General features: G+C 26.1%; 4 protein-coding genes across 8 annotated transcripts in view; 2 read left to right on the top strand and 2 right to left on the bottom strand.

Annotated features, from left to right (window-relative positions):
* LOC145849724 (uncharacterized) overlaps window positions 1-7,303 on the top strand; it is a 7,948-nt gene extending 645 nt beyond the window's left edge. Inside the window, exons 2-8 of one of the 3 annotated variants that reach the window (XM_082954760.1) lie at window positions 381-546; window positions 817-1,025; window positions 1,866-2,241; window positions 2,475-2,666; window positions 3,883-3,981; window positions 4,053-4,220; window positions 4,774-7,303. In XM_082954760.1, coding sequence (XP_082810886.1) covers window positions 381-546; window positions 817-1,025; window positions 1,866-2,241; window positions 2,475-2,666; window positions 3,883-3,981; window positions 4,053-4,220; window positions 4,774-5,853 — 2,290 coding nt within the window. In that variant the 3' untranslated portion in view covers window positions 5,854-7,303. Of the gene's footprint in view, window positions 1-380; window positions 547-816; window positions 1,026-1,865; window positions 2,242-2,456; window positions 2,667-3,882; window positions 3,982-4,052; window positions 4,221-4,773 lie in introns of all 3 variants that reach the window. The other 2 variants (XM_082954759.1, XM_082954758.1) reach the window with 2 other exon arrangements.
* Window positions 7,304-28,506: 21,203 nt separating this feature from the next.
* LOC145830123 (plasmanylethanolamine desaturase 1-like) lies at window positions 28,507-40,869 on the bottom strand. Its single transcript, XM_082938008.1, has 5 exons — window positions 40,724-40,869; window positions 39,328-39,447; window positions 38,718-38,954; window positions 31,806-31,998; window positions 28,507-29,782 (listed from the first exon to the last, which is right to left on the bottom strand). Exons 1-5 carry the CDS (start codon window positions 40,848-40,850, stop codon window positions 29,635-29,637), a joined length of 825 nt encoding a protein of 274 aa, XP_082794134.1. The 5' UTR covers window positions 40,851-40,869; the 3' UTR covers window positions 28,507-29,634.
* Window positions 40,870-55,927: 15,058 nt separating this feature from the next.
* Window positions 55,928-71,422, top strand: LOC145829607 (ATP-dependent translocase ABCB1-like). 3 transcript variants are annotated; one of them, XM_082937450.1, is made up of 25 exons: window positions 55,928-56,032; window positions 57,718-57,802; window positions 58,160-58,356; window positions 58,678-58,783; window positions 58,843-58,976; window positions 59,131-59,302; window positions 60,181-60,305; window positions 60,664-60,877; window positions 61,159-61,341; window positions 61,792-61,908; window positions 62,291-62,503; window positions 62,857-63,037; window positions 63,320-63,502; window positions 63,567-63,602; window positions 63,820-63,951; window positions 64,176-64,357; window positions 64,428-64,638; window positions 64,904-65,019; window positions 65,315-65,454; window positions 65,600-65,740; window positions 67,238-67,394; window positions 67,593-67,790; window positions 68,299-68,505; window positions 68,745-68,891; window positions 70,927-71,422. In XM_082937450.1, exons 1-25 carry the CDS (start codon window positions 55,965-55,967, stop codon window positions 71,122-71,124), a joined length of 3,843 nt encoding a protein of 1,280 aa, XP_082793576.1. In that variant the 5' UTR covers window positions 55,928-55,964; the 3' UTR covers window positions 71,125-71,422. The 3 variants fall into 3 exon arrangements, 2 of the variants coding, with proteins under 2 accessions (XP_082793576.1, XP_082793577.1); XR_014369563.1 differs by lacking the exons at window positions 68,299-68,505; window positions 68,745-68,891; window positions 70,927-71,422 and adding an exon at window positions 67,455-67,522 and having other exon boundaries at window positions 67,593-67,653; XM_082937451.1 differs by lacking the exons at window positions 65,315-65,454; window positions 67,238-67,394.
* A 20,616-nt stretch (window positions 71,423-92,038) lies between these two features.
* Window positions 92,039-109,210, bottom strand: LOC145849641 (ribosome production factor 1-like). The gene is made up of 6 exons (XM_082954642.1): window positions 109,067-109,210; window positions 98,908-99,151; window positions 98,039-98,290; window positions 95,649-95,856; window positions 93,888-94,075; window positions 92,039-92,568 (listed from the first exon to the last, which is right to left on the bottom strand). Exons 1-6 carry the CDS (start codon window positions 109,191-109,193, stop codon window positions 92,388-92,390), a joined length of 1,200 nt encoding a protein of 399 aa, XP_082810768.1. The 5' UTR covers window positions 109,194-109,210; the 3' UTR covers window positions 92,039-92,387.
* Between the last annotated feature and the right edge of the window lie 479 nt (window positions 109,211-109,689).

The following is a 109,689-nucleotide window of genomic DNA, read 5'->3' as shown; positions in this document are numbered from 1 at the left end:
AAGACGCTGTTTTTTAAATTGTATAATGCCTTTAAGTGGATCGAGTATTTTTTTTATTAATATCAGCTTTACTTCTATTAACATATAATTGTGTTTGTAAAAACAAAAATTTCAATGTTTAAGAGTATAATTAATATGGCTAGAAATTCCAATCTTTTGATCCAAGCAGTTTTCAAAATTTAGAAATGTAATAAAAAGTCTGAAAAAAATTACGATTATTATATTTAAACAAGTTAATATATTTAAAACTTTTAAATTAAGTACAATTAGTTTAAATTTATCTTGATATAAATTGCCTACTGATATAAACTTAAACTTAAAAGTATGTAATTCAAAGTAAAGAAAAATAATCGTTTTATTTTAAGATATTAAAACTCTAGGTACAACGTGACACGACATGAAAAAATTTGTAAGCAAAATCCTAACCCACCTCCAGGAAATAAAAATGAAGAAGATCAAGTTCATAAATGCACACAAGACATAAACGCTAAACTCTTTCCATCTCATGTTGCTAAATCACCTAAAAAAACGCAGCAACAACCAAGGGTAATTACAAATCTAAATAAATTTTCATGATTCCAAATGTCTTGGTGTTGTAGTATGCATTTTAAGATAAGAATAAACTGTCTTAAATTATAACTAGAATATTTTTTTTATGCATTTTTAAAGTTTTCAAGTATAAAAGAGTTCTTTAAAAAGTTTGAATAAAGTATAAACATTCAAAATTTCTAAAATTTTTAGATGTTTTGTATTAAACAGATTCTTTAAATCTATCAAAACAAAAGGTTTTAAAGATTAAAAACAAACATTTTTTAGAACAATGGTCATGGAGAATATCAAATGATCCATTACTCAGGTAAAAAGCAGCACATATGTAAGTACTGTGCTAAAACTTTTTCAACCAAATGGAATGTTTACCGTCATATCAAGCTCTATCATCAAGAAGGCGATCCAATAGTCGTACCTGATCATACTGAAGGTATCATGCTCCAAAAACTTGTTACTCAACAAGGTAAAGCCGATAGGTAAGTAATTAATTATAAACAGTATAACAAAAAGTTTAAAATATTTATTGTTTGTGTTAACTATTACTCGTAAATACTAAATAACTCTCACTTACATCAGTCTTTTTATAGTAAACTGTTATGTTAATTTTATTATTACCATAAAACTTTAAACTATTTACTAATTTTATTGATTATCCAATTTATTCAATGCATATGATATAACACCGTTATATAGTGTTATATTCTTACAACTATAGTTAGTAAAACTTTTGTATTGTTCTTTTTTGTAGTAACTAGTTTTATTTAAATATTTGTATAGAAAGAAAGTTACGAAATAAGTTTTTATAAAATTTAGACACATGTGCTCAACATTAACATTATATTATTCTTACTTTGCCGATAAAATTTACTAAATAATTCAGATATTTTCTAAATGTTTGAATTATTTATACTAACTACTTAGCATTTTTTTACATATGTAAAACTTCAGTATATAACTAATACTGATATAGACCATTTAGTAAAAAATCTATTAAGGCTTCTTAAATGTCTCTTCTAATGTATATTAGTTTTTCTTTAATGAACAACTGTGCATGAACTTAAAGAATTTAAAGTCGTATAAAATAGTTTCAATGATACTTTTGCAATCTTTTAGAATTTAAGATATTTTTATAGAGTCTTTATTTTATTCTTAGTTTAAAAATATTGATGTTCATAAAGAACTTCTTTAAAAGTTTCAAAAATTGTAACTAAACTTTAAAAATTTTCAATAAAAATATTAAAACATTGTATTATTATAAAGTAAAAAAAACTTTTATCAAAGATTAATAAAAATCTTATTAACTTTTTTATCTTAAGATTTTGTCGGTTTTGCAACAATTACTTTTCTTCAAAATACAATGCAACAAGACACGAAAAAATCTGTCAAAAAGGAAAAGAAATTCAAGCTGCTGCTGCAGCAGCTTCGGCAGTAGAAATTCCAGCAGTCATAACTAATTCTGGTTCAGTTCAGAACATCCAACAGAACCAAAGTTTGCATCAACAAAGTCAAGCGATTCAACAAAACCAAGTTCAGCTGCAACAAGTTCAAGAAGTTCAACAGACTAACGCAAATAGAAATAGTGAGCCTCGCGACAATATTCAACAGGGGAACGAGTTGTCGTCTAACCACAACCAAACTCAACAGCAGCTTGTACCAGCCTTAGTATCAACAGAGTCCAACCAAGGAGTCACTGTTGGTTGAGTTAAACTGTTTTAATTATAAAGTATTTATGGAATAAATTGTACAAACCAAACAAGGTCTTAAACAATCTTAAAATACTTAATAAAAACGAGGCTTTAAAAAACTCGAAACAAATAAAAATTACATAAAATTTGATATTTTGAACTATTGCAAATACTAATTGTATTTATTTTCAGAAACAACAAGTTTTTTATTTTCGTTTTCAGCAAACACTCATTATGCAGCACACGACATCTAATACTGGCCAGAACAATCAGATTGTTCTACAGGCTTCAACTGGACAACCGATACTACAATTAACATCTGATCAAATACAATCACTTTCACAACAACAGCAAATAAATGAACATATTAACATTCAGCATCAACAACAACAGCAAAATCAAAAGGATCACCAACAACAGCACATTATACAAGTTCGTTTTTCAGAACTTGTTATTACAAAACAAATTTTTTTTATGTAAATTTTTCGTTGCGGTAAAGTTTGTATAAGATTAATTTTTTTCGTAAACTAATTGTTTACTCTGTTTAAAAGCTACTTATTATTTTAGATGATGTTAGTCTTAAAAAAATTAAACATTTAAAGGTGTATATTTAAGTTGTGATAATGTAAAGTTAGAAATTTTTGTATACCATAGTTTAAATTAATACTTATTTTAATCTATTGTAGTATTGTTGATTATAACTTCCTTTAATAATACTTTAAGAACTAAAAGTAACTTCTTACTTAGATAAATATTTTTTTATAAGAAAGTTATAGTCTGATAAAGAAGAACTAACAGTAATTTTTTAATCCCTTTTTAAAAAATCTAAATTCATAAACTATTGAAAATTTAAGTTTTATGTTGTTTGAAACGCGGATTAAAACATCACTAAAAGTTAACTGTTTTAATGGTTTTAATTAATGATTAAAATAATTTTTAATAGTTTTTGTAGAAGTTTAGGTATTAATGAAACTTTAAATGTGTATCATTTGAATGTTTTTCTGTTTTAAAGTTATGACCTAAGAAGAATTATAATTGTTTCACTATAAAGACTATTCTTTTTTAGCCTTTAACTTTATATTTTCTTCTCATAACTTTGGTGGAAAAAAAGTTTAAATTTTTTTAGTTGGAGTACTTGTTTGAATTTGTTTAACTACTATTACTCATATTTTTCTAATTAGAAGGAATTAAAAGTTTAAACTTTATAATAAGTTTTTTAAATGTTAATTAAAATGAACTAAAAACGATTTCTATCTTTCATATTTTTTTTTACTTTTTTTTACATAAATACTTAAGAAAGATTGGGATCTGAGTAACAATTTATAAACTTTGTAAGAAACTATATTACTTTTCTACTGTTAGTATTAAGATAACTAGTTTTTTTATTAGATAAATAAAAAATAAATGTTTACATAAAACATTACTTTGTCCTCTTTTTGTATGTATTTTTAAATAACAAAAAACTGTGATTTGAGATATATAAATACAAGTTTAAAATACTCTAGCATAGATTTATTTCAAAATTTTTACAAAAATTGCTTTAAGTTATCAAAAAACGGTATCTTGAGTTAACTTTAAAAGTTTAACAGTTAACTAGGTTTTTTGAAATTTGTTATGGCTATTATTTCTAAAATTTTTAAACTTACAGGTAACACCTCAAAATAGAAACGATGCTGAAGATTTGCATGCTCTTCAAGTTCAAGGACTTCAACTGCAAACTGCACGACCTCAACAACAACTTCAACAGGTTATAAAGTTTTCATAAAATATACCACGTGAAAATAAAAAACTATCATATAATCGTTTAAATAAAAACAGGTAATAATGGTAGATCCCAACCAATCGCAACCACATAGGTGTCAATGCAAATTTTGTAACAAAGTTTTTGATACACGGTGCGATGGCTTATCTCAAGCTAACGCGATGATAGCCGCTGGTGCAATTCCTATAACAAGCTCTCCAATAGTCGCCTCACTACCACAAGTAGTTCGTAATTTATATATATATATATATTTATTTGATTATATAAAAACTATAATTTAAACAGCTGTTTCACACATTGAAATGTAAAATTTCATGTGATCGTCAGTAAGTTACAGTTTATTATAATAGTGAACAGAAATTTCGATTTTAGAATTTTTTATAATAATTATGACGTAGTAATGGTACAGTTTATTGTACGATTAGTTGAATTTGAAATACTTTTAAATTGTACGATTAGTTGTATTTCAAATTCAACTAATCGTACAATAAACTGTACCATTACTACGTCATAATTATTATAAAAATTCTAAAATCGAAATTTCTGTTCACTATTATAATAAACTGTAACTTACTGACGATCACATGAAATTTTACATTTCAATGTGTGAAACAGCTGTTTAAATTATAGTTTTTATATAATCAAATAAATATTAAGCTCCAATTTGATTTGTCGAGCACTATCGATCAGAACTTTGTATAAAACCTTTAATATATATATATATATATAATGTAATTTAATTTAGTATAATTAGATAAGTTATTTAATTTTAAACAGATACTTCCACAGCAGTTAAACAATTTACAGCCTTCGAACAACCAAATGGCTATTCAACACCAAATTCAACACCAGAGTCAACCTCAGACGCACAACTTAGTTCACCAGCAGCTTCAACAACATCAGCAGCAGGTAGAAAACAAATCTAACGAGCAGCAGCTGTTGCAGCAACACCAGATAACTTTTTTGACTAATAACCAGTTACAAGTTCATCAGCATCAACAGACGCAACAGTCTCCACAACAAGTACTTAAGAAAAGCGGCCAGCCCCAACAAAACTCTGAGATTATCCGTCAGCTTAATCTTAATTCTCACCAACTTACTACTCTTGATCCCCCAAGAATAGAGCTTGGTCAGCAAAGGATACAAACACAACCGCAGCAACAACAGCGTCAGACACACAGTGGACAACAACAACAACGTAACAAGCGAAATGGCGATGGAAACGACCAAAAACACAAGTGTAAATACTGTGATAAATCATTTGCAACTAAGTGGTACTTAGATCAGCATGAAAAAATCCACACTGGAGAAGCAGAAACATGTGACATTTGCAACAAAACGTTTGTAACTAGATGGCACCTTGGTAAACACAAGCGAGTTCATGAAAATGAAAACGCTAAGAAGAAAAACAAAAGACTAATTCTAGAACAAGAACAAAGGGAGCGGCTAGCTTCAAAAAACCTTCAGAAAACTTCTGTTGACAGTTTACATACGTCTGAAATAACTTCATACCCATCCGACATAACCATTCAACAGCATCATCAAGTAGGAGGTATTCAGCAGCAGCAACAAATAAAATCTGTTTTAGTAAACAACATTGATGAAGTTCAACACCACATACAAGTACATGGAGATCAGCCAGCCGGAGAAAACACCTCGAATCAAGTAAACAACAATCAAGCTTCTAGTAACTATTCTCATTCCCAATACTTTGTTACTCCGAAATCTCAAGAACAGAGTATAGATGGAACAGAAACAAGTTGTCATGGTAGAAATCGAAAATCATCTCAGGAACAACATTCCACAATTGACAAATCGCAGCTTTCAAATCCAATTACCCCATATAATATGTCGTAATTGTTATCCGGTTTTGATGAGTTTAAAATAGCTATTAGTAGTTTGCATAATCACATTGGAGTTCATTTAAGAAAGAAAATAGATTCTAATTTAAGCTTTTGCTAAGTGCCTTACTATAAAGTCTATTAAAAATAATGAACAATTGATTTTTTTGAAATTGCTAGCAGTCATGCAAACTAGACTTTTATTAAAAAGTACATAATTTAACATACTAATCTGAGAATATGTCAGAATTATTTCAGTACTTAGATAATATAAGAACGGTTCCAACATGGTAGCTATTTTTTAATTTTTTTTTTAAACCTTTACTTTGATTTAGACTAATGTTTTGAAGTATTTTAAACAGATTAAACAATTGTAAGCAAATACAACGAAGAACCTTTCTTCCGAACTATACAACTATTTGTTTTAATTTTCATAAATTTATTTACATATTAAACTGGATGAAAAAAAATATTAAATTAATTTTAAGCTACTCGTGTAAGTTATATTCTAGTGCATGAAGTTAGATTTTTAATTTTTTAATTCTAAAAACAACATACTTTTTAATTCAAATGTCAAAACAAGAGTATTTTTGATAAATTTAAATACAAAAATTGTTTTAAATATTGTTTTATTAGTGACCAATGACATGCACACTTAGGAAGTACAGTAGTTATTTAAATTTTTATAACAAAATTAAAAGCTTTTAAGATCGATTAGACTGAAATGCAATAAATAAGAAAAACTTTTTATAGCCTTGATAGTTTAAAATAAATTTAGAGATTTTTACTTTTATTAATTGCTTTTTTTGGAGGTATAAAAGTATGCAGATTTTTCGCTAAACAACTTTTAAAACATCATTTTTACCAATGTTGTTTAACTTAGATACAGACTAGTTAAAAGTTTTATAAGAAGCTTTTAAACTTAGTATAATGTAACTGAACTATCAAAATCATAGCAACTTTGTTATTTTTTAAAATTAGTAAAACTCTCTAATAACATTTATACTTTATAAACTTTAAAGTCATTGTTTTATTATTTATCAGTTATTTATCTTGCATAAGTTTTTTTGCTTAACTATGTAACTTTTATGCTGCTTTAAACATTTATTTTGTTTTTTAGAGTGTAAAATTTATTTATTATTTTTGGAAACTTTGGTTTTTTAAAGACAAACCTAAATAAAGGTACTATCAACAAGACAACTTTTGGAAATTATGACATTTAAAAGAACTATCTTTACAATTTATAAAATGTTTTTGGTGCATTTTCAATGTTAGATTTACGAACTATAATTATATACGTATGCACATTATATTGTTCTATTTATTATATTACTTGATAGCTCCGAGACAGATATAGGAAATTATGTGCTTTTTTTTTGTATATTTATTTTGTTTTAACACCTTCCTTTTTTTTTTGAAAAAAACTTGAGTACGCTATATTAAAGAAATAAAATTTAACTAGTGTTTAAAAAGTTCCAAGTATTTTTACTTAATTTTTTTTAAACACTTCGTAGTCTGCTTTGATTAAGCAATACACTAGTTGATTGTTGGTTTAAATTAGATTAAAAAGTATATATTTTATAAAAGTTTTAAAGCTATATTCTAGCTATTAATTTTAAAACTAATTTGTTTAAGAAGAAATAACTTTGACTGAAAAATAACATTGTACATATATTGTTCAAAAAACGTTACTTATTATAGTTGAAAGGTTATATTTTTTTAATGTTTTTAACTATTTTCGCTTCTTAGTTTTTCAATTTAAGCAAACTGTACAAAAAAACAATATTCTTGATCTTATTTGTTTTTTAAATTGTAATAGAAATTTTGATAATTTTTTAGTTTTACTTTTGCAATCAACAGCTTTTACACACTTATTTTTAACAAAAGAGGCCAGCAATGTAAGTTTTTAATTTAAGAAATATTTAAGCTATGTAATATACTAGTTTGTGAAAAGCGCTAAATAATAGTACAATATCCAAAATTATCATGAGTAAGTAACCAGAATTACACTATGAAAAAAAGATTTTAAAATTCAATTATAGAACAAGTTGAGTAAATTGTTTAATAGTTTGTAAATATAACTAACAAATTAATAAAAAAAAAGTTTTAAGGTATAATTAGGTATTGTAACTTTAAAAAGTTTATACCTTAAAACTATAACAATCAATAAGCATTTATAAATGAAAATTTTAATTGTAAACGTTACAATTTAAGAAAAAAATAAGAAAACATGCATATTTAGTATAACCTGAAATCGGCTTATAAACTTAATTGTAATTCTAATATTAAAAAAAAATATTTTTAATTATGCATCAAATGAATGATGAAATAGATGATAAATATTCGAAATTATAAATTTTAGCATTTTTTAACAAAGATCCGAGCGAAACAAGTTCACTAGAATATATAATAATAATAAAATAAAAAGTATTCTTTCTTTATTACACTAACACATGTTTCTGTGTGTTAACATTTTACAGACATCAACGGAGCTCTGTAAAAAAAATACTGTAAGGAAAGACTAAAAGCTGAAGTAGGTATAAGCTAGTGTATATAATATATATACCTACTTTAGCTTTGATTCTTTCCTTACAGTATTTTTTTTACAGAGCTACGTTGAAGTGTGTTAACCCGTTAACACACAAAAACATGTGTTAGTGTAATAAAGAAAGAATACTATTTATTTTGTTATTATTAAATATTCTAGTAAACTTGTTTCGCTCGGATCTTTGTTAAAAAACGTAAAAATTTTTGAATCTGTATGATTTTAAGTCCTCTGAAAAAACATTAAGTCTAAAAAAAAACATTATCGATTGTACTTCTTTATCACTATGTTGTTTTTTGATTACAAGACCTTTATCTTTTAAGTATAACCAGTTTTATTTACCAAAAGCTGCACAATGCTCTGCACATTTTTGGACTTTAACGAAAATATATGTATTCAATATATGTGATACTGTTTAATAATTGTAATGACTGTATTTTTTTCTTCTAATACAATTATTGAGTAAACTTAACAAAAGAATAAGTAGTTTTTTGTGTAACTAATGTACATTTAATACTCCAACGTAAAGCATGAAAGATCATTGGTAAACTGTTTTATAGCTATCTTAAGCTTGAGATTCACTGGTGGAGTGTAAGAAGAATAGTGTATCTATAGAAAAATTGAAATAGATATCATGAGCCCTAAGCATACATTTTTTAATGTACCATTTTTGAACAGTTTTAGAAGATGAACTTCCTTGAATTTCAGTATATATTTATATCGTAAAACTTTTTTTGAAAAATCTTAATATGTAAGTTAATTTTTTTCTGTGATATTTTTTCTAATAGGAGTATACTAAAATAAGCTTAAATAATTATTTACATTTTAAACATTACTTTTGATACTTATAACTACTGAACAAAATAAGGTTATGTGGTCATAAAAAAAACAAGTGATTTGTTTTGCTATTACTTTAAACCTTTTCTGCGGCTTTTGTACTTATTGATTTATTTTATTCGTTTTTTTAATTGCTGTTTTTATACTTTAAGCTAGGGGTGGGCAACGTTTTTCAATCAAAGGGCCGGATCTGGAAAAAATTAGTCGTTTGCGGGCCGGAGCACTTCGATTTAGTGATTTACCGGATCCAGCCGAATAATGACTTTTTAGATGCGAATCTGACCGGATATTAATTTTAAAACAAGATTCGGATCCGACCGTAATCTAGTTTTACTAATACAGTTGATCACTTTTTTGATTCCTTTAAATTAAAGAAAACTTTTTCAAGTGCGACAACTTAAGATTTAAATTGAGACATATCAAATTTTTAAATGATGTCTATAAATAGAATTGACATCGTAGTTCACAAATGTACGTGTGTAAGTACGTATGTAAAATATCCTATTAAAATAACACTTTGCCTGGGGTAATTTAACAAAAAAAAAAATCCAACTAAGTTAGAACAGCACAAAATATTAGGTCAAGATGGTGTATTTATTAATATTCACTAATTTATAAAACCTTTTGTCAGCATGTTTTTAAACTCAAATTTTTACACTTTTTTTTGGAAAAATATGATACATAGTTCTATAAATTTTGTAATATTGACCCTTTGCATGCCTTTCACTTTGCTCGCGGGCCAATCATAATCATTTGCAGGCAAGATCCCATTAAAGTTTAAAAAACGATCGGGGGCCGGTCATTTTTACTCTGCGGGTCGGATCCGGCCCGCAGGCCGTACGTTGCTATTCTAAGCTCTATTCTAAGCTAAATATATGTCTGTGGAAATAATCGTTTTATATTTTTTTATTAAACTATAAAAATAGTTTAAATTGTAGATACAATTAAGTTTCTGCTTATTTTTAATACATTTTCTTTTAAAGTTTTGAAACTACTAGTGAAGAATAGCTTTTTTATTTTAATTATTGTGATTAACTACTTAGTCTTATTTTTAAACCTGTGATTTAAAAATTTTAAAAGCTGTTTAAAGTAAATCACTAAAAATATATTTTTGTGCACACTAAGTAGTTATGTTAAAATTAGTGATGTACCGGACTCACTATCCGGGTCCGGGTCCGGCTGGATATTGCCATTTTTGTCTGATATCCGGATCCGGCCGGATTCTAAATTAAAAAAAAAGTCCGGGTCCGGCCGTATTCTAAATTAAAAAAAAAGTCCGGGTCCGGCCGGATCCTAACAGAGATCTGGCCGGACCCGGATCTAGTTAGTAAAAAAGAGCATACTGAAAAGTATTTTTCAAAAACAAACCCTGTGTAGATTAATAAGAGTCATTTTCGTCAGTTAAAATTAAACACCTACCGTGATTGGCTCATTTTGTACACGTGACTAATTTAAATTTGTTTACATTTAAACTATGAAATAAACATTTCATGAAATGCAACTCTTTACATATGTTGTAAAATTGAAAACTTTGGAATGAATACTTGCATTATTTTTTGTTTAAAGTTGAGCTCAGGAAATATTTAGAGTTAATACGGTTGAATGTACGAGCCAATGAGAATCATATTACGAAATGTTTCAAACTAAATACTGATGCAACAAAGCATCAGAACATGACAGGCAGTTTATATGTAAGCAGTTAGTTAGTTTGGTGTGTAGCTTGAAGCAACAAAATATCTTGAACGTTTTTGTGTATGCTTATTGTAAAAGTGTTTTGTTTTAAAAGTGAATATTTCAACAGGTGTTTAATTGTTAAAATATTTAAGCCAGGTTTATAGTTTAATAGTTTATTAAAAATTTTACAGTTTCTTGTTTACTAAAAGTTTTATTTAGTTTTTAGTTTTTTGTTTTAAGTCTTTTGATATAGATTTAAATAACTTCCAGTTTTTAAAGTGTTACCAAAGTAATTAATAATTTTGTATATGCTAGTATTTCTTGTTGTGTTTTATATAAAAGATTCATCACTCAAAACTATCGTGTCTGATTATAGAAAGTAGTCTCAGTTAGAATTTAGTATCTATTAGATATTAATTAAATAAGGTAGGATTTAATCATGATGGGTAGTACTAATAAGTTAAGTGTACCACAATCAGTCCACAACTTTACTACCAAATTGTCAACCTTTGCTAGCTGTTCTACTGATTATTAGATTAAAGTAATTTTTTCAGTTTTTAAAAACCTCATTCTGACTCAGGCTTGTTTATACTCACTCTAGCTAGTTTTATTGACTTAAACAGTGGCAACCCTGCTAGTTTGAAAATTTTTGGGAGTTTTAGAAAATCTTGGACTGCCTCAGGCTAGTTTAGTTTTTTATAAAAACTCAGGCTAGTTTTCTTTTAGATTTTGAATGAGTTTGAGCTGATCCAGTTTTCAATATTTTGTTATTTTCTAGTGTATTTTGTTCAAGAACTTGATTTCAGATTTTTAATTGTAAATAACACCTAAATTTGTAAACCTTGTGGCTAGCTGTTCTACTTATTAAAAGATTAAAGTTCTTTTTTTTTCAATTTTAAAAAACCTCATTCTGACTCAGGCTAGTTTATTCTAGTGATGTACCGGACTCACTATCCAGGTCCGGGTCCGGCCGAATATTGCCATTTTTGTCTGATATCCGGATCCGGCCGGATTCTAATTTGAAAAAAAAGTCCGGATCCGGGTCCGGCCGGACCCGAAATTGTCCGGTACATCACTAGTTAAAATTAAGATTTAAATTGTCATTTTAAATAGTTTTTTGGTGTTTCATATTAAAAGAATATTAGAATTTAGGAGAGCTATTAAATTCAGATTTTGAAATTTAAATAAGATAAAATATTAACCTATTTACAAAATGCTTTCACTCCGCACTAAATTTTTTAAGTTATTCAGTTATAGCTTTTTACCTGAGATCTAGCAATTTTTTAAATGTTAAAAGCACTAGTTTTTTTTTAATTTAAGAATTACGTACGTAATCAATAAATGAGTATGGTGTGTTTCCTGAGTCGCTTAAATATTCTGAGGTAATACCAACATATAAATTTGGCAAAAAAATGACATTAATATCCCAATAGTATTTTTTGAGTTTTTAGTGTGTGGGTATTGGAAAAATTTTCATTGTCTAATGAGGTACTATATGAGAAACAATATGGGCTTAGGAAAATAGTACTACTGAACTAGCTGTTAATGATGAGTTAATTAAAACTGGTGAAAAAAAATTGATAAACTTTTCTGTTTTTTTTTAGACTTGACTAAAGCATTTAATACGGTCAATCATAAAATTATAATATCAAAAATTAAAAGTTATAATATAAAAGTTTCAACATTAAATTTAATAAATATATATTTGAAAGATAGAAGCCAATAAACTGTTGTAAATAATATTATGTCTGAGCGTAGAATTGTGAATGTTAGAATACTGCATGGTTTTTGTTCAGGTTCTTTGTTGTTTCTTGTATTTAAATGAAATTTTTTCTTTTACTAAAATTAAAATGAGATTGTTTCTTGATGATGCCTGCTTAAGCTACCAAAATAGTGATCCTGAATCAGGATTCCTGATTATTTGAATAAAGTTGCTAATAAAGAATTGATTAAAGCTTATAAATGGTTGCGTGCTAATAAACATTTTATTAGCTATTCAAAATCAAAATTTTTACTTTTCAACAAAACTTCAAAAATCTGTGAGTTTAGTGTGAAGATTAACGGTTTTCTTTTGAACAGAGAGGACCATTTTTCTTTTAATAATTTACCTTTTTATTTTTTGTTTTATTTTTATATACATTTTTCTATTTATCTAATTTTTTTTTACTCTCGCGCAAAAGTGAATATCCATGCAAAAGCGTCTTCGTGCAAAAGTGACCCTTCGTGTAAAATTGTCTTTGTGTAAAAATGTTCCTCCGGTCAAAAAAGTCTCTTTGTGCATATTTAACCTGTTCCCGGTAGAATTACAGGTGATGACAACTTGCTTGCTTTAAACGTAAAACCCTGTGCTCAAATTTCTTTATTTTTATATTAAGTTAAAAAACAATAAAAGTACTACAACAAAAGAGTAATACTTTAAAAAAATACTGTTTTAAAATAATAATGATAATATATTAAATTCTCAAATCGTCCTTAGGTATGTCAATTATTTTTTGTGACTTATTTGTCTTTATCTTAATACTGTATAGAAAAACTGTTATACTTCAAAAAATCGACAAAGTTTTTATTTTATAATCATTATATTTTTTGAACTACTTTCAAAATCTTCTTCAGTAAACAAGTTAAATATTCAACCTTATTAGACGTGCTCAACTAATTTGCTGAAGAAGAATTTGAAAGTACTCTAAAAGTCTCAATTATATGAGTATAAAATAAAAACTTGGTCGATTTTTCTGAACTATAACAGTTTTTAGAGCCGATCATTTCTAACCCGCTATTATTTCTAACCCGATCATTTCTAACCTGATCATTTCTAACCCAATCTCATCTAACCCGATTATTTTTAACCCAATCATTTCTAACCAGGGGCGTCGCGTTGGGTGGAACGCTGAAGCTGTAGCTCTACCTAAAAAAAATAAAAATTTTGCTGTGAAAAAGATGTTTCTCCCACCCAAGAAAAAAGTAGCATCATCTATAAATTTAGTTGTCACTGTGGTAGTGAATACGTGGGAAAAAATCTCAAAGGTTTCATGTAAGAATCGATCAGCATGTTCCGAAAGTCTTGAAAAGCTGTTTTGATGGCCGTTCGGAGAAACCAACAAAAAAATACTTCTCGGCGATTTGGCAACATTTGTCAGACAATTCTGAGTGGGCTAAAAATTATAAAAAGGATATTTTTTCAGTTTTAGTGAGAGCGGAGAACTCTTTTCAGCTGCATATTCTGGAAACCTTATGTATTCAATCTTCAAGGCCCAGTTTATGTAAGCAGAAAAAGTTCGTATACCAAACTAGACTTTTTAAATCCTAATATTAAGTAGTTTTAAAGTAATTAGTTTCTTGTTGTATTTTATTTTAAAGTGTAGTTTTAATTTTAATATATGTCGCTGGTTTATTTTAGATTGTTAATCTAACGAGTTTTATTAATATACCAAATGTATACAGCATAAGCATTTAGTTAATTTTTAACATTCGATTATTGCGTCATTCTATATTTAAAAACAATTTCAATTCATTCTAACTTAGTAAGACACAATTTCTGATGAGTCTTACTACGAAAGTACTAAAATAAATTAATAAAATTGAAATGTATTTCGTTATACTTTTAAAAAATGCTATGCACCGGAAAAAAGCTGTTCAAAAATTAAAATAGATTAAAACTAATGAAGCCAGAATAAATTACAAACTTACAAATTGTATATCAAAACCAATATACAGACATTACAGTTTATTTGCCTAACTAAAATAAAAAACGGCGAAATTTTAACTTGCTTACCCCATAAATAAAACATAGCAGTTTATGAACATAAAAGTGGCAATTTTGTTGCTCCCAAGTCCATGTAGAAAAACCTCTAATTGTGGAAAGAAAATAGTTTGAAGAGAAACAAAGTTTTTATGATAAATCTTTTAGTTACGGTGTCTAGTCAGTATTATTGTTAGTCTTGCTAATTTTTCTTCATATAACTTAGTTTCGATGTGTTTTTATGTTTTTATATTAGTTAATTAAAAAAAAAAAAAGGTTTTTTTGAAGTTATTTTCCTTATTTTTGTATAAAAAATATATTTATATCTACGTGTTTTTATTGGTGATAAGTTGAATGACATTGAAATATCTTGTACTATTAGCTTGCTATATTATTAGTAAAAGATTATTACTGTCCTGGACAAGACTTTAAAAGGAATCTGTGGTGTACAACTCGATAACCGTTTTATTTATCGTTCAATAAACAATAACACTAGCATGAAATTTACCTGAACGCTGCTTCAATAACTTCAAAACCAAAAATAAAAATCCTATTGTTCAACAAGCATTTTTTTTTACAAGCAGTAGCTTAGTGTTTCTGTAATATCTTATTAGGAAAAAGCTTCATGTTTTGAAAAATTGTGGCTGTAAAGTAAATGAAACTATTTAATGTGAAAAGTATTAAGTTCTTTAAACGACTAAGCGTAAAACTTAAAATAAAATAAAACTTGACCATGTAGCTAAGTTAATAACTGGTTACTTAATTTAACAACGTTTTTATGTATAAAACAAAATTTGACCGTATAGATAAGTTAGTAACTAGTTACTTAATTTAACAAAGTTTTTGTTGTAGTAATTTCAAACATTACTAGATTCATTAATATAATTGCAATGCCGTCTTGACTTGTATGTAAAACTACTAATAGATACTTTTAAATATAATCAGCAAACTTAATAGTATTGTTTATTGAATGAAAAAAAAAAAACACTTAAGATAGTTTGGTTCTAGATCTAGGACCTGGTGTAAGAAAATAACTTTCGGTTATCTTGTCTTTTCAATTTTGTCAATTTCATTTACAGATTTTTAAAAGAATCAACTTTTAATAAAAATAGAAAAACAGTCTTATAACTTACTATTTTAAAAACAAAAGTGTTTATTACTGCAATTTTGAGACTTAGTTTACAAAAAATTAAAATTTAAGTTTTGAACTAAGAAATTATTTCTTTGATTAAAGTATTTAGTACATATAAAAGTTATACGTTTCGTTTTTTTTAATTTTCTAATGTTTTTATATATTTAATTAAATAAATTAGAAACATATTTTAATTAATAATAATATTTTGAAGCTTATATTAAACTCAAATTCACTTAACTTAAAATTAAAAGAATTACACACTAAGCAAAATTTTTAAATTAAAAATCCAAACTTAAACAGCAGTGCGAACTCAATATTTGCAAATTTAACCGACTGTGCGAACTCAAAAAACGCGAACCTAAATGGTAGACTTCTGCATTTGAAAATAATAAGTACAAACAAAAAACTACAAGCAACTTTTAAATCAGCTAAAGAATTGTACCGGAATTTGGACTTTTAGTTTGCAAGATTTATTCTTTTAGTATAAAGAAGTTAATTTCCATGAACTGAAAGTTAGTAACAATAGAACTATAGTATAGTGTTTTATTTGTAGACTAAATCATTCACTGAAGTTTAAAAAAATTCAAACTTAGCTCTTGGGCGATACTTAACGTATAAAAATTTATATATGTCAATTTTCCTATAAAAGTTGAATGAGGGCAAAAATAGCCGAATAATTCTGGCAACTATGCGTGTCGTACACTGCATGAAAACCTTTTAACGTCTTGTCCAGGACTTATATGCATTTTTAAACAATTTTTGAAATTTAAATTTGTTAGAAGCTTATGAGTAAATGCTTTTTAATTTTTAATTAAAATATTAAATCGCTGATTAAAAAAAATATTTATACCTTTTTAAAAGCGTTTGTTTATATTTCATTATAAACTTCTGACTTTTTACATTTTAATAAATATTTTTAGTTTAAGTACCAAGCATATCGTTTTAAATTTTCTTATTTTTATTTTTAGATTTAGATTTTTAGCCGCTGCCTTGGCACATCTCTAAAAAACGTTATGATAAATTTTAAAATTCTTCAAATTCTTAAAAAAAACTATCTGTAATGTACAATTGCTTATAATAGAGAAAAATAAAGATTTAATACAGCTTTGCAAAAAAAAAAAGAATACTTTAAAGAAAAAATGAATGAGTAAAGGTGGAATAAAATTAGTTAAAGTTTTAGTTCTGATGTAAAGTTAACAAATGGAATAGTTTTAATAGGATACCATGTTATTGTTTTATTGTATTAACTAAAACAACATATACACTTTACTAAAAGAAGGTTTTAAAAATATTCAAAACTTAGATAATTAAAAAACATTAATGTTTTCGTTTTTAGATTTATTATTAATTTTAACATTATATATATATATATATATATCTTTAGTTAATATGATATGTTAGTTAGTTTATATATATTATTTAGTTAGTTAATTGATCAAAAGTTAATTTTTATATACTATTTAGTTAAAAGTTAATATACACCTTTTTTTTTAAATATTTTAGGAAATTAAGACCTTGTTTAAAAAAAACGAACTGTTATAAAAGTATATTCGCAAGGCACAATTTTGAAAGCAAACTGAAACTTAAACTAACTTGAATAAAAAGTATGTTATTTTAATTTTATTTAAAATGTGAAAAAACTACCAGCATAACACTTAAAACAAAGTAGACAAAACATTTTGTACTGGTCTAGAGTTATAATAGTGATTACAATTATAACAGCAAAAGAAAAACTTGAAGTACTGTATGATACAGAGGTCGATTTTTTTTTAACATTTAAATATTATTTTGATTAAAAACAATTATTCTTAAGTCATTACTGTCTTTTAAACTAATCTAAATTATTATTTCTTAAATCAGTTTAAACTATGATATTTAGAGCATATTACAATTGTTTCTTTTTAGATCTGTCAACCTTTGGTTTTAGGTAATAAACTTAACCTTTGTTCTTGATTTTTTGAACAAAGAATTTAATACAGAACTCTAGATTTGTTACTTTAATTAGCTGTTTTTTATTTATTTGTAATATTTTAAACTTTTTTCAAATTTAATTTTAGTTTTCTTATTATATTCTATAAAAACTCAAATTAGTCTAAAATACTTTTTATACTGTAATGTTAAACTATTGATTAAATATTTAGTAAACAATTCTGATATTGTAAATATAATTAAGTTTAGTTCAAAATTTAGAACTACTATGAAAGACATATAAATCACAAGTAATTTTATTTAAATGATATAGATTTTTGGTTTTTAAACCAAATTATTTAGAAAAACTTAAGTATTTAAATTGTAATTGCTACAAACATTGAATATCTAATCCTTTTTAAATTTATAGAAGCACTGTTTTAATTTGATATTAAATGTTGATGAAGTTACATCAATATAGTAAAAATTGAATACACGATGAAGATTTAAAAAGGGGATACATCATTATATAATTAAGTAAGCTATAAAATATTAACCAATTTAAATAATCATTATTTTCTTATATCTTAAGCGATTAAGAATAAACTTTTATCAAATTTATTTTTTACTAAGTAAAATCTAAACAATTGTAACAAAAAATTTAGAATTTAGCTAATTCAAAGAGGAAACTTAAATATATTTCTTTAAAGTAAAAGTATAAATAAATAAATTTTAAAATTCATAAATTCAAGTGAACTTTTGTTCAACATCAAAAAAAATATTTTTTTTTATTGATGAAACTTATTATAAAACTACTCAGCTCTGTTTGACATGCATGTTGTACAAATTAACATTTAAAAACCTGAACATAAAAGTGTAGAGAGTTTGATTTAGATGTTTTTTTTAAATCTGTTGACAAAAAGTTGAACAAAGGCAATCAGAGTGAGGAAAATCCTCAGTAACCATCAGAAGATCACGGAGACACACCATAAAATAATTAAAAGTCACAAGTTGTTGAAAGACATAATGAATATCTATATATTTTTTTATTGAACGATAAAAAAAAAGCTCTAAAAAAGTTTGGTCTAAAGATCTTGTGAACTTTTGGAATCTTACGGTTATCGAGATGTACACCACATGCTTTTACAATTTCTTACGAGCTGTTACACATAATTTTTATCATCTAAATATTCAAATCTTTAGTAATAAAACAATCAGTTAAATGAAATGAAAGAAAAGAAAACTAAACGAAAATTAACTGAATTTTGTGTTTAAAATTGTACTTTAAACCTTGTCTAATAACATAAGAACTAAAAAAACATCTATAAAACTTAACCTATAAAAGGAGATAAGCAATTAAATAGCAAACATGTGAATACTTGAATTAAAGGTTACAACTTCTTTGAAGAAGGTTTAGAATGTGTTAACATGAACTATTTTTACGTTATATTTTATCAGTATTTTGTAGTAAAAGTGTAATTTTCTATTTTATTTAATAATATACTTGAACAGTAAAAATAATTTTACATTTGAGTAGACAAAAATAAACTATTGTATAATTTTTTAACAGTTTTAAGAAGTGAATTCTACCATAACTGAACTTAACTTTGATAAACAAAAGTATAAAGATAAGTACTGTAACATTTATGCACTTAATGAGAAAAAATAAAATTAATAATGAACAATAATAATAACAACAACAAACCTCCTTCTATATTAGAATATACTTTTTTATATTTTGAATACTTTTCTAAGTCTAAAGTTGTAATAATAGAAAGCAAACAATGTTTGCAAAAATAAAAAAGAATTTTTTTTTTGATCCTTGTAGAAAAAGAGATGTTTTAACATAAGTTTGCTTGAAACAGTTATCTCAGCTTACTATTTAAATACCTAATTTCTTAAAGCTAATCTTAAGAATAACCAGGTAGAAAATGCTGCAATCTAGACTAAACAACTGTTATTGTAACCATATCTCAAACTTGGTATCTAAAAAATATCAAACTTGATGCTGTGGATGTCGAGCAAATTATCTGAAGCGCGCTCCTGAGCGGACATAAATTTGACAAAAGCGTAATGTTTGCCGTTAGAGGGGCAGGCACTACTTTCGTACTTATTAGCGTGCAACATTTTAAAATGAGAAGGTAGAAACGTTCTTGACATTAAGAGGGTTAGAAAACATGGGTCTCGGGCAGCTGGTTGACGTAATCGACGAGGAAGTGAAAAAAAAGCAAAGTAGCGACAAAGAAGAAAGGAAAAAGCTGAAAGAAAAAAACATTGAAGAAAAAAACTTTTTCTTTTCATTCATTTCAGTTAATTGATTGTTTTATTACTAAATATTTGAGTATTTAAACGTTTAAAAACTATGTGTAATATCTCGTAAAAAACTTTACGATTTGTGGTGTACGACTCGATAACCGAAAGGTTCCTTTATACACCAGGTCCTCAGAAAACTTTTTGAGCGTTTTTTTGTTATCGTTCAATAAACAATATATATATATGTATATATATTTATTTATTTAATTATATAAAAACTATAATTCAAACAGCTGTTTCACACATTGAAATGTAAAATTTCATGTGATCTTCAGTGAGTTGTAGTTTATTATAATAGTGAACAGAAATTTCGATTTTAGAATTTTTTATAGTAATTATGACGTAGTAATGGTACAGTTTATTGTACGATTAGTTGAATTTGAAATACGCTGTAAATGTTATTCTATGCTTTTTAGGAAAGTTTAAAAAGGTTATTTTGGAAAAATGTTTTAAGCTATTAGAAAATTTTTTTAGGCTGTTGGGAAAAATGTTATAAAATGCTATAAAATACTCGTGTTTGCCGCTTCGATTTTATTTTGTTTTAATATTTAGTTGGTTAAAATCGAAGCGGCAAACACGAGTATTTTATAGCATTTTATAACATTTTTCCCAACAGCCTAAAAAAATTTTCTAATAGCTTAAAACATTTTTCCAAAATAACCTTTTTAAACTTTCCTAAAAAGCATAGAATAACATTTACAGCGTATTTCAAATTCAACTAATCGTACAATAAACTGTACCATTACTACGTCATAATTACTATAAAAAATTCTAAAATCGAAATTTCTGTTCACTATTATAATAAACTACAACTCACTGAAGATCACATGAAATTTTACATTTCAATGTGTGAAACAGCTGTTTGAATTATAGTTTTTATATAATTAAATAAATAAATATTAAGCTCCAATTTGATTTGTCGAGCACTATCGGTCAGAACTTTGTATAAAACCTTTAATATATATATATATATATATATATATATATATATATAAAATAAGGTTAATGTTTAAACTTAAACACTTTTAACTGAGCCCACTTGAAGGGCTTTTAAATAATTTATTGAAATGGCGATTTTAAAAAATTCTGGAACATATGTTTCATAAAGCTTTAATTTTTCATAAAGCTTTAATCATCAGCCAGTCAAATTCAAAATAAAAAGCACTGTACTAAACAAAGATACAAAAGTTATGCAAAAAAACAAAAAACAGTATGACGTAATATTGTACATTACAAATATTCAGTACAAAAATCGATCTACCTTCTAACTAATCAAACAACTAAAATCAACGAAAACAACAGTTAATTGACTATAAAATGCTTCAAAATTTGTTGTGTTTTAAGAGAAGCTTTTTTATATGTCGACAAGACGATATAAATTCGCTCCTCTTATTTAAACAACCTTCCTTTTTTAACGCATACATAACGGCTGTTGATTCTTTTAAGCACAGCCTACAAACAGGGTTGTTACCATCTGCTATTGGCTGTGCTCTTTTTATCACTTCCCAAGTTAATTTAAAATCAATGTTTTTGCGGTTGTTTAAATAAGAGGAGCGAATTTATATCGTCTTGTCGACATATAAAAAAGCTTCTCTTAAAACACAACAAATTTTGAAGCATTTTATAGTCAATTAACTGTTGTTTTCGTTGATTTTAGTTGTTTGATTAGTTAGAAGGTAGATCGATTTTTGTACTGAATATTTGTAATGTACAATATTACGTCATACTGTTTTTTGTTTTTTTGCATAACTTTTGTATCTTTGTTTAGTACAGTGCTTTTTATTTTGAATTTGACTGGCTAATGATTAAAGCTTTATGAAAAATTAAAGCTTTATGAAACATATGTTCCAGAATTTTTTAAAATCGCCATTTCAATAAATTATATATATATATATATATATTTATTTATTTATTGAAAAGGTTTATTTAAAGATGCAAAACTCAAAGGACTCAAGTTTCGTGACTATTCACTCTTTTTATCACCTCCCAAGTTAATTTAAAATCAATGATTTTGCGTTTAAGTCACATAATCAAAGGATTTTAAACAAAAGTAATTTAATCAAAAATCAGTGTAATTGCGCTGGTGGCTGTAAATATAGTTTGAAGGGGGGCAATTGCCGGTCAGAGAACGTTATTCACAAGGCAACAGTTAACTCTGACCTTGAAAAGAAGTTCTACATCGGCTTATGCTCCACTCAATTTAGATTTCGTAATGCTAACCATAAAAAATCCTTTAAAGGTTGTGTATACGAAAATGAAACTGAGCTTTCGAAGTATTTTTGCGGCCTTAAGAGCAAAAACATTGATTTTAGATTAACTTGGGAGGTGATAAAAAGAGCACAGCCAATAGCAGATGGTAACAACCCTGTTTGTAGGCTGTGCCTAAAAGAATCAACAGCCGTTATGTATGCGTTAAAAAAGGAAGGTTGTTTAAATAAGAGAAGTGAGTTCATATCGTCTTGTCGACATATGAAAAAGTTCCTCTTAAAATACAACAAATTTTGAAGTATTTTATAGTCAATTAACTGTTGTTTTCGTTAATTTTAGTTGTTTGATTAGTTAGATGGTAGATCGATTTTTGTACTGAATATCTGTAATGTACAATGTTCAATTCTTACGTCATATTGTTTTTTTGTAAACTTTTGCATCTTTGTTTACCAAAGTGCTTTTTATTTTTAATTTGAACTGGCTGAAGATTAGAGACAATCTTTTTGGCTTTATGAAACATATGTTCCATCATTTTTAAAATCGTCATTTCAATAAATTATTTAAAAGCTTTTCAAGTGGGCTCAGTAGAAGGTGTTTAAGTTTGAACATTAACCTTATTTTATATATAAACACATCTTTAAATAAACCTTTTAATTAATAAAGCCCTTAAGGTGGGCTCAGTGTGAAAGATTTAATTTATCAAGTTAAATAACTTAATTCTATATATATATATTTATAATTAAATTATTTAACTTGATAAATTAAATCTTTCACACTGAGCCCACCTTAAGGGCTTTATTAATAAAAAAGGTTTATTTAAAGATGTAAAACTCAAAGGACTCGAGTTTCGTGCCTATGCACTCATCAGCTACAAAACAAGTTTAAAATAAAGCACAAAACAAAATACACAAATGAAAGTTAAAATTTAGCATATTCTGATTCACTTGCATTTGGGATATTTTTCGTCGAATGCTTAATTTCAAACTTTTTAAAGTTTGACATCTTTTTTGATCAATTTAGAATTTATAAAAGTTTACTGTGCTTAACTATGAATAGGAGCAATGATAGAATTAACACGAGTCCTTTGAGTTTTACATCTTTAAATAAACCTTTTTATTAATAAAGCCCTTAAGGTGGGCTCAGTGTGAAAGATTTAATTTATCAAGTTAAATAACTTAATTCTATCATTGCTCCTATTCATAGTTGAGCACAGTAAACTTTTATAAATTCTAAATTGATCAAAAAAGATGTCAAACTTTAAGAAGTTTGAAATTAAGCATTCGACGAAAAATATCCCAAATGCAAGTGAATCAGAATATGCTAAATTTTAACTTTCATTTGTGTATTTTGTTTTGTGCTTTATTTTAAACTTGTTTTGAAGCTGATGAGTACATAGGCACGAAACTCGAGTCCTTTGAGTTTTACATCTTTAAATAAACCTTTTTATATATACATATATATCTGTAAAAAGTCAAGTTATTAAGAAATTCAATACTTTTTCAGTAAGCTCTCTTCCTGCAAAGTCTGATAAACCTGAAGTAAGTATATCTTGTCTAAATAAAACACCACTTATTAACAAAGCTCTTGATTTGAAACATTATGTTTCTACGAAGATTAACAATTATTCAGTGAGCTTTACTCCCAAAATAAATGATCAATATTTGCTTTAAGTTATGTTCCTTAGAAGTAAGTGACTACTTCTGGAATAAGAAAACTTAGACCTGCATAAGATAATAACCCCGATGCAACCACATCTGAATCTAATACAGTGGTCAGAAATAAAACAGAATAAAGTGGTAAATGATGATGTTCGATATCACTGTGAGACTGATAAAAAGGGTAGTGAAGTTGTTGTCATTGACTCTCCTCCCGTAGGAGACGATCCTGTTGCAAATACAAACATCCCGAGCCTCCTAGTCAAGTGGCAGATGATGATAAAGTTGACACGGATGACAACGTTTAAGAAGTTATTGTGACTGTCGAATAAAGTCAGTTATTTTGTTACACAAGTTATTATGTTTGCATTTGGTATGAACTTGTTATTATCTTCATTGTTGTCTTTGGTTTATAACTTGACTGTTCTATTCTGCCATAAAAAAAACAAACTCTATTTCTAAGTTATTTTTTAATCAAAATAAATCAAACAATTAAGGAATTTACTTACAGTGCTTATCTTTATATTTTGATATAATTTTTTTAACCATGATGATATGAAATATTTTTAAAGGTAGCAAGTTATCAGTAACATGTAAAAAAAGAATAAGTATTACAGTTTGCAAAAAAACTACATTTGTTTTGCACTTTAAAGTAAGTTTTAAACACTGCATCGTGTAAGTTTTTTAAAGTTTGAAAGTTTACTAAATATTGTTGAATAATATTTTTTTCTGATTGTTAAGCTGAAACAATAAATTGTTTAATTAATATTGTATTAATTAATTAATTAATTAATTAATTGTACATTAAAATTGTTGACTCAATCAAATTAGAATAACAAGCTTTTAAGGCTCTTTATTCGCTTTATTTTTCGAAATATATTTTTAGTTCATTAGCGCTTACATTTTATATTTTCCTGTATAGTTTAAATTTATGTGTTTCCTAATGTTTTCAACATGGTTCTTGAATAGTAAAATACGATTCAAGAGCATAGTTACCAGAATTTAGAGCTGTTTTTTTTGCGATTATGTACGTTAAAATGTAATTTACAAAAAAAATATATGTAAAAAAAAATAAAAACTACTATGAAAAATAGATAGTTTTAAAGTATAATTCAGTACATAAATCGACGAACAGAGTTTGCTGATTTCACACAGCAAGTTAATTTTGTACTTTTTGTCTGTATTGAAGTGGCGAACTCAAGCGATAGAATGTTGTAAAAACATCAATTACAGAAGTTTTTTGTCATATTATCTTCTTATTTGTTTTAGTTTTAGGTTGATAACTTTTTTTACACATATATCATTACTAATATCCATTAGTTTTATATATATTATTATTAATTTAAGGCAGATTTTAAAAAACATAAAAGTAAAAGTACAATATTATGGGTTAGCAAAGTTTGCTGTTCAATACTCAACATATAGTAAGATTTCAAAGTTTAAGTTGTTTATATAATAGTATTTGTTATTAAAAGGTCCAAACAAAACAAGATTATTGAATTAGAAAAGCTTTGAAAAGTATTTATTTATTAGGTCATAGGTAACTTATTAATAGAAATATACTGAGATCGTTCGCAAAAATTTGCAATTTTAGACTGATATGCCGCGATTTATACATATATTTTCCACATTCCTTTTGTTGATCGGCTCCCACTTGCGCTTTTAAATAGATGAAACTTAGTTTTCTACTAGTTTATTTGTTACAAAGTAGCCTATTACTAGTATAACTTTTAAGTAATTTTTTTATTTACAAATCATTTCTTTTAGAATTGGTAGTTTGAAAATATCGTAAGAACTTAATTTGTCTAAACTTTAATTGTAGTAATATCGCTAAAGATACATTTAAATTTTACTTTCAGAATGCTAGTTTATCAATGTTAAATTTTTTAAATAACTAAAGTACAACAACTTTTTAGGTTTATAATAAACCTGTTTTAGATTAAAAAAAGTTATAGATAGCTACTATTTTAAGTTAGATAACTATCATTCCAATAAAAGTTATTTAGAATAAAAAAATTCTAGATTTCTTTTAAGATCACACTAATTTTTAAGAATTTGTACTGACAAAACCTGATATTTTGACAATATTACCCTAATTGTTCTAAATTTATTATTTTCTATAAAAAACAATATTTTACTTAAAAAGGAATTCACAGTTTTTTGTTCTACTTTAAAAAACTTTTCTTTAAATTCCTTTAAGACATTTAAACCTTTGAAAGCATTTTAACTGATATTTTGCAAATATTTCCGAAAAAAAAAAGATTTAGCATGACGCATATTAAATCTGAATATAGCGAGACTAACTAATTTAAAATATTAAAGTAAGTAACTTAAAAGAAATAGTAATTTTTGGATTCTAAAAAAGCTAAATGACGGTTATAAAGTCTATGACACAGCAAATATTTTAGTTACTTACTTCTAGATTTTTAACAGCACAAGCTTAATTTTTAGTAAAAAACTAAACTAAAGGTTACAAACTGTATCAATGTGTATAAAATTTTTGAACTTACAGTATTACTACTTAAAATGTGTTTAAAAAAATTTAGTAAATACATTTAAAGGGAATTTTAGAATTATTAAGCTTTAGCTCATTTAAGTTTATACTTGTTTTGTTTCAGATATTTTACATTCTTATTAAATTCTTTTAATTCAACAAGGAGTTATACTTCAGGGAATAAAGTAATTTCTTATCTAAGTTTCATTATCTTACACGCAAATTTTGTTCATGTTCCAAGTTTTTTGATTAGTTTTGTTCAAAAATAAAGGCTTTTTTTAAATTATGAAATTAAAGGTAATTTTTGCCTAGTTTTAAGTTAAATGGCCATTCTGTGTAGAGGTTCAAGTTGAGGATTTGAAAACTCGGGGTTGAACGGCATGAAATCGAAACCTAGTGGTCTACAATAAACAAAAATCTAATGATAATAGTAGTGATAGGGTTTACGTTGGGTCAACGGGAGAAATATTTTAAATCTAAATAGATATACTGTTCATAACTATGTGTTAAACCATTTAACGAAAAACTTGCTAGGTTTTCGGACTTTGTCTGGCATAATTTCAACAGCTATTGCACTAATCAAGAATTAAACCAGATTAGCAAAATGTATATTTTATTAAAAACTAGTATAAAGTTTTTTCTGAAGAAAGCCTTTGTCTAAATAAAAAGCTTAAACTTTAGAGGTAGTAATTTAAAATTTTATATGTTATTAAAAAAACTTACTTTTACAAAAAAATAAGTATAAGTAGACTTAAGTTTAATTAAAAATAAAAGTACTTTTATTTGTAAGTAAAATAAAAACTTAAGTATTATTTAATTCTGTTATTTAGTGTTACATTTCAATAATGTTTTTTATTTAAAGCAACTTTTATTTTTTATCACTTGCAAACTTAGGTATAGTTTGTTAGCTATTTTTGGATTCAATAGTTTATTCTATTTACATTTATTTATTTACTGAGTGTTTATGTTATGATAACTTGATTTCGGTTAAGCTTTAGAATAAAAGATTATTTTAATTTACGGTTTCAAAAGAATATCAAACAAAAAGTACAGATGTATAGAGGTGTTTCAATGATTTTAAGTGGTTGTTGTTAAATGAAAATATTAAAAGTTAACATGCTATATAAGTGTTTAGAACTATTATTTTTCGGAATCGAAATATTCCTACCAATTAAAAAAAAGTCCACTAACAACGTTACATAATTTTAATAGAGTCCAGCAGGTAAAATAGTTTAAATTACAGTTTTAAAAATTAAAATTTGAAAAACTTTTTTCCGATGCATAACTTATTCAAAAAATATAACAAAACAAATTTAATTTTTTCTTAGATTTATTTGAGTACTTTCAGTAACTATTTTCAAAAATTGTATCTTACTAAGTTATACTAAATTGAAATAAAACTACAATGTAGTTTTTGTTAAGCTTGATTTTGGTACTAGTTTTAACTTAAAAATTTAAACATTTAAAAAAGGTTTATTAATTAATTTCGTATAGCGCATCCTCAGAATAATCTTGCTAAAAACTGATAAAATTATAGTGTAAATTTAGTTATGAACAATAATTTTGAAATGTCTAGCAAAAAATAGTTACGTCATAAAGTATAAAAGTCTGTATAAAAGGTTTAAATTAGAATTAAGTTATACTTAGCTGATTTGAAGTAATTTATAAGACAAAATTGGTAAAACAAAAACATTTAAGATAGTAGAAATTTTTTTACCTGAAACTAAATTTAATAAAAAGCACATAGTTTTTTGATTCTTAATATTATGCAAATGAGGTAAAGTAATAATACAACAGTACATTGGTAACATATAAACTTTCATCCCTAACCCCTTTTACTTAAATTTTTTAATCTAAACTTACTCATAACCCACCTTATAAAAACATATAACAAAAAAAAAGAATTAATAGTTAAAAGAAAAGTAAAACTTGAGCCAATCAGAAGCGCCTAGAGTTAGCAGCTGACAGTTACTAAATGTAGTTGATACAAATTCCTAAAATTTGATTTGTAGGAGTAAAGTGAGCGATTTTTTCTTAAAAAATATAATCTTTTTAAAATATTTTGATTTACTTAAGTTTAATAAATTGTCGTGAAAATTTATGTTAAACGATACAGAACTAAACAGCAATATAGAATAAAAAATACAAGATTGTCCGTAGGTTAAAAATAGCAAGTTTAATGAATATTTAACTTAGTAGCTTCAAATATCTTTCACTCAATAAACTTTCGTTATATAAGTTGAACAACATAAAACTACATAAAAAACTGAACAAAACAAAAAACATATTTAAAATTAAAGTTTTTAAATTTTTTTCTAGATTTGACTCTTTTTTTTAAATAATAAATTTTTATTAAATTACTTGAGATTTTATCAAGCTAGCACAACATTATAATTTTTTAAACATCAACCATAGTATAGTAAACTTACCAAAAACAATATTTAATGTATAAAAGATAAGGTTGAATATTTTTAGTTAATGAAATCCACAATAAATCAAGGAACTTTGGAGAAAATAACTTAATTCAAATACTTATTACAGGCTGTTATATGTTTATATTATTATTTTTTGTTTTTATCTAAGTGTATGTAATCAAATAAAACAGTTTGACATATTTAACGTATATTTTGGAATCAATTTTTTTAAAATAGGCACAAAAATGACATCACAGGCAAAAACGAATAGTAAACAGGCCTACTGTTCAATATATTTCTATAAAAAAATGGAATGAAAATAAAAATACTGCATGCTTAAAAAAGAGCGTTGTTCAAAAAATTGTACTTTTACACCACTAATTGCAATAAAAAACATATTTTCATGATTCAATTTCATGATTTATTGCAGAAAATGGTATTGACTACGTGTGCTTAAAAATTTCAAATATTTGGTTTAAAGAGCTCAATCTGGTACAACCATAAAAAATACTTTGTTCAAAAATACACAAAAGAATTATAAGCAAAATAAATGCAAAAAATGTTACTTTAAGTAAAAGACTTAACTATTAATTGTGTTAAGTCAGTTTAAATTCTTTAGGTAAAGATGCTAAAAATCAAAACCAGCAATTAGATGATCCTTAGTTATTTCAAGTTACAATAAACTTCAGAAAATAAGAAATTAAAACACAACTCTCATAAACTCGCTATACTCGTCATTAAATACTTTTTATTATGAGTCAAGCTAAAAATATACATCATGCAAAGCACGTATATAACACAAAACATACATTTGCCTTTTTTGGCAGTAAAAATAATTAGGCGGTCCATTTCAAACATATTAATATTAGTAAAGCTTAGTGAATTTTTTTGCCTTTAGCCCATGCTAAATCATCATTTCTTGGTTTGTAGCCAGTTAACTTTTCTATGTACTTCTCCAAAATATACCAAAATTGAACTTTCTCAAGAGAATGATTAAGCCATCCAGTTGTAATACAATAATACCTGTTTAGTTTACTTATTTAAAAACTTATCTTCCCTGATCACTAGCAATAAAACTATAAAAAACTTTATTAAAACATTTTAGAAAACTTTAAAAGATTATGTTAGTAAGTTTTTATTGTGTTATAGTACATGTTTTTATAACAGACAAATATTTTTATTTGAAAAGTATAACCTGACTAATAAATTTAATAAGTTAAAAGTTGAATACATAAACTAGTATCAACTACGTTTTATTTATGTATTAGTACGGAGCAATTAAACAAAATTCATATAATACAACATACTTTTTACAAATATATTTACTACTGTCATCTTTTATAAATAGAAATGAAGAAAATGCCTAAGCACTGAAATTGCTGTTCAAGTGTTAAAGTTTAATTAATTGATGCCGAAATTATGTAATCTTTTTCTTTATTTTTTTTTGTTTATTTAAAGTATATTTTAAGATTAAACAAAAAAAAGTTACATAGAAGTTATAATTAACTTTTAAGTTGTTAAAATAAACACTTTAATTAGTTTCCAACATAATACAACATCGAAAAACAGTTTTTGTATTGTACTAAGTTAAAAATAATACATGGTAGACATTAAATCAATTTGTTTGTTTTTATATCCCGTTTTTAATAATATGTCATCTAAGTTGCACAATCTATCACAATACGTATAAAACTAAATAGATTTATACAAATAAAAGCTAGGCTAGTGTTTCAGCAGAAAAATGCAAGGTTACATAAAGTTATCAAAGTACAAATATATATTTTTATTGCACGTAAAAATCATAACATTACGTGAGCTAGTGTAACAAGTATGCGTTGTGTGGCGTGATTTAACACGTGACTTAGAAATATAGCAATTTTAACTTTCTGTATATCGTCTGGGGCGTAGCTTTTGTGTAAACTTTTGCCTTAGTTGTTCTTGGTTATATTCAGCTGAGATTTTTGCTTTGTCACTATACATTTGAGAAATTATTGTTAAATATGTTAGCAATATATCAAACTAATATTTTCTTTATTTGCTTTAAATTGTTTTGTATTTATTTACTTTAAAATGTAATTAGTGATCTAGTCACTACAACATTCTTAAAATTAATATTATTATAAATTAATTAATTCAAGAACAAACTATTCAAACTTCCTTTACAAACGTTTAGCTAGTAAGATTATTAACGTAGCAACTGTTTATTTGACAAAAAAGTGTACATTACAGTTTTATTCTCTTTATTGTTTAAACATTTTGTTGTACATTGTTAGTATAACGTAATCGGCTGACAATTTTAGAACTTTATGCATAATCTTTAAAAATTAATTAGCTAAAAATATGAAAAAACGTGAGCATTTATAAATATGACAATTTTAAAGAGCTCAAAATAAGTTTTATATTGTTAAATCAACAATGACATAAAACTTTTAACATTTGAAATGTACAATTTTTTTATGAAAGCTTTTTTAGAAAACTAAATTTTTTTTATAATATTTTTTTGTACTAAAAGTTAAAAACTGAAACTTTTCTTTGAAACTAAAGCTAACTAAACTAAAACTTAAGATTTAGTTTAAGCGAATTTTAATGATAATTAGAATCTATCTTATTACTGGTCAATTCGAAAGATAAACATGAACAAAATAGTAATTTTTAAATCACCTAATAATTAAATGATGCCAATTAGTTTTAATTTTCTGGAAGTAAATAAGATATTTAATTTGATAATATCTAATAAGCGTGGGCAAAGTACGGCCCGAGATGTATTATTAGCTCGAAAACTACTTGTGCAAAACAAGTTGATTTTTTACAAAAAACATTTTAGAAAGTTATCTTAATAATATTCTCATCACACAGTAGTGCAACAAATGATTGTCTATAACAAATTTGTTGTTAGTATTTTTTTTTATTTTCATGTTTAAGCTTTTCAAAATTATGTAGCACGCAAAAAGTTAAAAAAAAGTCTGGACCACATAACATTTTTTGGTAAATGTGACCTGCTGACAAGAAAAGTTACCAAACCCTAATATATAAGCAAACAACAAACGTGTCATGAGGAGATATGTGATGAATGCGGTGGTGTTGTTTGGGTAAAATTATGTGATTATCCTGCAACATTGTTACCCACCACGGTAGCTTACTGTATGTGTGAGACCATTTGTGAATTTGGTTGGTAAGTGATGTTAGTAATCCAAATGAAAACAGAAAGCAAATAAACGAGTAGTTTTGCAGAATTTGCTCTGTTAGGAAAAATATTAAATTTATGTTTTGAAATACATAACCTGAATGTTTGTTAATAAATTCTACATTTTAAAGTATGCGGTATTCTACATTTTGAAACAGATGCACATAAAATTCAAACAAATTAAAGTAGTATCAACTACAATAAATTCAAATTACTTAAAATAAAAAATTGGTCAGGCAAAAATATTTAGTTTTCAATTTAAACTGAACCAAAACTAAAATATTTCTTTGACTGTTTTTAATTTTTTATTTATTAAAACCTTTCAGTTAAAAGTTAATATAGTTTAAGTAAAAACGCAAAGAAGTGACAATAGTGTTTAGTGCTAAGAAGAATCTGTTTAAGATAGTCTAAACATGAGCTTAAAGTAAATTAAAAATTAATGAAAATTTTTCCTATGACTTTAACTAAGCTGTAGAAAATAATTTCTGCGTTTTAAAAGAAAATATAGTAACTTTGCTAAATATTATACATTACCTAATCAATGTTTCTATTTTTTCTAAAGCTTTAAATAAGTGCTGTACATTTTTTTTATATACTTGTAGACATGATTACGGTTTTTAAATTAAATAGAAAAGTATGTTTAATTTAGACTACTGAAAAAAGCTAACTGGCATTTTTACAATAATAATAATTAAAATATATAAAATAAATTTATATCAATGAACTATCAACAAGTAAACTTATTGCACATTATTTTATATTGGTTTACATCATGGTAAAGTAAACGATTTTAGTAAGTTGGGGGGCGATAATTAGTAAGGGGGCGAAAGGGTGGGCGATAACTTGTAAGGGGGCGAAAAGGGGGCGATTTTAAAATTTTAGGCTGTTATAAAATTATTACTTTTTATATTGCTATTTCACTAATTTTAGCTTGCCATTAAATATTTGACCCTGAGGTAACACTTAAACAAAAAAGTTTATTTTGTTTATGTAAAAAATAGAGAAAAAAATCAAGTACTTTCTCCTACTTTCAAGTAAACTACATATTTCCATTCCTATATTTTCTTATTTAACAATTACATAGATCATAGACGATCGGAATCCCTCTCACCATTTTATAACCTGACATATATGTTACTTTGGATCATAAATAGTTTGTAAAAATCTATGTTATATATTATTGAATTTCTAGGTAAACTGGCAATCTGTATACTTTTATTTTTATTGGAAATATCTTGAGGTGATAGTCATATTACATCATGGTATTCTCAATTGTTTTTTTAAAAGTCACTAAGTTAGACTAAGAATTAAAACTATACAAGGTTTTATTTACCTAGAAACCTGGAAAATCCTGGAATTTGACAATTTAGGCAAAAAATAAACCTAAAAATTGTGAATTTTTAACAATTTCAACAAATTAAGTAGTAAAATTTCGATTTGACACAAAAAAGCTATCATATACATAAAAATATAGATCCTTTCGGGCAGATCTTTTTAAAGTAAACTACTTATAGGAAACCTTCTCAGACTTACAAACTGACGTTGAATTTTAAGTAAATTTTTCCAAAGAACGATATGAAAGTTTTTGGACTCAACAAAAACTAATGCAAAAGTATCCAATCACTTGAGTGGAATTTAGATTGTTGTCTATAGATTTTCCTTTTAGCGATGTTGTTGAGAAAGCTTTCAGTTCAGTTATCAACATCTTGAGCAAAAGATCTTATCTAGATATTTGTAAAGGAGACTTTATTTTACTGTTTAAGAATCAGTTTAGAAAAACTTGCAAGCAGTCATGAATCTCATCCTTCACATTATATTAGACTTCAGTAGCAGATATTATTTTATGAAAGGTTTTTTATTTTATTTGATTTTTTTAAATACTTCTATTTAACCTGGTTTGTATTGTATTTAAGTAGTCTTTTTATTATAAAAATTTCATTAAGTTATTTATTCTACAATAGATTTGCATAATGCCTAATAAATATTAATTACAGTAGACTTCCTCTTGACTTCGGACTTTTTACCCAAAAAAAAGTGCAAATTTATATTTTCTAAAATTTAATTAAATAAAGTCTATTACTAACTAAGTATTAATAATAATACAAAAGATACATAATATTTAAAGCTTATATAGATCTATTTCTTTAATGAATGTTTGTTTTATGTTTTAGTTGATTTCATGTTTATGCATTACGTTATTGCATATAAAATATTTAAACTTATCATTTTGTAAAAAAAAAAAAAGGAATAATTTTTTAGTTTGCTCATTTTGATTTTGTTCAAAGTTCGAACTCAAGCGGAAGTCTACTGTATTTATTAGATGGTTTATGTTTTAAATCCGGTAATAGTTTTATTTTGACCTGGTTAATTTTGTAGTTTATATTTGTCGTTTTATATTACACTAAAAGTTTTTATAGCATAGAGATTAAAGTATTTGTTTGAAAGAAATTTATTTGATATATTTTTGTTATTGCTTGTTAAATCTGTATAAATAAAAAAATCTTGATAACCATTAAAGTTTTATTTCAAAAATTTTTTTGGTTTTAAAAGAGTATAAATTTTAGGTCTCTATTTAAAATGATTTCAAATTTTTCATTTAAAAGATTCTTAAACTTAATTTTATTTTCTAACTTGATTTATTTTTGTTAAAAAATCTATATATTAAGGAATTTTAAACTATTAATACAATTATTTTTTTGTTTTATCTTAATTTCTTATATATTAGCAATTAGAATGTGTTGCTTATTCTAATAGTTCGACATTATATTTTAGTTTTTCACTTTTTTCTTCTAGTAAATTATTATAGGCTAATAAATAGAGAAAAAATAAATTTAAACAGTATTAAATAAGCCATCAAAAAGACTGCTACAATTACAAAACAAAATTTTAACCTAATTAAAGGAATGTTTTAATCGATTACTTTCTGTTCACAGAATTAACTGTAAAACTTTTGATTTTTTTTATTAATTTAATTTAATAAAAAAGAAAATGTTAAAATTAAGGTTTAGTTTTTAGTAAATAACTTGCTTATAATATATCTTAGCATTGAAATTAATAATTTTACTGCATACTAAAGCTGTTGATGAAACCACTTTTCATGTGAGATAATCAACCAGTCGATCAAACTTCCTTAAACTAGATCGGAAATTATGTTTTAATATTTATTTTGTTATGTGTAAAATAAACTGTTCATTCTTTTTTAATCTCTGGTTTAGTAATTTTAGAATATGCCTATTTATAAAATAATTTAAGTATTTTGTGCGGCTTAAATAAGTTACTTAGTATTAACTTCTAAATGTCCGAAATTCGTTGTTAAGAGATTATTATAATGTCAGGTTTAAGTTAAAATTTTAGATGGGTAACGTACGGTTAAAATCCAGTCAAATTTCGACCCGCTGAGTAACTTGAAAACTACTTGTGCAAAATAAACAAAATTTAGTTTTTTGATACTTAATATTTTGAAACACACTTTTAATTTGGTTTTTAGTTTACAAAAGTATTTGCTAGATCACAATAATAATCAATCATTTTATTACAATTTTGCTCGAGTTTTTTAATTTTCATATATGTTATTTTTTAAATTATGCAGCCCGCAATTAAATTTTTTTAACGACTTGAAACTAGAAAATATTTTTTAGTAAATATGAATTGCTGACTACAAAAGTTGTCCACCACTACCCTAAAAGTTTCATTAGTTTCAAAATAATTCATATCTAAACAGGATTGATTAAAGATTACACAAGGCTTTTTAATATATAAGTATTTTAATACACTTTACTGGGCTTATAAGAAAACAAATGTAACTTATTTTCTCAACCCCTGTAAACTACTTTGAACACAGCCCAAAAGTGAGTGCATAGGAAGTACCAGACTAAATTACATTTCGAACACAACATTTTGGGCTCAAAAGTTTGTACTCAAGAGAAAAACTACTTTGTAAAATTGTGGGGGGCGATTATTTTTCAAATTTCTTAAAAGGGGGCGATTAAGAAAATGAGTTTGAGAAACCCTGGTTTACATAGTATAAAAATATTGAAAATATTTATTGGCTTTATAGTTTAAAATTTATATACTTAACTTTTTTTCATAGAATTTAGGGGTAGGGAGTACTTGGGTGATGTTTGCTGGACTTATGAGTCCATATGATTTGGATGTATTTAGGCTTCATTAAGAAAAATCTGAAAATAAAACATTGCAAAAAAAAAGTATGCTGCCCATAAAACTAATTTGAACCCCAAAAATCACATATTTATCGATTTTTTGACTTAAACAGTAACAAAATCACTTATACATACAGGGTTGCCACTCGTTTTTTCAAAAATTTTTCCAGGTTTTTCAAATTTCTTCAAGGTTTTTAAAAGTACAAATTTTTGGGTCTATTTTTAATTTAAACTTAAATTTAAGGTAAGAAACTGTGTCAAATAGTATAAAAAGATACTGTAAAGCTACTTAAAATGTGTTGCTTAATAAAAAAAATTTTGGTGATGACAAAATTTTTTTATATATTTATATGATAATTTTTTGAGTCAAACCGAAGTTTAACTACTGAACATGTTAAAATTCTTAAAAATTCCAGGTTTTTTGTTCAAAACTCCAGGTTTTTTTCAAAATTTCTTAAATTCCAGGTTTTTCCAGGTAAAGTGGCAACACTGTACATATCCTAGGCTTATAATTTATGTCTTATTGATATATATTTAAAGACATATTAGCTACTTTTCATGCATTATGACGTCATAATCACCCTAAACGTGCAAAATATGTCTGTAAGGGAGTACAGCACACTTTTTGGTCATATTGTAAAAGTCAAATAAGTACATATTATTCAGATGTGTTTTTGCTAAGTTATAAAGAATCTAAAAAAATATATATAAAAAAAAAAAAAGAATTACTGCTCAAAAAACTGATTTCAACCCAAAAAATCACATATTTTTCGATTTTTCGACTTAAACAATAATAAAATTACTTATACATGTCCTAGACTTATAATTTAGATCTTAAATGAAAGCTTATAATTATAATTATAAATTAAAGACATTTCAGCTGATTTTGTTGTATTATGACATCATTATTACACTAAATATGCAAATTTTGTCTATAAAATTGTACTTTATCTACTAACATAAAAATCAAATTCTTCTGCTATTTTACTTTTAGTTTTTTGATTTAGAATATAAAATGCGTCAAGTCAGCTAGGCAGAAAAAAATTACTGATGTAATGTCATTTTAATTGCATGTTGGTATATATACAAAATACATTTTAAATCACCTTCCGTTTTTAGAAATTATTATTTTAGCATCATATATAAGTAAATACATTAACAATTAAGTTCTATGAGTTTAAAATTATAAAAGTTTTAAAAGTTGAAAAGCTTTAAAATTTGAGAATTAAAACATTTAAACAAACTAACAAAATAAGTTTTAATTCATTTAGATGTACAATATTTTATAAACTTTAACTAATATTAATTTGAAAACAATAACATACTTAAAGCTAAAAAAATAACACAGATAAATAATTATTGTTTAATTAAATAAAAATTTTTATATAAAGAATAAAATTACACTAACTTTAATAAATTTACATGTATTTTCTATGATATATAAGTCTAGATTTTTTACTCTTAGACAGGTGCTCTCAATAATCATAATTTCTAATAACAGAGAGTGATTTAAAATGTATTTTATATATATATCAACATGCAATTAAAATGACATTACATCAGTAATATCTTTCTGCCTAGCTGACTTGACACATTTTATATTCTAAATCAAAAAACTAAAAGTAAAACAGCAGAAGAATTTGCTTTTTATATTAGAAAAAAAGTACAATTTTACAGACAAAATTTGCATATTTAGTGTAATAATGACGTCATAATACAACAAAAGCAGTTGAAATGTCTGTAAATTATGCCTATAATTATAAGCTTTCATTTGAGATATAAATTATAAGTATAGATCATGTATAAGTAATTTTATTATTGTTTAAGTCGAAAAATCGAAAAATATGTGATTTTTGGGGTTGAAATCAGTTTTTTGGGCAGCAACTTTTTTTTAAAATTATAATTTTGTTAAGATTCTTTTTATCTAAGGAAAACACATCCGAATCATATGTACTTTTTTGAACTTTACAATATGACCAAAAAAATGTGCTGTACTCCCTTACCCCTACATTTTACAGACATATTTTGCACGTTTAGGGTGATTAGGATGTCATAATGCATGAAAAGCAGCTAATATGTCTTTAAAAATATGTTAATAATTATAAGCTTTCATTTAAGACATAAATTATAAGTCTAGGATATGTATAAGTGATTTTATTACTGTTTAAGTCAAAAAATCGTAAAGTATGTGATTTTTGGAATTGAAATTAGTTTTTTGGGCGGCATACTTTTTTTCTGCAAAAACTTTTTTTTTCAGATTCTTTTTAATGAAGCAAAAACACATCCAAATCATATAGACTTGAATAAATATTACAATATGACCAAAAAAATGTGCTGTACTCCCTACCCCTAAAGAATTCAAGTAATTTATTCATGCTAAACATAAGTATTGGTACTATAAACAATAAATTGAAGTAGACTATTTATTTTTAACTAAAGTTTTGATACTAAGATTTTTTTGTAAACCTTTATTAACCAAGTCCTTAATTTTACACCAAAAACAAAATTTAGTATTTATAAATTACTGCAAACTGCTTTAAATCTACTTACATAAAATCTTTCAAACATTTTATTTTATTATTTTTTAAAAAAATTGATAAACACAAAAAATTACCTGGTGTAGAATTAAAAAACACAAATGATGAATATCCAAACAACACAGTGGCCAGCATAGAGTTGTCTCCATTAGTTTCAATCCAGTCATGTCGTGTGATTGCCACTGGGTCAATGTGATGCTCACGAAACGACCTAATAAAAGCTGCACCAATCACAGGTATATCAACACTACCCCATGTGTCTGCACCCCAGTGAACTAGTCCAGACATAAAATCTGCCATTAAAATTCCTCCAACTGCAATTTGCAGAAAAATAAAGTTAAATTCATAGTCACTTTTTTTGGAATTAAAATCAAAAAAGGTATAAATACTTGTATATATATATTTAATTAAGTTAATATATAAAGGTCACTAGAAAAGAACATTTTTAATGTGTTTTCATTTTCATTTAAAAAGTATTTCAACGTATAATTCTAACTCTGAACAAATATTTATCTTTAAAATAAATACTTATCCACAAAAACTTAAAGAAAGTAGCAATAAAAAGTTATGTAACAAAAAGAAAACTTAATAGCATACATAAAATTTATTAAAAAACAGTTGGTCTTTATTTGCTTTCAATAAATGTTTAAGCTTATTTCAAAGACACTAATAAAAAAATAAACTTACTTAATGCTGGAAGTCCTGTAAAGAAATTGTAAAGCCTAAAATACGAAACTAGGAAATACAAATTGATGAGGCTGAACACCATACATAAAGAAATACTTAAAGTTTCTTGTAATCTCTTGCCTGTAATATAATAAGTATAAGAGTTAAAGATTTAAAAAAGTACTTTTTTATTAGTTATATCAGAGGTTGACAAACTCCAGCCCCGGGCCACATTTTTAATTTTATTTCAATTAGTTCAATATAAGTTGTTTTCAATAATATTTTTGAATTTTAGTATTATCTTTAAAAGATAATCTATCACTTCAATTTAATTTGTTCGAAAAAAATTAGCAAATTATGTTTTTTTTGAAGCTGACCAAAACGTATGTCATAATATAACAATTGTATTCAAAAAACAAATGAAAAAAAAAGTATGTTATGAAAATTTATTTTTATATAAAAATTAAGTACTTATATGCACTAACTTGTTTTTTTTTTTAAATGTTAAAGTAAACATTAGTAGCATAGAAGTTTTTCATGCTAACCATAATTGTTTTCATATATACAATCATTTTTTTGTAATGTTTACACTATATAAGACTAAACACAGGGTTTCCACTCTTTGAGTCAAAAAACTTGTACTGAGTGACCTTATATTGTCCTGAGTCATTCTGATTTTTTTAAACACCTAAAAATTTTCTTTATAAACGTTTTATAAAATTAAAAAAATCAAGTCTTTCAACACTTTTTTTTATAATATAACAAATTATTGCAAATAGATCAACTAAATCTCATTAAAAATATTAAAAAAGCTTTCTTGATATTTATAAAAAATCTTGATAGTACCCTGAGTTTTTTATATAAAACAAAACTATTCTGAGTCGACCTGAGTTAAAAAATAATATACAAAATATCCTGATATTTAAATAAAATTGAAAACTCTGAGTTATCCTGAGTGTGTGGCAACTCTGTAAATAAACATAATATTTTGTAAAAACTGCTAAATTCAGTTTTCTTTTATAAAGCAGTTTATTGCTTTTTTATAATTCTCAAATTCCAATTTCTTTCTTAAAAAAGTTCTTTTGGTTTTAAATACTTTTTAGTCTTGCATTTACTTATAATATAACACAAGTAAAGGAAAACTTAAATAATGTGATTATAAATGTAGTTTAAAAATATACTGCACATGTAGCTAACTTTCAGTTTTTTTATTGATATTATTATAATATTTTATAATAATTTTGATATAATTAATTTAGTATATAAATCTATATGAAAGAAAAAAATAATAGCAGTAATAGTTGTACTATACTGCTGAACGATTATTTACTAAACACTTGTTAGTTAAGTTGTTTCTTTTCTGTTATTAAATTGATATAATCGACAAATACAAAAAGATCCTTTTACAAATATTAACCTGGACTATATAGCTCTTTTAACTGTTTAACTCCTTCAGTATTGCGCTTTTGAGAAACAGCTTCTTTCTTTTTTGCTAATAAATCTTTTGCTACATACATTTTTTTATCATGATTTTCTGGGTTCATTTTTTATTTATTTTGCCACCTTTATTTAAATATATTGTTGAAATAGTATGATGATGCCCAATAAAGACAATTTACGAAGTACTAACAAGTAAAATATTTTTTCCATTACATCTTTTATAATACAATATATTTTAGTTTATATTTTTTTATAACTCAGAAACTTTTTTCATTATAAGTTCATTTTTAATTCAAGTATTCACAATATGACTAATAAGTTTATTTCATTTATTATTAAACAGCAAGTGAACTATCTGGCAACACAATTTTGAACAATCATGAAAAGCTGAAAGTTGATATAAATGAATTAAGAATTAGATAAGACATGAAACACTGTGTTAAATAAAGAACTCTCGTTTTTGAATTGTCTCATTAATATAAATGAATATATAAACAGTGAATCTGCTACATTTGTTCCTTAAAATTAATCTTGTATAGAACTTAATATGCTTGCTTGACTTTCACATGTTTGTTGTCAAAGAAGGGAGCATGATGATCACTGTTTTTTTTTTTTGGAAATTTTTTCAAGGTTTTTAAAACTATAAGTTTTTTATAACTTTTTGGTAAAATACTAAACAAAAGGTTAAAAAAAAATGTTTTTAAATTACTGAAAAAATACTGTAATGCTACTTTAATTGAGTTTTATAATTTAAAAAATTCTCAATATTTACAAATTATTTGTCCATTGGCATTTCATATTTAATTTAGGTTTTTAAAAAAGTATCTAATTCGAAATTTTTCCACTATTTCTTTTTTGCCTTGACTATTTAATTCCAGGTTAAATAACAACATTGAGGGATAGTGAATATAGATGTTTTTGATTAAAAATTTTTTTCAATGTCTTGGAAATGATGTTAAACTGTATCCAAGTGACGTGTACAACTTGATAATAATTTTTTTTTGTACACCAGGTCCTCCTAAGACCAATTATCTTGAGATTTTTTTCTGTTGTTCAATAAACAATATTATTCAAATACATAAGCCTAGAACAAGTATACTTTATATCAGAACAAATATTTTTTATCAGTGATCAGGCAGCTGTAGATTTTTCTTTATTAAAAACCACTGCTTTTGGCTTATTTTCAAATTACAAAAACAAAAACCTGTAAATATACCTTTCACACTTATGTTTAAAAAGGCTAAAAACAATACTTTTATTTAGATACAGCTAGCTGCAAGGAAAAATTTAATCTAACAGCTAAATAAGCACCTAAGTTCACAAAAATGGTACAGGTAGAACATAAATTTATTATAAAATAAAAAATTATTTGAAACTTTATGAACTTAAATTCGTTTAAAACCTAACAAAAAACAGTAATTACTTAGGATGATGTTGTATCAATATCAGCTGAAATAATATAATATTCAATATCTTTTTTAACCATAACTTTGGGCTAAAAGTATATATTTTATAAATACATAAATAAAATAAAATTTATTTATCATAAACTTAAAACTTATCTAAAACTTAAGGGCATAGGGGGGAGGAGTCCATTTTGATTTTATTTTATAGAGTTTTATCTAAGCTATCAGACATTTTTAACCGCTTGAATAAATTAAGTAAATTTTGAGATATTTGCAATCAAAGTTGGTGTCATCAATAGGTTCTTAATGGAAGGCACTAACTAAAAACGCAAAAAAGACCATTTTACTAAAAATCTATCTCCTTCATATTTTAAGCATCTTCTTCAAATTTTTGCAGAAAGTCTATTACTAAATTTTAAAAAGATTGAATGCAGGAAATTTTCTAATTTTAAAAAACAAACTTTTATTTAAAAATCACCTTTTTCTTTACTAATATTTTTTAAATTTTATTTTTTCGTATTTTAAAAATTCGAACATTCAAAGTCTTCTAAACTATAAAAAAAACGTTTCCTGAAAGTTTGAGGTCTCTAGCTCAAAAAACGAAGAAAAAGATAGATTTTTAGTGGTGTTTTAAATTTCAGAGAAAATTTACCCAGAAAAATTTGCTGCTCATTTGTTTGTATCACAAACTTTTTATAAAAATTACACTAGCTCAAAAGTTAAATAACATTTTTTTATTATATAAAAACTGGCTTGTAGTTTGTACTTCAAGCTTTCATATAAGATCCTATGTTATTAGAAGAAAAAAAAAATTGGACCCCCCTATGCCCTTAAACATTTTAATGCTTTTATTTTACAATATAAAGCAGTTGTATCAATACAATAATTTATATTGATTATGATATTGTAAAATAAAATCAATAAAAAAGTTTAGTTAAAAATAAATAAATTTAAGGGCATAGGGGGGGAGTAACACTTTTTTTGAAATTTGATCTTATTTTATATAGTTTTTATAAAGCTACAAAATGCTTTTTACAGATTTAAAAAATTCAAATTAATTTTTGAGATATAGCCGGTCAAAGTCGGAGGCAACAATAGGTTCCTTATGGGAGGCACAAACTAAAACAGCAAAAATAGACTATTTCACTAAAAATCTATCTTCTCCTCCGTTTTTTGAGATAACTACCTCATATTTTTAGGAAATGTTCCTTGATATAATTAGAAAATTCTGTAGGAAATAATTTTTAATACATTAAAAAATAAAAATTTTATATAAAAAATAAACAAAAAAAAAGTTTTTTTTTGGTTTTTTTGTTATAAATTTTTTATATTTTTAAAATCTGTACCAAAAGAATTTTCTAAATATTGCAAGGAACATTTCCTGAAAATTTGAGGTAATTATCTCAAAAAAAGTAGGAGATAGATTTTTAGTGAAATAGTCTATTTTTGCCGTTTTAGTTTGTGCCTCCCATAAGGAACCTATTGTTGCCTCCGACTTTGACTGGCTATATCTCAAAAACTATTTTGAATTTTTTTAATCTGGAAAAAGCATTTTTTAGCTTAAAACTATATAAAATAAGATCAAAAACAAAAAAAGGGTGTTCACCCCTCTATGCCCTTAACTCCTACTATGCATTTATATAACTTGTTTAAAACAAAGTATCATTTTAATTAAACATATTATGCTTTAAACATGGATTTTTAGCCTATAATTATGGTAAAAAAAGATATTGAATTTAATTTTAGCTTATTGGTGCAACATTATCTTAGGTAATTACACAAAAGGTAATTACCTAGGATGATGCTGCACTAATATCAAACTGAAAATAGTTTTACTCGATGTCTTTAAAAAAAAAAATTTTAGGCTAAAAATTTATATTTTATTATTACCATAGATGTTATTGTGTTAAAACTTTATTCCGACTAACGGCGTTTCACTGCTCTCAAATAAATTTAAGAACAGATCTATGGAGTCTATAAAATATTAACACACATTAGAAAAAAAGCAGAAAAATCATGTATATTTATGTATAGTGTTTATGTAGGTAGTAAGTAAAAACGAACTTTATGGTTTAAAAACAAAGTTTGGGATAAAAACATAATTATACATGTTTTTAAACTATAAAGTTCATTTATAGTTACTACCTACATAAACACTACAGTAACCTCTCGCTTATTTACGCACCTTGTGTCCACAGAAAAACTGCGTAAAGATACGAGAGGTACCAAATTTACTTACTATAATGGCTGTTTTTTGATATTGCTTCTTATTAAAAACAGACTGGGGACTTTCTCACTTTTCAAAAATTTGTTTAATTTATTTATAAATATGAAAACAAAAGATAAAACTATACATGTATTAAAAAAAAAGATTTAAATTTGTATAAAATAGTAATGCTTTTAGAAAATTTATACTAATTTTAATAAAAAGTAGATTTTATCTTTATTTATATGTGATTTATTTGATAGTAAACATTTATATTCTATTCTACTTAGCAAACTCAATTTATAATTAAGCATTTGTGTTAAATGTAAACTCTATATATTTTAAGTATCACTGCTACTTTTTGCTAGGAAGTTTCATAAGATTTCTTTTTTAGATGTTTGTTCATATATAGGACAAGAGTGCTTTATTATTCGTTTGTGTTTTAAACTTTCATTATTTTATTATACTTTCATTATTTAACACAGTCATATTTCTTTCAGAATTTCAATATAAACTCTTATTGTTAACAAAATTTCTGATATACTGACGTATAACTAAATGTTTATCAGTTAGTCAAGGAACATAAGTTTACAAAGTCTAAAGATATAGTGAAGTGAGTTAGCATTAAAAAACATATTTTACATTAAAAATATAAAATAAACCTATATTGTGCAATATTAAAAAATATTAAAAAAAATTTTTGAATTTTTTAGAATTCTAAAATGCGTAACTAAACGAGAGTGCGTAAGGTCACGGGTGCGTAAAAATGCGAGAGGTTACTGTATACATAATTATACATGCTTTTTCTGCTTTTTTTCTAATGTGTGTTAATATTTTATAGACTCCGTAGATCTGTTCTTAAATTTATTTGAGAGCAGTGAAACGCCGTTAGTCGGAATAAAGTTTTAACACAATAACATCTGTGGTATATATTCCGATAAGCTTAGCTTATCAGGATCTCCAGGATTTAACGCCTTTTAACGTTACATCTTATTTTATTATTATTATATTGTTTATTGTGCAATGTTGGACTCAGGCATCAAAACCTGAGCCACTTAAACAGGACACACAAAAAGAAAAAGAAAATAAATTTATATTCAACAATTTGTAAATACATAAATAAATTAAACTTGTTTATCATAAACTTAGAGATAACCACCTGAATTTTTAGGAAATGTTCCTATATATATTTTAAAAATTCTGTTGGAAAGAATTATAAAAAAAAATTTAATAAAAATGTTATAACAAAAAAATCTGTTTTTTTGTTTATTTTCAATATATATGTTTTTTTAATTCTATCAGACAGAATTTTCTAAATATTGCAAGGAACACTTCCTGAAAATATGAGGTAGTTATCTCAAAAAACGTAGGAGAAGATAGACTTTTAGTGATTTCTAGTTATTTGCCATTTTAGTTTGCGCCTCCCATAAGGATCCTATTGTTGCCTCCGACTTTGACTGGCTATATCTCAAAAATTAGTTTAAATTTTTTAATCCTGTAAAATGCATCTTGTAGCTTAGTAAAAACTATATAAAATAATATCAAATTTCAAAAAAAAGTGTTACCCCCCTATGCCCTTACAAAAAGACAAATAGATTTATATATTTTCAGTTTGATATTAATGCGACATCATCCTAGATCAGGGGTCGGCAGGTCAAAGGAGGAATATTTTTTATGTGCTTAAAAAATATATATTTAAAGATAATTTATCCTTTAAAGATAACACTAACACTTATTTTTTGTTTTTTAAGAATACATATTAGACAAGTTGAGAAAAAAAAATAATGTGGCCCATTGGCTGCAGTTTGCCGACCCCTGTCCTAGGTAATTACCCTTATTTTCTATAAAATTAATTTAGATTGTTCTACCTTTGGTTAATATAAATTTTTCATTTTCCACTTTGATTTTAAGTTTAATTTATTTTTTTTATTGTAACGCAAGTAAGTTAAACCAATTGTAACTCTAACTGCCCCACTTAAACATTACATTAAACAAATAATTAATTAAAAAAATCTATTTTAACTCAATAAAAGATACAATGGTGACAAATAATTTGGCAAATACTTACAATATTAAAATCTTAACAATAAAAACCACAGGATTTCTTTGCTTTCATAAACTACACAATTATTTTATTGATACTTTTTAGATGTCATTCCTAAAGATTTTAATTTAACAAGTATGTTTTTATTTATTATAAGAACACAATTTTATGTGCATTATAGTGAGTCAGAATCAAAAGTAGAATCAAAAGTTACCCAATTTATAAAGCAAATTAGTATTCAATCTTTTTTTTATTAAAACTATTTTCAAAGACTCACCTTTTGAAAAAATTAGTAATTTTATAGGACAATGCTTATCTTGTTATTTAAAATGTTTTTTTTTCAACTAAGTTTACTTTCATAGTATACACCTCACTATATAAAAAAAATGGTTTAGTTCATATTTTTTTTAATACACAACTATACTTTAGAACTAAAGCTGAAAAAATTATAAACTTTGTTCATAAAAATTTAGATTTAATTGCTTAATTTTAAAGATGTTATTTTTTTAATTAACAGGGTTGCCAAGTGTTTTTGGCAAATTTTCTCCAGGTTTTTAAAAGTACACACTTTTGGTCTATTTTTAGTTAAAAGCTAAGTTAAAGGTAGGAAACTGTGTTAAATAGAATTAAAACATTGAAACATATTGAAAAAAAAAAAATAATAATAATAACTAGGGGTAGGGAGTACTTGGGTGATGTTTGCTGGACTTATGAGTCCATATGATTTGGATGTGGTTTTGCTTCAGTAAGAAGAATCTGTAAAAAAAAAATCTAAAAAAAAAGTTTGCTGCCCAAAAACTAATTTCAATCCCAAAATTCACATATTTTTTAATTTTTTGACTAAAACAGTAATAAAATCACTTATACATGTCCTACACTTATAATTTATGTCTTAAATGAAAGCTTATACTTATTGACATATATTTAAAGAAATATTAACTGCTTTTGATGTATTATGCGTCATAATCACCCTAAATGTGCAAAATTTGTCTGTAAAATGTAGGGTAGGGATTACAGCATATTTTTTTGGTCATATTGTAAAATTCAAATAAATACATATGATTCGGATGTGTTTTTGCTTAGTTAAAAGACTCTAAAAAAAAAAATTGCAAAAAAAAAGTTGCTGCCCAAAATAATGATTTCAACCCCAAAAATTACACATTTTTCAATTTTTTAACTTTTACAGTAATAAAATTATTTATACATGACTTAGACTTATAATTAATATCTTTAATGAATCTTATAATCATAGACATAAATTAAAGACATTTCAACTTCTTTTAATGTATTACGACGTCATTATTACACTAAATCATAATTTCTAATAACAAAAAGTGATTTAAAATGTAACAAATTTAAACAATTACCTTTTAATGGGCAGTTATCTTTGTTTAATTAAAAATGTAATTTATAAAGTTAAAGTTGAAAGTAAGGGCCCAGATAAAATTTATATCAGAAGTACAGCAGGTAGTTTCAAGGATAGCTATGCTAACCATAAACATACTTTTAAAAATATAAATAAAAAACAAAGCACTCGTTTATCAGATTATGTCTGGAGCTTTTTTCACAGGTACGGTGAAAGGCCAAACATGGAGTGGAGTATTGTTTCAAAGATCAAACATGCATCCAATGGAGTAAGTAGAATTTGCCCAACTTAAAATACAGAAAGAGCAGTAATTGCAGCAAAGATAAAGACCTACTTCTGAATAAGCGGCAAGATTTATCAAATATTTGTCCCCACAACCGACGATTCTACTTTAAATAGCTCTGTCTACTTACGTACTAATTTATTTCACAACACTCACATTACAATCACATACACTTGCAAGTTTAATACTTCATGTTCTTAAGCTGTATAAATTATTGACCAATTTGTTAAATTTATTATGACGTAACATTTCTGCACAACTCAATTTAATTTTCATTTTAAAAACTTGCCTATTCTTAGAGCTTTTTGAGGTTAGTGCCTACTTTTATTAAATTTGTATTTTTTGTAGACAATTTTATAATTTTATGTTTTTATACCAAACTCTGTTTTTAAACCATAAAGTTCATTTATAGTTACTACCTACATAAACACTATACATAATTATACATGCTTTTTCTGCTTTTATTCTAATGTGTGTTAATATTTTATAGACTCCATAGATCTGTTCTTAAATTTATTTGAGAGCAGTGAAACGCCGTTAGTTGAAATAAAGTTTTAGCACAAGAACATCTGTGGTATATATCAGGATCTCCAGGATATAACACCTTTTAACGTTACATCTTAAAATGTATTATATATATATATATGAACATGCAATTAAATGACATTACATCAGTAATATTTTTCTGAATAGCCGACTTGACACATTTCATTTTCTAAATTAAAAAACTATAAGTAAAACAGCAGAAGAATTTTCTTTTTATATTAGAAAATAAAGTACAATTTAAAAAAAAATTTTGCATATTTAGTGTAATAATGATGTCATAATACAACAAAAGCAATTGAAATGTCTTTTATTTGTGCCTATGATTATAAGCTTTCATTTATATGAATTATAAGTCTAGGACATGTTTAAGTAATTTTATCATTGTTTAAGTCAATAAATCTAAAAATATGTAAATCAGTTTTTTGGGCAGCAACTTATTTTTTTTGTAAAAGTAAAATTTTTTTTAGATTCTTTTTAACTAAGGAAAAACACATCCAAATCATCTGTACTTATTTGTATTATATAATATGACCAAAAAGTGTGCTGTAATCACTGCCCCTACATTTTACAGACAAAATTTGCACATTTAGGGTGATTATGATGTCATAATGCATTAATACGTCTTTAAATATATTTTAATAAGTATAAGCTTTCATTTAAGACATAAATTCTAGGATATGTATAAGGGATTTTATTACTGTTTAAGTCAAAAAATTGAAAAGTATGTGATTTTTGGGGGCAAACTTTTTTTTTCAGATTCTTCTTAATGAAGCAAAAACACATCCAAATCATATGGACTTGAATGAATACTACGATATGACCAAAAAAATGGGCTGTACTCCCTACCCCTATAATTACTTTAAATTAAGCTATTTTTCTCATAAGCTAGTAAATTGTTTGGCCAACTGATTTTAAGTTTAATTGAAGGTTTTTGAAGTTTCCTCTAGTTCATTTCCTTGTAAAAACCACCAAATCTATAACCAGAAAAGTAAAAAAAGCTATTAGAACAAAGTATATCATCAAAGACAAAGATTGGAAAACATAAAAGAAGAAAGAAAATGTGAACGCTTGCAACTACGATTTACCGATTAATGTTTAGACAAACTTTTCGAGCTGTTTATTATTTGCTTGTACACAAAGTAAAAGCTAATATTAAGCGTTCAAAAAAAAAAAAAACACTAGAGGTTTTTTTATAGATATATCTTTTTTATAGCTTAACTAAATAAATTTAAGCTTAAAAATGGTAAGCATCGTTCTTTAACACATTAATGCAAACATTTCGCAAAGAAAACTTCGTCTACCATAATAGCCAAATGACTCCTTCCTCCCTTAACTTTATTTTTACAATTATTTATGTTCACATTTTTTCTTGCTGCCGTTTCTACAAGAGCACCTACAACAATGCAACAAACGACTCAATAGTTAACAAAGAGTAAAAAGTGTTTATGTAACTAAAAATAAGATGTTTAGTATATAAGTAAAACTGTAAAGACACAATCCAATATTTATTACTTGTTAGTATCTAGAAATATGTTGTATATAAGCTTGTAAGTAGGTAAAACTTTAAACATTTTGTATTAGTTTAGATTATTTGATAGTGTTTACAATTTATTGAACGACAAAAAACGTTAAAAATATTTGGTCCTTGGACCTAGTTCACAAAGAGTCGCACACCACTTAGATAGCTTTTAACGTCTTGTCCAGGACAATGCTAACTAAAATTAATCTATACATACGATAAATTATAAACCAGCATTGTAGATCAACAGTTTATAACTTTTTCACACAACGGAAAACCATATGGATACTTTTCAATGACTTATATGTAAGGAAAAAAAATCTAATAAATAAAATCTCGTATTAAAATAAATAAAGTTTTATTACAACATACATAAATTAAGTTTACAATTACCAATGTACAACTAAAATAAATAAAATAAAAAAACTTTTTAAAAAATATCATAGATAGTTAAACATATTTCATAAAAAATTTAAGAAAAATAATGAATAAATACTATAAAGTTCTTACAATTTTGTATTGTGTCTTTATTTCTTAAAATAGGTATGAAATTTAAAATATAAGAAAATACCTACTTTTTTTATCACACTGTCATTGAAGATATAACTACAATACTAATTTTTATTCACATGAAGAACTCAAACCATTTCACTTTTGTCAATCTAATGCCTAGTCAATAAGTATAAGACTATCGTTAAATACATTAAAGTAAAGACAATAAGTTAACACGTTAAAGTTTATGTAATAAAAGTAAAACAAGCAAAAAAAATTAGGTAGATTTGGTAACAAAATCAATGTTCACTAACAAAAGGTATAAAAACATTAGTTAATTACAAAACTGCAAACCAATTGTGAAATGAAATAATTAAAAATATTTTGTTTGATATAACTAACTTTTATTATTTGTATTGTTAGTTTTTTCTTAATCTTTTAGACGCGTATTTTGATATACACAAATTACAATCAGAACAAATGTTTTATTTTTAATGATCATTAGAAAAAACTTTGAATTTGATTCAAAATAGAAGTTTACAATAACTACAAGTATTTAAAATTTGTAGAACTAAAGTTTAATTTTAGGTGAAAACGTTTTTTAAATAAGGTTATAGTAATTTATTACACAAAGTTTAATTTAAAAATATTTAGCCATAAAAGGATTATTTTACTTAAGCTGATAAAGTTAAAATGAAAAAATATATATTTATTTAAAACATAAAGTTTTTAGAAAACTTAATAAAAACTCATTAGTTTGTTAAATATTAAAGTATTTAAATTTATCATCCATTAACTAAATTGATTTTTTATTTTATTTTAAAACTATGTTTTGTTGGTGTTCTAGTATAAGAAAAATATTCTTTACTTAAGGTGTTAAAATTAATAAGAATTTATTTTAATTATTTTTAATTTATACGGTCAAATACTTGGAACTTTTTTAATTCCTTTTGTTTTATTGTTAATACTTTTAGAAATAGTATATAATTAAATTTATAAAAAAACTTTGAACTAAATGGTGCCAACAACTTAAATAAATCTTACACGTAGTATTTATTTACGCACTTTAAAAAATAAAATTATTGAAGTGTGTACAATAGATGCTTATAAAAATTTTCAGTTTTACTAAACTTTTTTTGAGGAAGCTATCATTATTTTATTATTGTTTTGAATAATTTGAGATAATTATTAGCGCATATCAGTTTTCTTATACTTATTTTCAATGAAAGTTTTATGGATTTACACAAGTAGCAACACATTAAGAGTCATAGGGGTGTGGAGCAAAATAAATTGCCTTGTATACAGTTATCACTAAACATTCCATTTTTGAAGTATTAAATTCAATGACATTAGAGGTAGTTTAAATTGCTGTGTTCCCGCTAGGACGTTATCAGGCGTCATTTCAGATGTTTTAATTTTTGCAGATTCGTAACTTTTTTGAGCTAGCTACGTCTCTGTAATGTATTGATATAATAAAACGGTATATTCTACAAACAAACAATTCAACAATATAAAATAGATTAACAATTGCAAAACACAATTTCAATTTCTCAGACACTCGAAATACATAGTTGCTTATCCAACTGGAAAATAAAACTCTTTTTTTATAAACTTTCTAGATCTGCTGACTGGTTTAATTAAAGATACATCAACAATTATCTATGGGTGATTACGTTTTCTGCTTAATTTATTACTAACGACAAATATAGTTTCATCGTGGCTTATTTTATCAATATGCCCTATACTACTAAAATTTTGAATTTAAAGTAAACAGTTTTGTTTCTTAGCTTTGACCCCGTGACCGGTCTTACAATTTATTTTTGTCTATCTTATGCAAAATAACTACATCATTATTAACTTTCGATGAACCCAACTTCTACTTTTTCCTTACTTGCTACTTTTTGATGCAAAAGGTATCGTTAAACTACAAACATTTCTCGCAAGACTCTTGATACGGTGCTACCTAGAACACTCTTCAAAATTCAACACCTTCCTACCTCGGATGTCCTGTTGCCGCTCGTCCAGACCTACATTATGTTCGTTATTAAACTCGACAAATTCCTTCCTAGGATGCTGCTGTTTTTTTTCTTTCCTTGACCTACGCTACGGAACTTTTCGAGATCAACACCTACCATCCTCGGTGGCTGCTGCTTTTGCTCGTTCCTAACCTACACTAGTGTCTTTTTTGAGCTCAACACATCTTACATTGAAGGCGCAGTCGTTCTTTTTTATTTAATTAACCCCGTAATTATTTTCATGCGATACTTAGTTCCGGTTTTAGACATGCTTTCTAGCATCTATCATTACTAGAACACTTCTGCTCGTCTAAAGTGACTTTACTACGCGGTACCTCGCTCGCTACTCCGTTACTGACGAAGCAGATAAATTTTTTCTGAACAAATTATGACGTTGTAGCTCAGTATGACGTCAGTAGACCGGTGTTTGGCGGCAAAAATGGCTATTCTAATCTGTTTTTGGGTCACCATATCTACTTAACGTAGAAATTTTAATGAAGCTATTTGTGTTCAATACCGGCTGTAACTAACTGGCTGTCCGGGTCATCTTACCGCTAGAGCTTAAACTATGTTAAATAATTTAATATAACTTACTTATTATTTACTGAAGGTTTACTACATAAATTACTTATAATACTGTAAAATTAATTCGAGTATTTGGTGATTAAATGTGTTTTCAACAAAACTGCGAAAAGAACTCATAATAAAATACTTTACAACATAAAATATCAATTAATCTAGTTATTAATTCTCTTAAATCATGAAACTTTTACATGAATCAAGAAGCTGAACACTAAAAGTGTTCGTTTAAACTAAACTCATCGAACAAACTAAAAGAAAACTGAGCGAACTGATTTTTACGAGATCGAAACCATTCACAAACTAAATGCGGCTAAAACCGCCTACAAAGCCAATGGCTATTAGCTAACCGTAAAACAGCAATAACTAAAAAGCTAAACTAAAACAAAACATTCGCTTTTAAGCTAAATTATTAACGTTTGACTAAGTAATGTTTTCTCAAGAAGGAGAAAATGGAAATAGCATTACAATACATTAGAATTTAGAGCACCAAAAATCTACTCACCAGTGTTTTTAGCTGAGGAATTAAATAACATCAAAGTAGTTCTCAAACTTAATGGTTACCCTGAAATTTATAGTGATCATAATAATAAAGTAACAGTCAATTAAATCAACAAAGTCAGACCTTATGGTCCTGAAAAATGCCCAATGTAATTGAAACTACCGTATATTGTTGCTGATTCTAAATTAATCGAGAGAAAGAGAGTAGATATAACAAGCAGAACAATCTTTTCTGTCAATCCTAGAGTTCTCTTCACGTTCAAACCAATACTTCAGCGATCGGGAAAGGACTTAATGTCACCAGAAAAAAAAAATTATTATCTACAAGTATAAATGCTACTGCGAAGGTAGAAAGGGCAAACTTCCCGATATCTAAAAACAAGAATAAAAGAACATGAGCCGAAATGTATTACTTCATACATCAGTGACAGAAAAGACAAAATGAGCGTAGCATTCAAAATGCAATGAAAAAATCGGCCATAGCTAAACACCTATTTAACAATCCCAGTTGTGGTAATAATTTTGAAATTTAAAATTTTAGTGTTATGAGACAACGCTCAAATTTTTTAGTATAAGTCACACTCGAAACTATTTTAATACATTTAAACAAACCTAGATTATGTAAAAAGAAAGAATTTGATTACACTATAACTATTTTGTGTTAATTTGAAATTTACTCCTATTGATTACATTTGTGTTTAATTAATTGAATAAGTTGTATAATTTTTGTAACATTCAAGTTTTGTGTTTTATTGTTTCGTTTCAATTTTATTTTCCCTGACGAAAATTGATGAAATAGATGGAAAAAAAAGAAGAAATCAGAGTTATATATTTATTTAGTAAATATAAATAAAAATTCTCAACTTGAGGATCTTAAAAAACAAAGTGTGTTTTATATAAATCAGTCAAAAATGATCAACTCCAATAAGATCCAGTTTGATATGATCGATTATGAAATTATCGAGTTTAATATGATAAACTTTGACATGATTGAGTTTAAAATGATCGGGTTCAAAATTATGGTGAGGTAGAAATGATAGTAAACCAAAAACAACACGTATAATTAAAAGCGACCAATTAGTTTTAAAAATAATTTTTAGAGCTTTCTGTGAGTATTTTTGGTAGAAGTGTTTTTAGTAGTTTTGAAAAATTATGTTGGTTAGCAAAAAAAAAAAGAGCATCCAAAAAAAAATTCATAAAGCTTTTTTAAGCTTATATACAAAACATAACAATCAAAAATAGTTTATTAGTATATTAGTTTATTAACCTGAAGTTTTATTTTTTTAATGATACCTAAAAATGAAATATAAATTCTATTCACTTATTAAACGTAGTAGTTTAAAGTTTTACGTTATGTTATTACATTTAATATTTTTCTGTTATTTACGTACGAACAATACAATTACCTGCATGTACGCATAAGTAATAGTAAGTTCAATAAAAACTTTTAAAGATGCATATTTTGACTGTATACTTTCACTTTTATTTACTTACATACTTTGGTTAACTAGATCATTTTCTTCTTTTAAGTAGCTTCACATAAATGTTTTTTAAATTACTAGATGAACATATAGCAGCTACTGAATACTTAATTATATTTACTAAAATTTGTCTTATATAACTTCAAAAAAATTAGCTGTTATCTCAAAAACTAAATTTAATGCTCTATTGGTTTGCATCTACTAATTTAAAATACTGTTGTTGGTTCCATTTGACAGACTTTGTAAATAGCGCTACAAACAGGTTGCAAATGTTAATTACCTAAATACGACTACAACACCAATAAAAATTAAAAGTTCTCAATTTATGAGAAAGCAATATATATTTTTTAAGTGCAAGGTATATTTTACAAATTATCGTGTAGTAATGTTTTTTTGTTTAATTGTTTTAGCTTTTTTAATTTCTAGTTTATAATTTTCATTACTAGTTTTTAATAAAGTAAATATAACAAATTTATAAATTATAAAACAAATAAAACCTTAGTCAAATTGATATAACTACTAAAAAAAAAGAAAAAAAAAAGAAGTTACTTTAATTTTGTTAATACTATGAGTACAGAGAAATCTTAAGCTTACTTTAACTTTTAATTAAAGTTTTGACTAATAGTTTTGAAAGTATTTAAAAACCTCATAATGGTTCTTATAAACTTTGTAACTGAGTTATTTAAATAATAATAGCTTAACGTCTTACAAACTTTGTAAACTTAAAGTTATTGTTTATGTTAGGGAGTTTTATTTAAACTTTGCTTTTAAAATAAACAAATGATCGTTCAAAAAGCAAAAAAAAAATCAAGTAACAAAAACTTTGATGATGTCAAAACTTCAAATCAGTAAGTTTTTTACTTTTATTTCATAAACTTTGTTCTAATGGTTTGGATTTGTTAAATTAGTAAATGAATTACAACAAAAATTACCTTGCAAAAATTTATTATTTCTTATTGATTTTATTAAACAATTGCAAGTATTTTATTCAATTAAAAGTATTCAACTGAGTAGTTAGTTCGTCGATCGCTAAAAATTTCAAAACTATGTCATTGTTCTAACGATAGTTTTTCTTAGAACCATTAATTTTCAACGGTTTGTAGTTTTTAACTATGTAAATGTTTGCACGTAGAAAATGTAATCTATTAGCAGTTTCAAAAGTCTTTAAATTTAAATGCAGTATTCATTTACGATCAACTGTATCTAAAAAAGTCTAATTTTTAATTTTTAAATTAAAGAACTATTATGTTTTGAATTTTTTATCAAAATATTTATTTATTGCATTTGCTGATTTTACACTCAACTTTAAACTGCTCCTTAATGAGTCTTTTATAACAAAAAAAGTTATACAGCTATAATAAAAAAAGTATCAAATTACTTTATAAATAATTTATTTTTATTATAATGAGCCTAAAGCTTAACACTACCGTCGAATGGGAAACGAGACAAAACATATACACATTACTTGATTTCTATTTTTTGAGTAAACATCCGTATTCAAACAGTGTACTAACTCTTTTTTTTTAATTTCAACTATTTTAGATAGATTAAGGGGGTAGGAGTCAAATATGCACGAAGGGACACTTTTGCACGAAGACGCGTTTGCACGGGTTAAATTTTTCTCTTAACTTATATATTTTTTTTATCAATTTCAATTTATTTACTTATTTAATTTTTTTATTAATATTAATTTTTTTTTACTATCACTGTTACCCCTAACCTTACCCCTGGTCGGTCACTTTTTTTTTGTTTTTTAAAATTAACTTGTTAATATTATTTTATTTATTAATGCTTTTTTTTTTTTTTTTGTTATTATTATTAATTTTTTTTCACTATCACTTTTACCCCTAACCCTCGGTAAATAACTTTTTTTTTTTTAAATAATTTTATTTTATTTAATTTTCTTGTTTTTTTTTATAAATTTTATTAGCTGTTTTTCTTGTCATTATTTTTATTATCACTGTTACCCCTCAACCTTACCCTCAGTCAGTAACTTATTATTATTTTTTTGTTTCTTTTTATATAATGTTTATTTTATTTATTTATTTTACTCTCGTGCAAAAATGACCCTTTTTGCAAAAGTTACCCTCCGTGCATATTTGATCCGTTCCCAGATTAAGGTTACATTGGTTACTTACAAAAAACAAATTTACTGGTAGAGACATCTAGTTGTTTTTTCAACAACCAAACTTATAGTAAAGAACAAATAATTTACTAATCTAAAAAAACTAAATTTATAATTAATTGTTTTGTTCAAAGTTTGAAAATTTATAAATAAGAAACAGTTAGAATAACTTTCTTTAAATATTTTTTATTAATCAAATAATCTATTACCAGACGACCTGAAAATTTTAATCATCGGTTATTTTTAAAGTAGTTCCGAAAGAAGATATATTTTTACAAACTTTATTGCAAGCTATAAAATTCAGTTCTTCAGAAAAATAATCATAGTGGACTATTTATATGCTATTTTTGTTGTGTTTTTATGATGCATTAACATCTAACTAAGTAGACTTACAAAAATGTATAATAGCAGAAATGACACGTCTGTAATGGAAAGCAGTTTTACATCTAAAAAAAAGGAAGAAGTAGCTAAAGTTGTAAACTACCAAGAAATTGTTAGTTTCCAAACAAAGTATTTAATTAATCTAATTCAACATTAAAGTTTATATTAACAACATTTTTATTTATTTTAGTATGTTTTTCATTTTCGATTTCAAAAATTTGAAGTATGTTTTGTTTAGTGAAACAATAAAATTATTTCGTTATTGTATATATAAAGAAAAGAAATAAATAATAACATTATGTTACAATAAAGTGCTTTCTAGAAAAGCTAGCGCGTTTTATGTATTGATTTTATTGTTTAGCAACTACTTATACATCTTTTTATTAAGTTAATCTGTTAAAATAATTTCACTGCTTAACAAATACCAACACTAAAACTCTTTTTAGTAAAATTAACACAAACTTTTCAGTTCAGATACGCGACAGCTTTCGACTACCTGCTCATGCTGATTGGTTCCTTGTCGGCGGCACTTCATGGTTCGGCGCTTCCCGTAGTTTTTATAATAATTGGCGAAACAACCAACTCGTTCAGTTATTTTGACTTGTACCGCAAGTGCGAGTTCAATTTCACAATCTGCTCCAATCAAATACCCGGTCTGACTGAGGAGTGAGATTTGTTTGATTGTTTGATAGAAAAAAAAAAGCATTGCCAGGCAATTTGCTATTAGTTTTTATAGAATTATGTTTGTGGTAATTAATTGAGAAACGTTTTTATATTTTTCACGTACTTGAATTTAAAGATGCAACAATAATATTTACAAATGCTCAGACTAGTTTTATGCAAAGAATTACCTAAACAATTTGCTTCAATATATAATTTTTTGTAGAAAATATGTTGTCAATGAAAATCTGTCTTTTAAATGATTGCTAGCTTTATTAACTCTAAAAAAAGAAAACTCGCTGACTAATAATGACTTGAAATATCCAGCTTCTTCAACAAAACACTGGTAACTGACATTGAGGGAAAAATTGCCGAACTTTCTCTTTACTTTGTTTACGTCGCTCTTGGAATTCTGGTGTTCGCAACAATCCAAGTTGAAATTATTTAGTTTTTTATTTAAACTTTAAACAAATATTTAATATCTGTGAACAGATTAGTTGTTGGATGTTGCAGGCGTCGAGGCAAACAGACAAAATAAGGAAGAAGTTCTTCAAGTGCATCCTCCGACAGGACATCTCCTTCTTTGATCTTCACTCAGCCGGCCAACTCAATTCCAGACTTGCAGAGTTTGTATATTTTTTTGGACAAGCTTTTTTAGAATTTTTAACTAAATATTTACAAGACGTTTTTCTTATTAACAGCTTATTTTGAAAGTTAATAGGAAAAATATGAAAAATATTTATTTCCATTAAAAAAAATCATTATAATAATTCACAACAGCGACATAAACAAGATTTCGGCGGGGATAAGCGACAAGGTGTCGATAACGCTTCAGTTTTTGTGCAGAAGCGTGGCGGGAATCGTTGTGGGTTTCATATATGGATGGCGGCTTGCCCTCGTCGTGCTGGCAGTTTCTCCTCTACTCATGCTGTCCACTCTGTCCTGGTTGAAGGTGAGTGTGTTGACTCTGCTTGATGTTTTATTAAAACTGGATTTCACTGTTAGAATAATTCGTGTGGTTTATGATTACTAAATAAAAACATACAACATTAATTAATCAAAATTTTACTTGTAAAACTAAGTTTTACCCTTTAAGGGATCTTCAGTTACATTTAAAATCTAAAAAATAAAAGTTAAACAAAATATAGAAGATACTAAAAAGTTAAACAAGACAAGTAAATTAGAAATTGTAACTTATGATATTTAGAAAGTTTTGAGTCTTAAACATGAACATTGTATGTACTAGAATTACTAGATAAATTGAAAACTTCAATTTATTGGAAGGTATTGAACATAAAACTACTAGATTTAAAAATACAATCAGCTTAGAGTGAATAAATAAACTAAATGACTTACATATTACCATGAACAAAGGGATTTGAAATAAATTTAATTCAAATCCCTTTGTTCATGGTAATATGTAAGTTTACTTTCTAAATATCATAAGTTACAATTTCTAATTTACTTGTTTTGTTTTACTTTTTAGTATCTTCCATGCTTTGTTTAACTTTTGTTTTTCAGATTTAAGTTGTAACTGAAGATCCCTTAAAGGGTGAAACTTAGTTTTACAAACAAAATTTTGATTAATTAATGTTATATATTTGTCTCCTTATTTTCAAATAAGTTGAGAACTATTTTTTTCAATTTAGAACCTCAAATATAAAACTAAATAAAAACTTTTTTTTATACTCAAATAATTTTTAAATCACCGAAAACTATAATATTTTCTCTCAAAAAGTTGATTTAATGTTATTTTAGGTATCTTGAATTGACAATGCTTTCATTTAGTTTTATTGTTTTTACAAACTTAATATTGCTACCTGTTAACAGCTAGTAACTTCTTTTACGAAACGTGAACTAGACGCATACGCAAAAGCGGGTGGTGTTGCCGAAGAAGTTCTTTCAAATATAAAAACCGTTGTTGCTTTTGGTGGGCAAGAAAAAGAATCTAAAAGGTTGTTATCATAAGTTATTGACTTTAAATGTATGTATACAAAGTACTTTGGTATTGTTTATAACTACAGGTTTCTGTAACATTTTGTTTATTTTTAATCTTCTAAAACATCAACTTTGTTTTAACAAAAACGTTTAATATTGCAGACTTTTTTATACAGATTAAAAATAGTAACAACAGCAATAAAAGAAGTAAAAAAACCTTTAATTTAACTGCTTAGGTTTTTTAGTTTTTTGTTTAAAATTGTCCAAAATGTTTGCGTAAACTGTTTTTAAACACTGCAAAAGCAAAATGATCTAGTTATACGTGTGATAGATTGTGGCTTCAAGTTTAATTTTTAAGATAAAAAAATATCACAGATACGACTTGAATCTGCAGCAAGCGAAGAAGGTGGGAAAATTAAAGGGATTGGTGCAGGGAGTGGGAATCGGCACTCTTTTCCTGCTGATGTACTCCACATACGGGCTCGCTTTCTGGTACGGAAGCAGCTTGGTGTTTGATGGAGCGTTTGACCTCGGCGATATGCTCACTACTTTCTTTTCGATTCTCATCGGATCGTTCTCGCTCGGTGGGGTTAGTTGATCCGTGACTTATCAACCATACAATGTGTCTTGTGCAACTAAGTTAACTCAGTTAGATGATTTATTACTTATTAACTTGTTTTAAAGTTTAAATAAAATTATAACTCGATGACATCTTGTATCTAAAAATTAAGTATTTTCAAGTCAAAAAATCTTTTAGCAATGTGTGTTGTAGATCAAAATCTAAATAATTAATTTTATTATTGTTTTATATACCAAAAAGCTCATTTTTTAAGAAAAACCGTGCAATATACTATTAAATCTTTTTTTCAGGCAGCAAGTAACTTCGAATATTTTGCAACGGCAAAAGCTGCAGCTCACAAAATATTCGAAATAATTGACAGGATACCCAATATAGACACTGAAGGCGATCAGGGGTTCAAACCTGATAAGATACAAGGTAAAATTGAGTTCAAAAATGTCAGCTTCACCTATCCTTCAAGACCTGATGTTAAGGTAAAACTTGATTATGTTGTACCAATTAGTCTTATATAAGAATACGGAGTTTTTTTCTTTTATATATTTAAAATCTACGAGAAACTTAAGCAAAGCATATAACTTTTATTAATTGACAGAATGTTGTTTATGGGAAGTTTGTTTCAAAGTACTTTTATATTTACATTAGAGGCAATCCGTATAAAATTATGTACTAACAAGTTTGTCATTAATTTAAATTATACTCCTTTATAGTGTTTCATAATAAAGAATTAAAGTAATAGTAGTTTTACAAGCTTTGTTTAGAAATAGTTTTCGTTTTCAATAGACACGTAGTTTTTTTTATAGATAATCTGAGTAACCTAATTTAGCCAAAGTATTTTTACATTACTCTAACAAAGAAGTTAAAAACATTATTTTTACATTACTCTAACAAAGAAGTTAAAAACATTAGTGAAATGAATTCAACAGATACTGAAAGATGTGTGTATAGAAGTGGAAAATGGGAAAACGACTGCACTTTGCGGGCAAAGTGGGTCAGGAAAAAGCACAGTTATTCAGCTTATACAAAGATTTTACGACTGTGATGTTAGTAAACAACATAAAAATAATACAAAAAGTAAAACAAAAAAGTTTGATAGTCCTATCTACTTGAATTAAAAAATTGAGTTTCATTAAGATTTAAAAAACAAAACAAAAAATAAACTAAATTTAAACCTATTCAATATTATAGTCAAAAACTGTGTTAATAAAGTTAAAAATATGATATAGTTTTACTTTGTTTTACTCCTAGAAGCTTATCAATGGAACTGAATAGTTTTAAAACAGTATATAATTAGAAAATAATAACTAGAAATTAAATTTATAAATAATTAAATAATTTGTACTGTTAGGCTAAGGCTAAAATTTTCCGAGTATTTTAACAAATCAATCATGAGAACAATAAAGCCAAAAACTATTTACTCTTCAGGAAGGAACGATACTGCTGGACGGACGAGACATCAGGACTGTGAACGTCAACTGGCTACGAAGGAACATCGGGATCGTTTCACAGGAACCGGTGCTGTTCGATACCACCGTCGCGCACAACATCAAGATGGGAAGTGATGACGTCACCGATAAGCAGATGATCCGAGCTGCCAGGGACGCCAACATATTGAACTTTATCAATGAGCTACCAAACGTTTGTTGATTTAGTTATTAGATTGCAACGAACGTGAACTTTATGGAGCTTTAGTCTTTTTTCGAACTAAAAGAAATTTAAAACTAGGCTTTTTACACTAAAATGCCATTAACTTTTTTTTTTATTAAACGAAAGTAAAACATTGAAAGTAGTTTTTGAAGCTCGGTTTAATCACAGCTGATAATTGCTTATTTAGGGTCTAAAAACAAACACTGTTTTATTTTAAATATAACTTGCTGTACTTTATATCTTCAGCATCGAGCAAATCATATGCACATACCAGTTTAAAGCAACAGCAAAAGTATGTGTTACAAAATCAGAAAATAAAAATAAAAATTCAAAACCTACTGCAGAAATTTGATACGATGGTGGGGGAAGGAGGTGCGCAGATGTCGGGGGGACAGAAGCAAAGGATTGCAATAGCGAGGGCGATAGTGAGAAACCCGAGGATAATGTTGCTTGATGAGGCGACCTCCGCACTCGATACCGAGAGCGAAGCTAAAGTGCAGCTGGCACTCGAGAAAGCTTCTCAAGGTTTAATAAAGTGTTTTGTTAGGAGGATTAAACTAGCTATAGAGAATAAAAACTAAAAATTTAGTTTTATAGAAGAGTTAATACATAAGAAGAAGCAATAATAGTACTTTGAAGTTTTAATTAAAGTTTTAAAATTATTACTTTGAATCATTTTTTATTAAATAAAGTATCAGTTTTTTTGCCGAAATTAAGTTTCTAAAAAATTTTTCAAGGCTACTAACAAAAGGAGTTTCAAGTATAATACAAAAATAATACTTTTTCGACAACTGCATTTGTGTATAGGAAGAACAACAATAGTTATAGCGCATCGGCTGTCCACAATCAGGAATTCGGATAAAATTATCGGATTTCACGAAGGCAGAGCTGTTGAGAGCGGTTCACATGATCAGTTGTTGAAAATTGAAAAGGGAATTTACCAGAACCTCGTACACATGCAGTCTTATGAAGTTGAAAAAAATGTAAAAGGTAATGTAGGAAGGACACATTTTATCGATGGCTTAATAACTTTTTTTAATTAATTTTGTTTCAGACGGGAAAAAACTAAGAAAAACAGAATTAGTAGAAGGTAAACACTTAATTGATAAAGTTTTTAACTGAATAGATTTTAAATTTTATACGTAAGTTCTTTACTATTCTAAAAAATGTTTATCAAAGTATAACTTACTTTCTTAATAACAGTTAATTTAATATAACTTTAAGTGATTTAAGATGTATGTATTACAGAAGTACGTCTGAATAGTTTTACAAGTTTAAAATCATGTCTAGTTTTAAATCATGAATAGATTCAATTAAATCTGAGCAAATAACAACAATGAAGTCACAAAAGCAAACTGATGACGAAGAGGAGGAACTTCCTGACGTTCCGTTTTCAAGAATTGCTGCAATGAACAAACCAGAACTATTATATATTTTAAGTAAGTAGTTATAATTATAGCTGTTTGTTTTTTCTAAGGAGTAAAAATATGATCATAACTAATTTTATTATACAAAGTAGGTAGTTTAAAGTTATGCTATCTGATAGCAAGCTTAGCAACTAACTGTACTTTACTAAATGTATTTATAAACTGTGTAAGGAAATAATCTTAAAATTTAATGTAATGAAAATTCTTAAAAGAAACTTCTTAACACTTCACAACAGCTGGGTGCGTGGGAGCCGCAGTAGCCGGTGGAGTACAGCCTTCTTTTGCAATAATATTTTCAGATTTTTTGGAAATATTTTCTCAAATATCGCCTCAGGAAGAAAAACAGAAGTCAATAAACTTACTTGCCGGCTTGTTTGTAGTCATCGGTGTAATTTCTTTCGTAGCTTACATTGTGACGGTTGGTATAAGAACTTTTTAAAGCTAATTTTTACTAAAGTTACTTGTATTAAATGCTTGACTGAGTACAGAACTCGATGTTTGCGAGGTCCGGCGAAGAAATGACAGCCAGATTGAGATCAATTGGCTTCCGAGCCATGATGAGGCAGGAAATTAGTTTCCATGACAACCAGATGAACAGCACTGGCGCCCTAACAACAAGGCTGGCAACCGACGCTTCAAAAGTACAAGGTATCACCGGGGTCAGGCTGGGTGTGATATTTCAAAGTGTTTTTGGTTTAGGTAGGTCTATTTTATGCTGTAGTTTTAATTTGCAAGATTAAATTCACTTTATAGTTTTTTCTTAATAATATTCTCTTAGGTCTGCTTAGCAATTTGATAACTTAAGTTAATGTATAATATATAAAAATATTTTTATAAGTTCTTATTTTCTTTTTAACAAACTTGATTAGATTCAATAAAAATAGTCAAAATTAAAACATGTTTGCTGTAAAATATACTGTAATGTAAAACTTTTTTTAAAACTTGTCCAAAAAAAATTTCAAAGGTGTCGCACTTGGAATAGCTTTTGCTTATGGGTGGCAATTATGTCTCGTCATACTAGCTTTTGTTCCATTAATGATTATTTCTGGTATGATAGCCGTAAAAGTAGTAACTGGAAAGGTAAAATAGATTACTGTTTTTATAGATTGATTCATTATCATAGTTAGATTTATGTATTAATAGTATTTTTTAGACAATTATATGGAGTTATATGTTTATACTTTTCTTATATGTATGATATAATTACAATTTTATCTATTTATAACTTTTACAATAATGTAAAAAGTTTTCTTTTTAAGCATTTTTTTAAAGAAACAAGCAACATGATTGTTTTTTATGACAGTTTAATAATAGTTAGTGACAATTGATTAAAGTGTGAGCTAATAAATTAGGCTATTTTATAAAACAAATCTAGTCTGGAAGTGAAACAAAAGCGTTTGAAACGTCAGGACAAATTTCTCAAGAGGCAACTACGAATATAAGAACTGTTGTTTCGTTAACCAGAGAAAAATACTTTTGCGAAAAATACGAAAAATCCCTTGAAGTACCTAACAAGTAAACATGTTTTGAACATTAGAAAAATAAAATCCAAAACAGCTTTACACTTAGTGTTTTTGTCAGGGTTAAAAAAAAGTACTTTAATATGCAAACTTTATTTTCTTATTATTTTGTTGTTCAGTAAGTTTTATACTCTAAAAAGGAAAGCAAAGACAAAAGCTATCACTTACGGAATAGCTTATGCGTTTTCACAGTGTGTCATATTTTTCGCTTATGCAGCAACGTTCAGATACGGCGGTTATTTGGTTTCCGTGGAGGTCCTAGAATTTTCAACTGTTTTCAGGTGAACATTTAGTTGTTTTGAAGAAACTTTTAAAAATAATTTCTAAAACACTAATCTCGTAAATGTATACGTGTCGTTTTCATAAGGTTCAGTTCTCGGTATAAACAAGGTTATAGAAAAGATAAAAAAAGGAGTGCCAAAATATTCCGACCAAAATTCATTCTTGACTTAGACAGGAACTTATTTCCTTTTTACACATTCTTCATGTTATGTACATTCTTGCGTATACACTAAAACCACAAAAAACAATACAATAAATACTCGAAAAAATGTGACTCACAGTTTGTGTACTTTAAGTTTAATATCAAATTAAACAAGATATTAATAAACTTATAAAAATTTGAATACTAACGTGTATCAAAATGAAGCTTAAAACTACAGAGTTGTAATAGTTTGTTTTAAAAGATCAGTATTTTATTTATTACAGGTAATCATACTTCTTAACAATTTTTTTCTTTATTGAATGTTGAAGAAAAGAACACTACTTATAAAAAATAATTACTAACAAACTATTTTTATTGAGTATCAGTTTAGTAACCTCTCGCTTATTGTGTCCACAGAAAAAATGCGTAAAGATACGAGAGATCGTAAAGATACGAGAGGTACCAAATATACTTAAGCAGACTGGGGACTTTGCCACTTTTAACAATTTGTTTACTTTATTTATGAATATTAAAACAAACGATAAAACTATACATAACAAAAAAAGGATTTAATCATACATAAAAAAATAATACTAGTAGAAAATTTTCTAATTTTGATAATAAGTATATTTTATCTTTATTTTTATCTATATGTGACTTCTTTGATACTTAACATATATATTCTATTCTACTTCGCAAATTCAATTAAAAATTTAGCAGTTTTTACAATTAAGAAATGGTGTGGAGTCTATATTAAAAATAGTTTCTATAGCCTTTTACAAAAATATGTATTTGGTGCTGTAATGGATTTCTTCACACAGTAATATATCTTTCAGAATTTTAATTTAACCTCTTATTGTTAAAAAAGTTTCTGATATACTGAGGTATAACTAAATGTTTATCAATTAGTCAAGGAACATAAGTTTACAAAGTTTAAATATATAGAGAGGTAAGTTAGCATTTCAAAATATATTTTAAATTAAAAATATACAATAAACCTATTTGTGTAATATTATAAAGAATTAAAATTTTTATTTTTCGATTTTTTTAGAATTCTAAAATGTATAACTAAACGAGAGTGCGTAACGTCACGAATGCGTAAAGATACGAGAGGCTAATGTAATTACTTTTAGTAGTTTAGTTTATTTTTTGTTCTAAATTATTCAAAAAGCATATATTTTTTGCTGTAGACAGCTTTAATTGTAAATTATTACGTATGTAACTTTTTATGTATGCGAATTAGAATATGAAAGTTACATAACTACAAATTAATAAAAATCATCGTTAAAACAAGTTTTTAAGACAAATCTATTACAAGTCTACTTACAAAAATGCTTTGACAATAAAACAACAGAGTACTGCTCGCAGTTATATTCGGTGCAGTAGCAGTTGGGCAAAGTAGTTCGTACCTACCTGATATTTCTGAAGCGAAAGAAGCCACAAACAGACTTTTAAAACTAATTGACAGCATTCCTTCTATTGATGCTAGCAATAAAAATGGAAATATCCTGGTAAAACATTTTGATGTGACGATAATAAGAATCGTTTTATTAAAGCTTAGTACTACACAGTTTTAAAGCCGTACGTGATAAAAAAATCTAACAATCCTTTGAAAAACTTGGTCAAAAATATTTTTAAGGTTTTCAACTTACTTGTATACGAATAGTTTCAAAACAATATTGATGCATTACTTTAGTTTTTTTGATTAGAAAACCACTGACGGAAAAGTGGACTACAAAGCAACAGAATTCAGTTATCCGACGAGACCCGATGTGAAAGTGCTGAAGGGACTGACTGCAAATGTGGTAGCGGGGAAAACAGTGGCACTCGTCGGCCAAAGCGGGTGTGGAAAGTCCACTTGCGTTCAGTTGCTCAAAAGATTTTATGACCCGTTACAAGGAAATATTGTTAGTTGGTCCTGTTTGTGGGGTTTGAAATATGTGTAAAAATCGTTAGTTTTTGTTTTTAAATGTTATAGTCGTGACAAAGAAAAAAACAGTTTTAAACTTTACTACAGCAATAAGATATATGTATTTAAATGTGTGTTTTAGTTTTTGTTTAAACAAACATGAGTTTAAAAATATAAAAAACAATTAAGTTTTATATCGTAACAAAAGCCAAGTTTTTATTTTATTATAGATATTATAGCTCACTTTGTTTAATAAATTTATTTTGTTTTCTTGCTTTTGCTACATTTTGTGCTATAGAACAACTTTGGCATAAGCTCTTACCTTTTCGTTTTTTTAAATATTTTTATTTATCATTAGACCAACAAACGCGAGATAACAAAGATAAATGTATCAAAATTTAAAGAGAAACAACTAAATAAAAGTATCGTTTTTATTTTCCAAAATACAAACAATTACGGTTTTAATATGTTAGTTTCACAGGCTTATTATTTAAATTTCTCAACAGTTTTTATCTGACGAAGAGTTGAAAGTGATGCAAGTTGAGAATCTCAGGAGTCACTTTGGAGTGGTTTCTCAGGAGCCTGTGCTGTTCAACACCACCGTATGCGAGAACATCAGGTACGGAGACAACAGCAGAACCGTTTCGTTTGAAGAAGTTGTTCAAGCTGCCAAGGACGCTAACATACACGACTTTGTAACTGCACTGCCAGAGGTAAGAGTTGCCATAACTTCAGGTAGTTTAGATTGATGTGAATGCTAGGGTTTTCTATACTTAAGTAGTCATGTGTCTAGTATTGATAAACTGAGTAAATTAAGAGTCAGATTTTAGATCCATTCGAATACTTCATTTATAATGGCTCTAATTTGAAACGAGTTTACATTTTTCCACTTTGCCAAAAGGAAATGAGCGCTGAATAAATGAAACAATCGAAACGCTATTTAATTCAACAGGGATATGAAACCAACGTCGGTTTAAAAGGAACACAGCTGTCAGGAGGACAGAAGCAGAGGATAGCGATCGCCAGAGCTTTGGTGAGAAATCCGAAAGTTCTTTTGCTGGATGAAGCCACCTCTGCGCTTGATACCGAAAGTGAAAAGGTAAGTGACCTATTGAGCAAAAATAAACTTTAGTACTCAACACAATTAAATTTATTTATAATTAAGTACTTTTCCGAGCTAAGAAAATATTATCATCATTATTATTATTGGAGTTTATTGTGCAAAGATGGACTCGGGCATTAAAACCTGAGCCGCTTAAACAATACACACGAAAAAAGAAACAAACAAATTACATTCAATGAAAATTAAAAAACTAAACATAACATAGTAAAAAATTACAAACAAATAGTCCTGTATGATCAATTATAACTTAGTATGCGCAAAAACAAAACGAAATAAATTATCATATAAAAACTTATGCGTAGACTATAAAAGATTACACATTTACAAAAATTATATATAACAACTTATAATCTGTAGGGGGAAGGCGTAGAGACGAAAATTTATTCTTAGTGATACTAATATATTAAAATGATTTTTTATACTATAATCACTGTATTTTACTTGTGTGAATATTATTTAAATCTATTTTTTAAGTTTCAATCGAAAATGTTCCACCCTCCCACACGAAACCACATCCTGCGGTAACCTATTCCACATATTTATTGTTCTGCAGAAAAAGAATTTCGCCACTGACTGTTATTAAAATTTTACTAACATTTTATTTTTTTATCATTTCCTCTCAAATTATAATTGGTCTGAGAAAAAACAAAAAACTTATTGAAAAATTGTTTAAATTTACCATTAACAATTTTAAAAGGTGTTATCAAGTCAAACTGCCATCTTCTATACTCTAGAGACTCCAATCTGAGCTTTACCAATCTATCTTTGAATGAGGTATTTGAAATGTTGCATCTATTACAAACAAAACGGGTAAAATTTCTCTGCACAGACTCAATCCTAATAATGTCTTTTTTTTTAATAGGGGGACCATATTGGGTTATTGTATTCGAGTTTAGGGTGAACGTAGATTTTAAATAATTTAGTAAGAATACTAGCAGAACTGGTCTTAAAACTTTTAAGTATTTGATATGATGAATTTTGAGCAATTTTTTATAAATAATTTACATGTTCGTTTCATTTTAGATTTTCAGATACATGTATTCCTAAGTCTTTAAAAAATTCTACTGCTGGTATTTTAGTTTTATTAATTAAAAGGTTAATAGGGAAGGGTTTATTTTTATTGATGGTTAGAACTTGGCTACTTTTGGATTTAAATCAAGTTTTCTTGTTTTAAGCCATTCGTGAATATTATCTAATGTTATTTGTAAAGAAGTTTCTGACTTGCTAAATACTTTTACGTCATCTGAAAATAGACTTATTTCGCTTTGAATGTGAGTGTTAAAAGTAATATCGTTGATGTAAATTAAAAAAAGAAGAGGACCAATGACTCCACCTTGTCAACATATACAACACAGTTTTTGACGCAGTTTTTTTCAGTATGTTTCTACAGCATTCTTTTTTTTCAAAATAAGGTATAAAATCTAATAATAAGATAAGGTATTCTAATAGTTTTTCTTAAATATGTATATTTCAAAAAAAGTCTTGATAAAGCAAAACTAACTCAGAAATTACTTTAACAAATTGCTTTATACAATAGATTACGAATAACTTAAGTTATAGGAGTTTATACCAGAACAATTTTATATTTTAAAAGGTATATTATTGGTTTTATGTAAGATAGTTTAATTCAAAAACTACGTTAGAAAGATTATAATGTGTAAAGGGTAATAAACATACCTTTGTAACTAACATATTTTACAAGCATAAAAAATAAGTTTAATCTTTTAATAAATTGGGACTGTAAACATTAGTCTGTTTTTTTCAACTTTATGTGTTTCTTCAACTCTGTGGTAAAAAATGAAAATTTAAGTTAAAATTTTGAACAATTTCAGCTTGAGTTAATAAAAAAAAAAACGAGAATTTGTTTAACTTTTGTGCGAACAATCAAAGCAATTAATTCATATTTTAACTTGTTTGATTTAAACTGATACAAAAAATCAAATTTTAAAAGAACTGTACAAAATCATGCTTCTATAATCAGTTTAAATTAGTAATTAAAATTACCAAACAGATTGTCCAAGAAGCTATTGAGAGGGCATCAAAGGGACGAACTTGCATCATAATTGCTCATAGATTGTCGACGATACGAAATTGTGACGTCATAATGGTTATTGAAAACGGAGTTGTTGCTGAAAGCGGGACTCATGAATATTTGTTGGCACTTAAAAGATCTTATTATTCACTTGTAAACTCACAACTTAGTCACTAATTTATAACAAAAAGTAAAAAATTGTTTTTTAGTAACCTTTATTAATAAGAAAGTGCATTTTTTACAGCTTTAGACTTAAAGTAGTCTAAAATGCAGATTAATCTTGTCTTAGTTTTAGTAGTATAAATCAAACCAATTATATTTTAGTTTTATTTTAATTAAATATTTAAAATTTTAGCTGTTTTTAATTTTAATTATCTAAACACAGTAAATTTTTAGAGGTTATCAAGCTAACTTATTTTTGTAATTTTTTTGTCTTACTTTCTTTATATTTCGGTGTGTGTATGTCAGAGGCGTGTCTAGGCTTTTTTAAAAGAGGTAGCAAAGCTTTTTTTCTGTTCATTAATATAGTTTTTTTTATTAACAAGCTTTTAATAAAACGCTTTAAAAAATGAAGTAAGTAACTGTTAGTATGTGATAGAATTTGTAAATTATAATGTAAACAAAAGTATCTTTTTATAAAACTAATATTAAAACATTCGTAGTGACCCTTCCTTTTAACTTTATTATAGTTTTTCTCAAAAAGAAGGTTAAAAACAACTTCTAGTTTCTTATATGAGGGACTTTATGTTCAAATAATAACAATTTTAGTAAAACTTGCATTGGTATTGTCTTACATAAAAACAGTTTAGATTTTAAAAAAGCGTAATTTATTTAAACTAGTCATAATTAAGTGTATTAATATAAGTTTTTTTTTAACTACAGTGACCATTAACAATTGAAGGTCTTTGAAATTTATAACCGGGCATAGTTGTTTATATTATTAAAATATTAAAAACTTGGAAAAAAAAACAAAAACCATAAAAACACAGCAAATAAGATTATTAAAAAAAACTATATATTTTGGCTTAAACATCCGTTAGAGTAAAAATTTCCAAAAAAAAAAACATTTGTTTTTAAGGGGCCCCTCTCAAAAATTCATACCCAAATCCAATAAGATTTTTTTTAAACTAAAGGCAAAGGAATGTTCTCTTGAAAAAAAAAAACTTACTTAGCTTTAAAGATAAGGAAAATAATTGGATCTAAAGTTCGGACATTTTTTAAAAATTCCAAAAAATGCTAATCGAGCTAAGTTAACGCTCGTGCTGATTGTAAGGATTGCACTACCAAAATTTAAAACTTCCTTCGTCTTTTAATTTTGTAAGTTCATTATCATTATATTTAAATTTAGCGAAAAAGTACAATCAAGTATATAAACATTTTAAACTGTTCTGATTAAACAACGTTTTTAGTGAGCTATTTAAGGTTCTTCTCTAGGGGTTGTAGAGGAAACTGTAAACCAGTCAAAACACGCTCCTGGTGTAAAAGTTATTTTCTGTCAAATGATTTACTGAATTGCAAACAATATGAGTTTAGAAAAAAAAAAAACAAGTAAATTAGCATTATATCAGACTGCTAAGGAATTAGTTGAGAATTTAAAAGTTATTTATATGGTAGGTTCCAGTCTATTTTTATAAGATTGTTGCTTCTGAGCGTGACACTTTAAATATTGAAATACCTCAAGGTTTTTGTTGTGGTCCGTTGTTGTTTCTTGTGTATATTAATGACATATTTTTAGCTATAGATATTAAATTTAGGCTGTTTGTAGTTGATGCTTTCTTGAGTTATTAACATTGTAATTCTGACCATGTAAGACCAGGAAAATTAATGAATGGCTGTGTAAAAATAGATTGTTTATTAATCATTCAAAGACAAACTTTCTATGTTTAATAGATCTGCAAAAAAGAGTGAATTCAGTGTTAAGTTAAATGGTTCTTATGATTGAGCAGAGTGAAAGTATTGAATATCTAGGTGTGGTATTAGGTGACAAACTTAGTTTAAAGGCACGTTAAATTGTCTTAAATCTAAGGTTTCAATAAGTTATATTATAATGTCAAAAGTGAGATATCATTTGAATACGAATGTTTTTTATATCTGCTTGGGGTAGTGCTGCTAGTTTTCGTTTAAAGCCAGTTGTTAGTATGTAAAAAATAGTTGTAAGATATGCTTGTAGCGTGCTTGCACTGACTTCAACTAATTCTTTACTTGTGAAAACTGGTGTACTTTGAAATTTGTTGAGTTGTTTAATTTGCAAGTTTGTAAGTTAATACTGAATAATTTAAGAATATTTGAAGTAGACCATTGTTGCTTTACTCTAGTTGGTGATGTAGCTTAAAGCTTGTCCAACCCCTACTGCCTTGAGCGTCTGGAACACGATCAGAATGGCGTTAGATTTTGAAGATTTAAACAAATAAATAAAATATATCAATGCTCAAATTTTTTCAAGTTTTAACCAATGTTTTCTTCTAAAAAACCTTATGAAGCTTATCTTTTGTATTTTCAGTGATTAAGTTCAGTAGAGAGTGTTTTTCTATTTTCAAAACACTGTTTTTAAATATCTACTAAACTTTTACAAGCTGTTATAAAAACGAAAAAGATTGAAACATAAGTTTAATTTGCCTCATGTGTAGTTTGTAAATAACCTATTTTATAATTTAAAAATCTACATAAAGCAAAAACATTCTGTAGAGCTATTATTTAAAGTCTGATACCTTTTCTTAAAAAATGTTTTTATTGTTTAGTGTGAAAATTCAACATATATAACTTCGAACTACAGATAAACTTAATGTTCAAAGAGATTTACAAACATAAATAATACTTTATTTTTCTCTAATTGCTTTTAGTGGAGATTTTAGATTACTAAGGCCTACGCTACACTTAAAAGTTTTTAATAGTTCTATCAACTTTTTAAAACCTATTTTTTAAATTTAGAGCTTTTAACTAACATTGACTTGTTAATCATGATGTTTGTTCTAACCAAGCACATACCTTAGTACGTTTCTGCAAATCTGCAGCAACGTATAAATTGTTGAAAAAAAAGCGCTTTACCTCAACTTTTTAGCTTAAAATACTCTGCTTTTAGTATTCGACATGTAAAAACTCTTTAGCACTTTTAGTGTTTTAAAGTTTAAACCAATTAGATACTTCTAAGTAATAAACAATTAGGTCATTTTTAGATTTCTTTAATCAAAAGCATTGCAATGCAAAATGAATCTAAAAAAATCTTAAGCTTTATTTCTTTAAATGTGAGGGAATAAAAAAGTATATACAAAGTAAGAGAGCTTTTTCTACTTTGATTTCACTCAGAATGAGTTTTACTGGAAATTTACTTAATATTTTTTGTCAATAAAATTACTACAATATATAACAAGTAGCATAACATAATATAAAAACAAGCAATATATTCAACAACTTGTGTTTTAAAGAAGATGAGGTTCAAAGTAAAACTGGAAAAGGATAAACTTTTAATTAGGTTAAATAACTTCACTGGGTTGTATGTTGCAAGATGAAACACAGTGGTTGACAAACGTACAAAAAATAAAAACATTCCAAACAGTGAAGATTTCATTATTTAATTTTAATCAAAAAAATATTTAACATGTTAACCATTATTTGAACATATTATATCAGAACTATCATTTTTTGATTAAAGTTAAATAATTTTTCTGAGTTGAATGTTGCAAGATCAAATCTCAGTGGTTGACAAAAACACAAATATAAATTAAAAAAAAATTCCAAGCAATGGTAATTTAATTTTTTGAAGTTTTATCAAATTTAAGATATAATATCAGAATAAGTTACACAACAAGACAAATAGCTTTCAACATGAAAGACAAAATGAAAAACTCTAATAATTGAATTTTTTTTTGATAAGATAAATAAGTTATGATTTTTTAAATAGTATTAAAGAATTTTATTTTTATTAAAAGTTAGTTCAAATATTTTATACTTGTTTAGATAAAGTTTTAAGTAAAGTTATTAGCTTAGTTGATGCATTTGTGATGTACTAAAATAGGTATAAATACTATAAGTCAATTCTAATTTGAAAATATCAGATTTTATAGTGTAGACTAGTTGGCTTATATTAATATTTAAATTTAGGTGACAAAGGCTTAAGGGTTACCATATTTTTTACAAAAACTTACTTTGACACTTATTTAAAAGCTCAAGTTATAAAACATGAAATGCTAATTAAAGAACACAAAATTCTAATTATGTTTTGAGATTTATTTTTTTAGAATGTTTTTTTATTATTTATTATCTAACAATTTTGAACTATATTTTTGAATTTTAACTATATCTATGCATAGCATATCAAAACTCAAAAGACATGGGAATAAAATTAGATATCGAAAATCCTTCACGTAAAATTAACTATCTAGACCTAAGCTTTAATCTATACAACCACACATTCCAACCATACAGAAAAGAGAACATCAAAATCTTATATATTAATTCAAAATCCAACCACCCTCCAGCAATACTGAAGCAAATTCCTAAAAAGATAGAAGAAAGACTTTCCAAAAACTCTAGCAATGAAAATCTCTTCTATGAAATAAGTAAGGATTACAATAACGCAATAAAGTTAAGTGGCTACAATTACAAAATAAAGTTCAAAGGTGAAGATGAAGGAAAGAAACGGCTTAGAAAAAGAAAATAATATGATTTAATCCACCATACTGCAAATCCATAAAAACAAACATTGGCAAGAAACTTTTCCAAATAACAAACAAATACTTTGGAGTAGACAGTAAATTCAAAAAATACTTGTACAAGAACAACATCAAATTAAGTTACAGCTGTTTGCTAAACATTGAGACAATCATAAAGAATCATAACAAGAAGCTCACAAATTGCAACAAGAATAATGAAGATGAAGCATGTAACTGTAGAAACAAAGAGAAATGTCCTTTGAAAGGCGGTAACTGTAGAGCAAAAAATGTCATATACCAGGCCACAGTAAAAACTGACAATGCAACTAAATCATATATTGGTCTAAACGCCAACCAGTTTAAAAAAAGAGTGGCAACCCACAGAACAACAATAAATAGCAATCCAGAAGATAGAAATTATATGCAATACAAACAGGCAACTGAACTATCAAAACACATCCACAAATTGAAGAACAAAAATAAAAATTTTGAATTAACTTGGACAATACTAGAAAAAGGGTATAAATCAAGGGTATACTATCAAAATCCACCCGCGTTCAAAATCCACCCGATCAAAATCAACCCGCGTTCAAAATCCACCCGATCAAAATCCACCCGAGTCAAAATCCACCCGATCAAAATTAACCCGAGTCAAAATCCACCCGATCAAAATCAACCCGAGTCAAAATCCACCCGATCAAAATCAACCCGGTTCAAAATCCATCCGATCAAAATCCACCCGATCAAAATCCACCCAAGTTAAAATCCACCCGATTAAAATCCACCCGGTTCAAAATCCACCCGATCAAAATTAACCCGACTCTAAATCCACCCGTTTCAAAATCCACCCGATCAAAATCCACCCGATCAAAATCCACCCGGTTCAAAATCCACCCGATCAAAATTCACCCGGTTCAAAATCCACCCGATCAAAATCAACCCGACTCTAAAACCACCCGTTTCAAAATCCACCCGATCAAAATCCACCCGATCAAAATCCACCCGGTTCAAAATACACCCGATCAAAATCCACCCGGTTCAAAATCCACCCGATCAAAATCCACCCGGTTTAAAATCCACCCGATCAAAATCAACCCGAGTCAAAATCCACCCGATCAAAATCCACCCGAGTCAAAATCCACCCGATCAAAATTCATCCGAGTTAAAATCAACCCGAGTCAAAATCCTACCGACACAAAATCAACCAAAGTCAAAATCCAACCGAATCGAAACAAGCACCTTGTTTATTTATTTCTTTTTAAATCAAGTATCATTTAAACAAATCTCACCACTCTAAGTACCAATCTTAAACAAGTTTTATTTAAAAACACTTATAAAATCTTGTATTTTTGTCCCTTATAAATTGACCTAACAATATAAAAACTGTACTACAGATTGAACTTATTTTGTGAAGTTTTTTGAGTTGTTATTTGGTATTTTTGCGTATTATAAGGAATTTTTGACAAAAATATTTTTGTTTTTTCGATTACTGAATATAATTTTGAATAGCTACAGCCGGCAAGCAGCTTTTAAAGGAACTGTTGTTTTTGATATAAGTATAACTATAAGAGCTAATAAAAGTTAAACAACGTCAGGATAAATAAATTAAAGTTTTACTATACAAATATGACTATGTTAAAACTTTTAGAAAACTAAAGGATGTGCCAGAAAAAATAATCTAGTATTATCTCAATCACAATTACACGACAATCAATTATAATTTACTGTTTCTAGGTATAAAATTTAATAATTTAGAACTTTTAAGTAATTTTTAAATAAATACGTCACACGATATAATTTTTATAAAAACTGAGTATTACAAGTGAAAGCTACCATTTATACTACAAATTAATCCATTTAATTTAGGGGTCAGCAAACTGCGGCCCTCGAAGTGTAAATATGTGGCCCTCGAGCATGTAAATTTGGTCCGCTAAACAAAACAAAATTTAAATTTAAATTTTCAAAAAAAGAAAAAGAAATTACAATAGTTTGTTTTTAAGTTCCTGAATATCATTTAAAAACCATTTATTATGCTTAAGCCTTAGATGTGAAAAAAGACAGATAGTAAATCTAGAAGTTTTTCTTTATAGTTTAGACTTTACTTTTCCTTTTAAACAACAAAAGTTTACATACTTGGATAAATTACTTATATAATATTGCAAAGTTTTTTTAATTGGCAATTTTACATGTTTTTAACTTTTAAAAACACGGTGACTGGGTTGAAGTAACTGTTGTACTTTTTTTGTTTCAATAAGTTGCAGCCCGAAAAACTTTAGATAGATTATTAAGGTATTTAAAGGTTTTAAAAGAAAAACTTACACTGTTTAAAAAAGTTATTAAATGTCTTTTTATACCATTTTTAGAAACTATAGTACAAAAATAAAGTTTTGTAAGATTTTTAGAACATACAAATACACACTGTTTTGTGTCATGTCGTATTTATCTATTACTGAAATCTTCAAGATCTTAACGTTTTACATTTATTTTAACGTTTTTCAAGATCTTAACGTTTTATGTTTAGTTTAATTTGTCTACTAAACAATTTGTTATAACAATAGTTGTCTTTACCGTTTAAATTCGTTATAACCAATATAAAATTTTGTTTAATTTTAATATTGTTTCATATTTAATTAAATTACTTAAAATTTCTTAAGTTTTAACAAATGGACTTTTTTTATATGAAGATTATATTTAAAAAAAATAGTGGTAAATTTTAACATTTCCATTTCTATGAATTAAAAAATATCAATTAACAATATAATATTGAACAGTAAATAATAATTTATCTTACTTAATTACAATTTCTATGCAACTTTATATTTATAAAAAAACATAAAACGTTTACAACTAATTAATTAAAAACATGCAGTTATAGCTTTTAACTTAAATCATCGGAAATTAATTCAAGAACATTTATCGCATGTAAATTAAAAGTTTTAGATTAGAAAATTTAAAATTTAAACGTTAACCAAAAGAGATTAAATTTTATAAAACCACTCAATTAATCAGTTTCAAAACTGGCCTTAACCTATTAATAAAATTAATAATACGATTGTTTAAGTTGATACAGTCTGGTACAAAAATTCATAAAAATAACTTATACTTGAATTTAAACTCTCTTGTCTGAAATACATACTTTTTTTAATGAACATATGTAAAAATAAAACATTTTAATAATAAATTAAAAATGTTATAAGTTTTTTTTTCGTAATATTTGTTATAAATATAGTGTCATTTCTAAAAAACTCAACTTATTTGTTTACTACTACAATTCTAAAGTATATAATTTCCCTAGCTCAAGTCTAACTACTAACTTTTTTAGTTGAAATTTACAAGCTGTTTGAGCAAACTCAATGAATTGTAGAGTCGATGTTTGTTTTATGTAAAGGACTTTAGAATTCATAGAAAAATGTTTAGCTTTTTAATTTTGTACTATTAGTTAAAAACTAGCAAATTAAGTTGTTATCTAATTGAAAATAACTTATAACTTTAGTTACCTTAGACGAAACAATTTTTAGTTTTTTCAAAAATAGATGGTTTATAAAAAAAAACATTTAATAAAATAAAATTCAAATAACTTAAACACTTTGAAAAAAAGATAATAGCAGCTAAAATTATTGTATAAATTAAAAAAAATAACTAAAAAATATTTGTAACAAAAATTAGATAGAAAACAATAAAATTGTTTTAAAACTGTTATTGATTTCTTACATATTCCTCATTTATATTTTTAGTAAATTAGTTTTCGTATTTTTATATTAAAATTTATGTTCTGTTTTTAAAAATTACTAATAAAAGAAACGTCAATAAATTGTTTACTAAACGACAAATAAAAGCGCTCAAAATATTTGTTCCTAAGTCCTCTTGCACGAACATACCTTAAAGTTATCGAGTTGCACACCAAAAATATCTTTTAACGTCTTTTCCACGTCGAAAACAATAATGTTTAAAATATAATTAATAGGTGATAGTTTTTCCAAATTTAACAAAGGATTTTTATTTTATTATCACGTAGCAATTTTATATATTTCTTTATCTATATTTTATTTTTTATAAATACTGTTAGTTAAAATGTTTTATATAATAAAATATTGTATGTAATACTATTTTGAAATTTAAGTAAAGCACAAAACACAAAACTTTTTACATCAAAAAAAAAGCTCAAAAATTTTAGATTAATATTTTAATTTTCTTTTTGTAACATTTTATTAACATTTTCATAAATTTACATTATTTGGTATTTGATTTTTGTAATTTTCTTTAATTTAATAAATGTTATTAAAGATTCTTCTAATTTAAAAATTTCTATAGTTTTGGTATTTTAATTTACTATGAGTTATCCTTAGTAAATATTTTTATTTAATTATGATTGACTTTGAGAAATTAAATTAGAAGGAAGTTTAAATGGATTAAAACTGAGCGTAATTCTTTTTTTATTTTTTTTTAACTTCTTGGGTGGATTTTGATCGGGTGGATTTTGACTCGGATGGATTTCGATCGGGTGGATATTGAACCGGGTTGATTTTGATCGGGTGGATTTTGACTCGGGTGGATTTTGACTCGGGTTGATTTTGACTCGGGTTGATTTTGATCGGGTGGATTTTGAACCGGGTTGATTTTAACCCGGGTGGATTTTGACTCGGGTGGATTTTGACTCGGGTGGATTTTGAACCGGGTAGATTTTGATCGGGTGGATTTTGACTCGGGTGGATTTTGATCGAGTGGATTTTGACTCGGGTGGATTTTGATCGGGTGGATTTTGATCGGGTGGATTTTGATCGCGGGTGGATTTTGATTGCGGGTTGATTTTGAACGTGTCCCAAATCAAGACCCAGAGTAGAAACGTGCAGATTGTGCTTGCAAGAAGCAGTAATGGTCCTTCAAGCAGATAAAAATTGTATTAATAAAAGATCAGAAGTAATGAGTTCATGCATACACAGGAACAAATTTTTACCATTTTATTGGAATGAAACTAAAATCTAATAATTTAAATATTAATAGCATTTGAATCATCTGTTAGTTTTTTTAAGAATTTTGTTAAGAATTTGTTGTGTTTTCGTTCATATTGTATTTAGTTATTTTTTTAACTTTTTCATTTTCATTAATTAATACCAATATTAAGTTCACCTAATTATGCATTTTTCATTAAATTTTGAATACTTAATGTTTATGTTTTTACGCATCAATGAGTTCAGATCACATTACTGCCAATGTCTAAATGTTATTTACTGTTTTGAATTTATTTGACAAGGTCAGCTAACGCTCACCGAAACCAGGTAATAAACCAGAGCAGTGCATAAACATTTGTTTTATTATGAACTATATTATACTAAAGATTTATGTTTTCTTAAACAATTAACCTTGTATTTACATTTTCTTGTATTGAAAAAAGTCGTAATCTTACAATAAAAAAAAAAAAAAGCATTTAAAAAAAAATATTTGATTAACAGAATGGAAATTTTAACTGAAACAACGTTTTTTTAAATAAATAATATATTTTAAATAAATACATAGTTTGTATGCAATCAATTTGTTTTCTATGTTTAGTTTTTAATATATGCAAATTATACAGTAATCTTCCTTTATTCTACCAACATATGTTTCTGTGTGTCAACGAATCAACACACTTCAACTGGGTTGTTAATAGGAAAGATAACAACCCAGTTGAAGTGTGTTGATTCGTTGACACACAGAAACATATGTTGGTAGAATAAAGGAAGATTACTGTATAATTTGTTTTTATTTATATTCCAGTGAAGTTACTTTACTAGGATCTTTTATTAGCAAACAATTAAAACTATATTTTGAACAGTTTTTAATATATGAAGATTTTTTTAGAGTTTCTGTTTTTATTCCTAACTTTCAAAGGTTTTTCTATATCTCTGTTTTTTTTTTATTGCATTGACAAGTTTGAAGGTGACTTACAAAATTTATATAAATTTTAAGTTAGCATTCTTTTTATTTTTCAGTTTGCTTATCATTTCTATAACTATTTTTTGAGTTTATTTTGTTTTACTACTGTAAACTTGGTTCACTGCAGCTTTGTGATTATCTTCACAAATTATCTGTTTGATTTTTTTTAAATGGTAAAAATCATATGATCCCCTATTATGGGGTGTGAAAATTATTTCTCATACTTCAGCATTCCATTTTTTGTTGAAGTTTTAATATAACTGCATATTTTGTTATAAAATACAATAAAATTGGGTAGCTGTCTAAATTGCACGAAGACTAATTTGCACGAGGGCACAAAAGTGCACGAAAATACTTTTGCACGAAGACAATTTTGGCAGGGGTTAATTTTTTTTTTATAATTTCTGTATTATTTTTATTTTCATTTTTTATAATTTAGTTTATTTTTTTTTACTATCATTCTTACCCCTAACCCTTACCCTCGGTCGGTAAGCTATTTTGAATTTTTTTTTATCTTTAATTTTGTTTATTAATTTTTTTAATTTAACTTTTACTATTACTGTTACCCCTAACCCTTACCCTCGGTAAATAACTTTTTTATTATTTTTTTTAAGTTTTTTCTACTGTTTTTTAATCTCGTGCAAAAATGTAACTCGTGCAAAATTGACCCTTGGTGCAAAATCGTCTTCGTGCAATTATGTTCCCTCGAGCAATTTTGTGCCCTCGTGCAATTTTGGCTTCGTGCAAATTTGGATTCGTGCAATTTGTTCTCGTGCAATTTAGTCCCCTTGTCCGCTCGCAGGGCCTGGCAGCCACGACGGAACAGATACTCCTTCTGAGTAACTTGAGATCATCTTAATATACTCTTACTTACAATATTATGCAGTATTAGAATATCAAGTATTAATATCAAATATGCATATCAATATATGATGAATATAAAAATAGGGAATATGAATATCATTAACGGGAATCAATAACAAAAACTAATAATAATATGAACTTTTAACAAGATCTAATAATTTTAAACAATTATATATAAATACAGAAAACTTAAACTACCACTAATATACTAAATAAATCACTAATATATTATAAACAACTATTTTTTACTAAATTTTATTATTAAACAAATTAGAAATGTAAGCTTGCAATAAAAGAAAATCAAGAGAGAATAACAGAATTTACCAGATAGCAGTCAACAAAAAGTTACCATAAGTTCTCTGAAGCCTTAACATGTTACTTTCAAAACATATAATGTCACTCTCCAGCCCTATCATTAAACTCTAACCATCTAAAAAAGTGTCTTCAAAAAACAACAAAACTTATCTATTGTTACGTTATATCTTTTGATTTTAGCGTTCTTAGAAATAAATAACTACTTAGTACTTTTTCGTATAAGCCTAACATTACACCCTCATGCAATTTAGTCCCCTCATGCAATTTAGTAACCTCGTGCAATTTAGACCCGTTCCCAATAAAATTAGAAGTATTTTAAACTCTATTACGCCATCACGCGTCGTAACTTTTCTATTTTTGCAGATTCGTAACTTTTTCGAGCTAGCTACGTCCCTGGTTATAACTAAACGTATAATGTGACTTAATAGTACTGTTACAGTACTATTAAGTCACATTATACGTGTACTACTGTCACATTATACAGTACTACTGTACCTTCATGAAAGATATTTGCCTTAAAACAATATTTTCGTTTTTCGATACTAACTTTTCGTTTCATTTAAAAAATAATATCAAATTTTGTTTTGTTGTTTTATTTAATTATTTATGTCTTATATTTTCTGTTCATGCTTAAATGGCTCGGGTTTTGATGCCTTAGTCCAACGTTGCACAATAAAATCACTAAAATAAATATACAATTAAAATTAAAAACTTTTTAAAACAGTTAAATCTAAAATATACAAACTAAATCTTTCTTTAAAAAACATAAGAAAAACTAGTACAGTACACTACCGCTTAAGTACGCAAATTGAACCCGACCAAAAAGTGCGTACTTAGCACGGGTAGTGCGTACTTTTTGACGACATAGTATAATATGAAATTTAGTTGTTTGTTTTCTTTCTTACAACTAGCCACCAAATAATTAAGCCAAACAAACAAGTCTTTTTATTTTAAATAACATTTAATACATAATTCTAATTTGTAAAATTTTTTAATAAATTTTAAAATGATTTATTTTTTCTATAAAAATTTTCTACATAATTAATACATACATTTAATATAGAAAGTCAATGTCAGTCAATGATTTAAAAAAAAATATTAAGCTACATTTTGTTTTGTTAGAGGAGAAGTACCAAACTACATTGTGTTTACCAAACATTTTCAAAACATCAATGTATGTACATTTAAATTAATTTATGACTTAACTATTTTGTATTTGTAGGTTTTTTTAACTTTGTCATCTATATTTATTTATTTTATAGCATTAAAGCTCAAATATCATTATTCTTTTTACTTTTCTGCAACCACTACATAAGTATTTAGTTTATTAACATTTAATAACAGGACTGTCATAATCTCAGGTTACTTTAGACTACTCAGGATTACTCACCCTAGTTTAAAAGTTGTGAAAGTCTCAGGCTAACTCAGCAGGTTGGCAATTCTACCTGGAAACAAAAAATAATCTGGAAAAACTTGATGATTGAATATTTTGGCAAAAAAACTGGAATTTCTTATAAGTTCTAGTATAACATCTTTTACTTTGTCTTTCTGGATAAGTGCGTACTTAAGGCGTGATGCGTACCAAAAAAAGTGCGTACTTAAGCGGTAGTATACTGTACTGTAACTTAAAAGTAAAAAACTGCTCAACCACAAGGCTCACAAATAAAGTGTTTTCTTTGAAAAAGTGACTTAAAAACTATAAAAAGCTGTAATTAAAGTTTAAATTGTAATTAACTAAAATAGATTAAATCTAAGTGTTTTTTAATGCAATCTACATTTCTTGTCGTGTCACCAAATTGTCAACACTATCCAGTGAAAATGCTTTTTTAAGTAATAAGGAAAACATTTAACAAACATAGTAAGGTGAAGTTTCGTATATATTCAAAATAAGGTATTTGCGTATTTTGAAAACTTATCCGCAACAAACACGTTTTCTAAAAAAAAACAATGGAGCTTACAATTATTATTTAATTTACACAAAAACATATCAGGATAATTCTTGTACTCTGTAGTTTTGTAAATAGATAATATTTTTTATTATAAAAACCTTTTAAAACTTTTACTAAGCTTTAGTTTAGCTAAATTTAACTTATTTGTTCTTTGTAAAAGAACACGCTTGTTTCCAACGCACTTCTACTACTACAACTATTATTTGTTTGCATTAAAAAACATTCGGTTTAATTTATATTTCCTATTGATTATTTCAAATATTTTAAAAAGCTGCGGTCCGCAGAAATTATTTGTTCATACAGTGGGGCCCGCCGCAAGCAATTTTAATCATATAAGGCAGCCGACCCTTGTTGTAGACATTATCGTCAGTCTTGATTAAGTTCATTAGAGTTTTTTTTTCAGGTAAAATTGTGAATTTTTTTTTATAACTTTTCATATAAAAAAAGAAAATATACTTTATTTAGCAGCTAGTTTAAGCTTATCAAATGCTTTAATCATGACGTTCAAGTTTTTTTAAGTTGAATTTATTAGTTTGGTATATTTATATAAATGTTTAGATCACATTATAAGGCTATCAAAAAAGTCCTTAATATTAGTAAAAAGCTGAAAGATCCGAACATGAGTTCTAAAAGTACTGAGTTGGAAAATTACATTAAGAACTTAGAGGTTAGTTTGTTCACAGTTTTTACTTTATACTCGACAAAGTACAAAAAATAAATTTAAGTTCATTTTTCCACTGAAAGTTTAAAAAAAATTAGTGGTACCTCTAAACATTTTATTGGAAATAACTGTCTATAGAAAACTATTTAAAAATCATACTTGAAAATTACTTTAATATTTTAATTACTATTATAACTATAATAAAGTTTGATAGCTTTATTCTTCATTATGTATGTTAAGTTAATAACATTTTTTGTTTAAAAGAGTAAACTTTATATGTTTATTTAAAGTCTTTATAAACAAAAAGTTTTGTGTAGCTGTTAATTTTCAATCATCTATTAGATGAAAAGTGAATAGTTTAAAATTTGACTAACTAGTCTTTGACTACAGATGAAATTAAGCTTATTTTCTATACACTTTTGTTTCTAAAAAATGGTTTTAGTAAGCACTTTTATATAAACTTATAACTTACAGGTTAAGTTTCAAAGAGAAAACCAACGAAAAGAAAATGTCATAAACTAACGAAACTATATAAAGAAAAGAATGGGTTGAAACAAGCTTTGTATGGTTATAAAGAAAAAAGTGGAAGCAAGGACACTTAAATAAAGGATATGAAGGATAAAAAAGTTTAAAGTTGAAAAACTTAATGTAGAGATAATGAAGGAAAACGATGATGTTCTAAAAGACAATAATAGAGTTATTGGATAAATGAAGAGCTTAAAACTGAAAATAAAAAACTAAGAAAGGAAAACGGTAGAGTGATGAATGAACATGATAACTTCTTAAAAGAAAACAAAAGATTGTATGTTCTATATCAAAATATAATCTATGAAAATAGTTTTTGTTATGTAAATTTTGTCCTTCACTTTTTACTAAATTTTAAAGATAGATGATTGTAATTTTTGTTTTTCTGAATTTAAAAGTAACTTTTGTTTTAGTTACTATGATTTTTTTAATTTAATGAATAACTTTTTTATGTCTTATTATTTTTGAACGTTTAAAGAGATTTGCTTTTTAATAAAAACGATAGTTATTAAGTTGTGAAAACTTATTCGTACAAAATGACAATAAAAACTCAAACTGACTGAAAAATGTAGATATATTTATTGACTATAAAAAAAACTAACTTGTACCAAACTGTATGTTAAGCCTTTGTTTTGTTTATTTTGAGTAATTTTGTAACAGTTTATAAGCAATACCCGTAAAAAATAAGGTTGGCCAGATAGATTTAAAACTTTGTTAAGTTGCTTTTTTATTACTGAAATATTAAAACCCAACAGGGAATTTGAACAAAATATTATTAAGATATGTAAGATTTTCGTTATATAAAAACTAATTCTATTGAAATTTAGTAACAATTATAGGGTCCATACGCAAAGTTTTGTATTTATAGACTAACATATCCTTTTTTAGAGGCTAGTATACATGAAGTCAGATTCGCGTATTTGCTGAGTCAGCAAAAAACTTATTTTCATGACATTTTTAATTTAATTTTTAAAACTTTATTTTTAATCAATTTCAAAAATTTTTGGGTAAGGCGAGTTAGAAATAAGGGTATAAATAAGAAATAGTTATGTAACTGTTACAGTCATGTTAACTTTTTTTTCAGAGTTATATCTCACGTATTCTTAATTTTCATAATAACCTAAATTAATCAACACTGATACACACACTATATGATACTTCCCTATCACTAGATTTATATATACCTCTTTGCAAATAATCCTTAAATGTATCGATTGAAAAGTATGGTGAGGAAGTTAATAATATCTACTTAAAACAAATAAATTCCCAAACTCTTTCCGAAATTTTCAACCTTTTATACTTGGCTTCTTGTCTGTAAAACCCAAATATTTATTAAGAAGAATTTTTACAGTTTAATGGTCTTTTCGTAATATGAATCAAGTTTGTTTTAAGAAACTCAGACATTTTTATGTAATTTAACTGAAAAACTTACAATTCAAAGTATTCAGTAAAATTAAGTTAACAAGATTATTTACTTATCAAAAAAGAAATTTAAAAATAAGCATTGTAACTAAAAAAAATTAATTTTGAACAGAAAAATACTGACATTCAGAGATTTGTAAGAATTTTAACTGACAGTTCTCCAAAAAAAGGATTTAGCCCGACGCTTATAAACACTATAATTATCTCTATGTTTTACCTACTCAATAATATGTTATTTCAAGCTTAAAGGTGTAGACTTAAAAGTAAGATTGAACTATTATAATGCATATCAGGTAGCAAATCTAAAGTGCAGATATTAATTTTTTTTTGTTTTAGTTATGAAGTCATCGTTGTACAACTTTAATGAAAACTATTTCTATAAACAAAAAAAAATTAGTACGTCCCCAACCTGTATTTAATCAAATGCATCATAAGAAAACGGGTAGCTTCAAATTTCCACTACTGTTTTTGAATTACTTGAAAATCATGCAACTAATTTGCATATTTGCTGAGTCATCAAAATATTTTTAAAGCTTTTTTTAATTTTTTTTTTAATTTATACCCTTAACCCTAACCCACTTTACCCAAACATATAAAAAAAATCAAAAATTAAAATTTACTTATTTAAATAAAAAACTAAACTAAGAAAAAAAAAATCGCTGACTCAGCAAATATGCAAATAAGTTGCATGATTTTCAAGTAATTCAAAAACAGTAGTGGAAATTTGAAGCTACCCTAAAAAAACAGCAAACATAGTAGATAAATTTGCTACTTCTCATTTAGTTACGTTCTCTCGTTTAGTTGCGCACTTTTGCTTTGGACATAGTATGCGTAGATTCACGAGAGGGGACTGTAGTTCAAAATATCATTTATTTCAAAATTGTTAGTGTTCAATACGTTTAGATCAAAAAACAATCCTTAATTCACTTTTTAGTTTACATTTTGACAAAGCTAGTTATGCTAATGATAAGTTCAAAATTTAAAGAAAGCTGTTTTAAATATTGTGCATAATTATCTAAGAAAGTTATTATATATGGAGAAAAAAATTCCAACAAAGAAAATATCAAAAACGCTTGGAAAAATAATACCGAGGAGTTAAAGATATGTATCTGAAAAAATTTGAACATTTTTTTGAAATCATGTTTCTTATTAAATTTTTACAATTTTCGGCTATACTAAAATGGTTTTCCGCATGCATTTCAGAATGATATATTTTTGCATACTTAAACTTTCTTATTATTGGTAAATCTTATTTCTTACTTAGATATGTTCACTAAGAAGTAATGAAACTTAACAATTTATCGATCACAGAATTGCTGTAGTGGTATATCTATTATTTCTTAAAAATTTTATTTTAACTAAATGTTGATGTTTCGCCTTTTAAAATACTCAATCACTACCAAAGCTTAATTGAAAAATTTTCATCGGAATAAAAGTTTAACTTAAAACTTGTTATTTCAACTTAAAGCTAACTTTACTAGATATTTAAATGTAACAAGAGTTAAAACTTCCAAACTTTACGCTAGTGTCACCTTTTAATATCGGTATACTTAAGTGATTGTTACTAGTACTCAAAATTATAAACATAATTTTTTAATTCTTAGTTTGCTGTCGCGATGGAGTAGTTCTCCATAAAATAAATTCAAAGTTTAGCTAACAAATTAGACAACCTGGAAAATACATTAAAAGGTGTCCGTGGTGTGCGACTCGATGACCGAAAGGTTTTTCGTGCACCAGGTCCAAGGAACAAAAATTTTGAGCGCCTTTTTTATCGTTCAATAAACTATAAGAAAATTAAAACAGAAAGACTAACTACTCACGAAGTATCCCAAATGTCTTTAAACGGGTATTTTTAAATTTATTTAATTTAAAAGAATTAAAACATTTTTTATTTGGTAAATTTTATTGGTTATGTATAATTTAAACAAATATAAGGCTTAAGTCTATCCGTTTTTATATAAAAAACTCCGTGGGAGCAAAAAAACCACAAAAAATTTTTATGTATGAAGCAATAATGATTTTTTTATTTTTCAACTTATTGACATTTATTGGAGACTGTTTGTAAGTAAAAACAATTTTGTACAAATATCAATAATTTATGTAAAAATCTAATGTTTTACAGTATTTAAACAACGAAAAAATACATTTTCGATCCTATTGAAACAAAAGAGTCTGATCAACTTTGAAATTAAAAAAACTCAGTCAAACTCAATTAAAGCTCCTCTTGTCTTATGTAATTTTATTAAAAAGATAGTCTTTTAAAGGAAAAATATTAAAAAAAAATTAAAAAAAACAAGAAAAAGTTATTTTAACTTTTAGGTCAAAAAGTATAATCTTTGCTGTTTTTTTAAATCTAAACAAAATGTCGTATCTAAAAAGTAAGACGAATCGTTTGAAATATTTTTGTCTAAATTTGATAAAAATTGTTAGTTCCATCAAACTTTTAAGAAACTTGTTTTTTTTAATATAGAACAAACACGAAAAAAAAAAGTTTTAGATCATAAAATTCGATAATTTCATTTAAACAAAATTTCATATCTACCAAGCAAGACGAATCTTATACGACATTTTTGTCTTAAATAAGTAAGAATTAAAAGCTCCATTATAGTTAATTGAACAACAAAAACAGACGCTCGAAAAGTTTGGTCCTAGGACCTTTTTGTTATCGAGTGGCACATCATGGATACCTTTTAACGTCTTGTCCAGTACAATAAGGTTTTTCAAAAACTTAACTATTGCGAAAAAGTGTCCAAAATACGCGAGTACCTGATTTTGAATGTCTGCGAAACTTCAGCATCCAAACAAACATTTTGTTTTAATCTCGTAACTATTTTAAATATTGATTATTTTTATCATAAGCTTTCTTAATATTACATGCTTAAAACATACATTTCTAAGACCATAACCATATATTTTATGAATTATTAGATTATTGTTCATCCTGTTTAACAACGAGACACTTTCTTAATCTTTTATATCAAAGATACAAGGTGTTTCTAAAACTATAGTAATTTTGATTTAAAGTGTAAATACCAAGTGATAATATTTTAAATATTGTTTAATGAGCGACAAAAAAATGATCAAAATATTTGGTCCTTAGACCTGGTGCTCGAAAAAACCTTTCGGTTATAGAGTCGTACTCCACTTGGATACCCTTTAACGTCTTGTAACCTGAAGTCTTCACTGTACGTTATACTACTAATATATTTAAACTTTTTGGCAAAAATTAAACGAAATTTAATTTGGTTACTTTTATTTATACTAAAACTTTTATACTTATCTCTCATCATATTAGAATTCCTAGTAAACTAGTTTGCTAACTTTAAGTTTTAACTGACCTAAAAATTAACAATTAAAATTCATCCAAAAAAACTATTTCAATATTTTTTAGTAACTATTTGTAACTCCTGGACAAGACGTTTAAGGTATCCAAGTGGTGTGAGACTCGATAACCGAAAGGTTTTTTCGTGAACCAGGTCCTAGGATCAAATAGTTTGAGCGACTTCATTTTTGTCGTTCAATAAACAATATATTTTATCATAAACCTAAATTAAGAAATCACTTAACTAATATCAAATGATGTAGTATTAGTGTAGAACATGACATTGTACTTTGAAATGTGAAAGATTTTAAAATAAATTTAAGCTTTAAATACAAGATCGACAAAATAACAACAGTTATAGTCCTGAACAATTTTCAGCTAGTATTTTTAGAATATACTTAGTCGAGAGTTATGTAGATATATTAATTTCTATAGTGGACGTGTGCGAACTTAACACTAATTGATAAGTACGCCAAAAAAAATGGCCTTGGCAAGACATTTAAAGGTATCCGTTGTGTACGATTAGATAACAAAATAGTTGTTAATTCACCAGGTGCAAGGACAAAGTATTTTGAGCTTTTTTTGTCGTTCAATAAACTATAGCAAACAAAAAGTAAGTAAAAATCAAAATTTGTGGAATACTGAAGATTGGAATTTGATTTATTGACTCTTTATAAATTAATTAATGGCGAATATAAATTTTTTTCAATCAGTTTTTAACATGTTAATCATGAATGGAGAGTAAATAATAATAACAAATACATGTAAACATGATTCAAAACCGGTCAGTGACAAAATTTATTTTTCTACAGAAATTATCACACATTGTGGTATCGTATGGGAGGGTTGAACATTCTCCATTAAAAAGTTGTTTTTAATTAATATATTAATTTTCTAACTCATCTAAATTAATTACTGATCTTTTTCTTTACATTTAGCATTAATTATCTTTATTTCCAGACGCCTCCCGCTACAAATTATTTATTTACTATTATTAATTTTGTACAAAGGAGTTATATTTTATAAATTATTATTCTAGAAATTTATCCTTTTAAATGTATTTTCTCTATAAAAAAAAAACATAAAATTTAAAATTGTCTTTTTGAGTGTACCAACTTTTAAATATTTTTTTTAAAGAGAAGAACTAAACCTAAGTCTATTCAGAAGGCTTCTGCTCTGATGATCTAACTATTGTGATCAAACCTTATGTTAACTTGAACTTGTCTCACAGCATAAAAAAGTCTAGACTTCGGTTCTGTAAACTTTCGCCAATACTTTTATTGCTTTTAATTTAAACACATAAGCTTAATTTTTTTTTAATTTAGATATTTATGCATTGAATGTTGTCTATGTTATTTTAATTGTTGTTAAAAAACATGAATATATTTCATTTTTATTTATCTCTTTTCTTTTTGTGTGTCCTGTTTAAGTGGCTCAGGTTTTGATGCTTGCGTCCAACAATGCACATGAAATAATACAATAATAAATGCGCAGTTTTTGTAGAAAGTCTAATAGCTACCTAATTAATATTTAAGTGAAATGTAACCAGCTAAAAAATTGGAGATAACAACATTTTAATGTGAAAAAACTCGGATAACAATACATGTTAGAATAAACTACAACTTAAAATTACTTACTATAAGATTTACAAACAGCATGCTATTATTGCAGTTAAAAATTCTTTTCAAGTATTAAAGTAAATATTTCATTTCAAAACCTATATATTTTTATGACAAACAAAAGGTCAATTAACTATAAACATTTATTCAACTACAATAACCTAAATATTTCTCTAAATCATCAAAACTGATATAAATTTTTTATAAGTGAAATTTTCTACGGCTTTTGTCCATGACTTTTGGCCTATGAATCCACTCAAACTCTCCGTATTTCGAATCAAAAGTTCCTTTTTGAAGAGACTTTAACTTCATGGTGAAGCTTGGGCCGATGTCTTGCAAACAAACTTTTGTGCCATCTTTTCTGAATATGTACCTTTTGAATCTAAAAAGTTTAATTTTAGTTTACCAAAGAAAACACACACATACTTATTCTCTATAACGGTGTTTCCCAAACTTTTTTTCATAAGGCCCCTTTAAAGAAATAAAAAAGCTACGGCCCCTTTACAACATAATTCATTTAAAAAAACTACAATTAATTACATCTGAGATTTTTTTGCTATACATCATCAACTCCAAAATATCTAGGGTAAACTTCAAATTACAGTCTCATGACTCACCTGTGGCACCTTTACTACTAACGGCCCCCTTTAGCCCATATGCTGCTTATGGCCCCAAAGGGGACCATATAGCCTACTTTTAAAAACCCTGCTCTATAGCAGAACTTTACAATTTAAGTCTTAAACAAAGCTTCTACGATTGCTAATATAATATATTTCATAGAAGTATATTTTAAACTATTGAAAAACATATACGTCAGCTAGGCTATTGATTTTGTAGAAACATTTTCTATGTTTTAAAAGAACTATTCCTCTTGTCTCTTTAGTATAATTTTGAATTTAAGGTATAAAGTTATATTTAACAGTATAAACCAACTGAATAAATACTGTAGTGCTCCTTTAAATGTATTTTACAATAAATAAAACTATAAATAATATGTTTGATTTTGAGCATAATAGTTATTTTTTATCTAATCAAAACTTTACTATTTTACAAGTAAAAATTGTTCAAAATTCTAGGTTTTTTTACAAAAAGTATCGAATTTCGGGTTTTTCCACGTTATTTTTGCCTAAATTTCTAAATTCAAGACTAAATAGACACCCTTACATTTGTGTTTATTTTCAGACAGAAATTATCAGGGCACTAAATCATTAAGACACAACATGCAAGGTACGTTAGAAATCAAAGCAACTCAGATTCAGTAATTGAATACTTTATTGGCTTAAAAAGACTACTCATTTCAATGGACAAAATAACAACCATTAGTCAAATAGAAATAACAGGCTGAAAAGGCTTGTTTTAAAAAAAATCTGGTGTTTACTGCAGTATTTTACATATTTTTATATAAAAAGTAGAAAATTGATATGAAAACTAGTGAAAACGAAAACATTGAACTTTTAAATTTAAATACCCTAAATAATTTTATCACAAGAGAGCGAATTATGTTTTACATAACGTCAATCATAATGTCGATATAATTGTTTTATTGAAACAAAAATTTATTTTTTCATTTATAAAATTATCTTTTAGAAAAAAAATAACAGGTCAGTTCTCAAAAAGTATAGAAAAAAATAATAAAGTGTTTAAAACTATTGATTAACCTAATATTTTTTTTTTACCAAGTTAAAAAAAAGCTTATTTTACCTGACAAAAACGAAATCACGTTGATTATGGAAAGCAACGACTTGTCTGCCTCTATATTCAGGTTGATGGGGAAACAAAGCAGAAATCATTCTGCCAATTCTACAGCCTAACCTTGTTGCAAATCCGCTCATAATTAACTCCGGTTTGTGCTCACTTGGATTAGAAGAGTTTTTTATTTCTTTACGAGCCTAAAAATTAAAAAAAAAAGATTATTGTTTAAAACATAGTTTAGGTTACCAAACCATTGAACAAAAGACTATGTTAGCTGTTTATAAATCTAAGTCTCTGTCTTCTTGAACTGTTTACTCTTAGCATAGGTTTATTTAACAAATTTTGCTGTCATACAATCGAAAATTGTTTAACCACTTAATTATAACAACATAGTCATGAAATTTTTACCAAATTTTACACACAATTAATCTTTGAATCAGGGGTTGACAGGCTTTTGCAGGTACCGGCTAATTTTCTTAGAAAAACTTAATCACAGGCCGTATTTATTTAAAATATTTGTACTAACTAGTAAAAAATAATATTTTAAACAACATATGCGATAAAACATAAAACAATAGTGCAATAGTAACTACAGTACTACTTATCAGATTTAGAGCCTCATTGTAAATATTTTTTGTCTTTAAAATTAACACCAAAACAAAAACCAAGTCCTTGTCCCACTACTTTTAAAAAATTCTGTTTAGTTAAAGCATGCTCACCAGCTATTGGAGCTAGATGCAAAAATGCAAAGTGTAAGGTAAAAACATTCATCGTATGAGATTTATTTTTAAATAATTGTGTTGCACTTGTAGCTTATTATAACAAAGATCTTTAGTCACTACGGAGTCAGTTTTTACCAGAATGCTCAAATTTTTATCGCTGAGTAAATATTGAATATTTAAAGTCAGGGTTTTTCGCAAAATTGTGCAATATTACACTGACATGCCTCGATTTAGACTGAAAATTTCCTAACCCTTGTTTGTCGGTGCCAAGTTGAGCTTTTAGCAAGATGAAACAACGTAGCCTATTTAGGCTATTAGGGAGGTTTAACATTTTTTTTACAAAAATTAATATTGTCACATTTTTGAATGCTTAATTAAAAACTATTAGCCAGTCTATATCGAGGCATATCAACTTTTATAACAAAATTTAAATAAAATCATATAATCCGCAAATTTTTCATCGAAATTTCAAATACTCGACATATTCGTAATATTTCAAACTTCTTTTTGAAATTAAAACTTTTAAACAAACTTTGGTAATGATATTATAGTTTCATTTTTAAACTCGTTAAATTTTGTTTGAACTAATCAAACTTTTTGCCAACTAGTGCTGGTCAAACGGTAAAAATCAGAATAATGATTAAATTTCATAGATAACAAGTTGATTCTAATATACCTGGCACAATATTTACTAGTAAAAAACATATAAATTAAACATTATTAACTATTTTATACTAATAAAAAAAAAATAGTCTGAACTAAAAATGTAAGTTTAATCTAGTGTAAGTTTAACAATATATTTTAACCAGCCTTAATTAGTCAAAGGGAGTAACAAGTATTTATAGAAAATATTATACGACGAATTGTAAATTCTATTATGTTATATAGCAATAAAATAGTTATTATTTGATTGCTTCAAGTCTGATTTCATGAAAAAAAGACTTACTTTTTTTTCAAAGTTGTAGTATGTTTCAAACAAAACTACTAAAGTTTTAGTAAAATTTTTTTTAAACAACAATAAAAATAGACTAATTGATTCAAAACGAACTTGTATGTTAGTAAGCTTAAAGTGAGCTGTGGGGCCATCGGGTAAATGTGTTATAAGCATTCCATTTGGCTGTTTTCTATCTTCATTAATAACAATAAGATCAGTAAATCCATGATTAATACACTGTGGTATTATTTTTTTAAGTGCTAGAGCTCGGCGATATTTTACAATGGAGTTTGGAATCATTTGCTGAAGTTCTTTCACAAAACTGTTTTTTATTTGTAATATAAAAAATTTGTTTAAGTTATAATTTTAAACAACCATAAATTGTATACAGGATCAATTTTACAATCAATCATATAAAAGAACGTGATTAAAATCAATAAGGTACATTTAAAGAACACTGTAGAACTATAGCTATATGTATTTTTTTCTGTAATAGTGATTGAGTAAAAAAGGATATTTATAATCTACAGTACATAGTAAGTAAAAATTTTATATTTTACTTAGACTTTATAATATTTACAAAACTTTGTTTGTTTTGACATACTAAAAATTGACGTTAAATAAAAAAAAAAGTGAATTTATTTCACTAATTTTTATGTATTATATAATAATACATCGTTACTCTTAAAACCTAATAAAATTAAAAGCCATAAGGGTGTCCAAAGTTTTTTTTTTACAAAAAACAACAATGGCCTTAATTTAAAAGCTCAAATTATAAACAGTACAAACTTTTTAAGAATATTAAAATTTAATCAGCCTTCTAATTCAAAAGAATAATCTTTTGTCTGCCGCATAGTTATTTATACCTTAGTTTTATTTATTGAAATGATAATTCTTATATTGAATTATAATATTTCTCACGTAAAATGTTTCAACAATTATAAGACCTAAGGGTCTTAGAAACATTTTTGCAAGTTGATCTCATTTAAAAGATATTTTACTAGGCTAGCATTATTTGCTTTTTACCGTTATTTACCATTTAAATGAGGTTTTTAAGATATAATATTACTAAGTCGATGAGCTCAATAGGTTTCCTATACAAAGACATACCAAATAAAAAAGGCAAAAAAAAAAAACTTTATTAATAAATAGTATATATCTTCTCAAGGCTAATCTTACAGACAAAAAAAACTAGCCTTAATGACTATAAACTAGCCTGAGTTTATCAAAATAACTATCAATGTTCGCTACTTCTGCTCATTTATCTTTAACCCAGTGTGCATATAATACATTTTAATGTGAAGATGAAAATCTTGGAGGTGTTAATAATGAATTTAAAAATATTAATAAACAGACTTGTTTTGTTTAATGTTTATTATTAGGCCTTTTTATACCATACAACAATAAAAACTACTCAACTATATAAAAGTTTTTATTATTTTATAAAATTATTAAAAACCTATCGATTGTGATTCCTTATGCTAAATTTTTCAGATACTACATTACTATACTTTATACTTCAATAACTAAGAGCAGGACTGTAAACAAATGTTTCTAAGCTTACAAAAGACTATAAAAATGCTTCACTTACATTTAAATAGAGCTAGCTGTAACATAAAAAAACTACCAAATAATTAGAATCGACACTGTAAAATTAACAAAAATCAAAAAGTACAACATAATTAAAATATCAAAAACACAATTAACTCTTCAAAAAAAAAAGATATCTAATTGAATTTAATAAACTATAATGAGTTTCTCAAAAACAAAAAACAGCCGGAGTTTTTCATGAAAATTTTAATTAGCCTGAGTAAGCCTAAAGTTTTCTAAAAATCTATATTAGCTTGATTGAGTATCAACCCTGTTTTCTCCTAAATTAATAAAAAATAAATTCTCAAATATTCTCAGTCAAATCTTAAAAACAATTCTGTAGTTGGAACTTATTTTATTTTGATAAAAAACTTTTTTTTTCTTAATAAAAATTAAACTTATAACTATTTATAACTTTTAATCACAAAATGCTAATTTTATAACTTAAAAAAAGATAACAATACAACTTTTCTTATAATTTAAGGAAAGTTTCCTGAGTATTTTAGATAATTGCTTATAAAATGATGAAAAAAAGTAAATTTTTCAAAATTCTGAGAAAATTAGTAATAAAAAATACTCTTTTATACATTTGTATCTGAAGATTCTAATAAAAAAATTATACCTTAAAAGTTAATTAAAATTTGCATGTTGTATAAAAACTATTCTATATTATATGGCTTGAACTTGAAAGTCAATGTTTATTATTTTATAATATTTGACCCCCTTGGTGTAACATAAGATATCTTTTTTTTTTTAAGTAAAATTTTTTATACAAAATTTAAAATTAAGAAACTAATTTTTACAACGAAAGTTCTTAAAATAATTATAATTATAATTGAAATATATTTTTAGTTTTCGTAAGAAAAAAAGTTTTAATAGTTTCGTATTAGTTATGTAGAAAATTAAGAACTTACAGTGCAGTCCTTTTTCTGGGACGATCCGACGTTGTAATCAAAATTTTAGGTGTATTCCCATCATTGAAGTACGAGGCAAATTCATCATTTACTTGCTCCAACAAAAGCTCTTGATCATTTATACCTGTCATTGTTTCATCTTTTTCTCTGTGATTATCTAGTGTGATAGGTTTGCTTACTCCAGGACATGCTTCGTCTCCTAGCTTCTTGCGCTCTTTTTGACGTTCTTTTCGCTCTTTTATTTTTTGTTTTCTATAAAAATTTAGAGTTTCAACTACTACTAATAACTACTAAGTAACTTAAAAACTACTACATTTTTGTATAGTATTACGTCGCTGATTTTAATACAGGTATATCAACTTATACAAAACAAATGTTTTTGGCAAATTTTCTCCACGTATTTAAAAGTACACATTTTTGGGTTTATTTTTAGTTTTAAGTTAAGTTTAAGGTAAGAAAATGTGTTAAATAGTATAAAAACATTGAAAAGATACTGAAAAGCTACTTTAAATGTGTTTTTCAATAATTTTTTTTTGATGATGTCAAAAAAATTATCATTGGATAGATTTTTTGTGTCAAATCGAAACTTTCTATTTAACATCTAAAAATTGTTAAAAATTTCAGGTTTTTTTTGTGATTTTTGTTCAAAATTCCAGGTTTTCCTAGTTTTTTTTTTAATTTCTCAAATTCCAGATTATACCTGGTTTTTTGGCAACCCTGCTTATACTATAAGTTACAAAGAAATCATGCATCTAATATAGGTGCTTAAATAAAATAAATCATACTTTTTATACGTATGTTAAGTATCAGTAGTTATTAATTTTAAGTAAAAATGAGAAAAAATTTTTAAACTTAGTTTAATTTCTCACCTTTGTTCTGTTCTAAGTTTAATAAACTGCTCCCTCCTTCTGTCTTTATTCTTGATCTTAAACGTTTTGTCTGTCAAAGTACTTGAAACTGAAATATGAGTATCCATTGTACCAATTGAAGCTAGATCATCATCTATATGAGCATTACTGAAACAACCACCTTCGATTGATACTGATTCAGCCAAAGATGGTGCAACACTTCCTGCAACAGATTCTGTTTCTTCTGCACATTCTGGCAAATCATCTGTAAAGAATTTAAACTTTTAGCAGAAATTAATAGTATAGTAATAACATTACTTAAGTAATCATCATAATTACCATTTAGTTAGTTCAGGGTGGCCACTAGTTTTTGAGAAATTTCTTCCAGGTTATCTGAATTTCTTCCAGGTTTTTAAAAGTACTCAATTTGGGTAAATTTTTAGTTTAAAGTTAGTTTAAGGTAAACACTGTGTTAGTTAGTATAAAATCATTAATAAGATACTGTAAAGCAGGGTTTCCCAAAGTAGGCCCTTAGAGTGCTATGACAGATACTCAGCGGGCCATGTTCAGTTAAGGAGCCACAAGGGGGGCCATGAGATTATAATTCGAAACTTACACTAAATATTCTGGAGTTGTTTATGAAGAGCAAAAAAAGGTCTTAGGTCCTTTTAATGGTAGATTTTTTAGTGTTCTTGTTTGAGCCATAGATCTTTAAATTTAATTAAAGGAAGCAATTTGAAAAAAAAATTGGGAAACCCTGCTGTAAAGCTTCTTTAAATGTTGTATTTTTAGAAGGAACTTAAAATATTTAGGTACCACTTGCAACTAAAGATAAATATATTTTTCTTTTCAAAAGTTTTATAAAACTTAAATTTTTCCAAATTTTATCTCTGATTATTTTTCAAAAGTTAAATTAAATGTTAAATAGTTTGAATATTGGTATTTTTTTAAAACTAATTATGACGTAGTTGGACAAAGTTATAAAAAAGCTAGTAAAACAAAAATTAATAACAATAATTTAGTTAATACATTGTTAGAAGGGATATCTTTCCATTTCCAGAAACTTGCGTATTTAGCTTTGGCTTTTCTTTTTCTATGAGCATTGATTCCAAACTATAAAGCTCACATCGGGCACACCTTTTAAGGACTTTGAAATTATTATTGGTATTGAAGTTTTGACAATGTATACAATGGTGCAAGTGCTCAAAAATAGCATTATTCATTTCCTTTGTGATCAGCAACTCTTCTAAACATTTGACGCAAGAACTCCCCAAAAAAGGGGATGTTCTGATCTACAGAGCAGGTATACTTATATGTGACATTCGCACCAAATATTTCAGGACACATAATTGGTGGTATATTCTGTACTATTTTATACGTATTTTACAAAAACAAGGTAAAAACTCTGAAATCAAATGAAGTTCTTACTTTACAACTATTTATTTATGCTCATTAAGATTTCAAAAACGAATAAGAACTGCTTTTGAAAAACATGGTATAAAAATAATATACCACCAAGAAAGTGTTTCACTAGTATGTTTTTTTATAACTTTGTATAACTAAATCATATCTAGTTTAAAACATTTTAGATCAATATTCAAAACTATTTAATCATCAATTTAAATTTTGAAAAAGAATCAGAGATAAGATTTGAGAGGCTATAAGTTTTATTTTTTTTTAAGTAATTTTTTTTTAATATAATTTTTGATGATGACAGTTTTTTTCACCTATATGATAGATTTTTCGTGTCAAATCAAAGTTTTATAACTTAACATGTAAAAATTATTTTAAATTCTGGGTTTTTTTTTCAAAATTTCTCAAATTCTAGGTTTTTTTTTAGCCTAATTTGTAAAATTCCAGGTTTTTCCAGGATTAAAGGCAACCCTTTTTGTTTGTATAAGCAGATATTTTATGTTCTAAACGAGAAATTTTCTAAATCTAAAATTTAGTTTTATATTAATATTATTTTTGAGACCAGGCAAATGATAATATAAGAAAGCATCACAGTTGTTAGATTAAAAAAGGTCAAACTATAGCCACTGTGACAAAAATAACATCTGTTACAAACAATTTCAGGTATTATTGATAAAATATTCTCTTGTTGTAAAAACTTATCTAAACCCAAATAATAAAAAGTTATTCTTTAACTATTCCTTTTTTTCAAAATTTTAGTATTTAAAATTAGTTGCCAATAACTAATATACATGAGTATCTTTATATTGTAGTACTGTAGAAAATAACCAACTCTATTTTTATTAAAAAAAAGTTGAAATAAAAAGCTTATTTAAATATTTCAACTTATATTCACAATAAACTTGTACTTAGTATCTTTATAGAAAATCAGCACTAATATAACTAGAAAATTCACCACTAAAAATAGAACAACAATATAAAATTTATATTTAATAATTTTCAATAACGAATTTATTACATCAACTAATTTATTCACAAAAACTTTGCTTGTGAAATTTTCATCATCTATTTAGCTATATTGTACTAACCTATACTAGTTGTATGCTAAAGCAACCTTATATGGTCATGTTAGTTTTAATTATTATACCTAACAATAGTATTTGAAAGGTTCTAGTATAACTGTGACCGTTAATTACTACGTTTTCATAGCATTTAGAATATATATACTTATTTTAATATACCTTGAAAAGTTTGCTAATTAAAGATATATAATATAATTTTAATGATATATTTTAAAGAATCATATACTCTGACTAAGTGTTAATCCAATACTTGTACTTATTAACTACTTAAATCATCAATAAAAATGTTAAAATTATTTTTTCAAATATTTGAAAAATTCAAGAAAAAACTAAATTTTTCAAACCTTCTACGAAAATATTATGAAATTCAAGGTTTTTCTAAAGAAAATTTTTCAATAAAGTCTTTTTTAAAGTACGAGTTAGTTACAACTTGCTAACCCAAAATATGTAAATGACAGTAAAAATTAAAATCTACTTATGAAAATAAATTCATCAACACTTATAAATTTCTTAAGGAAAATTAAAATGGCTTGGAGTAGGGGACTAATGGTGGCATTGAAAACTGTAATATCTGAAAACATTAAGGTCAAAACCCACTAGTTAAAACATAAATATAAAAATCAATACATGATTAAAATTTACATTAGAAGCATACTAGATAATACTTAAAATGTTTATATTTAATAAAAAACAACTTATACTTTAATGCTAAAACCATTCATGTAAAAAAAACTAGTCCTATTTATAATCAGTTTACTAAACACTAATTTGTAGGGTATGGATAAAGGAAATAGAAGAATTCCATATTGTTTAAAGTTCTGATACAAAGGTTAATAAAGAAACTTTTACATTGCTTAATCGCAAATAACTTTTTTTAAAGCTATGTAGCTAAAACCTTTTTATGAAATTTTCTTTGCTTCAATCAAAAAAATTGTATAACTTCAATAATCCATACAATCTTGTTAAAAATATTGCAGAAATTAGAGTGAAAAATTTTGAAAACAATTGCTTAAAAACTGTTGGTTTTTTATACTTCTTACATAAAGAATACATTTTCCTACTTTAATTTCTTATAAATACCAAACAACTAAAAATTTCAATAAGCAATTAAACTCATTAGGTAGCTTAGTTGAATTTTTTTTTCACCAAAAGGTTCCTTAACTGAAAGAATAATATCAAGATTACTAGCTGGTAGTAAATTGTGTCATTTGAAATAAACATACAACTTACATTGAATGCCTTAAATATTATTTATTTACTGTAGTAGTTGTTTGAGCTCGTTTTAAAGCTTTAGGGAGTCTTACTAATTTTTCACAAGTTGGTCTTATTTTATAGAGTTTTGTCTATGCTATCAGATACTTTTTACAATTAAAAAAATTATAACTATTTTTTTGAGATGTAAGAGGCCAAAGTTGATGAGTTTAATGGATTTCTTATTGTAAGCACAACCCATGGTTACATACTGTTTTAACTTGGACAATTCACACTCTTATAAAAATTTTAAAGGGTCCACATCTCAAAAAGTAATATAAAACTTAAGAAAAATATCTAACGACTAAATATAAGATTATCATGGTAAAAAAATGATTTAAGGGCATGGGGGGGTAAACACCCTTTTTTGGTTTTTGATCTTATTTTATATAGTTTTTACTAAGCTACAAGATGCTTTTTACAGATTTAAAAAATTCAAAAATTTTTTAGAGATATAGCTGGTCAAAGTTGGAGGCAACAATAGGATCCTTATGGGAGGCGCAAACTAAAATGGCAAATAACTAGAAATCACTAAAAATCTATCTCCTCCTACGTTTTTTAAGATAACTACCTCAAATTTTCAGGAAATGTTCCTTGCAGTATTTAAAAATTTCTGTCGAACAGAATTTTAAAAAATTAAAATTTTCAATTTTATAATAAAAAAACAAAAAAAAAATGTTTTTTTGTTAATTTTTTTTTTGAAATTTTTATTTTATATTTTTTTCAAATTTCTTCCGACAGAATTTTCTAATTATATCAAGGAACATTTCCTGAAAGTTTGAGGTAGTTATCTCAAAAAACGTAGGAGAAGATAGATTTTTAGTAAAATAGTCTATTTTTGCCGTTTTAGTTTGCGCTTCCCATGAGGAACCTATTGTTGGGTCTGACTTTGACCGGCTATATCTCAAAAATTATCTATATCGGCTATAGCTTAATAAATTTTGAATTTTTTAAATCTGTGAAAAGCATTTTATAGCTTAGTAAAAACTATATAAAATAAGATGAAAAACCAAAAAAGGGTGTTTACCCCCCCCCCCCCCCCCTATGCCCTTAATTGTTTAAAGATAACAAAAATCATAAATATCAAAATTATCTATTTACTATTTTTATTCACAGATTTCCCACTAATCTTTTTTTTAATCCAGGAAAAATCCAGAGAAAATTTTTGAAATAAATTTTATCTGCTAACAGTATTGAAATTTTTTTTCGAAAAAAATCAGAATATTTTCATAATCTTATAATAGATTAAAAGTTTTATTTAACCTAAAAATGAAAATTACAAATGATAGTTTTATTGTTTTTACTTGACAACCTAGTGAGCAAAATACTTTTCCCTCACTTATTTACTGTTTACAGTATTTAAGAGATAGAGAAAAACTTATTTCAGCTAAGTTTATCTTTCACATTTTAATAGCAATTTTTTAATTGATACTATTGTAGATTCTTTAGCAAAGACTTTTAACTTATTTTTTAATAAAAGGATTAGCTTTTTAATTAAGCCTGCTTGGTTTAGATCTCAACAGCAGTTTCTTGCAACTGTGCCTGCTTGATAAGTCCTAATAAGGACAAAACTAGTCGTAGCTTGTCTTGGATGTTGATGATCGAGTGGTGAAGTTCATACTTTATTATTATAAGTAGTGTTAAACAAAGAGCAGGAGTTGCATTCTAGTTTATCATTATAATAGGAGAAGATTCATAGGCTTGAAACAGATTAATCTTATTTTTTGTCATTCAATGTTTAAAATAAACAGATCTAAACTACAAAGTTGCTGTTTATTTTATCACTTTATACAACAGTTTTTTTAAATATTTTCTTCTTTGAAACATAAAAATTAAAATACAAATAGATTTTTGCAGACGTTTAAACTTCTATTCTATTTTTTTTAATAGTCCTTATTATGAAACTTAGTAATATAGTTATTTCTAAATTAATAAATATTTCATATTATCTCCTAAAATTTATTTGAGTTAACCTTAATAATAGTACAATCTCAACAAAATTGTATTTTTATATTAAAAATTGGTCTAGCACTACGTAAAAAACTAAAATAACATTATATATGATCTTTTTAATTTTGTCTAATATAAAAAACCTAGTTGTTTTTTTTTTGCAAACTTTGTAATAACCTTTTGAAATCCATTAAAATTCAGGGAAGTAAAAACAAATTCATAAACTTATGAAGTCTTTTATAAAAAAATGGATCACTTAGATAATCAATAAGCTCATATGATATCAGAATATAAATTCTAACCAAAATGAAAGTAAGAAAAATTTTTTTTTTATCAAACCTCAAAGTTTTATCTTATTTTTATTGTTCTTAAAGGTCTAATTAAAAAGATGAAACTTGAAAAAAACTACTAAAAGAGATAATTTACAAAAACTCTTTAATTAGAGCTCTAAAATATATATTCTAAATTGACAGAATTTGAACCTTCATGCACCTTCAAACTAACTTATTTAAGGCGAAAAAAAATATTTCTTTAGAAATCTGCTTCCTTAAGTTTTTCTGGCAATCATTTTAATTTGCACTTTATAAATCTATAAACTTTCTTTTATTTGATTGTTATCCTTGTAAAAACCAAGGTGGACCCCCCTATGCCCATAAATTACTTAAGAGTTACTGTAAGTATTGCAACTTATTTAACATGTTGGAACTTGTACTAAATTCTTCTAAGATGATTGTTTAAAAGCCGTTATGTTGGTTTAATACAAATAGCTATAAGTCTACTTAAATATTTCCTTAGTCTATTAAGGGCATAGGGGGGGGTAAACACCCTTTTTTGGTTTTTGATCTTATTTTATATAGTTTTTACTAAGCTACAAGATGCTTTTTACAGATTTAAAAAATTCAAAATAATTTTTGAGATATAGCAGGTCAAAGCCGGAGGCAACAATAGGATCCTTATGGCAGGCGCAAACTAAAACGTCAAATAACTAGAAATCACTAAAAATCTATCTCCTCCTACGTTTTTTGAGATAACTACCTCAAATTTTCAGGAAATGTTCCTTGCAGTATTTAGAAAATTCTGTCGGAACAGATTTTTAAAAAATTAAAAAATAAAAATTTTATAACAAAAAAACAAAAAAAAAACTGTTTTTTTTGTTTATTTTTTATATAAAATTTTTATTTTTGATTTTTTTCAAAATTCCTTCCGACAGAATTTTCTAAATATATCAAGGAACATTTCCTGAAAGTTTGAAGTAGTTATCTCAAAATACGTAGGAGAAGATAGATTTTTAATAAAATAGTCTAATTTTGCCGTTTTAGTTTGTGCCTCCCATAAGGAACCTATTGTTGGCTCCGACTTTGACCGGCTATATCTCAAAAATTATTTTGAATTTTTTAAATCTGTAAAAAGCATCTTGTAGCTTAGTAAAAACTATATAAAATAAGATCAAAAACCAAAAAAGGGTGTTTACCCCCCCCTATGCCCTTAATTCTTGTTAAACTACTTTATTAAGGGCATAGGGGGGGGGAGGTCCACCTTGGTTTTTACAAGTTGATCTTATTTTATAGAGTTTTATCAGAGCTATCAGAAATTTTTAACCTTTTGAAAAAATTTGGAAGACGCAAACTAAAAGCGCAAAAAAAGACCATTTCACTAAAAATCTATCTCCTCCTTCATTTTTTAAGCAATCTTCTTCAAATTTTCACAGAAAGTGTATTATTAAATTTCAAAAAGATTGAATGCAGGAATTTTTTCAATTTTGAAAAATAAAATTTCTAATAAAAAAAAACACCTATTTTTTTTGTTTTCTTTATCTAAAACTTTTATTTTTAAATATTTTTTAAATTCCAACATTCAAACTCTTTTAAACTATTAAAAGAACGTTTCCTAAAAATTTGAGGTCTCTATCTCAAAAAATGAAGAAGAAGATAGGTTTTTAGTGATTTTTTAAATTTCCTAGAAAATTGACCTCAAAAAACTTGCGGTCCTCACGTTTGTATCGGAAACTTTTTATAAAAATTACAATAGCTCAAAAGTTAAATAATATTCATTAATTCTATAAAAACTGACCTGTAGTTTGTACTTTAAGCTTTCATATAAGATCCAATGTTATTTTTAGTAAAAAAAAACGTTGGATAAAGATTAAACTGTGAAAATTTGAATAAGATAGCTTGAAAAATGTAGAAGGAGATACATAATAAACAAAATAGTCTTTTTTTGCTGTTTTAGTTTTCCCTTCCCATAAGGAACCTATTATGCAGCCCAACGGCAACTTTGACTGGTCATATCTCAAAAAATATTTTTTGATTTTTTTAAAACCATAAAAAAATTTTAAAACCATAAAAAGCATCTTAAACCTTAGAAAACATTCTATAAAATAAAATCAACTTGTAAAAAGACATGGCGACCCCCCTATGGCCTTAATTTTGTCTATTTTATAAAAGTTAACAAAAACAAAACTTAAATAGTTCCAGGTTTTTTTGCCTAAACTGTCAAATTCCAGGTTAAGTAGCAACCCTGTGTATAGAAAAAAAAATTCAATGCTTATTTTTTCTTTATTTTTTAAAATTCAATAAAAATCCATTTCCTTCTTCTATTTTAAAGTTGTTTGTTTCAAATTTTCAGGAAATATTTATTCAATATTGTGATTAATTAGTAATAAGCAGATTTTTGGTAAAAAAGTTTATGATCAGTTAAAAAATATTAATTTAAAAAAATAAAATTCTGTTTCTTAAAAGTTGTAAAAAATTAATCTAAGACTACTTTGAGAAATTTTCAAAATAGTTTCTCTCAAAAACTGAACAAGAAGATAGATTTTGAATTTTTAGTTTGCACCTAATATGTGGAACATATTGAACCATCTAACAATGATCACTTATATCTCATGAGTTATTTTGAATGTTTGAAAACGGTTTAAAAATTGGTAGCTTTGTTTTTTGTAAAAATAAGACTAATTAAAAAAAAAAGCAACTTATCTCTCCCCCCATGCCCTTAACTCAATTTGTTGTACTCTACAAACATTAAGAACAATGACAGGTCAGTTTATGCTTAATTTATTAAATAGTTGTTAGATAAATAAAATTTACTTTTTAAAAATATGAAAAAATTTATAATTAAAAACTAAGCTGTCAATAAAAGATTTGGTTAAACAGTCTTATAAGAATAACAATAAGAAAAAAAAAGATTCTTAAATTTTATAAACATAACATATTAAAATTTTTATAAACAAATTAATTTTATTTGCATTCATTATTGCACATACTAAAAACAAGCTTATAAAGAGGTACTATAAAGTTGATAAATTAAAACAAACTGTCTGTCTAACTTAAAACTTAGAATTTATAACACAACTAATGAGCCCTTTAAATATAACTTGATTTTATATAAAACTATAAAATTATACACTACTTGGTTACATAAAACAGATTATTAAAAAAATCAAAAATATTCTATTATTACATAAAAAATTGGTCAAACACTAAGCAAAACCATAGTATTAATTTTATTAAAAAACTTTTGTTTTGTAAAATTTCAAAAATTAAGGAATATCTAGGAAAGTGAGAACCTTTTAGAGTTAATAGCTTTCATAAAAGTTCCAATGTTAACATTTAAAAAAGTCTACCCTCTATAGCTTTAATTAATATCAGCAGTTGATAATAGTTGAAAGGCTGAAATATACAATTTGTTTACTTATAAAACTAAAAAAACAAAAAATATACCTTAAATCAAACATAAATTAAGAAAGAAGAATGACATTTTCTGTAATATAAACTAACATGAGTTTTTGAATAAACATAAATCATATTAAGCTGAGCTTTACAAAAGAATTTGAAACTTTCATATTAGTCCAGGTTTGTCTATTACAGGGGTTGGCAGGTTGAAAAAGGAGAGACATAAATGTGGTTTAAAAATATATATTTAACTAGTTTTTCTGAACAAAAAAAATTAAACAAAACATTATTTTTAAAAGATAGAACTAAAATTTTAAAATAGTTTAGGTCTGCCTTTTTTTTATATCAAAAAAATTGTTCATGAATGACCATAAACTGTCCTGAGTCATCCTGAAATTTTTCAAGTAAAAAAAAAGAACTTTTAAGGTTTTTAAATTATTAAAAACAAGTTATACAAAATTGGTAATAAAATAACAAAATATAGCAACTAAATCTCATTCAAAAAACTATAAAAAACTGTCCAAGGTTTTTTTATTTCTTAAACTATTCTATTACAAAAAAAAAACTATCTTGAGTCAAAATAAAATTCAAAACATCCTGAGTTATCTTGAGTGTGTGACAACCCTGATATATTTTTGGAAACAAAATTATGTTAAATAAATTGAAACAAAACTTTGAATGATGCCCACAGTTTGCCAACCCATGGTCTAAAAGTTGCAAGATGATTTAATGGTAACTGTGGGATATTTGTATAATACTATATAAACTTTTTATTATAAATAATTAAAGACTTTGAAGGTTTTAAATACTTACCATCATGAGATAAATTCATATCTTCTTCAATTTCTGAATCTTCTTTATTTACAGAATTCTCATAGTTATCTTCTGAGTACTCATCACTATCACTTTGAAGTGATTTTTCTGCTTTTCTTTTTGACATTGCTGGTCAAATTTTAGTTTCCTATGGTTAAAGATGTTTTAATTACAAATAAAAGCATTATTAAAATTTATTACTTTTAAATGCTAATAAAACATTAAAAAATAGCTGTCCATATACTTAAGAAATATGATATAGTTATAAACTAAATAAAATTTATTTCTTTTTTTTAAAGATGACTAAGGCAACAGGTTCAACTTGTATAAAGTAGTGATTTTAGTAATACTTTTATTTTAATAAACACTTTTATAAATATTCTTTATCAAATATAACTGAAGTAATATATGGGTTATGGTTAACTCTAGGTGAGCACCAATATCAAACTGGAAATATAAAACATTCAATGTCTTATTTAACCTTAATTTTAGGCTAAAAAAAACAATACTTTGTTTTAAACAAGATATGTAAAAACATAGAAAGAACTTAATTAATATATTATAAACTAAAATATTTAATCAATTTTATTTTACAATATTAATAAATATAAAATATAAATTAT

The sequence above is a fragment of the Thalia democratica genome, chromosome 2 (assembly GCF_965202585.1).
Source record: "Thalia democratica chromosome 2, ktThaDemo2.hap1.1, whole genome shotgun sequence".
Taxonomy (NCBI): Eukaryota; Metazoa; Chordata; class Thaliacea; order Salpida; family Salpidae; genus Thalia; species Thalia democratica.
This window is presented reverse-complemented; position numbering and strand designations above follow the sequence as displayed.

Excerpts from the sequence above, each read along its gene's own strand:
- LOC145849641 (XM_082954642.1), bottom strand. The coding sequence starts at position 109,193 with ATGTCAAAAAGAAAAGCAGAAAAATCACTTCAAAGTGATAGTGATGAG. Across the intron at positions 98,291-98,907 it reads AAACTTAGAACAGAACAAAG|AAAACAAAAAATAAAAGAGC; the intron begins GTGAGAAATTAA and ends AAATTTTTATAG. Across the intron at positions 92,569-93,887 it reads CGTGATTTCGTTTTTGTCAG|ATTCAAAAGGTACATATTCA; the intron begins GTAAAATAAGCT and ends TAAACTTTTTAG.
- LOC145830123 (XM_082938008.1), bottom strand. The coding sequence starts at position 40,850 with ATGAACCCAGAAAATCATGATAAAAAAATGTATGTAGCAAAAGATTTA. Across the intron at positions 39,448-40,723 it reads AAAAGAGCTATATAGTCCAG|GCAAGAGATTACAAGAAACT; the intron begins GTTAATATTTGT and ends ATTATATTACAG. Across the intron at positions 29,783-31,805 it reads CACATATCTCCTCATGACAC|GTATTATTGTATTACAACTG; the intron begins GTTTGTTGTTTG and ends TAAACTAAACAG.
- LOC145829607 (XM_082937450.1), top strand. The coding sequence starts at position 55,965 with ATGATCGTTCAAAAAGCAAAAAAAAAATCAAGTAACAAAAACTTTGAT. Across the intron at positions 58,977-59,130 it reads CTCAATTCCAGACTTGCAGA|CGACATAAACAAGATTTCGG; the intron begins GTTTGTATATTT and ends AATTCACAACAG. Across the intron at positions 61,342-61,791 it reads CTTCAAGACCTGATGTTAAG|ATACTGAAAGATGTGTGTAT; the intron begins GTAAAACTTGAT and ends TGAATTCAACAG.